Source organism: Pseudoliparis swirei, chromosome 16 (genome assembly GCF_029220125.1).
Source record: "Pseudoliparis swirei isolate HS2019 ecotype Mariana Trench chromosome 16, NWPU_hadal_v1, whole genome shotgun sequence".
NCBI lineage: Eukaryota > Metazoa > Chordata > Actinopteri > Perciformes > Liparidae > Pseudoliparis > Pseudoliparis swirei.
Genome location: NC_079403.1, coordinates 22812823 through 22939689, shown reverse-complemented (window position 1 = coordinate 22939689; position 126867 = coordinate 22812823). Strand labels below are relative to the sequence as shown.

The window sequence follows — 126867 nt, the reverse complement described above, 5'->3', positions numbered from 1 at the left end:
AGAAGGTGGAGGAGGAGGAGAAAGAAGATGAAGGAGGTGGAGGAGGATGATGAGAAGGAGGAAAAAGAAGAAGAAGGAGGAGAAAGAAGAAAAAGAAGAAGAAGAAGATTTCCTGCTCGGCCTGGAAACAGGAAGTGCTTCCTCCGGGTCGTACCTGAGCTTCTTCGCTGACGTCCCACGTGAAGGAGACGGCGTTGTAGGCGATTTCCTCCACGTTGCCGATGGTGTTGAAGCTCTCCTTGTAGTCGGCTGGAGACCAGAGAAGAGTGTTTTTAACACAACACAGATATATATATAGATATATAGATATATATATAAGACTACATTACATTATCATTTTATTATCATCAGAGACACATCTGGCATGAAAGGACGACATCATTTAAAAACAGTTCTATAAAAAAACGGGTTTCAAGAAGTGATTTTAAAAGAAGGGGCCGATTCTACGAGCGCAGGTTGTTTTTTTGAGGGCAAATATTTTTGATTCCCATCAAAAAATTCTAGTTTCATGAGCAAAATCTAACATTGAATTAACTTTAAAAAAGCTTTTTTTGGCGTAATAAAGACACAAATCTGCCTCGAGGGGCTCTAATGGCAAAATATGAGGAGATGAAATATCCTCCGCTCTACGCGAGCGTAGAGACGGAGCCGCCGTGAACCGGCTCCCAGACCGTCCCACCCGCCTGACGCCCGCTGCCTCATTCCTCTGACTCTTGGCGGCCGCAGGTTGAGGCCTGTCGGCTGCCGCCGCTACAGGATGTGGCTCCCGTCCAGGCCTCCGCCCATTCCTCCCCGTCAACGTCTATGCAAATGAACCCCATTGGCTGACTGTTCACAGACGCTCCTGTGGGAATCCGAAGGGATCGACAGTTATTCAAATCCAGTCGGGTTCCACACCTCGGGATACGCGACAGGATCCTCCTGGAGGCCCCTGCCAGGTTTGACAACTGGTTCCTCTCTCGCCCTTTTTTTTTTCTTTCTTCACTCATGGAGCTTATAGGCGTCTAAATATCTGTTTCTACGTGTGATATTTAATAGCAAAGTTTTCTATCTATCTGGGGTTATTCCTGTTTTTCCCGCCTTCAAAATAACACCCCATCAAGGAGGCACCGCGAATGGAGCGCTCCTCTCACCGATGTCCAGGACTCTCTGTTTGGCCGTGTGCTGCCGGGAGTGCCAGTATTTCCAATTCTTCAGCTGCTCGTCTCTGCACTTGTCCTCCCCGAAGACGACCATGATGACGCTCTGAAGCGGGAGCCGAAGACATACCCGATATGTTACGGTAAAAAACAATATTACAAGAGGGGTTCATGCAACACGACAACCATCTAAACGTAGAACCCTCTAGCTCCACGCTCCCCTCCTCCATGTGAACTTCGGCCCCTCCCTCACCTGCACAATACCGTCCCGCTGCAGCTCAGAGCCTCCCATGGTGCATTGCTCATAGCCGCCGGATGGACGCCCATCGGGCCCCCGCGGCGGCGTCGGCCCACTCACCCGCACTTTGCCTCTGGGCTGACGCTGGGTGGACCTGAAGCCGGCCTTGGACAGGGTCAGAGCGTAGAACTGGCCCCGGTTCAGGTACGCCATGGGTCCTTCTCCCTGCCATGGCCGCAGAGACATGGGGGCCTCCAGACAGTACTGGAAGCTGCCACTGTGAGAACATTATATATATATATATATATATATATATATATGCAGGTATTTTATTTATTTTTTAAGTATATTGAATTTTGAGAAGAAGACTGATGCAGCAAGAAGAGGTTATAATGGCTCCAAACAAACTGGTTTTGTCTTTTATTTACTTCTCAAAACTACTGGGTCAGAGGTCAGCAGGTCTGTCTTTCAATCAGGGGGTTGGTGGTTCAATCCCCGCCCTAGTCGATGTGTCCTTGAGCAAGACACTTAACCCTGAGTTGCTCCCTGTAGCTGAGTCTACGGTGTGTGAATGTAACATGATTGTAAGTAAATATCAAGTAATGTTATATTTTTTTTAAAGTAAATTGAACATAAGAAGAAGACTGAATAACGGGGTTTAAATGTCTCGAAACAAACTGTTTAAAAACATTTTTTATTTATCAAAACTTTCTAAATGAAAAGCCTGATTTCATGTTTCTTATTATTATTATTAAATACCATAACCAACAATCAGTGAATCTACTGACACTTGTTATGTGTGATACATCTTTTTCCTCTGTGCCATAAAGCTCCGTTGTGCCTTCATTTCTATGAACACACACACACACACAACGGAAAATAGTCCCCAACAAACACACTGACCCTTTCCTATCAAACACACTACAGAGCCCAGCTATGTTAGTCTTTAAATGAATGTGTGTGCATGTGAGCCGGGGTGAGAAGAGAGTTCTTGTTCAGTGAGGAACGGGCCGTCATGAGACTCGGTTTGAAAAGTGTCAACAACGACCAAAATGTAGAAATAAATAAATAAAAATAAAGCCTAATTTATCCTTTAATGTCTTAGATTTATTTTGTGTACTTACGTTGGCGGGCTGTGACGGAATTCATCAACTCCTGAGGACGGACTCCTGTGGTACGTCTGTGGGAGAAGAAGAAGAAGAACACACGTCATACATCATGATACTGCTCCCGTAGTCCCGGGCTCACGTAGACTAGGGTTCCCGTAGTCTCGGGCTCCCGTAGTCTCGGGCTCCCGTAGTCTCGGGCTCCCGTAGTCCCGGGCTCACGTAGTCCCGGGCTCACGTAGTCCCGGGCTCACGTAGACTAGGGCTCCCGTAGTCTCGGGCTCCCGTAGTCTCGGGCTCCCGTAGTCTCGGGCTCCCGTAGTCTCGGGCTCCCCTCGTCCCGGTCTCACCTCTCCGTCTCCGGCGTCCTCGTACGTGCTTCCTGGCGTTCCCCTCTGTTCGTCTTTCAGGTAGCCGACGCGGGACAAGTCGTAGTGGTTCTGCTCGTACGCCATCCTCATCTCCTCCCGGGGCTCCTCCCGGTAGGCCCCCACAGAGCAGGACACGCCCATGGACGCCTGGCCCTCGGTCTTGACCAGAGCCCGAGCCGCCCCCCCTCCACCTCCTCCTCCTCCTCCTTTATTACCCTCTCCTCCTCTGGTGTCTCCTGCCTGGCTGACAACACCATACTTGGAGCCCTGATGTTCTGCAGCGCTGTTGTTGTTGTTGTTGTTTCGGGAGAGGTTGACGGGCATGGATCTGAGTGCCTGGAGGTGGTAATCCAGCATCTCCAGGCTACCGCAGTTCTCGGGCCCGATGGAGGAGGGCTCTGTGGGTTTGACGCCACTTGAGGAGCATCTTCTCTCTCTGGGAACCTGACAAGGTTGAAATCGGGGGAAAAAAACACATTAATGCAAAAAATCGTCTTCATCATAGCACGATTTTGTGAACGCGCCGCTTCCCCCCCCCACCGACCTTGTAGTAGTCGTACAGCAGCCCCAGTGCCGCGGCGCTGTCTTCGTCCCCGTTGATGCTCATCATGGCCTTGGTGGCGGCCGTCAGCGGGTTCTCCAGGTAGCTCCTCCAGGCCTCGTCCTCGCTGCTCAGCCCTCTGCGGGAGGGCGCCATCACGTCGTTGGGCACCACCACCACCAGCCGTTTGCTAGGGGAGTGGTGGGAAGAGACGCTGAGCCACACTTGTTACTGCAGAGAGCTAATCGGTCATTAAGAGAAGCAGACGCCTGCCAAGCCACCAACACGGCCCCGGGCTGTTTCTCACGGAACTCCCAAACTCTTCAAGTGGCCGCTCCGTGCGTGTGTGTGTGTGTGTGTGTATGTGTCAAGGTGAGTTTCCTCCCGACTGCCACGGTTTAAAATAACTCAAGGTGTTATGAAAATGTCAGAAAGATGACTTAAAATAAAATAGACATTTCAGAAGATGGCAATAGTTCAATATTATATTTACACACACACACACACACACAGAGAGAGAGACAGAGAGATAAAGTGAGAGTGAGAGAGAGATATTTACAGTGAAACAAAAAAAACAATAATTAAAGTTCATATAAAAACAGTAACACTTAACTAGACCTCCCTCATTAAATTACAGTAAGGTGTTCCTATTACACAATCACTACCAGTATATTCATTTTTGGTAATGTCTGCAATGTAATCTGTGTCAATAGAAACTCCCCGATATCAAAAATGTGTTCGAGGCTATAGAAATGATGAGTTTGGTTTTCCAATGAGAAAGCAGCTACTGTGCAAAAAGAACAACGGACCCAAAGACACGTGAAGTATTTTAAACACGTATACATAGAAGTTAAACTGGCAGTATTAATGACTGTGTCTTACCTGTCCAGGTCCATGTTGCCTACAGGACTCTCAGGGTTTTCTGGGACTAAGCTTGAGAAACTGGACTTTCTAGTTCGTGCAGGTAAGTTCGTGAGGGAGAAAACTAGGCGTGCAGGAGGCGGGCTCTATTTCACCTCTTATTCGGAACAGCCAATGAAATCAACGGGCACCGGTGACGATGATGTCGAGTGAAATTTGAGGCTATACGGTGACAGAAGAAGAAAGAAAAGTTTTTTTGTTTTTGTGGGACGTGTCAGATTTCGATCCTGTTTGTAATTGAAGAGAAGCGGACTCTGCTGCGGTGTGCGGCATATCAGGAAACGAGGCGGGCACGGCTGATTGGATAGATGTTTCCACACAGGTGGCAGAGTCGGTCTCCTATTGGTCAACATGAAAAGAGGGGCGTGGCCATGCAATGAGCGAACAAGTGGTCATGATAGGGAAATTCCGTTTCTGCCTCTGGCGCCGGAGGATAACACTGCCTGTAGGTTTATGGTTTATAATGCATACACTAAGATGCAGACCAGAACATATTCATCATGTATGACATCCATAAATGCACATTGATGTAAAACATTAAAAAGTGAAGTATTGATACACGATCAGTATATGTTCGGTTTGTCAGTTTGTTTATTTTGTGTGAAGCCTTTCCTGAGGATAGAGCTGGTGCTGCCTTTGAGTGCTGTCAGGAATGATCCGCTCCCAGCACCGGATACAAGCAATGTCCACTGACAATACTTGAAGGCATCACGGCGCATGCGCATTAGTGCAGCGAGGAGAAACCACTGGAAGCTGGCGCAAAAATTCGTAGAATTTAAACGACGTGTTTATTTAACTTTATTTATGGTGTCTATCTTCGGTATGCATTAATTTTCTCTGGTAAGGCAATTAGAACATTTTAATGTAACGTCAAAACGGGTTGCCCTAAAGGTGACGTCACTCCTTTCATCCCCTGCACACACAGCGTGTGGAGGGACTTCTGATGTCTGCCTCTTGTTGGTGCAGCAGTTCAAAACTAACTTCTTATTCCATCACATCACATGACCTACTTCTAGTGTTCGTTCCATTATAACTTTGAAAATCTGCAGTCTGATTTTCTTTGGGGAAATGTCCAAGTTAATTGCCTCATCCTTGTGACCCAAAAGAAAAGCGAATTAACCTAGATCTTCAAGATACTTAACGACCATTTGCTGTGTTGCACATTTTAAAGTCTATTGATCCTGTGAGACGGATCTCCTGACATTGTTCATCGTCAAGGTTACCCCAAGCCTCAACTGGTATACCTCTGTCTGAGTCTGTCACCCCCCTCTGTGCTTCTTAAGGGGTGTTCTAGTCTTTCTCAGTTCATGACCTCATCCCCTATGATGTTGAAAGCCAAAAAGCAGGCGGACATGAGCATGTATTATGTAACCATTACGTTGGGTGGGAGGAGTCACAAGAGCCACATGGTCACGGCCTTTTCAGCGATTGTCCAGATTGCAGGTATGAAAATGTGCAAAACTTGCTTCATGAAGTCCGCAGCTCAATTTTATGAGAATACGCCTCGTTTGTTAATAAATAAATGTTGCTTTTTTGTACATTGTCTGCCGAAAATCTTCACATTCCTCAGACTCCAACCTGCACTCATTTCTGTGTCTTTTAATAATTTTACATTTGTACTGTTTTTCTTTTATTGTGCGAAGAAATAAGAAATAAGAAAAGTAATTAAAGTGTTGCTTCTATATGCATTGGGGTGAAGATGTGTGTTTTTTTAATAATACAAAGAAGTTATTATGTGTTAGGTTAGTGTAATGCTAATTCAGCCCTCACGTGGTTCTAACTAAAGTGTACTGCAGTTATTTATAAACCATGATAATCAATCTTTTGAGAATCATTTATTGGCCAAGTACGTTGCACGTACAAGAAATTTGACTCAGAGAAAGATGCATAAAAATAAACGAACACATAGGATAAAAATATAATCAAAACTGATGAATAAATATGAATATGGTAAAGAACAAAACGATAACAGTGTACTTTCGAACAAGTATATACTATAAAATAAATATGGTAATTGTATTTTAATAAGAAAAGTACAGATGTGCAAGGGTGTTTTTTAAATTGTGAGTCAGAGTCAGTTAGTGGGTCCCGGCCTTGTGATGAAGGCGTTCAGCTACAAATGTGAGGTGTCCGACCCCAAGCTGAGATCACCTGGATGACATCACTATGAAATTCATAGAGTACAATAATGTGATATTTAGTGTCTGGTTGGGATTTTGCAGTTTCAGGAGCATGTAAAGTTCTCAAGACGTGGTAGACGGACTGAATGAGAACTCACCTGACTGGTTACACATATTTACACAATGTCCCTTAGCTTACTACTTGTTTCCTTGACTTGGGATCCCTCTGGTTTGTCACTACCGCTCTCTTGGTCCACATCTTTTTTGCACTAGTGCCTTTCTTGCGCCAACTCTATCTGATCGGCCATTAAATAGGTTATACGAGCTTGAAATCTCGGCCCAAGGGGAAAACATGTGATAAGGCAGAAATAGCTTCACTCTCTCCCCTTGGAAACCAACCAGGATGCAGAAATCGTAGTTTCTCTATACGTCTACTCTCTAGCACTGCGCCCTGTGTTCTAGTGTGTGACGCCCTCATCATCTTCAGCAATTCCAGACAGAATTTCCCCACTGTGGAAAATGACAATATCTCATTGTGTTCCCCACGGACGGCATTCGGTGTTATAGCCACGACGTGCTGCGTGTCTTCTGATTGGAGTGTTCGTAAGGCAGAGTAAACACAGTATCAGTACCAGTACCAGTACCACACAGAAAAATGAATGTGCCATCTGGAACCGACAATGGTTCTTCAGAGTGATACTATAGAAGAACCAATTTGGCTCCACAAAGAACCTTTTCCAACCAGGGTTATGGAAAGAACCATTTCCTTAAATAGTTCTTCAAACAACCTATAAAGATGTCTCAAACAACCTTCAAAATGGTTCTTTAAGGCAGCATTTCTGGTTCCACAAAGAACCTTTCAAACAAGGGTTATTTAACGAACCATTTCCTTAAATAGTTCTTCAAATAACCTATAAAGGTGTTTCAAAGAACCTTCAAAATGGTTCTTTAAGCACCATTTCTCGTTCCACAAAGAACCTTTCAAACCAGAGTGCCTTAAAGAACCATTTACTTAAATAGTTCTACAAATAACTTATAAAGGTACACTGTAAAATGTAATAAGTTAACTTTACTTGAAAAAGGTGAGGAAACCGATTGCCTCAAATTTTCTAAGTAAAGTAGCTCAATAATTTTAAGTTCTTAAAACTAAAAATAAATGAGTTTTGGCAACTGATGTAATTGGAGTAAACATAAGTTCAGTCAACTCATAATATGTCATTTCAGACAACTTAAAAGATATGAGTGAAGGTAACTTAAAATCTTGAATCATGTAATAAGTTGACTTTACTTGAAAAAGGTGAGGAAACCGATTGCATCAAATTTTCTAAGTAAAGTAGCTCAATAATTTTAAGTTCTTAAAACTAAAAATAAATGAGTTTCGTCAACTCATAATATGTCAGTTCAGACAACTTAAAAGATACGAGTGAAGGTAACTTAAAAATCTTTAAGTATGTAATAAGTTGACTTTACTTGAAAAAGGTGAGGAAACCGATTGCCTCAACATTTCTAAGTAAAGTAGCTCAATAATTTTAAGTTCTTAAAGCTAAAAGAAACTAAGTTTAGGCAACTCATGTAATTGCAGTAAACATTAGTATAGTTAACTTAACAATTATTAGTTACTAGGTTAACTTAAAAAAGACAACTTAAAAGATCCAAGTTATATTAAGTAAACAGGACTAATAAGAACTAGTTAACTTTACTAGTCAATGAGATCCCATTACTTAGAAATAGTGAGGAAACCGATTGCCTTAAAATGATCAAGTAAGCTGAAGTAAAAACTGTAAGTTGTTGAAACAAAAGAAGGAGAACAGTTACAATGGAAGACAATGTTTATTTTGAAGAAAAACACATGTTTTAAAACTCAAACAACGTGCTTAAAACGCTGAACATGTTGCCAGATTAGGTTTTGTAATGCAGAAATATGATGAACACAGCGTTTTCAGCATTTGCTAAATTTCACGACAGAAAAACAACAAAAACAGACATTTTCTAGAAAAGAGTTCAATTGGAGATAGAAGGGTGAAGTTCTCGGGCCTGACTGCACATCATGAACACAGTCCCTTATGGCATCAGTAGATATTTGAGTGATTGTATTTTATGGTTTTTGGTCCAAGTGCGAAGCACTCTATGAATAAATTCAGAAGGTGTTCCTCACTCTTTGAGGATACTCCAAATTCAGGGGTAAATATGTCCGAAGAGTAGCCACACGGCACGGGGAAGATTATCACGGTCACCCATCACGACTGTTCCTCCCAAAACGATGGCAGTAGTTGTAGACTCCAGGTCCAGCGAGTGAGGAGGCCACGATGTCTTCAGCACCGTCAGGGTCCCAATGGAGGCGTGGGACACGTCCAGAAGGTCATCAGAGTCCTAATAACAAGAGCAGCATAAAAAACACAATTACATGTCAAATTTCACGTTGCATTTCTATGGTAGAACACACAATGGTTACTTGGATTCTGATATTATTAGATAATCAAGTGAAAGATGCTCAGGAGTGAGTGCGATGATTAATTCATTGATCATGTGATTCACTGAATGATTGCAAAAGCTAATAATAAAGAATATGAATTATCATATTTACAAATAGGGATATTTGAATGGAACAACAATAATAGAGCAAATGTAAAAAACAGAATGTAGAAGGGCCTGAGAACAGGTCGATGCAGTTGCATCACAACACGCCCCGATCAGGACCCGTTGGTGGCATCTGCTGTGTTTCCATAGGGTCAAATCGAAGCTTCATGCCATCCTAAACTCACACCTTCAATAAAGAAAGACCAACGTTTAATACGTGGGCAACCAACCATATTCGTGGTAAACATCCACATTTCTTTGTCACTGCTGCTTCTGGGAAATGTGCTCCTACCACAGGAGGCTGAACAGGTACCTACCATCTTCAGCCGTCACACCTGCATCATATTGGCTGCTCCTGAACCTCCTGTGGCAGGAGAGCGAGCATATTGCCCAAAAGCAACAAAGAAATAGCGATAATGTTACAAGTGAAAACCTTTTTTGGTAACAGGAGATATTAGTATAACCCTCTACCATCATGCAGACATGTGAAGGTGTACAGATGCCCATTTAGGTGTGATATGATTTGTAATTTTTTATTTTGAAGGCCTTTGGGTTTTGAATGGCGCGACTAGAGAGCTGCAACTGGACCTGACTGGAAAGACGGGAGATCCCACTAAAAGGGCCCCAATCAGGGATAAGTGAATCAAAAAGTAGAAGCACTGATTGGAAGAGAAGTAGCCAATACCAAAAGATTAACAGGCAGAACACATGAGATAGATTGGGCATCCTGTGGTGTGGAATTAAATAATTTTGACTAAAGTCTACTTACAAATTCTTGAAGAAGTCTGCGTTGTCATCTCCAAGGATGACGGGAGAGCCACGGAGGACTGCTGTTCACCTCCCAGTCACATCTGTACTCTAAAAAAACATTTTAAACACACACAATTCACAAGTGTTAAAGGACAATCATTTGACAGCTCTGCATGCAATGCTGTGACACTACTTTATTAACCACATAAAGAAAAATGACTGCTTGAGAAACTTACCCCAGGTGTGACTTGTTGCAGATATTCAAGTTTCTGTCCGACACTTTCCCCCTCTGGGTTTTGAACTTCTCCAGGAAGCGAGGAGTGTATTTGTCGAGATCTTTGAAGAACTCTGATTGCAACTCAGATTTTTGCTTGATAAGTGACAGAACTCAGCCAGAATCTAACGGAAATTGAAATAAATTAATATTTAGTCATATTAGACCTACAGTAAACACATTACAACATACTACATCACACTGGGCAGAAAACTAGTGGCTTCTAGATTGAACAGATTACATCAGCTCCCCTCATCGTTCCTTCATGGTCGTCACAGGAGACACTCTGTGAAGACATGGACTCAATCTGGCAACGCTTCCATGTGTTATGCAGTAGTGTGTAGAAGAAAATAAGCAATACTTACAATTCATTGCCAGGTTTTTCAAAGCCTACAAAAGAAACAACAAAAGCAATTAGTCAAACTGCAAATAACTCCTCGTCAAGATGCATTTTTACGGCTAAAAAGCCATCAGTTTAATGGAAGATTTCACAGACAAATATGATTACAAATGCTTATCCTAGATATAGATAGATAGATAGATTGAAGTCATAAATAGTCTGTAGGGAGGTTGGCAGGGAGCTTAGTTTCAAACTTGCTATTGGTTATAATGGATGTCATTTCCATTAAATATCACAAAATAAGAAATGATGTTCAAGTAAAAAATAAAAAAACGTTGTACCACATTCGCTGTGGCCGAGAAGTTCTCCATCATACGGTTGTGGTTGAATTATTCCTCGTTACTGTAGTGTTATGGAATAATAGGGTTTTGAGCCCGTTGTATCTCCAAGTATCTTTATTAGCTTAACCATACATAACACCGTGACTGACTGGATTCGGGTAACTCCAAGAGCGGACTGACGACTGTACACGCCCCCCCTCTGATCACACATGCCTTCGTATCACTCCGCATGTCTATAAAGTAGTACCATTACATTATAGTTACATTCAACCTGACATTGCATTCACTCTTAACTCAGTGACAGTAGCGTTGTGTGACGTAGTGCTGCGTTAATGCACACGAGTGAGACAGCCACGACGATGTCCGCCATTAACATTGTGACTCGTTTGTTTTGACGGTCTAGCTAGCTTACATTAAACGCTTCGTAAAGTTAACATTCAACTACGAATATACATATGAACAATATGGCGAAGATACGACGATGTTTACTCAGGACATGAACGGCAAAACGTTATTGAGACGCTGAAACTTACCTGAAAGTAACTTGCACACCTGCACTGCCTTCTCGCTGCCGCCAATCCCTCTCGAGCAAAGAACGTCTTCAGTGGTCGACTGCGCATGCGTATTCGAGCCGAGTGCTGCCGAGTGCGTCCGAGTTTCTTCCGAGTCCGCCTCACTCATTTTTTAAAAGTAAAGCTTACTTGAGATAATAAGTTTAATAACTTTACTCACCAAAAAGTGTTCTTTACTAAGTTTCTTAAAGTAAGGTCAACAAAGTAAGCAGAAATGAGTAAAGCTCACTAATTTTTTAAACTAAACTTTACTATTACATTTTACAGTGTATCTCAAAGAACCTTCAAAAATGGTTCTTTAAGGCACCATTTCTGGTTCCATAAAAAACCTTTAAAACCAGGGTTCTTTAAAGAACCATTTCCTTAAATAGTTCTTCAAACAACCTATAACGGTGTTTCAAAGAACCTTCAAAATGGTTCTTTACGGCACCATTTCTGGTTCCACAAAGAACCTTTCAAACAAGGGAACCATTTCCTTAAATAGTTCTTCAAAGAACCTATAAAGGTGCCTCAAAGAAAAAAATGTTTCTTCAGTAGGTGATGGTTCTTTGTAGAACCACAAAGCCTTTTAAAGAACCATATAAGAACCATTATTGCTCTGTCTGCAGTGTCTAATTGATTTGTGCTCCGATGTGTCACCATTACACATTACATGTAATCACAAGTCCTAGTTGTACATGTTTTACATTACAAGTGCGAGGTTGAAGAATCAATGTATTACTAAAACATCAATAAATGTACATTATGTACTCTTATTGACTACATTGTCTCTTGAACACCATGGGAAGTCATGGGACGCGAAACTACACCTCCCACAATGCCTCGTGTTCGGTTGCCTCGGTAACGTTTGACGTCATCCCTCCCCCCCTGCTCTGACCGTGCCTTAGACTGGTGTGATTGGAGGGAAACCCCGTGGACTGCATTCACACAGACGGGTTGAGAGAATCAGCTGTAGCTTGGCACGCCGAAATCACTGCTATCTGCCAGTACACAGGTATGAACGGGGTTAAATCTGTTAAAACTGCCGTTTTTCGGCCGCACGGTTCGCCGTGAAGACGTCTAACGTATCGGTAAATATGGCGTGGGTGGAAAGCGCGTAGCCTCCGCTGCGCGTGTAGCGGCGACGTTCAGACCGAAGAACAATGGCTAGCTTAGCTTCGGCTTTGGGATCCGTCTAATGGCTGATTCTCGAATGGACCAGTAGACGTGGAAGGAGGGTCAGGTCGAAGGTTGAGCCGTTGGTTTTCTGCTTCCCTGTTAGCTGAAGCAATCGGGTTAAACTCATCGGGTTAGTGTGCCTGTGGTTCGCATAGCATTTTAATAATTCACTAAATGGAATAGTCGCTGGCGCATGTCACGTTAGCGGTAAATGCGTGTTGTACTTCGGGCATTAGTCTGCTCCACATGTATCGGCAAGGTAACGGGCGGATAGCGCAATCTCTCGTTTAATGTGGGCTCAGTCGAGGAGGACAGGTCATCACTTAACGTTAACGACCGCCAGGTTCACGTCACACCTCACGATGGACCGCTTTTAAAACCAACCAACGAAGCTATATATTGTTACCGTTTGATAAAACCAGGCACATTAAAATACGCGTTTTACGGCGAGCGGATTCTAAAAAGCTGCCTGGCTTGAAAATGCCTTCGTTTCAGGAAATAGACGCCGCCATGCTGGAAACGGGTCACGAGGGCCTAGTGGTGGCGGCGGCTCCGAGTGTTCCCCCGAGGGCTCGTGCGATTTAACCAAAGCTAGTTATTAGGACTGCTTCTGGCTTCGTGGCGGTTAATTTTTACCAACATTATTCGGGAGTATCCCGCTTTAATTCTGCTCTTTAGCTTCCGTGTTCTCGCATGTTCTGTGAGCCACAGGTACGGGGATGGGTGTGGTGGTTGGACGACAGGGAGGGGGGGGGCGGCTGCGTTTGCGAACCATGAGCACGAAAATAGAGTTATTCTTCCCGGTTATCGGGGGTTAGTCGTACACACACACGTGGCTCGTTTCTGTAACCCCGGAGCTACATTTAAGAGTATTTATTCACTGTTTAAGTACACGCGCACACCCACGGGTCATGTTGCGTCATGTCTCCGGGAACACGACCAGATCCTCGGTGCTGGAGCGATTTACGCAACCGCATAAATCTCTTTTGCCAACCTGTAAAACACTTACGTGATTTTTTATTCCTGTGTGTTTTGGTGGTGGTTATTTTACAACACTTAATGCTTACGGCCCGGCGTGGGGGACTTAGTGGCATCTAGTGGTGAGTTGCGAATGGCACCCACGTTAAACCCCCTGCTCACCCCGCCCTCTCCTGCGCGTTGGAGAGCTACGGTGGCCCTCAGGGACAGTTACATTTAGGATTTTCGTACGACTAGGAGCTACTCTTTTCAATACTCTGCTTTTCTACATCCCTAAAGATATTGCCTCAAACGTATAGATTTTTTTTAAATCATACATTTAAAACAGGATTGGAATTGATGCATGAAATATAACTTTTTGTTTATAAAGCAGCAAAAAAGCCATGCATCAAGCGGGGGCGGTGGACGATTGTATACGGTTTAAAATGTTTAGACTTATTGGTAAATTATTGGGTTATTACAAAATGTTATATTGCACATACAGTAACACTCTTAGTTTCTGTCATTTCACATATTATTCACGTCACCACAGCGGCCTCTCTGCTCACGTTTTGTGTCTAGTTGGAGGGGCTCTGCCCAGCAGAGAACAGAGCAAATGTGATTTACATTTAAAAACTACCAATAAAGACACGAGTTACGTCGGGGCTTTACGTAGGGTTTCTAATGCCAAGTTTTGTAACTCATCCCTAATTTAGATAACGTAAAATGCAAATTGCTCCCACTAGCGTCTGTTCTCCGTGGCTCATTTAAATGGCCTTTCTTAGCTATACAAAAAATCAGATTCTTGGTCATCCTCCTAAATAATACACACTGTTCTTTTAATTACTTTTCAGTCGCAGTACATGAACTCTGGAATGGAAAAAATGGTGATTGATTTGGTGGAACCCCGCTGGCTATTGTGTAGGCTGTCGACCAAGCGATGCCAATTCTTGTTCGTTGATGCTGTGTGTGCGCCAAGTCTACACATCACTGCATTACCAATGCATCCGCTATCTTACATTACAGCTAGTATAGTACGAATACATAGTGGGATAGTTGTATTGCTGCTTTTCTTATGTGTACAGGCATGATTATTGTAACTGCATCTTTGAAATTGCATCATTTTTAGCTAAATGCAGTAAGAACATTTTATGAAATTTGTGTGCACTGTTATTACTAAAAAAAGCAGTTATCACTGTCGCCTGTTAAACAAACATCTGCTTATAAATAACTACTTGTTAATAGCTGTCTTTTTTTAGAGGCAAAGAAACCATGGCTACTTGCAGAATTTACCTACATTTATACATTATTTAACTGTATTTATTGATATTCTAACCCAGAGTATGGTGTCTTTTTGAAGACGAACAATATTTATTAGGCTGCATTTTAGAGAACATTAGTATTATATGCAGGGTTCGTACGGTCTTGGTAAACCTGGAAAGGTCGTGGAATTTTAAAATGGTTATTTCCAGGCCTGAAAAAGTAAATCATGAAAGTCATGGAAATGTGTTATAGTCACGTGTTCATTCACGGCGAGTTTGAAATAATTAATATGTTTTTTTTTAAAGAAAGACGCTCAAAATATAAGCCGGCGTACGCTCTCAATATGCAACATGTTCTAAATTGTTCATGTTTATACCGAGATTTCAGTGGTCATGGAAATTTGGTTTAAAGTCCTGGAAATCCATTGATCAAAATGTGTAAGAACCCTGCATATAAATAGGGGCATCAAATGTTAACTGCAGTTAACCTAACATGGAAGGTTTGTCTTTTGCCATTAGATTAGCCTCATTAGTTGTTCACATTCAATTTTTACCTGCTTTACTCAAACTTCTGGTAAATGGGTACACGCCTAAATAAAAACTCTCAATTAACCACAAGCTGCCCCCTCTGCTTGTCTCTGCAGCCAGCAGTCATGAGCGAGGCACCCCAGAAGGAACAGGTGCAGAAGGCCAAGTTGGCCGAGCAGGCCGAGCGCTACGATGACATGGCCGCCGCGATGAAGGCCGTGACGGAGGAGAACAGCGACCTGTCGAACGAGGAGCGCAACCTGCTCTCCGTGGCCTACAAGAACGTGGTGGGCGCCCGCCGCTCCTCGTGGCGCGTGGTGTCCAGCATCGAGCAGAAGGCCGAAGGCGAGAGGAAGAGGGCCATGTCCAAAGAGTACCGCGAGATGATCGAGAAGGAGTTGAAGGAGATCTGCCAGGACGTGCTGGTGAGATTCACTACACGCCTGTTTTTGTCATTGACGTTCTGATGATGTGAAGAACTGCCGGGTGACAGTCGTGTGATTTACTCCAGTCGTACTTCCCTTGAAGGCGTCATTTCTGTGAACGAGACGCAGCAGACCGTGTCGAGGGCCACTCCTCGACTGCTTCATTTGTCTGGCAGCTATTTCTTTTCAGCTGTTCCTCCTTTTCAGAAGGGAGATCTTTAAGTTTTCAAAACATTCTCTACGTAGCTTATTTATCTGAATCCTGATTTATGGTCTGTTTTGCCAAATATTTAAGCAGTGGCAAGTGGGTTAATCCTGATTTATGGTAATGCATCCTCACACAATACACCTGCATCAGCACTTCCTTTTTGTTAAGTCACCAACTTCCTCCATTTGATTGGCACTGAGCAGTTTAAGGTGGAGTTAAGTTATAACAATGAGTTTTTCATTGTGTGGGGGTGTTTTCATTGGTGTGAGTGCAAAGGATTACATGTACATTACATTACGTGTCATTTAGCAGACGCTTTTATCCAAAGCGACTTACAATAAGTGCATCAACCTAGAGTACAAACTAAGAACAACAAGAATACAGAAAGTAACATTTCCTGAACATAGTCGAACTACAAAAGTACCATAATAAAAATAAAAACTTTATTTATATAGCACCTTTAAAAACAATGTTTACAAAGCAAAACAAGTGGAATAGCAAGAAACCAATATTACATTTAAAAGTATATATTAAAATAAAATACATAAATTAAAAACCAAATAAATTAAAATAAGAGCTATTTCAGTGCCACTGAAGTGCTAATCTGTGTTTTTCTCCAGATATAGTCGGAAAAGATGTGTTTTTAGTTTCCGGCGGAAGCTGTAGAGACTTGAAGGATGTGAACTATGCGCGTCTCCCGGGCGACGCGGAGGACTCGACGGCACACCGTATTTTCTGTACTAAGTGGCGTACGCTGTTGAATACAGACTGGAGAAGTTTCATGCGGAGTGAATATCCGACGCGTTCGACCACGCGCATGCAGCCGGTTCGTCGAGGCCACGCATCTGTCCGACCTCTGCTTCTCTTCTCTTGGCTCGTGAATTATCCGTCTGGTGCCTCACCGTGTCCTAATCCTATAATGGCGCTCTAGCTCGCCGAGCAGCCTTACGGGGACCGAAATAGAGAGGGATGAGAGTAAATAGGCCAGCGGAGGAGAGGTGTAGGACGGGTAAAGCGCGGTGGGGGGTGGGGGGGGGGATACTTGAAGCGAACTAGTTTGTGCGCGGTGTTGTCCGAACACGTCTAGAGACGAGTTTATTCTTGTTCTGAAATGCAGCGTGAAGAGCCGGCCGTCGTGGAGAGGAGCGAACAGCGAGCGACGCGTACCGGTCGTCTCTTCGTGATGTTCATGCTGCAGCACTTGGTTGTGCAAGTTATTAAAGTAGTTGCCTTTTGGTTGTTCAAACCAGTGGCAAACGGGGTTTGTGCTTGGGTGCTAAAGTGATATATACGTTACATCACATGTCATTTAGCAGACGCTTTTATCCAGAGCGACTTGCAATAAGTGCATCAACCTAGAGTACAAACTAAGAACAACAAGAATACAGGAAGTAACATTTCCTCAACATAGTCGAACTACAAAAGTACCACAATAAGAGTCTGCTTTTATGGATTGAGACTTTTTTTCTACGTTCTCTTTTTTTGGTGGAGTCACAAGTCTTGAGTAAACATCAACGCCGCGCTTATGTCTCTGCGATTACCTTTAGACTAACTCACTTTTCACTTTAATGGTCTGTTAAATCCTGTAATCTACCATCGGTGATGTGTTGCATACCAGAGGGCCTGCATCATTCCTCTCGAGGTTACTCGGCGGCCCGTGAGTAGAGTCTTGGATCAGAATATCTGGATCTTCTGCATTTTCAAACTTTAGTTAACCCCGTTCCTCAGTCCAGAAAGTATTCGAGGAGTCAGTGAGTGATCTCTTCCCCAATGTCAGTCTGTTCAAGTATTTTTTGACGGCCCAGGACACTTTATCTTTACCACTTGGGCGTTATATATAAAATTGTCTTAAACGTCGGGCGCCCGTCCCTGATGCTCACCCGTACAAAAATCACACCCGTCCTAAATGTCCATCTCCTCTCGTCTCTACCGGCTTTCCCATTAAACGCATGCAGCCTTTCCTCCGCTGGAGGAGTGTCGTGTTGGCTGTACGGAATATTTCAACTTTGACTTTTTTGGTGTGGGCGCTACAAATGATTATAGTTACGATACTATATCGAAAATCTACGAATTATTCTTGAAGGCTCGGTGTGAGAAAAAAAAAAAAGGTTGCAGGAGGGCTTCCCAATTAGTCTAATGGAATTCGACAAATGTAGACACTTAGGTCAGCCTTGTTACCTTCGCATTGAAAATGCGGAAGGTTATGTTTTGACCGCCATTTATTTATTTGTATGCGTGTTACTCGCATAACTCAACTAATGCCAACATGTTCAGAATCCAATGCCCAACCTTGTGATATGTGAAGGTATGCGCTCTACCGAGTGCCCGTTCTAGTTTACTTTGTTTTACATGATAAGTGATTAATGTGTAGTGAAAATAATCTTGCACAACATTCATGTCTTTGAATCCATTTTGAGTCCTGGCTTATGTTTGAGATGTGAACATCATATGCTGCCTTCGTGTGGTGAGACCGAATATTGGCATTGTAAATCTTGGCGCAGGTCTGGGTTTCTTAAAGGAGACGTAATAATCGCGGGATCGACTCCACGCCGCCCTCAACGTGCCGATAGCTGAGAGACGGAGCCGACGGAGCTAACTGTTCACCTGGTGGAAGACCAGGGGGTGTCGGCGGCAATCGGCACATAAACACAAAGCAGCCACATAAACGAAGCTCTGTAAAAAATAACCGACAACACGTGGCTTCATGGCGTGGAGAATTCACTTATTATGCTTATAACTACATGGCGCACTTTGTTGGGAAGAAACCGACATTACAAACCCACAGTTAAGCCACGGAGAGATCAAATCGGCACTCTGAATTGCTCCTTCATTCACGTTTCTGTACAAACCAATTGAGCCGGTTTGTCCGACACGTTGTGAGAGTAGATTAACGACCCCATCCAGCTAGTCTCGCGTTATGGGACACGCCGACCTCTCGTGACGATGCTGCATGCTGCATGCTGTATGCTGCATGCTGCATGCTGTATGCTGCTCGCTGCTCCCCGGCCAGCCAGCGGTTACATTACCGATGGGGAGAGGCTGCCAAGTGCCGCATGCTCGTGTTGGAATGAGCCACGCTGGGCTCTGAGTGACCTACTTTCTCAGTAAAAGCTCATCAGGAGTTCAGCAGCCGAGCTCTCTCCCATTCTCCACCCCCACCATCTTTCATCCACTGCACCATCCTCCTCCACCCTTTCCCGGTCTCTGAAGGCAAAGTCTCAGGCTCACTGCCCAGGGCTACTGGAGGCAGCTCTACCCTCGTGTCGGGCTGCAGAGGAATGTTGGCTATGATGTTGTATTGGAATGGGTTGAAAGGACCACTGTTGTCCCTGGATGAATTCTGGTTTTTTTATTGTTAAATGATCCTTGTAGAAATCTGTGTATTGCCCTGTTTGTTCATGAATTGTGTACATATTTTATAGCAGTTTTACCCCAAGTATACAAAGCAACTCCGTTGATTTGAGGGGTCTGTCGGCCCTAATCGTAAAGAACGAGTTGCATTCGACATCCGTCTTCTGTTCCCTTCTACGTCAACGTGACGCCTTTCGTTTGTTTTTCTCGCCACAGGCTCTCCTGGACACTTTTCTCATCGTCAACGCCGTCGAAGCGGAGAGCAAAGTCTTCTATTTGAAAATGAAGGGAGACTACTACCGCTACTTGGCTGAGGTGGCGACCGGAGAAGCGAGGAAAGGTGAGTGGGATTTATTTGATTGTCAGTGTGCATGTTTTGCTTTCTGGGAATATCTGATACCTACAACTCCTAGCCCGGTCAAATAAGATGTTCTAATATATACACTTAGTTTTGGGATTAGCTTTATAACATTGGCTCTAAAATGTTGGTTCTCAAATGTAAGGAAGTCCAGTCGCCAGTTTTTAGCCCATAGGATTTTTTTCAGAGGGTAATTTCACATTATTCCTCTGTAGATGAGCGTGACCACATCCTACCTGTGCAGAAGCACTTCCCTATGAAGACCAGAATCTAACCGCACCAACAAAGTTAGCCACTGTTGGAAATAATGTACAGCTTGGCTCTTTTTATTATTATTTTTTACATTATGTTTTTAGAAACTATATTTTGGCCTTTAGAGACAATGGAGGCCCTTGTTCATACCACAACGAGGCCGTCTGCAGCAGTACTGTAACGGTAACTGAGGACTAGTTCTGCAAAGTGTTGGACGGTTGTGTTTTTTTAAACTCAACTCTTACTTTAATTGATTATAATGGGAACGACGAAATAGTCGTCCATCTTCAGGTGGCAGTAGTTTTTCAGGGTTGTTTGTTCTCTTGCATCAGTGCACATACGAAACCGGCAACTGGGTGTGTTGTATAGTTTTTCTTCTACACTGCCTGAAGCCATTTAAAAGTTTTAATTAAAAGAAAAAGGTGACGCTGTCTTTGGCTCGTCAGTTTCAATGTTCCGCCGCCCTTATGCACCTTTCTGTCCTCTCAGCCATCATGGACGACTCAAAGAACGCCTACCAAGGCGCCTTTGATATCAGCAAAACTAAAATGCAGCCCACGCACCCCATCCGTCTTGGTCTCGCACTCAATTTCTCCGTTTTCTATTATGAGATCCTCAACTCACCTGACAAGGCCTGCCAGCTGGCTAAAGACGTGAGTTCACACAACACACAACTCTCTTCTCACGCGTGAGGATATCAAGCTGCTCAATGTCATGATGCAAATGTATGGAACACGTCTTAATTACAAATGGATTGCAAAGCTTTTAAAATACAGACGGCACTAAAACCTGTTGATATATTTATACACACACACGCCTGTTTAAGACGTCACTTTTCCAGCAGTTAACAATGTGTTTTACTCCTTCAGGCTTTCGATGAGGCCATTTCAGAGCTTGATGCACTGAGTGAAGATTCGTACAAAGACAGTACACTAATCATGCAGCTACTGAGAGACAACTTGACAGTAAGTTTTTTACATCTTTTTTTAATCTCTACCAACTCGGGTCCTGACGCATATTGTGCCAATGAGAATAATGTAGTTTATAGCACCGCAACATTAATTATTCTACCGATCATGTTCTCATTTGTATGTCTTTTTAACGAAAATTCCCAGAATCCTTGGTGCTGTTTTCTAGCTGCTTTTTGCCAGTTAAAAACCAAAAGATACTCAATTTACAATCTCAGAAGAGTAAGAGCCAGAAGGTACTGCTAAAACCAAAGTTAATGCCGTTTTTCCTGAAGCATCGCTCAAATATTAATGTATAATCTAAATAGTTGCTGGTTAATTTTCAGCTGTTTGTTTAATTGATATTGCAGCTCTAATTCAAAAAGGGCGGAATGTAAATGTTTGAAATAGTCAGTATGCCTTAAAAACAGCACCCCAAAAAAATGGGGACTACAATTTGGTCCTTTGTTTGTAGCCATTCATAAATGTACGGAGCAATGGAAATCCAGTTCCATCAACTCAAGCTCACCTATGTTCACTCTCTTTGCCCGGTGAATTGAAATCAGTTTATTATGATCATAAATAACCTTAATTTATACGTCAACATTTCTCTCCAAAAACTATGTTTCAAGTAATGGGGACCCTTTTGTTTGTTACTGTTGAAGTAGTCTTTTTGTTCAGTACTCGCCCAGTGGACAAAGTGAGAACATTTACGTGGGATTTGTACTTAAAAAGTCTCAGAATTGCGACTACGAACTCCAATTCGACCTATCACCCGTCAGTATTTGATGGGTGAAGTACTGACATCTGCAGGGGGCGCTGCAGCGTGAGCACCAGTAGGTGCTACTTGATGTGTAACTGGTTTTAAGTAGCAGGGTTCGTACGGTCATGGAAAACCTGGAAAAGTCATGGAATTTTAAAATTGTTATTTCCAGGCCTGGAAAAGTCATGGAAATGTGTTATCACATGTTCATTTACGGCGAGTTTGAAATAATTAATTTGTTTTTTTTAAAGAAAGTCGCTCAAAATATAAGCCGGCGTACGCTCTCAATATGCACAATTTTCAAAAATGTTCATGTTTATACCGAGATTTCAGTTTGGTCATGGAAATTTGGTTTATAGTCCTGGAAAAGTCCTGAAAATCCATTGGTCAAAATGTGTAAGAACCCTGTAGTAGGAGTGGAGTTTATACAGAAGGCTCGTCCGGTGAAATGAAACCCAATGGTATTTTTTATAAGATACGTTGTCATATTTTCCTTCACCTCCTTTTTGACCCTCTCCTCCTCCTCCTCTCTTCCCAGCTGTGGACCTCTGACAACCAGGTGGAGGCAGAGGACACGGAGGAGACCAGAGAATGAGCCCGACCCCACAGTCGTCCCTGTCTACCTGCCATCATCCCGGTTCATCTTCGACATGTCCATCAACACTGAGACCACCTTATTATTATTATTATTATTATCATTGTCGTCCAAAAAATCTCTCCATCTTTTTTCTATTTAGTTCTCTCAGCGCTCATCTCATTCCTGCCGGTCTACTATTCCTCCTTTTTTGTAGTAACTGTGGGGGGAAGGGGATGGGGAGGGGAGGGTAAGTTTTAAATTGCGTGGCGGGGAGGGTCCATGTGGAAGGGTAAAGTGGGTTTGGTTGCTTGTCTGCTGACCTTTTTTCTTTGTGTGGGAGCAATGGGGTTGTTGCGTTATTGAGGTGGTGGGTGAGAGGCCGAGTCGTCGGCTCGTGAACACGCAGCAGGGCGAGCGTTTAGAGGCGGGAAACAGTCCGTGTGTGTGTGTGTGTGTGCGTCCTCTTCGTGTTCACGGCCCGCGTCTCGATGATGAATCTGGTCTCACGACGAGGAGTTGGCTGCTCGCGGCGGCGTAGGAGACGCGAGGAATGGCGGCGGAGGTTTAGTTGGAACACAACGGTTACATTCCATTTACTGTCAGTTGCTCAACTTTCTACTCATTTTGTTTTGTTTTCGGGTGAACTGCTTTTGTATTTCTATGTATTGAATTACGAGGTATAGAAAAATATTTAAGAACAAAAGAGCACACAAGCTTTTTATGAGCACCGCAGTTCAAAAAACAAAATGCCACGTGCTAATCTAGTTACTGCTTTATCAAATTTAAGATTTTGATTTGTCTTTTATTCTCCTTTGTTTTCTTTTGATACTTGCCTAAACTGCATGTTGGTAAGAATTAGTTTGTGGAGATGTAAGGATGGTTGTGGTCGGGCGGGCTAGCTTTGTTCATGTCTTTGGAATTTTCATACAGAACACCCAAGCATAACTGTTATTTGGGGGGAAATGTGTAATTTCATGTAAGTGGAATAAAAAATAATTTAAAAGTTTCAACCGTTTTTGGTTTTTGAGATATGTGTGTGTCTGACTGTCTTACCTTTGGCCCTAAGAGGCCTCGTGCTGTGAGTTAGACCCACAAAGTCCTATTCAGGGTTCGTACGGTCATGTAAAACCTGGAAAAGTCATGGAATTTCAAAACGTTTATTTCCAGGCCTGGAAAAGTCATGGAAAAAAACTGAAATCATAAAAGTTTTGGAAAAGTCACTGACATGTTATAATCACATGTTCATTTATGCCGAGTTTGAAAAAAATTAATATGTTTTTTAAAGAAAGACGCTCAAAATATAAGCCGGCATACGCTCAATACGCAACATTTTCTAAAATGTTTATGTATATACCGAGATTTCAGTTTGGTCATGGAAATTTGGTTTAAAGTCATGGAAATACATTGGTCAAAATGTGTAAGAACCCTGCTTACTTGTTATGCACCATTAATGCGAGTTGATGAAATCAAGCATTCTGATTGGTTGAGGAGTCATGAGGTGTACTTTATTCAGCCGTAATGTCCGACAGCTCTTTACATTTATCTGGGCGTGCCATGTTAGTGAAACACCCAAATTAACCTAGAGTTTGCTCGACCGATAGTTGTCAGTTGAAGCTCGACAGTAACAAACATGTTTCGTGTGAACTTTGATATTTTGGGGGGAATGACTTTAGATGAGCGGTGAGCCGAAGAGCTTCCTTCAGGTAGACGTCATGCTACCAGAGAGAAGAAAGAAAGTGAGACCTGTGAAATGTTGCGCAACGAAAGTCAGCCAAACGAAGAGGGCAACGAACTGCTTCAACTGGTGAAGAGAAACCAGCAACTAGACCAGAACCAGAGATAAGAATGAATTACTGTACACCTGAAGACCAGAACCAGAGATAAGAATGAAATACTGAAGACCAGAACCAGATGATTTCTATGGCACTGTGTGCAATGTAAAGGTTGACCACTAGGGGTCAGCAGATACACAACGTTTGATGGCGACAACTATTTTGTGCTGAAAAGCAGCTTACTATTTATTATTTATAATGCCACACGCAACCGTATTATAAGAGCAATGAGGTACTCGAGGCGGTACTGTATCGTCAATAATGTCCTGTTCAGCGGTTTGTGTTGACACCCTTGAAGCGGACATTATTGATGATACAGTCCTGCCTAGTACCTTATTCAGCCATAATGTCCTGCATTATATCAACTAATAAATGCCTAATACAATACAAAGTGCATATTCTTTATTTTTTCATTCGACTGTACACTGGAGGGCAGGGTATCGCCCTCATGTTTAAACTTCGGCTTGTGTATTGAAGTAGCCGAGAAGTTTTCTTTTTTTTTAAATAATGTTTTTTTATTTGGAAATATTGACAGGCACATAACACAAACATGCACTTCCACTCACACTTCCATTGTGTTCCATCTTTTTGTTGACGTATACAAACAGACAACAAACCCCTCCCACCGGTGCCCCACCCAGAGTCCAGGAAAATAAGTAGATAAAAAGAGGTAACCTCATTTCGCCAAGTTAGAAGTTATTTTAACTACTTAATTATGAAGACATGTTTATCTCATTACAATAAGGCTCGATTTAAAAATGGGGGAAAAACAGACATTTTTTTTGTTTATCTTAAAATAAAGTACTTTAACATATATTTAACTTCATTGTCTTTGCCCTGAAGCGTTACATTCAGACGCCACCATATATTATTATATTTTAAATGTGATATATTATTATATTTTAAAGTCACTCCTCCTGCAACCTCTCCTCCAGTCTCTCCTCCAGACTCTCCTCCTCCAGCCTCTCCTGCTCCAACCTCTCCTTCTCCAGCCTCTGCTCCTCCTGCCTCTCCTCTTCTAGCCACTCCTCCTCCAGTCTTTCCTCCTCCAGCCTCTCCTTGTCTCTCCTCCTCCAGTCAATACTCCAGTCTCTCCTCCTCCAGACTCTCCTCCTCCAGCCTCTCCTGCTCCAACCTCTCCTTCTCCAGCCTCTGCTCCTCCTGCCACTCCTCTTCTAGCCACTCCCCCTCCAGTCTCTCCTTCTCCAGCCTCCCCTTCTCCAGCCTCTCCTGCTCCAACCTCTCCTCCTCCAGCCTCTGCCTCTCCTGCCTCTCCTTCTCTAGTCTTTCCTCCTCCAGCCTCTCGTCCTCTAGCCACCACTCCTGCTCCAGCCTCTGCTCCTCCAGCCTCTTCTCCTCCAGCCTCTGCTCCTCCAGCCTCTGCTCCTCTAGTCTTTCCTCCTCCAGCATCTCCTCCTCCAGTCGCTCCTCCTCTAGTCTCTCTTCTTCCAGCCTCTCCTCCTCCAGCCTCTGCGCCTCCATCCTCACCTCCTGAACGAGTACCGTAAAAGGCTGAAAAAGCTGCACCAGTTAAATTATAAGTGCTACAGTATGTCAACAATTAATAATGATCAATTATCGACCGGTTCTAGTTTCAGGGTCCAGATACAGCGGCGTCAGGGTCCTGATGCGGACTGCGGTCCACCTGTTAGTGACCCCTGCTGTAGGGACGGGGGGGGGGGGTATTTACTATGTATTCTGCGCACTGTAAGACTTTGCTGTAAATTTACAGAGGAATTCTAACAGTAACTTACTGTTTAGTGCCAATACTGTAAAAGCAATGAATTCTGGGAGTTATTAGGCTTGCTTCTGTAACCCCTGTGAGATTTCTCCTCCTGGCCGATGAGTCTCACGGAGCTGGGCAGGCTTGTGGCAACATCAGGTTATTCTGCATTCATAAACAAGGGAGCGGATAGTTCGTCATCTGCTGTGGGCAACTGCGCACGCTCGGTAATATTCTGGAATTCCAAGTCACTCTGGCAGAATTACCCAGTTCAATACAGTAGAATACAACGATATGCAAAAACAGTGATCGTATAGTGGGTTTAAATGTGAATAAAATAAATGAAAAGGAGCAGAAACTATACAAAATACAAAATAAATATATAATACAATTTGTATTATATATTTATTTTGTATTATACAAAATAGACTTACCACACGTCTGTGAACTTTAACATATTATTCATATTTATAACAACAATTAAGTAAACGAGTAATAATTAACAACTCATTTACTAATAACACTCATAAAAACAACATACTGTGACGTACCTGCGTTCATAAACAAGGGACAGAATAGTTCGTCGTCTGCTGTGGGCAACTGCGCATGCTCAGTTCTAGAAAGACGTCACGTTCGTGTTAGCTCGCTTAGCGTTAGCTGTACTCAACACATTGTTTACTGCCAATAAAACACATAGACAACTAATAGTTAACTTAATGAAAACATGACGAATATAATCTTAGACAATTACTATACAAAAAAATAAAGCCAGCTCAACTTATATTTACTTTCTCAATGAGTTAACACGATATTGGCCACAGACCCGTTCATAGAGACGTTACCTGTTGTGGAGTCCCAAGTCACTCTGGGGATTCCCCACTTCTTCTTCTTCTGTTGTTTTCATGAAGGCTGACAAACAGCTTTCAGGTGCATTACCGCCACCCTCTAATCTGAAGTGTATGCTTCATGAAATTAAATATCTTATAAAAATAAAAAACAACAACATAAAAGTAAAATGAATTCTCAGATTCTGCTCATTAATCGTGTCGCCTCTAACTATTCCAACGGTACCTTCCACTAAATGTTTACTTCAGTACATTAACAATATGTCCCTCTCCCATCTCTCTTAACCCTCCTGTTACCTTTACATTTACTAACATATTTTACCCTCTGGGTCAATTTGACCCCAGCAATTAAAACCTCCAGAAAATTCTTAGAATTAAGATTGTTTCCCAAGTTTAAGTGTGAGGTACTTTATGTTTGTTTGTTGACTACCTAAATAGCCCTTTAAATATATAAAAAAGTTGATATTTCTTATATGTTTGACACAGTGAAAAACAGCCTGGGGTCAAATTGACCCCAAGGAACACCGACATTAAACATTAAATGGGGTCAAATTGACCGGAAAGGTAACAGGAGGGTTAACCCCTTTTTTAAAATATCTCTCGCTCACTAGTACCTCTGACATAACAACAACACATGGCCCACCGGTATCTTCTTCACAGTAGTCACACTTTCCTCCAGTATCATGTTTTTTAATAACATAGAGGGAGTTATCAAGCCCAGGATGGCCGTTCCTTAGCCTCGTCATCACCCTCTCCTCTTTTCCATTTTGTCCACTAGACCCTGCACTGCCCACCAATGGTCGACTGTGAAACAGATATCTTCCTCTGTTCCCTTCTTTCCATTCATTCTGACATATCTTTTTGATTTGTCCCTTAATCACCACTTTAGCTTCTGACTTACTTATTTTTAAATTCACAATATTTCTTCCACTCTTCAACGCCCGTTTTGCAGCTTCATCCGCCATCCCATTGCCAAAGACTCCAACATGGGCCGGGACCAACACAAAATGATCCGCCATTTGCATTTGATAAATTCTAAAAAAGTGCCTGTAGTTCTTCATACGGTAGATCTTAGTACAAAGAAACATGTTGATTAAAATTAAAGTTTTAAGTTGATAGAACACGTTTTTTGTATCTTTCCTTTTGTCAGCCCAACTATGTTTTCTTAGTTGAATTTACTCTAATTGAAGTTCAGACAACTTAAGTTTCTTAGCGTGTCTAACTCAACATTTTAAGGTAGCCAGGTTACTAATTATTTTAAGTTAAACTAGCATATATATTTAAATCAGTTTTTTGGATGCTATTTTTTGTCACGGCTATTGTAATAAACAAGATGAAAATATCCTATTGTCTTCTTTATTTTAAATTATTCTTTTTCATGCTTGTTAATCGGACAGATGCTTCCACTAGTTTCCTAAGTTGTGGGGTCACGAGCTCACACCAACAGTCCTGTTGTTGTATTCATCCATTTAGCAAATTACTTTACATTGAGATTACAACAAGTTACATATGTCCTGAATACAGCCGAGATACTCTACATGTCACAGGAACTTACACGTGAAACATGCCAATAACTTACTCAATGATTACAGTAAATTACTGTATCCAGCCTCTCCTCCTCTATCCTCATCCAGTCTCTCCTCCTCTCTCCTCATCTAGCCTCTCCTCCAGTCTCTCCTCCTCCAGTCTCTCCTCCTCTAGTCTCTCCTCCTCTCTCCTTCTCCAGTCTCTCCTCATATAGCCTCTCCTCTAGTGTCTCCTCCTCCAGTCCACCTCCACTCTCTCCTCCTCTGTCTCTCCTCCTCTAGTCTATCCACTTCCACTCTCTCCTCCTCTGTCTTTCCACCTCCAGCCTCTCCTCATCCAGCCACTCCTTCTCCAGCCTGTCCTCCTCCAGCCTCTGCTCCTCCAGCCTCTCCACCTGAACAAGTGCCACAAAGCTGCGCCAGTTAAATTATAAGTGCTATGTCAACATTTAATAATGATACATTATTGATCGGTTCTATCAGGGTCCAGATACAACGGGGTCAGGGTCCCGATCCGGACCGCGGTCCGCCTGTGAGTGACCCCTGCTGTAGGAACATGGGGAGTATTTAGCGAAAGCTGTCCAGACAATTTATTGACATAATTATTTCGAGGGCGTTGAACAATATTTATACTATAATTCGTCCGTACTGTACACCACTAATAAATGAACATTATTGATAAATTATGCAGGTGAACTATTGCATTGCTCATATAAAAGTAGGACTAGTTGTATGAACACCTTGATGTGTGCATAAGGGAGGAATGTCCCAAAACATTACTGTGGAAACAAAATGATGAATTATTGTCTCTACAAACTAAGCGGCAGAGTTTGATTATTCCCTGATAACATGCATATAATTGTTCTGTGGACAGTGGGGGAGTTTAAAACCGGTAACGGGTGACTACCGACACATTCCTTACCTGGGTCAAGCACACATTCAGCTGATGAGAGAGAAACCTGTGCGTAATGCGCCAAACGAAACCTAGCGCGAAGTATCGCGAGATGTGTGACGTCACCGCGACGGGACAGGCGTCGCGGTTTGGACTAGAATCGGGAAACAACCTCCGCCGACCTTCCTTTCATTCTCGTAATCCGTCTGCGTAGGGTGTGCTCCGGAGCTAGTCTCGGCACACATTTTATTATTATGAAACAAACCAAAAGCTAGAGAGCACGCGCAGACATATTTTTATAAGAAAAAAAAAATCGGTGAAGCAGGATTTAATTGTCCAACCTCAAGCAACGCGAAGAAGAAAAAATAAGGAAAGAAGAAACGAAGAAGAAACGTGAGCCCGCCGCGAGCCTCATTGTTGAAGCGTGGTGAGAACCGTGAGCCACTTCACCGTCAGCTACAAGCTCTCCCGGTCCGGGCTTTGTCATACCGGTCAGTCGGAACGTCTGCTACGGTTACCAACGGTCGTAACGGTTACCAACGGGCCGAGGCGGAGCACCGGGTTAAAGCTGTCCGCTCTCCGAGCCGCATCGGGTAGGCCACGCGCCGACATTTTGCTGCTCGAGCTAACGCTAACTAGCCCACGTTGCTAACCGGTCGGACGGCTCGTAAATGCGTCTGCGCTCATACATTTATAAAAGTGGTTGAGGGGACCGGGCAAAGGGCTCCCTGCCGACACGAGGCGCGTATCGGCGGGTTGTTGTCGACAGCGTTTCGAGCTACTATCACCCCCGCGGCCGTACCGCTTGAGAGCACACGTCGACCAACATGAACCCCAGCGCGCCGAGCTACCCGATGGCGTCCCTCTATGTGGGGGACCTGCACCCGGACGTCACCGAGGCCATGCTCTACGAGAAGTTCAGCCCGGCCGGGCCCATCCTCTCCATCAGGGTCTGCAGAGACATGATCACCCGCCGGTCCCTCGGCTACGCCTATGTCAACTTCCAGCAGCCCGCAGACGGTAAGTGTTCTCTTCGTGTATCATAGTCGGCATGTCACGCATTGGTGGCGTTTGTAGTTTCTATCGAGGCTCAGAAGTGATTGCATTTGGCAGAATACATGCAAGACGTGCAAACCTAGTGTGTGTGTGTGTGTGTGTGTGTGTGTGCCCCCCCCCCCCCCCCTAGAAGTTTTGACATTTTCGGTTCTGTTTTGCAGCCGAGCGAGCCCTGGACACCATGAACTTCGATGTTATCAAAGGAAGGCCCCTCCGCATCATGTGGTCTCAACGGGACCCCTCTCTGAGGAAAAGTGGAGTGGGCAACATCTTCATCAAGAACCTGGACAAGTCCATCGATAACAAAGCCCTCTACGACACCTTCTCTGCATTTGGAAACATCCTGTCCTGCAAGGTAGGCAACGTTCACTGTCCTCGGCTGCGTTTGAGTGATTTACATAGAGAGCACCCACTTTGCATGACTAAAGATCGAAACTATGTTGGGTGTGTTTTTTTCTAAATGCATGGCGTTTGGGATTGTGTTGACCTGCTCAAATCTCCCCTTTCCAAGGTGGTTTGTGATGAAAATGGCTCAAAGGGTTACGGCTTTGTGCACTTTGAGACCCAAGAGGCTGCTGAGCGGGCCATTGAGAAAATGAATGGCATGTTGCTTAATGACAGAAAAGTGTAAGTGGGACTACAATTACACTTTTACATAGGTATTTTTTTGAAGTGTCTTCTTAACAAAGTGTGGGTTGCATCTTGTCCACAAACCAATCTCCAATTGAATGACAAATACACTAGAGAAAAGCGCAAGTTTTAACCGTCGTACAGTGTGATAAAACATTAGTCCTTGCAAGTGTAGCTGTGAAATAATGTCGGAATTAAAAGTTATGCATTTTATAGGAGTGCAATCCTATTAATTTGTAATTCATTTAATTATGTTCCTTTGTGACATTGGTTTGAACCCGGTTCACAAGGTGGTGTGAACCGGGTTGTCTACTAGTCACCTCTTTCCTGCAGTCCTCACTGCTCCACATGCCCGTTACAACCCGGTTTAATCATTCATTGCATTTAATCCAACATGCATTCCCCTAAATATATTTCTTCTATTCCTCTCCTGGGGTAAACGGTACTAATAGATGCGTCACATGGCGTCTTGTGTTTGATCTAAACTGCAACTAGTGGTGGAGGACAATCAAGTTCTTTCCGGCTACCTATTAGATTGTCATGGTAACTGAGTGGTTAGGCTGTGTCTTGTCTTGCTATGTGTCATATATTGTATAATAACATTTTACATTTGTGCAACAGGTTCGTTGGACGCTTCAAGTCTCGCAAAGAGAGGGAGGCTGAGCTCGGGGCACGCGCCAGAGAGTTTACCAATGTTTACATCAAGAACTTTGGGGAGGACATGGATGACGAGAAGCTGCGGGAGATGTTTAATCTATATGGTGAGACTGACGCGTTTCAGAGAGTGGAATGCTGATCGGTCCGGTTCTTAATATGTACTGACGGAGCCGTTCTGTTGTAGGACCGTGCCTCAGCATCCGCGTTATGACTGATGAGAGCGGCAAATCGAAGGGTTTTGGCTTTGTCAGCTTCGAGAGACATGAGGATGCACAAAAGGTGAGCATCGACCCGAGGTTCCTTTCTCAGGGGACATTACACAATGTGCATCTTTTTGAAAATGAAACCTGTCCCTCTGTCGATGACGTCGAGTCCACACAAACGCATGTTTTCCGTCCGGTGTTTCATCGCTTCTTTCGTTGCAGGCGGTGGACGACATGAACGGCAAAGAACTCAACGGCAGACAAGTGTATGTCGGCCGCGCACAGAAGAAAGGGGAGCGGCAGAACGAGCTCAAACGTAAATTTGAGCAGATGAAACAAGATCGCATGACAAGATACCAGGTTTGTTGGCCTTCCACATTTGTCGTAGCAATTTCAAAACGCATTACAGGGTTTTAACATGCCCCCCCCCCCCATTCACAAATACAAGAAGGATGCATTCTAGGTCCTGGTGTCCCCCTAAAGATGCCCCTTTAGGCTGTGTAACTACCAACAAACATGTGATGAGCACTAAAATTGGCCCAATGGATCCACAATTTAATTTGTCACATTTTTCGGCCTTTCCAAAGCTCCTAACCGGCTCTACCAGACGACGCTGATTTGACTTAATTCTTGATGCATTACTTTGGTTTGTTGTCAAACATTAAACTGTCGATGTCCCTCCACCAGGGTGTAAATCTGTATGTGAAAAATCTGGATGATGGCCTCGACGACGAGCGCCTACGCAAAGAATTCTCTCCATTCGGAACCATAACTAGCGCTAAGGTAAAGACCTCACCGCTTAATTATGTTTTGTTGATGTTTCGTTGCTTGGTTACAGATCGAGTTCACTCCACTGGCTTTTAATGCAGTTTTTATGGTGATTAAAAGAAAGCATACTCATGAGTTTCTTCTCCCCCAGGTAATGATGGAGGGGGGCCGCAGTAAAGGCTTTGGCTTTGTGTGTTTCTCCTCCCCGGAGGAGGCAACAAAGGCCGTTACAGAAATGAATGGCCGTATTGTTGCCACAAAGCCACTGTATGTGGCCCTGGCCCAGCGTAAGGAGGAGCGTCAAGCCCATCTAACAAACCAGTACATGCAGAGGATGGCCACAGTTCGTGCTGTGCCCAACCCTGTCCTCAACCCATACCAGCCTGCCCCACCCTCAGGCTACTTCATGGCGGCGATACCTCAGGTGAGTCTCCCACCGCCTCACTACTTGTTGAGGGGAAATGTTTCACGACAAGACCATGTGCTAAATGCATCTTTTATCTCGGCTTGTTTAAGGCCCAGAACCGGGCTGCATACTACTCCGCCAACCAGCTGGCGCAGCTCCGCCCGAGCCCCCGCTGGGCGACTCAAGGAGTTCGTCCTCAACGTGAGTAGAACCGAGAACCCCCCGTTGACGCGGAAAGAGCCGAGTTCTACCCGCCCCCGCCTGGATCTCTAACGCCGCGATCCTCTCCCTCCAGACTTCCAGAACATGCCCAACGCCATGCGCCCCTCGGCTCCCCGGCCCCAGGCCTTCAGCACCATCCGTCCCACGGCCGTCCCCAACGCGCAGGTTCCGCGCATGATGGCGTCCCAGCGCATGCGTGAGTATTTCGGCGTTTTTGTTCCCCCGTCGCTGCCCGTTCACCGCCGACGGAGCTTTGACAACGTGCCCTTTCCGCCTCTCACGCCAGCCACCCAGGCCCTCGGCCAGCGCCCCACCGGAGCGTCGGCCGCCGCCGCTCCAGTGCGCGCCATGCCCCAGTACAAGTATGCCGCCGGAGTGCGCAACCCCCAGCAGCACATGGGGTCGCAGCCACAGGTCCCGATGCAGCAGGTATGTCCCGAGTTCAGATTTACACTGTTGCATTCATTAACACCCGGACTGCAGACAACTGGGGAATCTATGGAACATGCTTTTGGACCATCTGCATTTCTGGCTACTGTGCTGTTTGCACATGGTTAATATTAATAACCAATCAACAGCCAGACCTCGCCTTTCAGTCATTCATACTATATTTAAATAGATTGGGTGTTCAGTGGTAATTGTGACAATTGGTCTGAACTTTGAACTGAATCTCTTTAAAACCTCTTTAGCCCGCTGTCCATGCCCAAGGACAAGAGCCCCTGACCTCCTCCATGCTGGCTGCTGCCCCTCCTCAGGAACAGAAGCAGATGCTGGGTCAGTACCTCCTCCGCTCGGAGGTTTACAGGGAATTTCTAAACGCAACCGTTGTGCGAGACAAATAGGATTCTGTCACCGAGCCGGTTTCATGTCTTTTTCGTTTAAACACGGCTGTTGGTTCTTCCCTCAGGTGAGCGTCTGTTCCCCCTGATCCAGAACATGCACCCCAGCCTGGCCGGCAAGATCACCGGTATGCTGCTGGAGATCGACAACTCTGAACTGCTCCACATGCTCGAGTCGCCGGAGTCTCTGCGCTCAAAGGTCAGTTAATGGCTAAGCTGGCAGATCTCCAGAATTAGTGAGCCATTTGCCCTTCGCTCCTCTAAATGTACACGAGCCAGTGGGAGTGTTTCACATGCAGAGGTTCATGACGTGATTCGTTGTTCCAGGTGGACGAGGCCGTCGCTGTGCTCCAGGCCCACCAGGCCAAGGAGGCGGCTCAGAAGTCTCCCACCCCTGCTGGCGTTCCCAGCGTCTAAGGTGCGTGTCGGGTTCTCTTTGGGACCGCGGTATCCGATGACACCGAGACGCGATACGTTTCTAAGTGTTGTTTTGTCTTCCAGATTGAAACCTGCTTCACTGACGGAAAAAGAGAAAAAAATATTAAACATTGTAAAACCTAAAACTCTGAAAACATCGAAAAATGATAAATTATTTCTTAAAAAAAGAATAAAACAATTAATCTGCCAGGTCTAGAGATGATAAAGCTAGACCTTGATTGTCAACAAATTTGTTGGGAGAAAAATAGAAAAAAAAGAAAAGAATCGATTAGAAATTTGAATGCATTCCTCTGTTTTATGTCATTTTACTGTCAGTGCTCGGAATATCAGCCGTGTTCAGGAAGGTGATAGCTGAGCATTATGAAAGGTGATTTGTATTGTAAACTGCTGGCTGTAATAAAATTCTCATTAAAAATTCAAGGGCCTCTGTTTCATTTTCGAGGCGTTGGACCTTGGCGAGGTGTATTCTAGTAAGATTCAAGATGTTTTATTTGTCACATACACACACAGGGTGTGCAGTGAAATGAAAGTGGCAATGCTCAGCAGGAATGTGCAAGGGCAACAAGTACACACTATTTACAAATAAAAACACAATATTTACAGTACAATATTTACACTGTGTGTGTGTGTGTGTGTGTGTGTGCCTAAGAGGGGCAGTTGTGTGGGTCTATGTGGGGGTCCTGGTGAGGTCGGAGTTCACAGTCCTGATGGCCTGAGGAAAGAAACTCCGTCTCAGTCTCTCTGTTCTTGCAGCGTGACTACGGAGGCGCCTGCCTGACCGCAGCAGCTGAAACAGTCTGTTGTTGGGGTGGTGAGGATCCTTCATGATCCTGCCGGCTCTGGTTCTGCACCTCCTGGTGTACAAGTCCTGCAGGGTGGGGAGTGTAGTTCCAATAGTGCGTTCAGCCGAACGCACTACTCTCTGCAGAGCCTTCCTGTCCTGAGCGGAGCAGTTGCCAAACCAGGCTGTGATGCTTCCTGTCAGGACGCTCTCTACAGCTCCAGAGTAGAAGGACTGAAGGATCCTCTGGGAAACTTTAAATTTCCTCAGCTGCCTGAGGTGGTAGAGGCGCTGCCTTGCCTTTCTCACCAGAGTGTCTGTGTTCGTTGACCATGTCAGATCCTCGGTGATGTTCTTCTGAGCTGTTTATGTTCCTGCAGAGGTCACACGCTGATCCAATACCACCATACTGCTTATGTCCCAGTACAGTCTGTCAAATGTAGTTTGCCCAAAAAGTCCCAGATGTACTGTTCTGCATCTTGTCCTATTTTTCAGTGTGAAAGCCAGCGTGCCATTCTGACCCACAATCCTTTGCACAGCAGAGATGTATATATGAACAAGAGCGTCAGAGTTCAAGGTGCCAGCTGCAGTATGTGTACCAAAATATGCGATTTGTAATGCAGCTCATATTTCAAAGCCTCCTGTGCAGTACCGCTGTGTTCCACCAGGTGTCACTCACTCAGTGGGACAGGATTACCTTTACTGGGAGTTTCCTTTACTTTGTTTAGATACTATTCCTGAGTTCCCCATCTGTACCTTCCTGTGAAATACAGTAACAACATAGAATCAAAAAGTCTTTGTTCTGAAACCAACATTTTTATTTTACAATGACCCTCTTACTCACATCCGCCGTGCAAAGGATTGTGGGTCAGAAAAGCGTGCAGCCTTGCAAACCGGAGGCAGGAAGACATTCTGGTATTTTGTTATGCTGAATAATCAGTCTTTTTTTTGGGATACTAAATATGTTTTTGAGTAGTGGAATACACACAAAGATTTAAATATGGGGAAATATGTCTACAAGCTAATGAAATCATGGGAAGAATACATTGATATTAATCCTCACGGCTGCAATGATTGTGGAGACATTTCATTACAGGCTTTTCTTTTTGAATGACTTCTCCCCAACAGCCAGCTTTAAATATACTAATTGTGTCTTAAATGAAATTGCAAATAGAAAAAAGAAGCAACAAAAGAGATTTAGTAGAGCCTTAACATAAGTACATGTATTAAAAGATACATTTTAAACATGGTTTCCTGTCAGGAAAGTGTAATTTGAATACTCCATTTCTGGTAAATATATTCTCAGCTGTACTGTTAATTATCATGATATTATTGGGGTAATGTAGATTATTTTAAGTTGATTTCATGTAAACTTAATGTTTAGTTAGTTTCCTATATCTGTTTCTGTCTTTAAAATGATTGTATCTCCACAGTTTGATTGGCTCATGTAAACATGCTCTTGTCCCGCCTCTGTTTCCCATTTCACATTTTTTAAGTGTTATACTTAAATATACTGTGGATGGAGCTTCTGTGTGGCCTGATTATGAGGTCCTGTGTTGTGTTGGATTTGGAGTTGTGTACACACACACACACACACTCTGGTAACGACAGGATGCATGTGCACTAAAAGAAGCACCTCAGCTTACCACCAGTCGCCTGCTGTCACATGATTTCCACAGGCTGGTTTGGGTCTGCTGCTCGTTGTGGTCGGCTTTCCTCTTCGGGCTGTAAGGAACTCTTGTGGCAAAGAAAAGTGTTTGTGGAATAACCCGTTTGTGAATATGTGAGTGGCGGTAGGAGTCGGCTGTGGAATTCCACCAGCTCGTTTGTCACTTCCTCTTGTGTCCCATATACACAGAGCGCTATGGCATAATCCTCTGTAGTTAGGATTAGACGTGTCCGTCTGGAACTGCCTTGTCTGCCAGTCAACCAACATATTTAATGTACTATATTAATGTATTCAAATAAAAAAGGTTCTTTTTTAAGTCCATACAAGTCATTTAATGTATATATTGCCCTCCATAATGCATGCGCTGTGAAGCAACTACATTTGATCTCTTAGATTTATTAATACAATGTATTAATGGTATTTATGAGGGGCTGTGTGATAGGTTTCATGTTTCCATAAAATGTTTGAAGCCCCGAAGCTTGGAGATGACACTAAGCCCTATATGCATTTGAGCTGTGCTTATTTTTATATATATAAATAAACATAGAAAAGCTAAAAGAAAAAAATAGCAGCATACTACCAACAAGTGTATTACTGTCACAATCAATTTGTATAATAAGAATTACAAAATACATGGCCTTGTGGTCTAACTACAAAAAACCAAGCTTACAGAGACTTCAAGTAGCTCATAATCATGCCATGTGAATATTATTGAAGAGACCAGGATGGAGTGGTGCCAGTGAAATGTGTGTGACTGCAGGAGTTATTACTTTCCAAGCTATTTTAAGAAATCTTATGTATAAATTTATCTGCCGGGTTAATGACTCAGAAAATGAAATCATCATGGTTTATCAAACATAAAGTTTTGGTACAGCTGTCTATTTATAAAGCATTTGTAGTTCTATGTATTTTACTTGTGATTTTGTATGTCTTTTATTCTATTTTGTTGTGTACTATCTGGACCGTGAGTCTGAAATAAAAGTTTGATTGATTAATTGATTATTATATAATATATTATATATATATATAATATTTATAATATATATATATATATTTATTATAGTTAATATTTATGATATATAATATGTATCTAATATATTCTATATATATACATAAATATTATCAATCGTAATAGCAATAGTAAATCGATTTCACAAATGACGTCTGAGCTCCTGTCGCCAACGTGTGGCGCTTAAACTTTAACACCACCGCGCGAGACGCCCCTGAAACTTTGGTCCAAATCTCGCGATATCATTTGAATTTCTCAGCCAGAACGAGAGCAGTGAACAACAGAGGAGCTCTGTTAGGAGCCGTTGTCGTTCGAAACGGACCGGATAGGTGGGACCAGAGACCGAGGGAAAGAACGGTACACAAAACACTCCACCGGGACCACCGAGGAACCAGCGGGAACCCGCTTTTAAACGGCAGAACGGTTCTGTTCGTTTACCGGAACAAGAACCAAACCACCAGCAGCGGACGGTACGTTCTCCTCGGTTCTTAGCTAACGATGCTAGCCAGATGCTAACGCTCGCTGCTTTCTGCCCGTTCACGTCGGCTCCCTGCTGAGGGTCCGCGCAGGGAGCCGCGGGACGGGTCTGCGGGCTCCCGAGCTGCGGTCCGTGGACTCTTGCACCGCCGGGGACACGTGAACCAGCCGGTGGCCGTGCGTGAGGTGACGTGCACTGACATGAAACACAATGAACTCGCGTTATCTCGGCTCTGCCCCGGTGTCACGGACGTCGTTGAGACGAGCGACGCGTTCAGGAACTCTTTTAAATCCTCAATACTCGGCACAAGTTAAACCTCAGCAGCTGGAACGTGAAACGGGGGATCCGGTGGCTCTGAAGCGCGTCTCTGGGTGGAGCTCGGTCCCTGATGCTGCTCTCTGGTGTCGAGTGAGAAGCTGCTCGGTTTGCTGGGATAACTTTACCAAGATAAAGATGGAGATCACCACTCGGTTTAGATTGTTTTAACCCTCCTGTTACCTTCAAATGTACTAACATATGTTACCCGTGGGGTCAATTGGACCCCAGCAATTAAAACCTCCAGAAAATGATTAGAATTAATATTGAATTTACAAGTTGTGTACAGGACATTGAAAACATATCATCATGTGAATTTTATGTTTTCCCAGTAGTCCCCAATAAATTAGGAAAATAAATGTAACCCTCCTGTTACCTTTGGGGTCAATTTGACCCCATTCAATGTTTGACGTCATTTTTTTTGCTTCATATTTCATGACTTTTCCTAATTTATTGAGGACAACTGGGAACACGTAACATTCACATGATGATATTTCCATATCAATTGATTTAAAACTAATAACCACTACTGGTGTAATTGCGAAATTCAGTAAGTTGTAAAATTGCTGTAATGCAAATAAATAGACTGAGAAACATTTTTGTTTTGTTACACACAGTTTTGCAACTTATTACTGATATATTTGCAGAATAAATTACCCCAAACGGGGCTTAACACACACTTCGAGAAGTGGTTGTCGGGCTGGCAACTAGGCCTCAGCTTTTAGTTGCCATTTTTATATTTTTCAGTAATTAGGATACTATGAATACGCTCTCAGCTTCTGGTGAAAATGTAGCGAAGCGATTTTTCGCGTTGCCCAAAACGCGTGAGTTTACTCGCTCGACCCATTCACCATGAGTGTCTCCTTCAGCCACCAGAATAACTAACCACTAGTTCTGCTTTATACTTGTTGTGGACGTCCCACACACCAACGCCCTCGTGTTTGGGTTCATGACATCACCCGTAGGCTCATACAGCTCGGTCACTTTCCCCGATGAAGTTACCGTTACATCTGAAAGACTTCCGCTTCCAGCGCGACGAGAGCGGAACTCAAGAGCTGATTGGCCCGAGTTGCGAGATGACCGCCTCAAAGTGGAAATATTTCAACTCCGGGCGATAATTGCGCCGCTGAAAACGCGTCGCCCACATCGCGCCGCCCGGGAAAATATCGCGTCTATCGCAGCCACACGTGTCTGGACGTTGACTTTTCGAAATAATAATTTAGCTTTTGGTGTGAACGCACCTTCAGGCAAGACGAGTGTATGGATGGACTAGACGGTCCTCATGTTCTCAGGTGTGAATGATGACAATGTAGAGTTTTCCCTCATTCCAATCGAGGGTCTTATTTGTGATACTGGGCGATATAAATATAATTGGCCCCACAGATGTCTCATGAAGACTCCTCACCAGGCCGATGAGGTCACGCTTGCTGCGTGTCCTGTGTGCGCTGCACGCAGCCCTCCCAGAGGAGTCAGTATTTGGGTGCGGGAGGCCGAAGCAGCACGCTGTCCAGACCTGCGTGTTCTTCCACAGAAAGGTCACGAGCCCAGAGCGATGACCCGCCCTGTGTGCGCTAGTGTTTCGTCAGGTATGTGGTAAACACAGCTGCAAGGCGAGCTGGTGGCGGCCAGGTCGCATCACGGCCCTGCCGGTGATTATGACCTGCATGGGTGCATATTGAAGGAGGATGGCAGTTTATTTAGTTTTCTTTGTTCATTTGACGAGTAGAAAAACATAAATATAACTAGAATGGGCACTCGGTAGAGCGCATACCTTCGCATATCACAAGATTGGGCATTGAATTCTGAACATTTTGGCATTAGTTGCATGCCAATTGGATAACAATTGACCGTGCTATGGTAAAAAAGAAGATTTTGACCTTTTCATGACCTTGACCTTTGACCCGATCGATCCCAAAATATAATCAAATGGTCCCCGGATAATAACCAAGCATCCCACCAAATTTCATGCGATTTGGTTTTATACTTATGAGTTATGCGAGTAACACGCATACAAATAAATAAATAAACAAATACACGGCGATCAAAACATAACCTTCCGCAAGAGAAGTCATTTATATAGACTTCTATACAACCAGAGGAGTCGCCCCCTGGTGGTTAGGAGAGAGAATGCAGCTTCAACAGATGAATAATATACTTCTATACAACAAGTGTGTGTTATCTCAAACTAAAACTCATCTGAACAGTGAAGATGAAAACACCTTAATAATAACGTGAGGCTAGAATATAAGCCTATCCAAAATGAATCTAATATTGCAGATTATTTACATTTTGCAATTTACTATCTTCAGTTATGGAGCCGATTCGTCAGGTGAGGTCAAAATTCAGGAGGAAAATTGTTCAAAAGTGCAAAGGAAGAAAGTCCACATTGAAACCCGGAGACGTGGGCGTACTGGGAGGAGGCGGGCTCAAAGTCTCACCAGGGGAAATGTATCGCAGCCTCCCAGTTCCCCGATCCATTCCCTTTCTGGTTCACTCCCTCTCCCCTTTAGCTTTTAGCTCTCAGCTGAGCTGAAATGCCAGGATGCTTACCTCATTTCCTCCCCACTTTAAAGTGTGTGTGTGGGGGGGGGGGGGGGGAGAGACTATACTGGCTTTGTTGGGGTTGGAAACTTTCTCGCTGCTGTTCTCCCCGTCGGCCTCGCCTCTCTTTGTACGCTTGACAATGCCTCCCCTGTTCACGCTGCTGTCGTGCTTCTCGTTAGCGGCGCTTTCGATCCTTTTGCGTCGCTCAGATTTTAAAAACACGTAATTTAATTCTCCATTGGCAAAAAGTTGTGGATAGCACCCGGTACGTTCGGTCGGGGTTCCAAGCGAGCCGAGCTAAAAGGTTGAGTTAAAACAATGCAGCCCACTGATTGGTTCGGGAGATTCAGCCGTAGACACGGGACGTCCTGCGGAAACCCGACATGTCAGGAACGGCCGAGCTACCATCCACAGCGACGCACTTTAAAAAAAGATTCAGTGGACCGGTGGCGCCGACGGACTCTACCAATATCCCTCTGTTTGGTTTCCCACAAAGGATCCAACGAGAGAACGCGTTGTTGTTGTTGTTGTTACCTTCGGATTGAAAATGCGGAAGGTTATGTTTTGATCGCCGTGTATTTATTTATTTATTTATTTGTATGCGTGTTATTCGCATAACTCAAAAAGTATTAAACCGAATCGCATGAAACTTGGTGGGATGATTGGTTATTATCCGGGGACCATTTGATTAGATTTTGGGATCGATCGGGTCAAAGGTCAAGGTCAAGGTCATGAAAAGGTCAAAATCTTCTTTTTACCATAGCGTGGTCAATTTTTATCCAATTGGCATGCAACTAATGCCAAAATGTTCATAATTCAATGCCCAATCTTGTGATATGCGAAGGTATGCGCTCTACCGAGTGCCCGTTCTTGTTGTTGTTGTTGTTGTTGTGTATGCGCTTGAAGATGTCGCAGCAGTTTGACATGACATCGCTATAGCGATAGGCTAAGGATCCCGCCTACTATCTGCAGTGGAAAACTAATGTGAGAAAAGGACCGCGGTCCTAGAAGCGAGTCGAGCCGTCCAGTCGAGATGCGCCACTGCTGGAAGAGAATCAGTGAAGTGAGAGGAATCCTCGGGGGGTCGTTCCTCTGCTTGTCGGACTACGGAGAGAAAACACCGAGCTTGGATAAGGCGAGGTTTGCCCTCTTTTTGTATTTACCTTTTCCTTTTAGAGTCGGCCTGACCGGGCTGATGTTTAACCAGCGTGTCAACAGCGGTTGGGAAAGAACTCAGTGGGAACTTTAAAAGGTCTGAACTCATTGTTTGAGGAAGATGTTCCTTTATGTTGAAGGGACCACTTCATACACTGCCAACACCTTTTGAGCCTCAGGTGTGTGCTTTTAGTTCCTCACTTAAAGTGCATGCACACATACCCAAACTGTGCGGACGTGTTTAAATGGTACAACATATCGATGTCGCGCTCTACGCGGCACCATCGGTGAGCGGGGTCATAACCCCGTGTCGATGTGCCATTGAGCAAGACCAGCGGTCCCCAAACTAAGGCCCCCTGAACAATACCAGAGACGCATTATGATTTTTTTTAAAAATTATCATTTCATAAATAGTGTTATTTATTTCCTGACTTTTTTTCTGTGAAGATCCCGAAAAAGGGTTATTAATATTTTGTTATTTGGCTTTCTGGAAAACGATAAATGTTTACATTTAGGCACCCCTCGTTCGTCACACTGACCTACATTTTTTTTTAAACACGCACATACACACATACTTGTTTTTCACCTTAAAATAATGCTTTTGCATCTACGTTACTTTCAGCATGTGTAATGACGAGAGTTACATGTGCAAAAGGCGTATACTGCATCTTAAATGGTTCACTTCTTTCTCAAGTGTAAAACAAAATGAAAAACATAACAGTTGTATTTACATAATTGAAAAGTAAAAAAAATAATAATAATCAGTTGATGCTTTCAGAATAACTCGTTAAAGAATGATGAGATATGAAAAAGCCAGAGTTAGAAAAGGGAAAAGTTATGTGGCCCTCACAGGAAAAAGTTTGGGGACCCCTGGGCAAGACGCTTAACCCCAAATTCTTCCCGTCGTAAAGATGTTGCATCATCGCTCTCTCTCTCTCTTTCTCTTTCTTTCTTTTTTGGAGAGTTTTTGTACATATATTCATTTAATATATAATAAACGAATATATAATAATGATGCCATACAGCATATTAACCATCAGAGCCTGGGCGGCAAGACCAATAAATCTATTTTGACATGCGCTTAACACAACTCGACTACCAGATATAAGAATGACTAATTACTTTTAAATGACTCTCAGTATGGAAATATGAACGATGATCCCGATGGCTTTCTGCTCCACGCTCCGTAGAGATCTCAACCTGTGGATTCAGGCGCTGGTTTCCCGTTTCTTCTCCGACGAAGCATCAATCACACGGCCAAACAATTGTTTTCCCGTGCAGAGATACGACTTTCATTACGATGATGAAGTGAATCCACACGCGCCGTGCTGACCTCTCATGAAACTTAACTTTACCAAAGATATATTCACCTGGCGGTGTTCTCGTTCCGTCATTTTTTTCCGCAGGGTTCATACGGTCATGGAAAACCTGAAAAAGTCAAGGAAAAACTTAAATCATAAAAGTTTTGGAAAAGTCATGGAAATTTGTGATAATCACGTGTTCATTTACGCCGAGTTTGTAATAATTTATCTGGTTTTTTAAAAAGAAAGTCGCTCAAAATATAAGCCGGCGTACGCTCTCAATACGCTAAATATCCTGTGTGTGTGTGTGGGGGGGGGGGGTATATATATATGTGTGTGTGTTCCTCCTGATCTTTTTGGTTTTCGAGCTGTGGATAAAGAGAGGTCGTTATTCTGCACTCAGTGCTTATAAAGTATGCACATTTCCACAAGGCGTGAGCGGGCATGCTCTGCAGGCCCCGGCTTGTGTGGGTAGATTATGTGGGTGTGGTGTGTGTGTGTGTCTTTTGGCACCACTCTGTGTGCGTTTCCAACCCCAGCATGGCGCTTAGCCAAGGAGTCACCAAAGACACACACAGTCGGCCACGGACACCCGGTGAGCAGGCTGGGCTTCTTTCAGGAGCAGCGCTCTCACTTAAAATATCAGCCGTCCATCCTCCAGCTCTCATTCCCAGGAATTAGGGTAATGATAACCGTTTCCACGGAGTGAAGTCACGGAGATAAGCCACGCCCCTCTAACGCGCGAATAAAGCGAATGGCGCTCATGTGATTGGTTGAAAATGAGGGCGACATCTGATTGGCTGCAGATGTAAATCGGCGCGCTTATCGTTGTCCAAAGCTCCAAATGTGGCTTTATTTTTTATTTGTACATCGAGGTTAAGCCTACTATCCCAAATAGCTCATGGAATTAGGAAAATAATCCAACATTATTCCTTCAATCAACATTAGTTATCGGTTGGGAATGCAATCGCCCCCTTCCTTCCTTCCAGAAGACACGTTTCTCAAAGCAAATCCCAAGAAGTGGGCTGCTAATGAAACCAAAATACTCCCGATAGCATATTTTAATTTACGATTTCAAAGCCAGGCTTTAATTTACAGTTTCTCAGAAAGCCTGATCAATATAATTTTTTGTTTTTAAATTCAAAGCCTGACCATCAAATGACGGCAAAAAAATAAAATAAAGGAAACTGTGAAGATGACGTAGAATTTCCCGGCGGCTCGGTTGGTCATCGCTGACTTAACAAAAGAGGAAGTGGGGATGCAGTCGGCCATGTTTGTAGTTCAACTGTAGAAAAACCCGCTGATGCAAAAAGGAGCAGAGAAATGTAACTTCAGAAACCTCCATTGGGTCTGGAGTCTGGACGGCGGCATCTTTAGCCTCCTGCAGTCGGCCGACGTCTCGCTTCACGACTCCCTCGTCTTTTTCTCTTTGTTTCTCTCGCCCTCCTGAACGTGTGAAATCCTCAAGCTGTCGAGACGCTCCAATCGGGCGCCGGACGCCGTCTGCGCCGATGTTATCGTTGTCTCAGCGTCTCGTCACTCAAACACCATTTCAGATAAGCTTCGTGTTTTTCCACGCAGGAAATTGTGAAATGGAAGCGGCTCTGTCGACATTCAGATTGCGAGATCACGACCTTGTCGGAGATCTTTGAGGAGTCCAACATATTAAACCTCGCTCTGTGTTACTGGGAGTTGAGCCTTTTTTAAAAATCTGCCGTTTGGTTTATTTTCATGTTTTCTTTCTTTTTTCAACACTGCTCTGACCCTGTAGGACTAAATATTTACAATAGTTTGTTTGACTATTCCCGTTGACATTTTACATAATTACCTTCCGCATTCTCAGAATGCGGAAGGTAATGTTTTGATCGCTGTGTATTTATTTATTCATTTGTATGCGTGTTATTCGCATGAGTCAAAAAGTATTAAACCGAATCGCATGAAATTTGTTGGGATGTTTGGTTATTAACCGGGGACCATTTGAGTAGATTTTGGGATTGATCGGGTCAAAGGTCAAGGTCATGAAAAGGTACCAAAAAAGTGGCTGCGTCGAAGGTATGCGCTCTACCGAGTGCCCGTTCTAGTTTTGCTGTCAGCTGATTAATTTTGGGATTTATGTCCTTTAAAAAAAAAAAAAAAGACCTTGTCACCTGGAATATTCACACATCAAAATCTCTCTGCGTCAATACGGTCCACGGTTGTCAACCTTTTGCTCTCTCGCTCTCTCTCGCGTGTCCGATGCACTGATCGGCTATGCAGAATACATAGGAATGCTGCACTGTTTTTATTGCAAACGCAAGGATCAGAAGGGGGGGGGGGGGGGCGGGGGTGTAGATGCGTTTAAAAAATGCGGTCATTGCAAAATGTTGCCACCCAAAAAAAGCGTTTCAGCTGGCAACATTTTGCAGTAGCCGCATTTAAATTTGTAGCATCCATTACACGTCAAAGTTGAGCGCCAACCAACCGCGTGTTTCCCCACATCTCTGGTGCCCTGCTCCATCCCCACTTTGACAAAATGTAAGAAGAACATATTCACAATTGGCCGGTTCGAGGTGCTTTTCAACAACAGGAACTCATCAACCAGCGCTTCACATCCACGGCGATAATGTCGCCGACCGCGCTCGGCCCTTCTGGAGTTGTGGCGCTTGTAGCGTGAAGATTTGATTTGTTGTATCGAGGAGCAGCTCTCGTCGACACTCCTGTTTATTGACATAAAAAAAATATGAACATGTATTAAAATCTCTTCTCCCTTCTCTTCTGCTCTCTCCAGGTTCACCGTAGGTGACCCCCAGCCCTCCGCCAAGATCCGGCTATTAGATGTGACCACGAGGTTGATCAGGAGAAGCCACCATGTCTTAAGCGCAGATGGGCCCTCAGGAGGCCGGTCCCCCTCCCCCGGCCCGCCCTCCGCCTCCCCCAGCCACCACCTCGCCTCATCCCCCGGCCCCGTCCCGCTCCCACGCCTCCCCGCACATGCCCGGGACCGGCTGCCCGGCTCCCCGCTGGCGCACCCCTCCCCTCCCCCCCCGGAGATGAGCCTGCAGAAGCACCGGCAGCCGAGCTCCGACCGGGACCTGCAGTCCGCCGCGTCCTCCGTCTCCCTGCCCTCGGTGAAGAAGGCCCCGATGAAGAGGCGCCTCTCCCTGGCCTCTCTTTTCCGATGGCGGGGTCGGGAGTCCAAGTCCGCGCGCCAAAGGGCCCGAGAGCTCCAGCACCCGGGGCCCCCGGGGCCCTCGGGGCTCGGAGGGGCGGACGGCATCGCCATCATCGAGAGCATCCACTCTGAGATGTGCAACGACAAGAACTCTGCCCTCTTCTCTGCGGCTCTGACCGAAGATGCCCCCCCCGCCGCCGCCGCCTCCACCTCGTCTGCCTCGGGGCCTTCCACCTCCTCCTCCTCCTCCTCCTCCTCCTCCACGGTGGCGGGTGGGGTGGGGCCAGAGGTGCTGGAGTGCCCGCTGTGCCTTCTGCGCCACTCCAGGGAGAGCTTCCCGGACATCATGACCTGCCCCCACCGCTCCTGCATCGACTGCCTGCGCCAGTACCTGCGCATCGAGATCTCGGAGTCGCGCATCAACATCAGCTGCCCCGAGTGCTCGGAGCGCTTCAACCCGCACGACATCCGCATGATCCTCGGCGACCACGCGCTCATGGAGAAATACGAGGAGTTCATGCTGAGGCGGTGGCTCGTGGCCGATCCCGACTGCCGCTGGTGCCCCGCGCCGGACTGCGGGTAAGAAGTGCAGTTGACGACAATATAGTTGAACTTTTAACTCATTTATATACGTTGCTTTTATGAGCAGTATCTGTGGCAGACATGTTTTAAAATGTGTTGTAACTAAAGGATGTTCTTCAGAACCTTTGTATTTCATAAAAGGGGGGAAATGATTCATATCCTTCCATTTCTCCAGATGTAAACGTGCACACAGTGGCCTTTAGAGTTCAGCCACACATGAAGAGGTGCATGGTCACAACGGCACTTTTTATTTTTGTGGTCAATATTAAAATATATATATATATATACAGGACTGTCTCAGAAAATTAGAATATTGTGACAAAGTTCTTTATTTTCTGTAATGCAATTAAAAAAACAAAAATGTCATGCATTCTGGATTCATTACAAATCAACTGAAATATTGCAAGCCTTTTATTCTTTTAATATTGCTGATTATGGCTTACAGCTTAAGAAAACTCTAAAATCCTATCTCATAAAATTAGAATATTTCCTCAGACCAAGTAAAAAAAAAGATTTATAACAGCAAAACAAAATCAAACATTTGAAAATGTCCATTAATGCACTCAGTACTTGGTTGGGAATCCTTTTGCACGGATTACTGCATCAATGCGGCGTGGCATGGAGGCAATCAGCCTGTGGCATTGCTGAGGGTTTATGGATGCCCAGGATGCTTCAATAGCGGCCTTTAGCTCATTTGCATTGTTGGGTCTGGTGTCTTTCAGCTTCTTCTTCATAATACCCCACAAATTCTCTATGGGGTTCAGGTCAGGGAATTGGCAGGCCAATCGAGGACAGTAATGCCATGGTCAGTACACCAGTTACTGGTGGTTTTGGCACTGTGGGCAGGTGCCAGATCATGCTGGAAAATGAAATCCTCATCTCCATAGAGCTTTTCAGCAGTCGGAAGCATGTAGTGCTCTAAAATCTCTTGGTACACAGCTGCATTTACTCTGGACTTGATGAAACACAGTGGACCAACACCAGCAGCTGACATGGCTCCCCAAACCATCACTGACTGAAGAAGAAGCTGAAAGACACCAGACCCAACAATGCAAATGAGCTAAAGGCCGCTATTGAAGCATCCTGGGCATCCATAAACCCTCAGCAATGCCACAGGCTGATTGCCTCCATGCCACGCCGCATTGATGCAGTAATCCGTGCAAAAGGATTCCCAACCAAGTACTGAGTGCATTAATGGACATTTTCAAATGTTTGATTTTGTTTTGCTGTTATAAATCTTTTTTTTTACTTGGTCTGAGGAAATATTCTAATTTTATGAGATAGGATTTTAGAGTTTTCTTAAGCTGTAAGCCATAATCAGCAATATTAAAAGAATAAAAGGCTTGCAATATTTCAGTTGATTTGTAATGAATCCAGAATGCATGACATTTTTGTGTTTTTTAATTGCATTACAGAAAATAAAGAACTTTATCACAATATTCTAATTTTCTGAGACAGTCCTGTATATATATATATATATTTATTTATATTAATATAATTTAATATTTATATATAAATATGAATTTAAATTTATCTGAATTTTTGTTGTATATATATAAATATATATTATATATACATATTAACTTATATATATTTATTTTATATAAATATTAAATTATATATATTATTTTATATAAATATTAAATTATATATATATTTATTTTATATAAATATTAAATTATATATATAAATAATAAATAAAATCTGTAACGGTAGTTTTATAGAAACCGATCTGGTGTTGCCGTCCCGCAGCAGAGCCACGTCCGTCTCTTTGGGGATGTTTATCGCCGGTGATCTAAAACCAAAATAAACACGTCTCCGCTATTCCTCGCCGTCTGCATCCTTCACTCAATCCGTCAGCGCGGTAAACCGATACTCGGCGGAGGAAGTGACTGAAGCGTCATCCTGGCTCGGCCTCAGAGGGGCCGGGGGGCGCCGCTCGGATACAACGACGCTGCGCCCCCAGACTTTATCGTGTGAGTTTACTCCAGCGGTTCTCAAACTGTGGGGCACGACCCTTCAGTGGGGCGCTGTGGTACTCCAGGTGGGGCGCAGGAGGAAATGCAGAAAGACACTTGGCGTTTTGCCAAATGCTCTTCTGCTGTTGCCCTTCAAAACAAAAGCTCAACATTGAGCATGAACTGAGATCGGTTAAGCCCGTTTTAGAAGGAAATGGAGTGGAAAGCAGCTGCATCAGTATCACGTGTCACTAAATGTGTGTGTAGCTTGTAGCGGCCATTTGGCCAATAAATCAAAAACAAACATAACTCAAATTGCCCCTGACGCACCGTGGGGTGAAGTAATGTCCATCAGGATTCTGTTATTCTGATCATTTATTCAAATAAACAAGCAAACAAACAAACTTAACGCTGCCTCTCCTAAAAACAACATAGGCCACCCAGGTGCATGCTGGTCCTGTACCTGCCCACTCATACATATAATCACAGCGTTACCCAATTGGTGAACAATCGAAGGACTAAATATATTGAAATGACAATTAATTAAACTGAACTATCATAAGAAAAAAGCTATTCTTGCATATCAAAATAGCAGTTAACTTAAATAAGCAATAATTGAGCTATTACTTTTCAATAGAATAACTCAATACTAATGTCATTTAAATAGCTCCAACAGTACGTAAACTTTACTTTGCCGCACTTCTAGCTGACATTTCGGCTACTTTTAATTTACACTGTTAGACAACACTGTCAACATGCCGTGTTGATCTTAAACCACTGCCTGTGTGTGTGTGTGTGTGTGTCCTCTCCAGGTACGCGGTGATTGCGTTCGGGTGCGCCAGCTGCCCCAAGCTGACGTGCGGCCGCGACGGCTGCGGCACGGAGTTCTGTTACCACTGCAAGCAGCTGTGGCATCCCAACCAGACGTGCGACGCGGCGCGGCAGCAGCGAGCGCAGAGCCTCCGCCTGAGGACGGCGCGCTCCTCCTCCCTCAGCTACAGCCAGGAGAGCGGCGGCGCAGGTCGGCGCTCGCCCTTTTCGTTCTCTTCGTGCTCGCGCATCGAGTGTAGATTACATCCGGGTCGCCGGGTGTAGTGACGTGGGAGACGGGCTGGCAGCTTATGTCAGAACCATAAGAAGTGGACGTAGTCACCGTGACAACACGAGTTTCAAGATTTCGCTTTCGCCATCTTTTTTTTGTATTAACTGAAGCCCCGCCCCTAAAGCATCCCCTGCTTTATGGTCCGTTTGACTCTAAATGACCATAATGTCCTAAATGATGACATCATGCTGTATAGAAGACTTTAATCAAGAGAGAAGTAGAGTCATTATATAGACTTCTATACAACCAGGAGTCGCCCCCTGGTGGTCAATAGAGAGAATGCAGGTTTTATCACATTATGTATGGACTTCTAAACAACCAGATAGTCGCCCCCTGGTGGTCAGGAGAGGGAATGCAGCATATACTTTTATACAACCATAGAAGTCGCCCCTGGTGGTCAGTAGAGAGAATGCAGGTTTTTTTCACATTATGTATGGACTTCTATACAACCAGATAGTCGCCCCCTGGTGGTCAGGAGAGGGAATGCAGGTTTATAACATTATTTATTGACTTCTATACAACCAAATGAGTCGCCCCCTGGTGGTCAGGAGAGAGAATGCAGGTTTATCACATTATGTATTGACTTCTATACACCCAGAGGAGTCACCCCCTGGTGGTCAGTAGAGAGAATGCAGCTTTAATGCAGGTTTCCGCCTGGTCAGAACGCTATTTGTTCCTTTTTGGAGACGCAGTTTTGCTTGTAAGCCGTAACCTGACCACACGGAGAGAGTTGGTCAGTTTGACAGCAGAGGAGTTATTAGTTGGGGGAATTACATCATTCTCACATCTCAAACATATATTCTCTCTCCGTCCCTCGCAGCCGACGACATCAAGCCGTGTCCGCGCTGCGCCGCCTACATCATCAAGATGAACGACGGCAGCTGTAACCACATGACCTGCGCCGTCTGCGGCTGCGAGTTCTGCTGGCTCTGTATGAAGGAGATCTCGGATCTGCACTACCTGAGGTCAGTTTGTGCAGGAGGAATGTTTTATACGATTATTATTCATCGCTTCGCTGTATTAATTCAAAGAGATTTTGAAACCTCTACAGCAGGTTGTGTTGATCTCTCTAAACGCATAAACACAGTATTCTATGACGGCGCGGGGAGGAACATCCTCCCGTCGGGTTGTGTAACGCGGACGGGAAGAGCTGAAGCTCCGCCTCCATTGTGTTCTCGCCCCTCTGCCTCTCTCAGTCCGTCCGGCTGTACGTTCTGGGGGAAGAAGCCGTGGAGCAGGAAGAAGAAGATTCTCTGGCAACTGGGAACTCTGGTGGGCGCCCCCGTCGGCATCGCACTCATCGCGGGCATCGCCGTCCCCGCCATGATCATCGGCATTCCTGTGTATGTGGGGAGGAAGGTGAGGCCACTCAGGAACATAGTTGTGTGTGTGTACAATGAACGGAAAGTTCCCCGTCTCGAGCCTGCCAAGAAGAAGCTCGCGGAGCCAAGAACACCCCCCCCCCCCCCCCCCCGACAGAACCAAATTCAGCGGTGATCACATGTGAAGCATCTGAGACTCGCCCAGATATTCCACATGCGGCCAGACGAATGTAGCGTGAACCCTTTAAAGATCTGCATCGTGGTGACACACACGCACACACACACACACACACACACACACACACAAGCTGTGCTTTGTCACTGCAGAGATATTATGATCACGGAAAACAAGCAGCCTGTTGGTTGTAGTTGGAATGCACGGGGGGGGGGGGGGGGGCATGGAATTTTAAAATGGTTATTTCCAGGCCTGGAAAAGTCCCAAAAGTTTTGGGGAAATCATGAAAATTAGTTATATGCATATATTAATTTATGCGCTATATATATATCTCGCTCTCCTCCTCTCATCTATCTCCTCCTTCTCTCCGTCAGATCCACAACCGCTACGAGGGCAAAGACATCTCCAACCACAAGAGGAACCTGGTGATCGCCGGTGGAGTGACCCTCTCCGTCATCGTGTCCCCGGTGGTGGCCGCGGTCACTGTCGGTCAGTCTATCCTCCTCCTCCTATTCTACCTCTGCTCTAGCTCTGCTCTAGCTCTGCTCTCCTTTAGCTCTCTGCATGTTCGAATTTGTTCGAATTTGGCAACAAAAAAAGGTTCTCCAAGGCGTGCTCTGGCAAAGTGTTTGTTCCCGTGTCTCGGTCTCATCTCGGTGTCTCTTCCACCCTCTCAGGCATCGGAGTTCCCATCATGCTGGCGTACGTCTACGGCGTGGTGCCCATCTCGCTGTGTCGCAGCGGCGGCTGCGGCGTCTCAGCCGGGAACGGCAAAGGCGTCCGCATAGACTTCGACGACGAGAACGACGTGACCGTCGGCGGGGGGGCGGCCGCCACCGGTGAGCTCCCGAGTCCGCCGCCAACGCCTCCGAAGTGTTCACGCCCAAGTCGGCAAACGGTCGAATTTCGACTAAATCTGTGTGAAATCCGCGGCTTTTCACAGATGTCAAGTGTTCTTTCACACTTCCTCTTCAAGATGAAAGTCCTCTTTGTTCCACTGCAGGGAAACAAAATGGAACGAAATCCTGCTGCTAAAAATGTCCACGTTTTAAATTCCATTAAACTATTTTTTTTGGGTGCCTTTTCTTCCCGATTTGATAGATTTTCCTTTTGTTGATGTGTTAAAATGTTTTCCCGTGTAGACGCTACGTCGGTGGCCGGCGCCAGGAACAACCCCAGCATCGGCGACGGCAGCGTGGGGGGGCTGACGGGCAGCCTGAGCGCCAGCGGCAGCCACATGGACCGCCTGGGCGCCGTCGGGGACAACCTGAGCGAGACGGCGTCTACCACGGCGCTCGCCGGGGCCAGCATCACCGGCAGCCTCTCCGGCAGCGCCGTGGTCAACTACCTGAACAGGTAGAGAAACGCACGCCAGGGGCTTTAAGACGTCGGTGCTGTTGTCCCTGCGTTGTCTAACCCCCTCCCCCCCCCCCCCCCCCCCAGGCTGGAGGTGCAGGCCGACGTGCTGAAGGAGCGCTGCAGCCTGAGCGGCGAGTCGGGCACCGTCAGCCTCGGCACCATCAGCGACAACGCGAGCACCAAAGCGATGGCTGGATCCATTCTCAACGCCTACACGCCTCTCGACAGGTGAGCGTCTGGAGTATCTGGTACACGGAGTTTGTACGGTTTAATGGAAGAAAAAAAAACTGGAAAAGTCATGGAATTTTTAAAAATTGTTTTTTCCGAGCTGGGAAAAGTCCTTAAAAAAATGTTTTCTCCCAAAAGTTTTGGAAGTCATGAAAATGTTTATATTCATCTTCCTTTTATGTTCAGTTTGATTAAAAACAATAAACATTTGTATAAATATCTATTTGTTGGTCTCATCCGGCAGCGTAAGCCCCGCCCACTTTGTCCAAACTCAACTCGTAGATTTTTGTTTTGAGAACGCAAAGTTTTTAATTTGCAGCAACAAATCCTCGTTTCATCGGAAAAACTAACAATTAATTTACGTACAAATAAAAAAATATTGAATCGTAACAAAGAAACAAATCTATCTTCTTAATCGGTCAAATGCAGAGAGTAAAAGTGTAAATATTTTACACACACACACACACACAGTTTACGTGGTGTCGTCTCTCCTCCCAGAGACGGGAGCAGCATGGAGGTCCAGGTCGACATCGAGTCCAAACCCGGCAAACTGCGGCACCACAGCGGCGGCAGCAGCGTGGACGGCGGCGGCGGCGGCAGAGGGGCGTCGGCCAGGTGGGCCAAGGAGGCGTCCTGCTGCTCCGCCTCCTGCTGCAGCTCCACGGGCAAAAAGAGCAAAGGAAAGCTGCGCAAGAAGGGCGGCGGCGCCAAGATCAACGAGACGCGCGAGGACACGGACGCCCAGCTGCTGGAGCGGCGCAGCAACAACTCCTCCGAGCTCGACTCGCCGTCGCTGAGCGGCAGCCTGCCCTCCGTGGCCGACTCCGCCTCCAGCCGCTTCTCCGAGTTCAGCTGCTCCGACCCGGAGACGAAGACGTCCTGCAGCCACGGCGACGGCGCCGACTACCACACGCGCTTCGCCACCGTCAGCCCTCTGCCCGAGGTGGAGAACGACCGGCTGGAGACCTGCCCCGGCTCCTCCTCTTCCTCCTCGTCCGTCGCCGCCGCCCCTCCCCCCCACTCCCCCACCTCCTCCCTGGACGTCGGCGCCGGGCTCTCCCCGCTCCGCCCCGCCGAGCCGGACTCTCACGGCGTCGCCAGAGAGCTGCTGAAAGAAAACGACGACAACAACAACGACGACGACAACGACGACCGCCACCCGCCGCCCAAGAACTCGTGCATCCAGACGGAGATCTGACGTCTGGACGCCGTCGGCGCCGCACCCAAACGGCGTTTTGTCCCCATCACAACTTTCAGTCCGACCGGCGTTCTCTTCCTCGTCCCCCGACTGCAGCGCCCAGAGGGCTCATGGGAAATATTAACAGGCGGCTTGTATGAAGCTTTTAGGTTGTGAACCCCCCCCCCCCCCCCCGCTGGCCGCTTTACTTCATTATTCTTTGGCGGTGCGCTCGCCGTCGATCCGTGTGGCGTCCAAACGAAAAAACCACTGTGTGCCGTTCTTTTCGGGAGCATTTCATTTTATTTGTTTTTGGGGGGGGGGGGGGGGGTCGATGCAACACCAGGCGGGAATCTTACAGCATTCCAGAACTCCAGACAGGGTCCAGGCTTTATGACTCGCTCCTTCTTCTTTTTCTTCCCAATATTCGTACCAGAGAATCTTTTGTATTATTCTCTGAGTCTGATGAGTCCCCCCCCCCCCCCCCCCCAGTAGGTTGGTTTGAATTGAACCCTCCCAGGTGTACCCGGGGGCGATTTAAGAGCGCGGCCTCTGGAAGGGGGCGGGGCAACGATAATGCTGAAAGTCATTATATTAAGAGATTAACCGACGGGTTGGTTCAATTCTGTGAAATTGTATAAAAGAAAAAAAAAATGTTTTGGTCCTGTTCAAAGGTGATTTTTATTCTGGCCGATGAGGAAGAGGAAGAGGAGGAGAGAGAGGTGATGTCTTTCTTTAACTCATTGGTGCCTTCAAGAAGCTGTTTGTGTCTCGCGCTCTCTCTTTCTCTCTCTTTCTCTCCCCCTCTCTCTACCTTCTTCAAGACTCATAGGTTGCATCTGCCTCGTCTCTGGAGGAGTGACACACACACACACACACACACACACACACCCTTCATACTGTGGTAAATGAAGACTTTTCAATTGCCTACCAAAGACAGCACTCAGGCTCTTGTTGAATCTTATACCCTTTGAATTGTCTCCGGTCAACACAGTGTAGTGCAGGGGGGGGGGGCGAGGGCGAGCTAGGACCAGGACCAGGACCGGGACTAGGACCGGGACTCTCCAGACCTCCAGCGCTCGACACGCTCCACAGACGCTACGCAAAGAGCCCGAGGCCTCCGAACGGCCACCTGTGTTCCTCCTGACATCGATGTTCTGATAGTTTCAATTGGGATCCGTGTGCTGGTTCTACCCCAACACACCCCTCACTCTCTCTCCCCCTCACTCTCTCCCCCTCACTCTTCCCCCCCCCCCCCCATCCGTGTTGATTTTGTTTCCCGTTGCCAACCGGAACCGTCAAAATCTGTGTTCCGACACTATTTCAGAGTGTGTGTGTGTGTGTGTGTGAAGCCCGTCTTCACTGCTCGGCTCATGTGTGAAGTTCTGTTGACCCGTGTTCTGGTTCCACCTTTGGTTCCCCCCCCCCCCCCCACATTAAGACGTCTGCCGGTTGTTCCTCCGGGTCCGGTTCCTCGTCCTCCACCAGAACTCTCCAGCTTCTCGGTTCCTGATCTGAACTCGTGCCAGATTTAATTTAAGGGGCAGAAGGTATTTGTATATTTGTTTGGTAATTTTGCTTAACGATATGCGTGTTAATGCATATCAGGAAAAATAAAGAAAATCTATATGAAATGTCTTCTTTTTTTCATGAATAATTCGGGTTTTCCATTTGTTTTTTTATTGATCTATTTCCTCGACACAGAACTCATGTTTCCAGTTTATTGACGAGCCCTGAACTGTACACGGCTTACGTCTCGACTGAAATAGAAACACGGGGCGTCTCACCCGGAACTCTATTCGGTACATTCATGTAGAATTTGATAAAACATTTGAAAACAGCGGGTTTGGATAAGTGGAATGTACGATAACGAAATATTTAAAGAGACCGTTCACCCCAAATCATCTGTCTGGATTATCTGGAGTAAATGTTATGCTTAGTTTGTTTTTTATTTGAGGCAGATGTATTAATATCTCAAAGACAAATATGGATTATTGATTTTGGGATGAACTGTCTCTTTAAATCAAAAAGAATACCTTTTAAAGTTAGCAAATCAATTTAATGTTAAACAATTATACACGTGTAGCTAGATGAATACATGAATGATTTATTATGCACGAATCCAAATGATTAAACATATTTGATAAAAGCTACAGTGACATAAATACCCCCCCCCCCCCCCCTCTGAGCGTCTGCTCACTCGACATGAGAGAAAATAAATACCCAACCGAAGAAGAAGTCCGACCCCCTCGGTCTGAAGGCTAAGGCACACATCTGGGGAGCTGCTCCTCCAGTGTGAACATGAATGTGCAGATGTGCGCTCGCTAAGCGGTAAAACGATGAGAGCAAACACGGCGGCCATTGAGTGACTCGACATTAAAACAGATCAGCTGACTGAACGAGGACCGGAGGCCCGAGGTCTCCCCCTCGGGGAACAGGCGCTCGTAAATAAAACAGGTTATTTATCTTTATGTGTTTGACCCACATTCGCAGGTTTGATTATAAATATATAATATAATATTTATATATATTATATAAATATTAGAATATATATATATAATATAGATATATATGTCCCGCTGTCCGCCTGTTGTACAATGCAAATGATTAGTGGTGGTACAAACATTTAATCCGCATAGCAAAAAACCTTCTGGAGAGAGAAAAAAAATTATTCCTTATAATCCCGTCACCCGGTAGGCGTGTGTGTGTGTGTGTGTGTGGGGGGGGCTTGGTTCCCGCTGTATTGCTTTTGGGTGGCGCACACATTCGGCAGCTTCCTGCCTTTTGTGTACTCAGTTCTTGTGTCTTTGCATAGAATCCAGGAGGAGCTGCTGGCGGCGCATGCAGTGGGGGAGCAAAATGGCCGATGAGGGGGGGGGGTGGTCAGATGTATTTGTTGGCCAGATTCTGAACATCGTTCTTCGTGAACTCGGCGCTCTGCACGGCAGACAGATGCTCAAACAGCTGGGTCATGTGGCGCCGCTCGTCCTTCTCCAACAGCATCAACACAACCTGCAGGAGGAGGAGTCACACGGCATCAGCAGCAGCAGGTGGACACGAGGGCTCAAACGTTCAGAAATGTCCTTATTTTTCAAAGTAAAGCACTGGGTTTTTTTCTCCAATGAAGATATTAAATGAATCATAAATACTCTCTCTACATAGTTAAGTCTCTACATAGGTGTGTAGAGGCCCATCTCCAGTGTTCTAATGGTTCATTGTGTTATCGCCTTAGAAGACTAGCGGAGGGGTAGAAAACCCTTGAGAAACCTTTTTAAGTGAGCGCAGCTGAAAACAGTTATGCTGGTGAGAGAAGCTATAACACTGGCCTTCCTTTGAGCCACAAGAAGAACAACATTCATATTTAAAATAAAAATCATTATTTCTAACCTCGTCAAAGTCTTGACTAGATTTTATCTTCATTTGATAAATAAAAGTGAGTTTTCATGGAAAACACCAGATTGTCTGGGTGACCCCAAACCTCTGAACGCCGGTGTACGAATCAGACCGAACACGTTCCACATCCTTCTTACCGAGAACCTGTCGGCGGTGTGCAGGTGGTCGAGGTGTTGGTAGACCAGGGCGGGGTCTCTCTCCAGGAGGTGCGAGTCCAACGCCCGCATGACGAAGCCGACGGTGTTCCCGTCCAGCTGGGTGCTCAAGAGCCGAGGCAGCGCCTCGGGGTCGGTGGAGGCCAGCAGGTCGGCGCAGGCCGCCGCGTCGCCGGCGCCGCGAGCCGCGCTCAGAGCCTGGCCGAACTCGTAGGCGTTGGCCGGCCGCAGGTTGATGGCGGTGGCGGTGGCGGTGGCGGCGGCGGCCTCTCCTTTGGCACCGCCCCTCGAGTCGGAAGCGCTCGCCGTTTCCTCTTCGCCCTCGACCTCGAGAAAGATGAGAAGATGGAGAGGGTTGGACAAAAAAGCTCCGGGAGGAAGAGACGGCGACTTCATGGGCGTTCGTGTTCTTAATTATTCACACTATGAAAATTCATCTTCTGAAGAAATTATTTACTATCCTACTGCTTTCTAATGCCACGAGTATTTCTCTTTTTCAGTGTGCCATCACGACAGAGAGTTCCTCCTCCTCCTCCTCCTCCTCCTCTACCTCGGTGATGGGGACGGTCTTCCTGGGTTTGGCCGGCGACGCCTTTGCCAGACTCTGCCTGAGCAGCACTGTCACCTCCTCCAGCTCCTTCTCCGCCTCCTGCACGTTGGGGTCCTGCCGCAGCACCTCCTGCAGGTCGGCGCTGCACGCCAGGTAGTCCTGGTTGTGGGGGGGGGGATATGTTATACGTTAACGGACCCCCCACATCTCCTCCGGGGGCATCGGTCACCGCGGCTGGCCGTCTCTCTTCACCTCGAGGCCCTTATTGGCCAGGGCTCGTCTGTAGAAAGCCTTCTTATTGGTCGGCTCCACCCTCAGCGCTGCGTCGCAGTCCCGCTTGGCCTCGGCGAACCTCTCCAGCTTCAAGTAACACAGGGCTCTGCAAACACACACACACACACACAACTTGGGATTTGTATCTTTGCCACCAGCAGCGTGACTCAAATCTATCGTCCGGGTCCGTGACTCATCAGCTGTGACTCAGACTGGGCAGAGGGGAGGGGTGTGAGGGTGTATGTGTGTGTGTGTGTGTGTGTGTGTGTGTTTGGTAAACTTCTTTGAAAACATCCAGACGGCAGTCCGACAGAGGACCTCCTGTTGGGCGTTGCTCGTCAAGTTTTGGTTGCGTAACAAATGTTCCGTGTTGCATGAGGACAACAGAGGATCCTTAAATCCGAGAGCGAGCCAGTCGGATCGTTTCTACCCGACCCGAGCGTGGTGATTGGACGGGATAAGCCGCCCGCCGCCGCCTTCCTCTCGTGTCGTCTGCCCCGTGCAGAACCAACAACAGTCATGTTCACTGTTGACGGTGCAGGATGTTTGGGGCGTGGCTGTGAAGAGGGGGGGGGGGGGCGTGGCTGTGGAGAGGGGGGGCCTGACAGGAATGGGCTCGTCGGTGTGGCCGACTCTGTGGCTTTCATTTTAAAAGAGTTGCCAACACGTGGCACTTCTTTAAAGAAATAAAGTTTATAGGTTGGAGAATTAGTTTGTATTCTTCTCCAGATGAAAACGAGCCTCTCGGGTCCAGAAGAAAAATACAATTCTTGCTATTTTTTAAAAAGATTTTTTAAGATTACCAACCTCGTCCTTTTATGCAGGATTTAAAATAATATTTATATTTTAATATATAATATATATATATTTTTTAATGTTATATTTATTTCTTACTATTCTATTTGTTTTGCCTTGACTCTCTGTAGAACACTTTGTAAACTTTGTTTTTAAAAGGTGCTATATAAATATTATAATATTATTATAGCTTTAAATGTGTTGACAGCGCTCAACATAATTTATTCTCTTTGTCGTCATCCAGAAAGGAGCTCTGATCTCTCGAGGTGCGTCGTGACGTTCTCCTGCAGAGTGTTTGTTGCGCGGTGTTTGTTCCTGCGGCGGGGGGGCGGGGCCTCTAACCTGTTGGTGTAGATGGAGCACTCCTCTGGCTTCAGCTTAAGGCAGTCGCTGTACTTCCCCAGAGCGTCCTGGTACTGGCCCTTCTTCACGTAGTCGTTCCCCTCTTGCTTCAGCGCCGTGAAGCGGACCTCGGCGTTCCTCTCTGGAGGAGAGGGTGAGATGGTGATGAGCGACGGGTCTGAACCCACACGGACACACATGTTAATGGACTCTCTACACTTCTAACAGGGTTCATACACGTGAGGACCAATGGGCTTCCAGGACTTTAAACCAAATGTCCATGAACAAACATTTTGTGAAATGTCGGTATATGCATGACATCTTTGGAAAATGTCGTATTTAAACTAACTGAGAATTCCAAAGCATAGAGTATAACCTTGAATGACACAAATGAATGAGAGATAAGAGTTTGATTAATACAAATTAAAATAAATAAAATAAATAAAATAAATAAAATAAATAAAATTGTCACGAGTATGACAGCGTATGACTGCTTATATTTTTAGTGTATTTCTTTAAAATCATGAATTATTTCAAACTCGTAAATGAACAGGTGAATATAACAAATTTCCATGACTTTTCCCCAAAAATTAGGATTTAATTTGTTCTTTTCATGGAATTTTCCAGGCCTGGAAATAACCCTTTTAAAGTTCCAGGACTTTTCCAGGTTGTCCATGACTGTATGAAGGAGAATAAAGGTGACAGGAGGGAAGATGCCAGTTTTCTGTTGTGTAGAGCTTGAGGGTTTTAAACCCTGACAATGCTGTGCTCGTGAGACGTGATGCATGAGAGTCGCGGTGTGGACGAAGGGTTAATCAATCCGCCTCCAGTGGGAGGAGAACCTGTGCCAGCAGGTCTGTTCTCCCATTAGACGTTTTAAAATAAGAGCTGCAGCACGGGAATAGGAGAAACTGCTTGGTCAGTGAACAGAGGCGACACGTCCACTCCTTTAAAGAAATGAGGAGTTTAACATTCTCCTCCAACCTCCAACGCAGAGGGACCCACAAACTGGAACAAGCTGGATTTTAGGTGGTCTGAATGTAGCCTGTAGAACTCTTCTGGCCCTCCATTTCAATCCTGCTTTGGAAGTCTTATCAAAGCAAAGGTATGCCAATTATATAAATATATATATATATATATAAAATATATAAAAAAGATATATATATTTAATATATAAAAAATGTATATATAAAAAAGGATATAATAAAAAAATATTTAGTGATATTTCAATATATATATTCATATATATATATAGTATATATATATTTCAATATATATATACTGTATATATAAGAATATATAAATTAAATAATATATGTATATATATATACAAAATATATTTCAATATATATATATATATAGATTAAAAAAATGTATATAAATATATATAAATATGAATATATATATATGGGATTATATACACTGTTACATAACAATGCATTCGGTTTTATAAGATCCAATGTATGTTTTGTATAAAAAATTTCATTTGCAATGTCCCTGTTGTCAATTATGTCAAACACATAAATTTCATTTGTTGCACAACTTTAAAGGATTTTTTAAAGAAGTTCTTATCCACAGTCAGTGTGTTTCCTAAAGTAATACAGTAGACGGGGTAGAAGCATAACATGTGATGTTATGCTACATTTACAAGATTTTCAGTTTTGCTGCTGCCCCCGTCCACAGCCAGTACCTCACTTTAATTATGTGCTGGTACACCAAACCGCCATCTACAGTAAGCTAATACATTGAAAATATATAATTACCTCACACAACCCCAATTAAAATAATCCGTACTGTCCCTTTAAGGCTTCTTCCACTGACACTTCCCAGCTCACGGATTAATACAGGCTTCATAAAGCCCCGTGTCATCATGTCACACTATTAATCCATCTGTTACATCACCATTCATTCACATGGGAGCATGTGCCTCATGGAGACTTTTCAACACCAGGAATATTCCCTGGAATTCACACCAGTGAGTGTACAGTCCTGTGTTTGAGATGAAGCTCGATGGTCGTGGTTTTGACTTTTAAATAAAGACTCGACACAGACCTGCTCGAGCCTGGAGGACCTCGGCGCTGGGCGGCTGCTCTCGGCGGTGCTGCTGAGCCGACAGCGGCACCAGGGGAATGTCCGGAAGCTTCTCCCGCCACTCTGCGCCGTCCTGGTCAATCAGCAGCCGGGTGATCCTAGAGGACGAGCGGTGGACACGTCACACGTGTACACATATACAATTTGTGTCTATATATTGTAGATAAAGTTCTTTATTTCTGTAAATGCATCAAAAAAAACAAAAATGTCATGCATTCTGGATTCATTACAAATCAACTGAAATATTGCAAGCCTTTTATTCTTTTAATATTTAATAATTTTTTAATTGCATTACAGAAAATAAAGAACTTTATCAATATATATTCAATCCTATATATATACACATATGTATATGTGTGTGTGTGTATATATATATATATTTCTATATATAGATATATATATAGATATATACACACACAAATTGTATATTTATATATATACATACACACACACACACATATGTGTATATATATACACAAATTGTATATGTGTATATATATGTATGTATACACACATATACAATTTATATATATATACATACATACACACACAAGATATATATGTCTAATTATAGATATATATAAATATATATAAGATATTTATATATATATAGCTATATATAAATAAGAGATGTATATATTTCTTGCATATATATTTGTGTAAATATATATATAAGATATATTTATATCTAAGATATATATATATGTATAAATATATATAAAAATATATCTATAAATATATATTTATATCTAAGATATATATCTTATATATATATATGTATAAATATATATAAGATATATTTATATCTAAGATATATATCTTATATATATATATATGTATAAATATATATATATATATATAGATATATTTATATCTAAGATATATATCTTATATATATATATAAGATATATTTATATCTAAGATATATATCTGAAAAAAATAAATATTGTGATAAAGTTTCTTCTTTATTTTCTGTTGTTAATTAAAAAACAAACAAAAATGTCATTATTCTGTATCATTACAAAATCAACTGAAATATTGCAAGCCTTTTATTTTTTTATTGCTGATTATGGCTTACAGCTTAAGAAAACTCAATATCCTATCTCTAAATATTAGAATATCAATAAAAAAGTGTAAGTAGTATTATAATTAACTAATCAAGTCTAATTCCTAATTAAACACAAAAACACTGAAAAACATTTTCAAATGTTTGATTTTGTTATATATGGAGTTTCTCCAATTGCATAGCAGAGAGAGGACATGCCCTGTGAGAGCCATAATTAGCCATTAGCTGGCGCTGCTCTTGAACACCAGCTAAACCTGTTAGCCACTAATTGGTGTGTTTGATCCTTACCTTCGCATTGAAAATGCCGGAAGGTTATGTTTTGATCGCCGTGTATTTATTTATTTATTTGTATGCGTGTTATTCGCAAAACTCAAAAAGAATTGAACCGAATCGCATGAAATTTGGTGGGATGATTGTTTATTATCCGGGGACCAGTTGATTAGATTTTGGGATCGATCGGGTCAAAGGTCAAGGTCAAGAACAGGTCAAATCTTCTTGAATCACATGGAATTTGGTGGGATGATTGGTTATTATCCGGGGACCATTTGATTAGATTTTGGGAAAGGTCAAAATCTTTTTTTTTACCATAGCACGATACGTTTTTGTCCAATTGGCATGCAACTAATGCCAAAATGTTCATAATTCAATGCCCAATCTTGTGATATGCGAAGGTATGCGCTCTACCGAGTGCCCGTTCTAGTTTGATATGTTGTAATTTGGTCTTCAGATTATGTCACATTGCAAGTCCTCGCGTCTTACCATATAGACAAGGATTTCAAAATATCGGTGTGATAACATTTGCTCATCCAAAAACACACAAAAAACGGATAGCAAGGACACTTCCATCTGATATACTCAGACATATCCTGGATATTCATGAGCCCAACGAGCGTCTCCCTCCCGGCTGAAGTTGGAGGTGAAGGCTGATTACCTGTTGACGCCATCGTGCGCCGCCTGCACGCCGCTGTCTATCTGCAGCACCGTCTTGTAATCCGCGTAGGCGTTCCGGTAGCGCTCCAGGGAATCGTATGCCATGGCCCGGCGCAGGAGGGGCTTGAGGGAGAAGGGGTGCAGCTCCAGGGCTCTGGAGGGTACAAATAGACGTGAGGAGACGGGGAGCAGAGGACCGCGTCTGCTGCCGTCGCTATGGATGCGACACATTATGTGCTTATCGAGCATGTATATATAATACTCATGTACGTACTGCTGTGTACGTGTCGGTAGACACTCACAGCGTTCTGCTTTTTGAACCTTGAAGCTGAATCTTAGGCAAACAGAGTATTTAAAAGGCTCTCACTTTGGGAGGTTCCCTCAAGTTATCCCGAGTTTACTGCTTATAACACTTTTTTAAAGAGATTACTGGCTCAAGACACACCTCAAACTATAAGAGTTCTGCTAGTTTGGTCTTTTGAATGACTGCCAAGCCCATTGGGAAGCTGTCCTGGGTTCCCCCTGGTACCCCCCCCACAGGGTTCATACACATTATTCCATGACTTCAAACCAAATTTCCATGACCATGTACTTTTCCATATGTAGTCAAGTATGGTTAAATATAAACTGACTATAAAATGTATCAGTTACTTTGCGTTCACTCAGAGGACAGGAGAAAAAAAACACTTAGATTTTGAGCGTCTTTCTTTTAAAAACATATTAATTATTTAAAACTCAGCGTAAATGCACATATGTATATGACGAAAATTTCCATAGCTTTTGGGATAAAAAAAAAAAAATTATGGACTTTTCCAGACCTGAAAATAACCATTTTAAACTTCCAGGACTTTTCCAGGTTTTCCATGAGAACCCTGATTTTAACCTTAATACATCACTTGGAGTATAATTACCCTTATTGTCCACTGATCGACTAACGCATTAATCAACTAATTGTGTCGGTTCCTTTTAAAACATATAGAAGAGAACATGCTTTTGAGGAACGGACAATTAACTGCAGGCCAGGCTGTGATACCACCTGCAGCCACTAGGAAATACAAGCCGGTCAACCCAAAGAGCTCCAGGTCACACGTTCAGAGGATTCTCTTCTCGTGGATTCCTTTTTTTCAAGGACTTTTCCAGGCCTGGAAACAACCATTGGCTGACGTCTCTCACCTGCTGCAGTCCTGTATGCACTCCTGACTGTTGCCGCCTTTGAGGTGGCACGCTGCGCGGTTGGAGTACAGAGTGCATAAATCCTCCGGACTGTCGAGCCCTGTGTAAAATAAAAGAAGAAAAGAAACGACGTTATGTCGCTCACTAATCCGTAAATTCTGTTAATCAGAATATCTGTAGACGTGGCAAACATTTAAATAGGCTTCAAAAGAACCACGTGGCGGGTTTGAGCGTGGCTTGAAAAACACGAAGCCTTGGAGTGTGTTATGAATCATTACCTTCGCATTGAAAATGCGGAAGGTTATGTTTTGATCGCCGTGTATTTATTTATTTATTTGTATGCGTGTTACTCGCATAACACAAAAAGTATTAAACCGACTCGCATGCAATTTGGTGGATGATTGGTTATTATCCGGGGACCATGTGATTAGATTTTGGGATCAATCTGGTCAAAGGTCAATGTCAAGGTCATGAAAAGGTCAACATCTTCTTTTTACCACAGCGCGGTCCATTTGTATCCAGTTGGCATGCAACTAATGCCAACATGTTCATAATTCAATGCCCAATCTTGTGATATGCGAAGGTATGCGCTCTACCAAGTGCCCATTCTAGTTTATAATGTTCAGAGGCTCCATCAATCAGTCTGACGCACAGACACTACGGAGACATGGAGGTGAAGATTTAGGATCGACGATGCTGTGTGTGTGTGTTGGATAATGGAATCCTGCTATGACTACATTAAGAACTTTAGCATTAGAAGTGAGACTTTAATGTAACTCTAACTTCAAATGTCTTCTACAGGCTAATTAATGATGGCAAGAATATTTGTGAGGCTGTATACACACACACACACACACACACACATTGATGTGTCTTCACACGCTCGCCATTCTTCTCGTTCGAGTAACAGACATGCTGCATCAAAGCTCCTCAACTTTTTGTTAGGACGTTCTCCATCACATTAACTCTGCTTCTCTGGAGTCTTGACATGTTTAAAGGGGTTCATCGAATCTATCCTCTCCCCCCCCCCCCCCTTGGACTAGCCCACAGTGGGGCTGGTGGAGTACACGGCAGCAGCTCACAGGGAGAGGGGATGCTCGACGGCGGGGAGCCGCATTTTTCTCGTCCTCCATCATCAATCTCTCGCTTTCTCCCTCTCTCACTCACTGGGAGATTTACAGCTCGCGCTCCTGCAGATTCAATTTCACAGCGAGCGGTTAGCGGTCATGTGACCTGGCCGGACCTGAGCCGTGAGAGGCTTAGCACCGGGCCGAGGCCGAAACACAAACACCGGCCGTGTATAGGCCGCAACGGCGAAGGACGGGGACATTTTTTGAAGCATCGGGGCAAAAATCACAACAACAAAAGGCCTTTTGACTCCCGAATTGTCAAATAGTAGTTCCTGTTTCAACACTGCGTGTGCTCCAACGTGGAGTTTACTTCTTAGAGATCGTTCCTGTCCTTTACATATCATTTCTCTAATAGAAAATATCATTTTAGTTATATTTTTGTTTGTTTGTGTGTATGCATCTTACACGTTGAAAAAAGCATCAATCACTAAGGCACAAACCGTATAATTGCAAGGTCGCGACCTTTGATTTACGACCCCATCGGCCAGTTATAGGGCAGATCCTCGAGAGCATTGGTGATGATTGCACACCATTAATAAATCATCATCCGCATGTGGGTGAGACGGGTGATGAAACATCAATCAGTTAAGCTATGCAGCAGTCGTTTAACACACACACAGAGACACACACACACACACACACACACACACAGAGAGACACACACACACACTGCTCCTGACATGGAGGGACAGAATAAACTTCCCTCCAATGTAATAACATATACACAAATTGTACACACACCATGTGACTGACTGACTGACTGACTGACCCCCCCCCCCTCACTATAATAACAAGGACAGTCCAGCATACCTGACTCCGTATAGCCTTGAATGGCTTGTGAGTATTTCTGCAGCGCATCGGCGAACTGTCCGTTCTTGAACAGCAGGTTCCCTTGGTTCTTGAGCCGGGCCAGCGGGGGGGGCAGCGCCCCACACGGGGCGCCGAGGTTGACAGATCCCTCCGCGTTTCCTCCCCCCGGAGCTCCTCCTCCTCCTCCTCCTCCTCCTCTGCCGCCGCCGCTCGGGTCCGCCGGGACCGACGCGCTCGAGCCCCGCTTGCCCGTTCCGTTGGCCACCTTCTCCCTGGAGTCGTGCGCCACTTTGTTCTTGTCCGCCGCCGCCGCCGCCGCCGCGCCGGCTCCTTTGCTCCGGCCGAGGGGCTCTCCGTGGGGGGTCCCGCCCCCCGCCCCGGCACCTCCTCTGCCGTGGGGCTTCTTTTGAGAGTTACCCATGTCTCCCCTTTCGCCAGGAGCAGCTGAGCTCTCCTCCCCTCCCACTGCCTGGCTGCGTTCAACCGGATGAGCTAGAAGGGAGGGGAGGGAGAGAGAAGGGGGGAGAGAGGGGGGGGGGGACACACCCACAGGAAGGAGTCAGCGGTTACATCACAGTGGGGGAGGGGTGGACGCGCGTGACACACACTTCAGAGAGGGAGTTCCAGGAAGCCGCCGCTCTCGAAGGTGAATTCTGAAAGCGCCGGGTGGGGGCCGATAACACACCGAGCGCATGCGCGCGCGCACACGCGCATTCACAAACTCACAGGCACACAGGCACGCTCACTCACACAAACGCTCACGCGCACGCGTGTGCACACACACTCAGTATGTTGCCCAGAGGGCCATGGGATGTTTCCTCCTTCTATACAGACAGAAGGATTCGGAAGGAGAATGACTGGCCTACTGCACACACACTCACACACACACTCACTCACTCACTCACTCACACACACACTCACACACTCACACACACACTCACACACTCACTCACTCACTCACTCACTCACTCACTCACTCACTCACACACTCAAGCACACACACTCACGCACTCACTCAAGCACACACGCTCACACACACACACTCAAGCACACTCACTCACACTCACACACACACTCACACACACACTCAAGCACACACACTCACGCACTCACACTGACACACTCACTCACACTCAAGCACACACACTCACGCACTCACTCAAGCACACACACTCACACACACACTCAAGCACACACACTCACACTCAAGCACACACACTCACTCACACACTCAAGCACACACACTCACTCACTCACTCAAGCACACACACTCACACACACACACTCAAGCACACACACTCACACTCAAGCACACACACGCACTCACACACACACACACACACACACACTCAAGCACACGCACTCACACACACACACACTTACTCACACACACTTACTCACGCACACTCACGTGCACACACACTCACACTTACGCACTCGCAAACACACTCACGTACTCACTCACGCACACTCACACACTCGCACACACACTCACGCACACACACTTACTCATGCACACTCACTCACTCACGCATACACTCACACACACTCACGCTCACACACGCACGCTGTTACCCAGAGGGCCATGGGGTTTTCCTCCTCCGGGCTCTCGGGGAGGACGACTGCTCTACTATTAACGTTCTGAAGCTTCTCAGATGTTGATTTCAATCGGAGGATTAGAGGGCGCCGCCGGAGGAAAACACGAAGACACAGAAGAACCGACAACATGTTGGACCTTGACGGTTCACATCACAATGCACATGCCGAGTTCTCATTTCTATGAAGTCTTCCGTACGTAAGCCATTCTGGAATTCTTGATGCCAATTATTGATATTTGAGAGTCAAAGGTTTATGTTGATATGATTAGGTTATTACGTAACATGAATAACATGTTCTGAGCAGGACATTGTACACCTGGAGAGTAAACCTGTCAGTTCACAGGTAATGAGGACACTGCTGCAAACTCTCTCAAATATATATATATATATATATATAGCGTATACATTTCTGTCCAACAATTTAATTGTACTTATTGGTTGTTGATCGTATCATTGCTCAGGCTCTGCTGTAAAACTAAGCAAATGTGATCCACATATCTCCTGCACTAGTTATTTAATTATTAGTTGTTTGTATTTTAGGTCAAAGTAGTAATATATTGAAAAATAAAAGCATGTTTGTCTATACACATCATTGAAACTAAACTTTTTTTTCCACTGAACATACACAAGATATAACAGATGCCGATTTAAAAAGCTCTGAAAATAAAATGTAACTGTCCATGATGGTTTAAATACAGCTAAGGAGACATGCCCTCCAGAATGATTCCTGGATGGATTCTGGGAACGTTTAAACGGGCAATGGCATGTGTCTCTGTGTCTGTGTGTAAAATCAAGGATATATACGTTTGGAATATGGAGTTCCCAAATAATCTCACCGGTCTGTTCTGCTTCTGTCTCGTCGTGATTGCGGTCTTCTTCCTTTTCTACCTCCCGAATTAGGATCGTCTTGCCTTTGCGTTGCTGCTCCGGTTGACATTCATTCATCTTCTTCTGAGTTTCAGACAAAAGTTTCTAAACAGCAGAAAAAAATGCACAAATTAGAATTGTGTCCACAGTAAGAACCCAAGTTCTGTGAAGTAAGTCAGCAAAGGTGACACTACAATCAACACAATCACCCATATAGCACTCTACAGTACATTAAAATCACAAATACATACTTAATGTGCATATAAACAATGTCTCTTTAATAAAATGCCCGCTGAGCTCATCATCTGCCATAAAACAACTGAAAAATACTCCACCATTGTCTAATTTCAGTGATATAAGACGAGGTGTGATTGTATTTATACCTTGCAGCAGCTGCAAGTTGTTTTTAGGAACAAATACGGGGACACCTAGTGGACAAAAAGGGTTACGACATGCATTCCATCACCCACAGTGGCTGCAGCGTTCTGCGGCTCCTCCCGGAGCACCACCCTCAGGTCCTCAGCAGCCATCCGGAAGTTGTCCATGTGGTTGTAAACGGTGGCACGACGTAGCAGGGCTGGGGGGGGGGGGGGAGATGAAAAGTCACGTTCAAGTAGTGACGTCACACACACTGAAGCTGTAAAGCGGAGTATCGGAATGCATCCAGAAGGTTTTATAAAAAAGGGGGCTTCACAAGAACACTTTTGAGCAGTGGCTGCTGCCCCCCCCCCCAAAAAAAAGTCTAGAAAATTATTAGAATAATATAAATTATATTTCTAAATAATACAAATTGTCAATATTTATGTTTTGGAGATATATAATTCAATTGTTCAATTCAATTCAATTCAGTTTATTTTGTTTAGCCAATTATCAGAAATTACAAATTACCCTCAGAGGGCTTTACAACCTGTACACATAGAGCATCCCTGACCTTTGACCTCACATCGGTTCAGGAAAAACTCCCAAAAAATAGAAAAAAAACCGTTCACAGAGAAAATAGGGAAGAAACCTTCAGGAGAGCAACAGAGGAGGATCCCTCTCCAGGATGGACAGAACAATAGATGTCATGTGACCAGAATATACCCAGTAATATTTGTAAAATAGGATATCTGTGCAAAATATATGCTTTTCCTGCACTTCCTCTCTCGGGAGAGAGGCGGGTCTAAGAAGCAGTTTAGCCTATCACTGATTTAATATATAAATGTGTGATTTACAATTTAGCCAATCAGCGTCCTAAAATAGGTTCAGCTTTGGGCCAAAGTCATCTGGCCCAAAAGCTGCGGGCGTTCTCCTCAGGCGCCTTTTTTAAAAATGTATTCATTTTTCATCGCCTGCATTATTATCTAATTTCTGTTGACGTGCGTTTTTGTAACTGCAATTAAAGCGCGACTGGACAAAAAAAAAGAGCAAAGCACCTTTCATATTTCCCGGCTCCAGCTCGAGGACCTTCCCACAGTCGCTCATGGCCTTGTGCCAGTGCTTGAGCTTGATCTCTGCCTGAGCTCTGTTGTTGTACGCGGCCACGGTCGGTGTAATGGAAAGGCTCCTGTAATGGAAGGCCCGAAATAAAACAAGCCTTTTATTCTTCATGAGGATAATGGTCAAACACTTAAAGAGGCACACGGTAAACGGGAATGGAATCAGAGCTAAATGATGACAGGAGGTCTTAATTAAATGCCAGGAAAACATGCTATAATCCCCTTGGGAGATGTAGAATGCTGGCTCAAATAACTGTGTTGCTTTCAGAGCCTGACCTGGAATAGTACGCCACAGCCTCCTCGTAATCCTTTGCTCTGAAAGCTTCGTTGCCTTTGGTCCTCTCGAGATTCGCCAGCGGGAGCTTCTCCTGTTCACTTAGCACTGAGACACAAACACACAACACTTCAGTACACACAACACCTCGTGGCGACAACGCGCGCGTGAGCCGCTGCACACACAAACGCATTACGTGATGCATTCACTGTCGTCTTTATTTTGGGCCGTCTTGTGTTCACGACGGCGGCTGGAGCGCCTTTCACCAAATTCACGTCGATTTTTTCACATTCTTTTTCGACGTCGAACCTGGGAATAGAGCGAAACATATGCATTTGGCTCTAGAAGAGAACATGTTGTAACTGTGGATTATTGTCATGACACGTGCTCCTTCACAAAGACACTCACTTGTCCCATTCCCCGTAATCTCGTGGGCGAGTGCGTTTTGAAGAACCCCGCTTTTCTTTTGGAACGGAGGTCTGTGACGACACGATACTCAATTTCTGTATCTTCCTTGTGTACATAAATGTGCACGTTACATTGTTGGAGACATGTGTACCTGAATTGGTCGGATGGAGCAATTGGAACCTCTTACAGGTGGCATATTTACACCCTCTGAATCATCAAACACCGACTGCTGTTTTCGTAAAGTCTCAGCCATTTGGGTTTCTTCTTGCCATGTCTGTAAGGAAACATGTGTTTAATATCCAATTAACTCATTTAACCCTCCTGTTACCTTCACATTTACAAACATATTTTACCCTCGGGGTCAATTTGACCCCAGCAATTAAAACCTGCAGAAAATTATTAGAATTAATATTGTTTCCCCAGTTTAAGTGTGAGGTATTTTATGTTTGTTTGTTGACGACCTAAATAGCCCTTTAAATATATAAAAAAGTTGATATTTCTTATATGTTTGACACAGTGAAAAACAGCCTGGGGTCAAATTGACCCCGAAGAACATCGACATTAAACATTGAATGGGGTCAAATTGACCCGAAAGGTAACAGGAGGGTTAAGAGACATTTAAGGCGAGGGCAGGAGGTGAACAGGATTGATTAACTAATAAAAAAGCAGATCTACAATGTGTTGCATGCCTTCAGCTCATTGGTGATTTGGCTCCACTCCTCATTGGAGAGGCTGGCGGCTGTGGCCAGACCCTGCTCCTTCCGGAGCGCTCGGCTCCTCGGATCCAGTTTCTCCAAGTGACTCTCGCAGAACTCAATCAGATGAGGGTAAATGCCCTCGTCGCCGGACCTGAACACAAAGTATAAGGTTATTTTCTGAAAACCCAAAATTCATGTATTCTCTTATCATGGTAGGCATATATACTTTCTTATAATGGTAGACCTATGTACTATCTTATTAAGGTAAACCTATGTACTCTCATGGTAGACCTATGTACTGTCATCGTGTTAAAACTAAGTACATAGATCATGGTAAACATATGTACTCTCTTAACATTTTAAACCTATGTACTCTCTTAACATGGTAGGCATATGTACTTTCATATAATGGTAGACCTATGTACTCTCTTACCATGTTAAACCTATGTACTCTCTTATCATGTTAAACCTATGTACTCTCTTGTAATGTTAAACCTATGTACTCTCTTATCATGTTAAACCTATGTACTCTTATCATGTTAAACCTATGTACTCTCTTATCATGTTAAACCAATGTACTCTCTTATCAAAGCAAACCTATGTACTCTCTTATCATAGAGGACTATGTTCTCTCTTATCACGGTATACCTATGTACTCTCATCATGTTAAACATATATACTCTTATCACGGTAGACCTATGTATTTTATTTGCAATTCTTCATGATCATAGTGGAGAAAAAGCAACAGACCCTACAGCTCCGGTATGAGCCCTTTACCTCAGGACTCTGCAGATGCTCTCCAGGTATTTCACATCTCTGCACTGCGCTATGTACCCATAGTCCAGGTGCTCCACGGGGACCTTCCCAGAGTCCCCGGCGGAGGACTGGTCTCCGGAGAAAGTAGCGCCTCTGCTCATTATCGGGGAGAATACCGTTTTTTCCGGTAAAAGTAACGTAATACACGAAGCGGTTAATGCTATTAAAAACAACTCTGCCGTCTGCTTGTTCGGCCAAGCTCTCCACTGCTACTATGGTAACAGCGCGCGGGAGGAAGTCGCACGCCCCAAGCGGAAATACGTCACACTCACGTGACTGACTGGGCTCCAAATTTGAAAACGTGGCTGGAGGATCCCGGCAGAAAACAAACCGCGACGAGGGAACGAGCTGAACCACCCGGTGCATGTAGTATCTCGTTCCGCTGTGTGCAGAGGTACGTGTTTTTGTCAAATGTATTTGTTTAATGAGAAATAATGTTTTGCGTGTGGAGCCACAACCACGGCCTCGAAAGGGGCGTCCGTAGTGTTGATATGTTGAATGTAAGTTAGGAGTCACGTGACTGGGTGTCACTTCACCTCGGGTACACGGGTCATCATAAAATCCTCATAAACTAATGATATTATGTGTGAATGGGTGTATTGTTGTGACGTCATCAGCCTTTCCGGTGTATCGATCCCCCTGTGCGCGGGTTGACTTGCCAGCTGACGCGGGTGTTTTCACCTCACGCTAATTGCTCCTACAAAGATGTCAGAGTCGGACTACACGTTTGCTTTCGACTTAAATTTTCGATTAGTTAAACTTAATCACTAACTGCCATTTATATATTAACCAATCCCAATCGTCACGTTATTCAGTCCGGTTTCCTTCTCTCATCGCTGCGGAATGAACGCAGTTGTCAACCGTTATTTTTTTCCGGGCCCTTTTTTAAAATTATTATAATAATAAAAGTAGGAGGAAATAAAGTAGCCCACTCGCGGCCCTTCGTCCAGGTCCCCGGGGCCCCTGTCGGCTGTACACAGCCTGGTTGTTTTTTGGCGGCTACAGCTAACTTTATAGCGGCATCCCAGAGGGCGCGCGACCGGGGGTTTAACCGGAAGTGACGCCCTCGCGTAGCAACGCTGCCGAGCCAACTGACTGTTTCACAACCCGCTCCCCACTTGAGTCCAACAGTGTCATTAAATATACGTTAAGACCCTTAAACGTTTAATAAAGCTGTCGGCCACCGTTTTATCGTCTTTACTCACTTACTTGATGATGTGTGCAGGTCAGCTGACAGCTGCTTGGTGAACAGGTGGAGTGGACCAGCACGTGCAGGCAGGAGGAGGAGGAGGAGGAGGATCATGCAGTGCACTCCTGAATCCAACGTCTACCTGGAGAGCTGCAAAGGCCAGAGCTGCGATGGCGACTGCTCCGACAGCGGCTACTCGGGCGTGTTCCACACGCCGCAGAGCGTCCGCGGGCTGGACTCCTGTCGCTCCTTGTCCCCGGTGGAGTTCAGCGAAACGCCGAAAGAGAACATCTGGCTGTCCGTCACGCCCAAGGAGAGCACATGGGAGGCGGCGGGATGCGTGGGCAAAGACCCCCGGGGTGTCCACCAGCGGCCCGCGGCGGTCGGCTGGTGCGAAACGCCTCGCGCGCACAGGAGGGACGCCCCGATGCGACAGAGGCTGCTCATGTGCAAACCCGCCGCGGACGTCAAAACCGAGCACGCGAGATCGCCGCGCGGCAGGAGGGCCGAGTCGGAACACTGGCTCGGCGCGTCGTTCGACTCTCTGGACGCTTTGAAGTTGGAGCGGGACCTGTTGCTGTCCGGGAGGAAACGCCGGCTCCTCTTCACGCAGACGAGGACCTCGACTCTCGAAAACGGCAAACTCGACTCCTCCGCTCACCTGTCCAGTTTCGAGAGAAAGGCGTCGCTGTTGGACGTGGATTTCGGCGACTGCGATCAAATTGACATCCGGACTCCGTGCTTCATCAAATCCTTGCCGGCGCCGCCTCAGGAAACCCCTCCATCGCCAGACAGCGGGGTCACGCATGGTCTCTATGACGTCTCCAGTGTGTTGTGCACACCGTCGTCACGCACGCCCAAATATCTCAGGTGCGTGCTTCTTTTGACACCTTGTGAATTTGATAAATGTTCCTGTGTGTTCTATTCACCACCTTCTAACCCTGGATCAGGTCTCTGTGTGAAGACAGCGGCTTCAGTTCCCTGAGCCTCGATAAATCCCAAGACTCCTCGGCGGACAACGACGGCTCGTTCCTGGAGTTGCTCGCCTCGGCCTCCAAAGGAAACCCGGACACCCCGACTCCGGCGGAGGCGCGGCGGCGCTCCCGCCTGCAGCGGCAACATCGGCTCTCCACGCTCAAAGAGGGCGGCTCTCAGTCCGAGGAGGACCCGGCGGAGAGGAAGCGCGGACACCTACGCCAAAGCCACGTCCTTTCCCCGGAGGATGAGGTCTTTGCCCACGGCGCCACCCCTCGCCCCGACCCGGCCGCCGCCACCCCCCCGCTGAGGCCGGAGAGCACGACGCCCCGCGGCGCGACGACCCCCGTCGACCTCTCGCTGACGCCGGCGCTGCAGCTGATCCACGCCATGTGCCAGCTGACGGCCCACATGTTCGTCGGCCAGAGCCCGAGCCTGAAGGAGCAGCTGAAGTCCACCGAGGCGCTGGCCCGGACCCCCGTGGAGTTCAGGACCACCATGCCGCTGGCGGGGCTGATCGGAAGAAAGATGGGCCTGAGGAAGGTGGACGTCCTCACGGAGCTGAGGAAGAGGAACCTCCGGCACATCCTGTCCGTCATCCTCGGCCACCTGACCTCTGAGAGCGTCTACATGTAAGCAGGTCAACGCACTCGGGGAATCTTATTGTAATGCTTCCACTGTGAGTCCCAGTCTGATGATGTAATGGCACCATTTTAAGGTCTAGAATAGTATATGAACACGTGAATAACTACAAAGTCCTGTAGACTTCATTCGGTCGATCGTGGATACTTTGCTAAGACTAAAGTACAGGACTTTTTGTTTAAAAAAATCATATGAACAAAGAAAAACAAAGCTTTTACAAGCAGTCAGGGACACAACCTCCTGTTTAACGTGCTCTGGCCGCTGGGTGTTTTGGTCTCATGCGTGAACTTGTTTGTGTTGGGCAGGTGTGGCCAGGTGTGCACGAGCTGGAAGGAAATCCTCCAACAAGACAAGCGAGCTAGTTTGAAGAGAAGGAACTACGTGAGAGAAGTGGAGGCTGCTCTCAAGGTAAGAGATGGGGTCTGATGTCGGTATATAACGGTGTCGGCCTCATCTAAGAGACCGATCTGTGGTTCTGTATAAAGTAACATCCGAGTCGTCGAGGTGGATATCGACTAACGGAGCAGGGTTCGTACGGTCGGGAACACCGGGAAACGTCATTTAATTTGAAAATGATTATTTCCTAGCTTTGAAAAGTCTGTGGAAAAAAAGTTTAGGAAAAGTCATGTAAATGTGTTTTATTCATGTGTTTTTATGCAGAGTTTTAAATATTGAATATGCTTTTAAAAGAAAGACGCTCAAAATATATAAGCCGGCATATGCTCTTTTCATACTCGTACTGCAAGTGAACGCACCGTAACTGAATAGACGTAAATGTTTATTCTTTTAATGAAACTATTGTCTCCCATTCATTTGTGTCATTTAAGGTTATATACGGTATGCTTTTGAATTCTCTTTGTTGGTTTAAATACGACATTTTCTCACTTCTTCATGTTTACACTGAGATTTCACAATGTTTGGTCATGGACATTTGGTTTAACGTCCTGGACACCCATTGGTCAACGTGTGTACGAACCCCGCCGGCGGCTAACGGCTCAGTTTGTGATTGTCGTCTTGCAGCTCGCCGGCGACGACAACGTCAACGAAGCGGAGACGAGACTCGCTCTGCTGAAGCGCTCGGCCCTGAAGAAGGTTCAGGCCCAGTCCAGGACCTCCAGCCTCTGCACCCCTCAGTCAGGGAATCGCACTTTAACCCCATCGCAGCTCAGCGCCTCGACCTCAGGCGGCCGCAGCAAACGAGACGAATTCCTAGAAGTGAGTTTGACACGGATTACACCGGATTTGGTCAAATGCGGGGGAGGAAATGTATTTTTTATTTTCTTTTATTTTTAGGGGGCAATTTTTGCCCCTTTGACTGAAATCCAGGGGCATTTAAAAAGAAAATGTGGCCGCTTTTTGAATCTTGTGAAATAACTAGGGCTGTCAATCGATTAAAAAAAATTAACTAATTAATTGCACAATTTGAAATTCATTAATCGCGATTAAAAGTTTTTTTTTCTTCTAAAGACTAAATCTTCTAAATGAACGACTAATCACTTCAGACAGCGTGTATTTTAGACACTTGTTTAATTCTATTCTTTTTTATAGACTAAACTTCACACAGAGCTGTGTTTTCAAAGAGGCTCCTACCTATAAAGTGCCAGCGAGGTATTTAATATTGTGGATGATAAATTGTTTCTTCAGTGAAACATCAGATTAGTAAACAAAGGTGCATTTGAGACCCCATTGGTCTTGTCATCTTTAACATTGAACAACAGCAGAACCAGTGGCCTTGGTAAACTGACAAATATGTAATGTTAACCCTCTGGAGTCTGGGGGCATTTTCTCGATTTTACAAACAAATGTAAATTCACCTTTTAAAGTCTTTTGCATGTGACACATCCCAGTGTTTCCCCCACCATTCTATCAGGGTGAGGCCCCGCCCCCCTGTAATGTTCTCTATAGCGCCAGATTACAGCAGAAGTAATGTACGGTTCTTTCCTTAAAGACGTCTTTGTTCTTGTATTAAACTAAACGTCTGTTGTTGGTCGTCTCTACAGCAGCATGTCATTCTGTCTCCACGTGTCGGTCACTCTTCTCTTCTCTCCGTCCCGCGCGCCACAGAGCTCCATGCCGGCGTGTCTGCGCGCGCATCGAGCGGAGCAACAACAAAAAATCACCTGCACCTTCCGCCCCGCGTCACCGACACGTCGCCCTCTGCTTCTCTGTGAATATCGAGGAGCAGACGGGAGGAAGGAGGCGGACTGCCGCTGTTTGACACTCAGAGGAGTGCAACAACTTCAACGACACCGGAAGTAAACAAAGTTGCGTTAATTGCGCTAAAATATGTTAGTGCGTTAATCGCGGCCAAATTAATCGCATAGATTAATGCGTTAACGCTGACAGCCCTAGAAATAACATTTTAATTTTGTTCAAAAATAATACATTTAGGCTTACAGTATTTGAGCAATTGTCATAAAATGGCAATAATAAGACTATTATGCAGTTGTTGCCCCTTTGACTGAAATCCAGGGGCATTTAAAAAGAAAATGTGGCCGCTTTTTTGAAACTTGTGAAATAACATTTTACCTTTGTTCAAAAATAATAAATATTTAGGCTTACAGTATATGAGCAATTGTCATAAAATGGCAATAATAAGACTATTTTGCAGTAGTCTACAGATTCAAAGTGTTTTCTTTGATTCTTTTTAACAAAAAACAAACGAAACATAAATCGGACATTCATCCAATTTCATTCTTATTTCTTTCTTTGGCAGTTTTTGCTCCTCTCCTCGTGATATCAAGGGCAAAATTATATTTCTTCGGGTCAGTTTTGTCTTTGGGACGCTGGTCAAATGGACTGCATGTAATCTTTGGCTGCATCGTATATCAGGGAGCAGCAACGGCTGTTCAGGCGATGACGATCGGGGGTCTTGGGGAGGGAATTGCCGCACGAAGTTCCCACCAAACATTTAAGTCGAGTCTTTCTCGAATGTTATTTCTTCTTAATTTGCCGCCAGATCGCCCAAACCCTCTTCAACGACGAGTGCCTCAAGCCGTGCCCCCGGTGCCGGCACCCCGCCCGGTGCCACTCGGTGAAGCAGGAGGGCGTGTGCAGCCGGGCGGACTGCGGCTTCCGGTTCTGCACGGCCTGCCTGTGCGCGTTCCACGGCTCCCGAGAGTGCGGCAGCCAATCGGTGGGCCGACGCGCGAAGGACACGCTTCTGCCGGGGAGCGCACAGAGCAAGAGGAACGTTCGGCGGCTGTGAGCGGCGGGACGGCCCGTGGCCCCGGTTGTTATGCCGACGACACTTTGAATGCTCGATGGTGCACGTGAAAAGTGAAATATAGCCAGTACACGAGAGCAACTTCTGTACTTATCCGTGTGTCTTTGTGCCCGTTTTGTAATGTATTTACTGTCTTTTTTTTAATTTTATTTTTACCAACACAGTTCTTGTGTTTTTAATTATGAATGTGAAGGAAGTCCAGCAGAAAAGCGACTGAATTTAGCTGTTGATGTATTTTTTCTACCCACATTAATCTACTGTTCTGCAATTACTTTGGGATTTTTAGCTTTTACTCAAGTGTTTTCACAACTGTTTTAAAATAAATGCTTTTAAAAAAAATAAGTGTAATTTGTGAAATGAATTGGCCCCTTTCTGTCTATTGTAATCTATAGAAATACATCGGTTATAGATTTATGTTGGTGTTTGGCGCCATCTAGTGGTATGACCTAACTCTTAAATGCAATAACAATGACTCTCATTAAACTTTTATTTTTACTACAGGCAAGTGATTTTAAATAGAAATAGCAAAGTTCATCCTGTAAATGCTTTAGAAACAAATCTTTTTGGGTGTTTTTAAATGATAAGAGACACAAACTTGTATTTGTTGCTCCGCTCGTCTCGAGTTAAACTTTTACCACCCCTTGTGTTTTGAAAATGAGTCCAGTTCCATAGCAACCTGCAGTGTGTTATTACACAGAGCGTTGTGGCCGGCCGACACTCAAATGTGACCGACTGGCTCGACGCTCCTGAGCACAACGTTTGAAAAATACTGATATTGTGAACAATGTGTGAGGTCATGTCAGCAGGTAAGAGCACAACTTCTAAATCGATAAAAAAAACTGATCTATGTTTGGTCACTAAAAGTTTCACTCTGTATTTTTAAGAGTTTCCTGATCTTGCCGACAACTTTGTGAGTATAACTTTTTGATTGACATTTCATGACTTCTTTAACATGCAGTTAAAACGTGTCTCACAGAGAGAAATTATGTTATTCTTCATCTGCATGCAGGAGAACCTCCTGGCATCCGATGACCTATTGGCTCACTACTTCAACGAGTTCTTAAATCTGCCGGTAAAGTAGTCGTGATGTGTGTGTGTGTAGCATTTTCATTGTTTTCACAAAACCCATACACACTTGTTTGTGTGTGTGTCCAGTCTTTCCCACAGGCGATGCTCTACAACCAGGAGACCGGGCTCTTTGAGGTCGTGGATGGAGCCGCGGACTCCGTCTCCAGAAGAATCCGATCGGTTCTCCACAGCAGCAGAACCCAGCTCCTCTCTGGGGACCCCGCGGCGCTGGCCAGAACCCCCCCGGTAGACAACCTCTACACCATCGCTGTGAGTACACGCAGACAAATAATGGTTCTTTAAAAGGCTTTGTGGTTCTACGAAGAACCGTTCTTTTCGTTAGAGGCACCTTTTATAGGTTCTTTATAGAACTCTGAGGAAATGGTTCTTTAAAGAACTCTGGTTTGACAGGTTCTTTGTGGAACCAGATATGGTGCCTTAAAGAACCATTTTTGAAGGTTCTTTGAGACACCTTTATGGGCTCTTTAAGGAAATGGTTCTTTAAAGAACCCTGTTTAGAAAGGTTCTTTAAGGCACAATTTCTGGTTCCTCAAAGAACCAAGTTTTGAAGGTTCTTTGAGACACCTTTATAGGTTCTTTGAGTAACTATTTAAGGAAATGGTTCTTTAACCCTTGTGTTGCCTTCGGGTCATTTTGACCCGAATCAATCAATATACCCTCCCCCTTCCTGGTTTGACCCCCCCCCATTCATAATGTAATGTGTTCTTTCTTTGAGTCAACAAACAAACATAAAGTGCCTCACACTTAAACTTGGAAAACAATATTAATTCTAATAAGGCACTGGGAGGGTGTATTAAATCGACACAAACAACCAAGGCAACACAAGGGTTAAAGAACACTGGTTTGAAAGGTTCTTTGTGGAACCAGAACTTGTGCCTTAAAGAACCATTGTTAAAGGTTCTGTTAGACACCTTTATAGGTTCTTTGAGGAACTATTTAAGGAAATGGTTCTTTAAAGAATCCTGGTTTGAAAGGTTCTTTGTGGAACCAGAAATTGTGCCTTAAAGAACCATTGTTGAAGGTTCTGTTAGACACCTTTATAGGTTCTTTGAGGAACTATTTAAGGAAATGGTTCTTTAAAGAATCCTGGTTTGAAAGGTTCTTTGTAGAACCAGAAATTGTGCCTTAAAGAACCATTGTTGAAGGTTCTGTTAGACACCTTTTATAGGTTCTTTGAGGAACTATTTAAGGAAATGGTTCTTTAATGGAACCAGAAATTGTAAGAACCATTGTTGAAGACTGAACACGTTCCAGGAAATGGTTCTTTAAAGATCCTGGTCTGAAGATGAACCAGAAATGGTTGACTGTCTCATTGATCTCTGCAGCGCCTGCACAGAGAACAAGGAATCCAGTGGATCACGAGAGAGAGACTTCCCTTCTTCCTCCACAGTGACTGCTACAATGAATACAGGTACAACCTGTACACACACACACACATACATACAACACATGCTTATTACTATGTTATTACTAAAGGATTTTTCAGAGAACAGAGAAGGCAGCAAGAAAGAAAGTGATCACATCATTGAACGAGTAGAACTGAACACGTTCTCATGATGTGATCACTTTCTTTCTCGCTGCCTTCTCTGTTCTATGAAAAATAGTTGAACAATACGAGTTAAAAGACTATATTCTGGTAGCGTATCATTTATACACATTCATAGGTTAAAAGAACCTATAAATGTGTTCAAAGAACCTATAAAGGTGTCTCAAAGAACCTATAAACAATGGTTCTTTAAGGCACCATTTCTGGTTACACAAAGAACCTTTCAAACCAGGGTTCTTTGAAGAACCATTTCCTTAAATAGTTCTTCAAAGAACCTAAAAAGGTCCTTTTATGCAGATCTTTGGTTCCCCTAATTTAGTTTGTCTGTTTTTTATTTTCTATTTAAATTTTATTTTTAAATTATCTATTTTTTTAGATATTTTTTATTTTATTTGATATTTGTGTCTTACCATTATATTTGTTTAGCCTTGCCTCTCTGTAGAGCACTTTGTAAAGGTGCTATATAAATAAAGTTATTATTATTATTATTATTATTATGTCTTCCTCAGGTTATGTAAGCTGCTGTTCCAGAGGAGGAGAGGCGGTGCGGGTCGACCCGCCCGCTCAGCCCCACAGCTGCGCTTTCCCTCCCACTTTGATGAGGAGAATATCAAAACACCGACGGGCCGACGGTGCTCTCATTCTCAGGGGAGCGAGTCTGCAAAACGAGGTATATTAATGGTGAATTTCATATTTCCACATGTATGTTTATTGTATTTATATGCAGTCTCGTACGTTTGCGTATGCTCTCTCTTTTTCCGTGCCGTTCAGGCTCTCTGGGGATGCACAATGTTCCACGTCTACATGTCAACACAACATCCAGTGAGTCGTCCAGATGTTCCTCCAGCTGTTCTGAGCACGGGAACCCGCCGCGTGGCTTTTCCTCTTCGGCGTCCTGCCCCGCCGACCTCGAGCGCGAGAAACCCCGGAGTCCGCAAGCGGAGGGGCGACGCGAGGCTCCCGGACCGCAGCAGCTGGAGGAGCTGGCGGTCAGAGTGGTCACGCAGGCGCTGAACCGGGCCCTGTACGCGATGGAGGGTCAGAACCGGGCCAACGGGTCAGGAGGGAAGAAAGAGGAGGTCCGAGAGGGCAAGAGGCGCAGTGGGGAGGAGGAGAAGATGGAGTGGTTTCAGAAGAACGGGAGAGCGGGGAGCGGAGGCGCCGACCAGAAAGATACCCTCGACAACTCGGACAACGGACCGGGCTCGGATGAGTTCAAGGACCCGGACAACGGACCGGGCTCGGATGAGTTCAAGGACTCGGACGACGGACCGGGCTCGGATGAGTTCAAGGACTCGGACGACGGACCGGGCTCGGATGAGTTCAAGGACCCGGACGACGGACCGGGCTCGGATGAGTTCAAGGACCCGGACAACGGACCGGGCTTGGATGAGTTCAAGGACTTCTTGCGAGGGACTCCAGGAGAGAGACTGCTCAATCTCTGGATGGACATCGCGAGGCTGAAGGCCGCACAGAACTGGGAGCGGAAGAGCAGGTAAACACGATGCGACTCGCTCGTTTGATCTGGTTACGTGGAGACAAAGGCCTCCACATGTTAGACTAAACACCGCGATACCTTTTCGTCAGGTATTTGGTCCTGATGAGGAGCCGGTACCTGCGGAGCAGCAGCCGCAGCAGCCTCAATGTGGAGCTGCTCTTCAGACTTGGGCTCACTACCTCCCCCTGCTGGACGGAGGAGAAACTGCTCTCAGTCCAGCCCTCCCTCACCGAGTCCCTGCTCCACTACTGGTGAGCTTCATGTTCCCTGATGTTTATCAGGAATACTGACTTTGTGTGTTTTGTGCTGTTAAATATATACATTTAGTATTCATACATATTTGACTTGGTACTTTTCATTTGCTTGTCAGATACTGTGAGTTATATCCACAATATGCCAAAAATCCCCAATATAAATGTGTATATATATATATATATGTCTTTGTGCATCTAGAAAAGTGCTATAATAGTTTAAATTAATATTGTTATTATAATGCCAAGAAAAAGGCAATTAACAAGAGAGATGGACCATCATAACCTTTAAAACAGTAGATCTTTCCTCTCGAAAAATGGAGATGTTCTCAAACTTTTGACCAGTAGTGTATATTTATAAATATGTGTATATATATATACACAGATATATATATGTGTATATATGTATATGTATATATATATATATATGTGTATATACAGATGTATATATAAAAATATATGTATGTGTATATATATATGTATGTGTATATACATATATATAAAAATATATAATATATATATATATATGTATATACATATACGTATGTATATATATGTATAAATAGAGATATGGATATATATTTGTGTGTATGTATAGCTACTTACTCTCTTCCTTGACAGGGTTCCTCGGTTCTGGACGTCTCGCTGGGTTCATGAAGACCGCGATGACTCCCTTCAGCCAGAGCTGTGGACTGAGTGGTGTTCCCGGTCTCAGTCCGACACGCAGACCCCCCATCGGTCGAAGGCCCTCTGGTCTGACACCTGGCGGCCCCAGCACCCCCATGCGGACCACACACAGGTAGGAGGAGCGTTCGGATGGGAATCCATGAGAATAGAATCCTCTGAACGTGTGACCTGGAGCTCTTTGGGTTGACCAGCTTGTATTTCCTAGTGGCTGCAGGTGGTATCACAGCCTGGCCTGCAGTTAATTGTCCTTTCCTCAAAAGCATGTTCTCTTCTATATGTTTTAAAAGGAACCGACACAATTAGTTGATTAATGCGTTAGTCGATCAGTGGACAATAAGGTTAATTGTACTCCAAGTGATGTATTAAGGTTAAAATCAGGGTTCGTACGGTCATGGAAAACCTGGAAAATTCCTGGAATTAGGACTTTAAATGGTTATTTCAAGGTCCGGAAAGGTCCTGGGAAAGAGAATTTTTTTTGGTAAAAGTCATGGACATTTTTTATATACATGTTTGCATTTACGCTGAGTTTTAAATATGAATATGCTTTTAAAAGGATGACGCTCAAAATATAAGCCGGCATACGCTCTCAATACTCGCAGCGCAAAATGTGTGAAAAAGTGAACGCACCGTAACTGAAAAGACAAACATGTTTATTCTTTTAAATAAACTATTGTCTCTCATTCATTTGTGTCATTTACTCTATGCTTTTGAATTGTCATTGTTAGTTTAAATACGACATTTTCAAAAAATGTTGTGTATACACCGAGATTTCACAACATGTTTGGTCCTGGAAATATGGTTTAAAGTCCTGGACACCCATTGGTCGACACGTGTCTGAACCCTGTAAAAAGCCAAATATACATTTCCAAACTGAGGATTTGTTGCATTTCACTGTTTTTTTCCCGTCATACATTGAGCGCTTTAGGGTGTTGGACCTCGGACACTCTGGGATTGTTATGGTAATAATTCACGTTTCACATTGTAGTGACAAAACAGTAACTTAAAACAAAATCCCTGCAGCCATCGTTTCATGATGTTTTTTCTTCATTTTTACAGAGTGGATTGTATTAAAGGTGTTCTCTGGTGTGTTTCAGTTCCATTCGAGCAGAAGTCTGTTGCCGGGCAGAAGAAGAACGGAGAAGATGCTGCAGGCTCTGTGTGTCGACTCGTGCGCCGGCTTGTACTTCACGACCTTCTGTGAACAGTCTGGAGACCCGGTACCACAGCGGCTACTGGATCACCCACCACATTCATGATAATAATACTGAGTTATGATCATACTGTGGGGGCAATAACTTTTTATTTAGTGTCCATAACGACGGTTACTGAGGTTCTTATGTTCTGTCCCAGCTGTGGGAGAATGCAGTGAACCTCTGGACCGACCTGCAGCACTACCACGAGCTGTTCTACCAGGGCGGCCTGGACCCCTACCGGGTCCAGAGAGAGGCCCAGGTCAGCGGTGTGTGTGTGTGTTTTTAAGCACAGTATATGGAAAGTCCTTGTATGTGCTAAGGACCTCTGCTGATGTCAGCTATTTAACACCATCACCACGCAGAGCATTTACATTTTATACAATTTTCAGTAGAGGAGAAGGAAGAATTTGGGAAGATTCCACATTTTATTTATTTAACTTTTTTACAATATAAATATAAAGTGTGTCGTGTCGACGCCAGGAAAAATCACGAATCACGATAAATTGAAGTGTAATAAAATGCAAAGGACACACACACTCACACACACTCACACACACACTCACACAGACAGACGGACACACTCACTCACACACACACACTCACTCACAGTCGGTCACACACACACACAGACAGACAGACAGACGGACACACACACACACACACACACACTCAGTCACACTCTCACACACACTCACAGTCAGTCACACACAGACACACACTCACCCCCACACATACACAGACACTCGTGCACACACACAAACACACACTTGCTCTCTTGGCCTATCACTCCTGCTCTCCTCTCTGCCCTCTTTAGTTTAAGCGCCCATAAAAATAAGTGAGTCGGACCCCCCCAGCTCCACGCCGGTCCTCCCAGAACCACCCAGAACCGCCCTGTCTGGCTCCGGCTGGGCCGGTCCGGTCCAGAATAAAAGCTCACAATAAAATCTATTTTCCCCGAGTCGACCTTCAGTTCCCCAGAGGACTGACATGGACGATGGAAGTGATGGATGTTTCCTCTCCTCCCTCAGCTCCTCTACTCCACCTACCTCTCCGGCTGTGCCAGGAGGAGCGTCGGCGTCGGCGAGGAGGTCAGAAGGGAGGTGTACGACCAGCTGACGCCCGCGTTCGAGGAGCTGTTTGACGAGGTGGAGGAGCTCTCGCTGAGCATCCTGCTGGAGCCGTGGACGCTGCTGCTCGGCAGGGAGAGGGAGTCCTTCAGGAAGGTAAGCGGCGTTTAGGTCACCTCCATTGGATCTGGAAGGAGCGGCTAATAACGATGATGATATGAATATTATGGTGACGGTTTCCTGCCTTCCTGATTGGATTTAAGGCTGCAAATAATGATCATTTCTATCGATATTTTCAGCCTTGATCAAAGGAAGATATATTTTAGTTTGGTCTATTATTTGCACAGTACTGTTCAAAAGTTTGGGGTCACCAAGAAAATGTGTTTTCTACACTTTTATTTATTTAAATGAATTTCAAAATTAATTGAAAATATAGTCAAGACATTGACAAAGTTAGAAATAATTATTTTTATTTGAAATATGTTGTTCTTCAAGCTTTTCCGCTCAAAGGAAGGCCAGTTTCATAGCTTCTCTCACCAGCATAACTGTTTTCAGCTGCGCTCACTTAAAAGGGGTTTCAAGGGTTTTCTACCCCTCTGTTAGTCTTCTAAGGCGATAACACAATGTACCATTAGATGGGCCTCTATACACCTATGTAGAGATTTTATTAACAACCAGAGAATTACATTATTATAAATAAATAAACTAATAATAAATAAATAAAATTATATAAATAAATTGTTATTAAAATTATTATAACAAAATAAATACAATTTAAAAATCAGGAATACACTCTATACATTGTTAATGTGGTAAATAACTATTTACCACATTAACAATATATATTGTGTATTTATGATTAATTTAATGTAATCCTCATTGCAAAATAACTGCTTATAAATAACAACATTTCTAAGTGACTCCAAACTTTTGAACGCTAGTGTAAAACAACCTCATGTAATAATTGTCCCATAATGCAAAAAAACCAAGAGATGGAGCAACTCACATCTACAAATGTGAGAAAATTATAACTAATTATAATTCAGCTCTAATCGGCGTAATGTGTTTGCGTGTGCGTCCAGGTGTGTGTGCAGGAGGAGGTGCGCTGCATCGACAGTCAGGAGTACAGGGAACTCCAGAGTCTGTACGAGGAATCGAAGCGCCGGCTGAAACGGGTCAGTCAGCCTCCATCAGTGTTCACACAGATTTATAGAATATCTCAGATAATAGCCAATAAGCTTATTGATAAGTGAGCTAAAAACAGATAATGAGAAAATATCCTCAAACCAGAGTTTATGGCCTAAACGGTAATGATGTCATACTGCAGTGACTTTAAGAGGCACATATCACAGTTAAGAGATGTATACAGGATATTTGTTTACTCTTTCTTCCTCTCAGTCACTTTGTTTCGCACCTCCTCCTGCCGCTGCGCCTCCTCTGCAGGTGGAGCAGTGCGGGTCCACGCCCTCTAGCATCTCGCCGTCCTCGCCCTTCTCAAAGGGCCGCCGGGCGCCGGGCTCCTGGTCCAGGGTGTCTCCGGTCTACCAAGGCTACCGTCTGGGTTCCTTGCTGCGCCACCGCCACGAGATCGGCCACTTTATGTCCTTCCTGCAGACTCTGGACGCCAGGTGAGCGGCTTTCACGTTTATATTGGTTGGAGAGGGACGGTGAACCTTGATGAACGCTTTAAATTAAAATGTAAATGAACCCAATTACGGCCACTAGGCTGATTTCCATCGTCTGAGTGTCCTGGAGGAAAAGTTCATGCCAAAGATCAGTAGTAATAAACTACAATACATTATAGTCTACAGCTGACAATAATAATAATCCATTTAATTTATATAGTGCTTCTTTAGGTAACACTTTACATTTATACACCGTGGACACAGCTAAGGGAGAAACTCAAGGTTAAGTATCTTGCTCAAGGACACAATACACAACAGTATAATAAAAAGTTAACAATGGATTGTGTGTGTATATGTATGTGTATATATATATATACTGTATATATATATGTGTATTTATATATGTGTGTGTATATATACAGTATATGTGTGTTTTTATGTATTTGTGTGTGTATATATATATATGTGTGTGTGTATATATATCTATATATATGTTTATTTATGTGTGTGTATATATATCTATATATATGTTTATTTATGTATATGTGGGTCTGTATATATACAGGACTGTCTCATTACAAATCAACTGAAATATTGCAAGCCTTTTATTCTTTTAATATTGCTGATTATGGCTTACAGCTTAAGAAAACTCAAATATCCTATCTCTAAATATTAGAATATCATGAAAAAGTATACTAGTAGGGTATTAAACAAATCACTTGAATCGTCTAATTAACTCGAAACACCTGGAAACACATTTTCAAATGTTTGATTTTGTTTTGCTGTTATAAATCTTTTTTTTAACTTGGTCTGAGGAAATATTCAAATTTTATGAGATAGGATTTTAGAGTTGTAAGCCATAATCAGCAATATTAAAAGAATAAAAGGCTTGCAATATTTCAGTTGATTTGTAATGAATCCAGAATGCATGACATTTTTGTTTGTTTAATTGCATTACAGAAAATAAAGAACTTTATCACAATATTCTAATTTTCTGAGACAGTCCTGTATATGTGTGTGTGTATATATGTATATATGTATATATATAGGTTTATTTATGTATATGTGTATGTGTATATATATATATATACTGTATGTGTGTATATATAGATACTGTATGTGTGTGTGTATGTGTATATACAGGACTGTCTCAGAAAATTAGAATATTGTGATGAAGTCCTTTATTTGTGTATGCATTAAAAACAATATGTCATGCATTCTGGATTATATAACTGAAATATTGCAAAGCTTTTATTCTTTTAATATTGCTGATTATGGCTACACAGCAAGAAAACTCAAATATCCTATCTCTAAATATTAGAATATCATGAAAAGTATACTAGTAGGTATTAAACAAATCTGTATATAAAAGAAACAAGAGAACATATCACAGTGTAACCAAGACATTTCACATGCATCATATTTCACATAAGGGCATTCATTAATTTATGTGTGACATGTTGTCCTCTTATCAGATGTACAGTAAGCCCCTCCCCTTATTTAAATATATTCATACTTTACATTTACATTACACCGTGAGTTTCAAATATGCACCGTATTCACATTAAATCAAGGCAGAATGAAAATAGACACACATGTGTATTAAATAGATTAACACAGTGTTTTTTGACGTGTGTTTCCGCTCAGCATCCATCTGACGTGCTGGCTGGATCTGGAGCAGTACAGGAGGACGCCGCGCAAAGACGAGGCCGCCAGACGGGACAGGTCGTCTCATATCGCGACCAAATATCTCAGCGGGAAGTACTTCTTCGGCTCCGACAGCCCGGCCACAGCCGAGCAGCGGAACGATGTACGTCCGGTATCTGGGGAAACCCGTTTTTTGGTGTAGTCGTATCTTATCAGGGTTCGTACGGTCATGGAAAACCTGGAAAAGTCATGGAATTTTAAAATGCTCATTTCCAGGCCTGGAAAAGTCATGGAAAAAACCTAAATCATAAAAGTTATGGAAAAGTCATGGAAATGTGTTATCACATGTAAATTCACGCCGAGTTAAAATAATTAAGATGTTTTTTAAAGAAAGACGCTCAAAATATAAGCCGGCGTACGCTTTCAATAAGCTAAATGTTCGAAATTTTTCATGTATATACCGAGATTTCAGTTTGGTCATGGACATTTGGTTTAAAGTCTTGGAAAAGTCCTGGAAATCCATTGGTCAAAATGTGTAAGAACCCTATCTTATCTTGATATAGAATTGTTGTCAACTTCCTGGGAAAGCTTTAGAGACGGGGGGGGGCTCGTGACATGACAATCCGGAGGTGGTTTGTGAGCCCCAGCTGGGGCTCAACATTCAGATTTGATAAACAGAGGCCGGCGCGCCGCTCACACTATTCCCAATCTCCCTTCTCGGCATCCTGCAGATGTCACGCTGACAGCTCTGACAGTCTGTCGGTGGGAAGCGGGGATTGAGAGGAGACGTGGTTTGGGTTAAAGAGGAGGAGGAGGAGGAGGAGGAAAGTGTGGTTTGGATCCAGAAAGACAAAAAACAGTCTGGCTCCGGTAACAATGACAGTAGGACAAATTCTCTCCTGACATTTATGGACTGTGATTTGGGCTCTGGGGCCTTTGAAAATAGTTATTCAATAAAATATAAGTGTTGGTTCATAAACTGAATTGTATATATTATATGCAAAATGCTGCGTAATATCTTTTTTTTTTTCAACCCAGAATGCTTTGCACTGGTCGGGGGGTAGAATATTTCACAGGGGGTAGATAACTCAAAGGTTGAGAACCATTGACCTCTAGTATAGTGTCCTACCACTTGCGGCAGAAGATGTCAACGATTTATATATTACACTGAACTATTTAAAAGGTTTAATACTGTCACTATTCACCATTCATCCGATGCATTCAACCATTTTCAATAGTTTATTTTATACAGCCCAATATCACTACGAGACGTGAAGCCTCAAGGACTTCGGGGAGGAAGCAGTTAGTCATGTGTGATGGAGAGATGAGAATTCATCCATAAGGAGAGAGAGAAGAGGAGATAGGAGCTCAGTGTATCCTAGAGGAGCTCAGTGTATCCTAGAGGAGATAGGAGCTCAGTGTATCCTAGAGGAGATAGGAGCTCAGTGTATCCTAGAGGAGAGAGGTGCTCAGTGTATCCTAGAGGAGATAGGTGCTCAGTGTATCCTAGAGGAGAGAGGTGCTCAGTGTATCCTAGAGGAGAGGTGCTCAGTGTATCCTAGAGGAGAGAGGTGCTCAGTGTATCCTAGAGGAGATAGGTGCTCAGTGTATCCTAGAGGAGAGAGGTGCTCAGTGTATCCTAGAGGAGAGAGGTGCTCAGTGTATCCTAGAGGAGAGAGGTGCTCAGTGTATCCTAGAGGAGAGGAGCTCAGTGTATCCTAGAGGAGAGAGGTGCTCAGTGTATCCTAGAGGAGAGGAGCTCAGTGTATCCTAGAGGAGAGGTGCTCAGTGTATCCTAGAGGAGAGAGGAGCTCAGTGTATCCTAGAGGAGAGAGGAGCTCAGTGTATCCTAGAGGAGAGGAGCTCAGTGTATCCTAGAGGAGATAGGAGCTCAGTGTATCCTAGAGGAGAGAGGTGCTCAGTGTATCCTAGAGGAGAGAGGAGCTCAGTGTATCCTAGAGGAGAGAGGTGCTCAGTGTATCCTAGAGGAGAGAGGTGCTCAGTGTATCCTAGAGGGGAGAGGAGCTCAGTGTATCCTAGAGGAGATAGGAGCTCAGTGTATCCTAGAGGGGAGAGGAGCTCAGTGTATCCTAGAGGGGAGAGGAGCTCAGTGTATCCTAGAGCGTCCTCCAGCAGCCTATAAGCCTATAGCAGCATCTCTCGGGGCCGGACCAGGTGAACCTGATTCGGCCCTCATTATAAGACTTTTACATAGTAAAGTCTGACGTTGACTCTTACATGACGAGCTATGTCAACCATTTAGCCGTTGCGCTCAGCTAACGGCAACTATTTCAAATGTTCATTCGTTGCTTCTAGCTAACGTGCTAATTTCGACTGCTGACCTCGATGCTTATTTATCTATTTCATCTATTTACTTCTTCGCTGACTATTTGAAACCATTTATTTATACTTTTACTTCTCTGTTTCAGAATACACAGATTGCTCTGAACATTCAAGCTAACCGCTAGCTCGCTAATTGCTTTTCACGGTCGTGTTCTGAAATGCTTTGACCGCGAAGATGAAAGTAATGTCACCACCCTGACTGTCCTGAAGGCACACTGGATTAAGACGTAGACATTTAGTACCGTCTACTTGTTTAAGTGACTTTGTTTCTGGAGCGTGACCGTTGTCATTTTTCTCTCTCGTCTCATAAATCCCATCAAAATAATGATCCTAACATTTGAGGGAAGATGCCAATTCTGGTGCTTCTAACTCTTTGGATCGGGTCTGGCCGCCGCCGCTCTCGCAGCTCGCCGTTGGTTCTCGTCTGCGTGAGCGATGTCGAGCGACTGACAGCTTTACTGCTTTGGCCCTCCACTCCTTCAATCACTCAGTCATCCCGTCACAGATTGGCCTCCTTTCATCTGCTGACTCCCTCTCCAATGGCACAACTGTTTCCAATTTACGAAGCCTGTGTGTGTGTGTGTGTGAGCGCTACTTGGCTTTGTGCGTGCACAATGAGATGAGAGAAAATATAAAAGAGATATAAATAGGGAGAAATGGCCAGATCGATGTATGAGGACAGAGAGCAGACGGGGGGGAGATGAAGGGAACGGAGGATTGTGGGAATGATGAAGAGCACAGCAGGAGTCAGGAAAGAGAGGAGAGTTTTCAGCCGGGTTTCCCACTGCGGCCAGTTATTTTTACTGAGTCATTCCTCATATGTTTTTCATGTTGTGTGAGACATCTTTAACATTCATATCACACACACACACACAGAGCGCCATCTGCCTCTACTGTAAATGACTTTTCTTGCTGTTGCCGGGTAGATATTGCGTCTGGCGGGTGGTCTGGAGCGCCTGAAGCTCGAGTGTCTCTCGAACGCCGTCGTCGGGGAGATCCAGGACGTCGTCAGGAGTCACATTGAGAAAAAGTGGCTGCCTCTGTTCCTGTCCACGGCCGAGTTCACCGAGCGAATGAGACACGAACCGAAGGTGAACACGAAAATAGTTTATTCCTATTGGGGAAAAATGCTTTTTAAGATTGAAATAATAACATTGTTGCCACGCCCATATCTGTCTATTCAACAGCTACACTGGCTCCGTCCCAAGTTTACACAATCTGTCTACCGGCAGCTCTCAAAGCTCACGAATCAACGTAATCCGTACAGAAACCAGACTTATTACAAAAGACAAGTTGTGTTTTTTTAGCGAGGGTTATTTGCCGGACCGTTTCTTGGCTCCGAGCAGCTGCCAGCACACCAGCGGAGACGTTAGGAAGGTACTGGTCCCATCCAAGGAATAGTCCCATTACTTAAACTTCACTTTTAGAAGGGATTGCACAAACAAGTTATTATTTTTGGCCCGGCGTTTAATCAATAATGAATAGCTCTCTGGTAGACGTCCCAGCTTTCTTTGAAACATCCGTCTGGTCCCAATAAAAACAACAGATCCCTGTTGCGTAATGGCCTCGAGAGCGCGGGAGATAAGAGCGCGTTAGTGGCTCTGCTCTCCGAGAGGCCACTGAACGCCTCTCAGGTGGCCTCTTCAGGTGCCGACGCATGAACCGCGGATTTCCCTGCGCCGCCGCCTCATTACGTCATCGAGTTTAGTCGTTTGGTTACACAGATCCGCTCATTAAGTAATCCGATGTAGGCGTCGTTTAGCGTTACGCGGACGGGTGGAAAAGACGGTTGACATCAGAGAGGCAAAGATCTCTCTGAGAGGCGATCGGGTGAATAAGGTCAGAGGGAATAAAATAATAATAAAGGCAAGGTGAAGGGTAAAAAGAGAAGAGGGAGCTTTAGTTACAGCCAAAGAGCAGCAGCAGGCGGGTTTGAGAGGCGGTGAGTGTCTCAGTCGGTTAATCCTACTTTTACGCGGTGACCTTTGACCTGTGCGTTTCTGTGTGGTAGCCCCAGGCAGCCGACAGGCTCTCACAACAACGTCGACGCAGAGCGAGGAGAGAAGCCTGGAAGGTAAGGAGAAATGGGGGGGGGGGGGGGCGGGGCTGGATATTTTGAAAGGGAGCGAGAGCATTCAGGCCTTTCTTGGCCTGAACGCATGTGCGATTTAGTTCACGACTTGGCTCCCAGCAGCGGCTTTGTCAAACACCATTTCGGGCCTTGTGGTTAGATTTCCCAAATTAGATCCAGGATGAATAAGATTAAAGCATCAGCGTTACTAACCTTCCCACGCGGTTCTCTCGGTTTGTTCTCAAACACGCGAGACGAAACGTGAACATTTCAAGCAGGATGATTACAGGAAGGAGTTTTCCATACATGACGATGACTATTTACGATCATTATCTCATCACTGGCAGAGTACACAGAAACATGAATGTGCCACCTGGAATCGAAAATGGTTCTTCAGAGCGATGCCATAGAAGAACCATTTTTGGTTCCACAAAGAACCTTTCAAACCAGGGTCCTTTAAAGAACCATTACCATAAAGAGTTCTTCAAAGAACCTATAAAGGTGTCTCGAAGAACCTTCAAAAAATGGTTCTTTAAGGCACCGTTTCTGGTTCTACAAAGAGCCTTTCCAACCAGGGTTCTTTAGAGAACCATTTCCTAAAAGAGTTCTTCAAATAACCTAATAAAGTGTTCAAAGAACCTTTCAACATTTTTTCTTCAAGGTACCATTTCTGGTTATACAAAGAACTTCTCAAACCACGGTTCTTTAAAGAACCATTTCCTTAATGAGTTCTTCAAAGGTGTCCCAAAGAACCTTAAAAATGGTTCTTTAAGGCACCATTTGTGGTTCCACAAAGAACTTTAAAGAACCATTTCCTTCAAAGAACCTATAATGATGCCTCAAATGAAAGAATGGTCCTTCAGTAGGTGATGGTTCTTCGTAGAACCACACACCTTTTTAAAGAACCATTTACCATTATTCCTCTGTGTGCGGGTTGTACTCCGGCCACGGTGCACACACGGTTCTCCCGGTCACGCCCCAGTGGGTCCTCATGTGTGTCTCTGAGGCTCCTCCTCTCCTCACTGCTGTGTCCCTCTCAGGCCGGAGGCTTGTGGATGAGTTCCTCCAAGGAGATCCTGCTGTTCCGACGGATCCTGCTCGACCCGGCCACCTGTCTCCGGTTCCGGCACTTTGTCTCTCTGAAAGGAGACTTCCTGGAGAACAATGTGCTCTTCTGGCTGGAGGTGCAGAGGTACAAGGTACATCACCGCCAGCAGCCTCTCAGTGGAGGAGGAGACCACGTGTGACCAACAGTTACACTCATGGAATAGGGAAGGGAAATATTTGCCGCCTTTCCTGGTGGATTTCACACATGTCCCAGCATGCATTGCGTGTGAGCTTCTGCCATTTTAAGTGGGTTTTTTTGTGTCTTAAAATGTGTGTTTGGAATGTTTATTTACATCTGCTAGGCAGCAGTCTACAGATCCAAAGAGTTTTCTTTGTTTTTTGTTTTAAAAAATCTAACCGAAAACATAAACCAGACAATTGTATTCCATTTTATTCTTATTTCTTTGTGGTTATTAATTGTTCTAATTTTTTTTAAACAACTATTAACAATTACTACTACTTGAAAATTATATTTATTGATTTGTTTTGTGTAGTACAGACAATACAGAAAGGACACAAGCAACAAATACAAAATAAATGCAATTAAATTATAATTATTAGAGGAAATTAAGGGGGCATTTGTTGCCAGTATGCATTACGTGTGAGCTTCTGAAATTTTAAGTGTTTTTTTGTGTGTCTTAAATAAGTGTTTGGTATGTTTATTTACACGTAACCTCAGGGCTGCTGAAAACTTGTTTCTTTGACTTCTACATAGAAGTACCTAAGGACATAAATACCTCGTATTTCTCTCATATATTCAAACGAGCAACCAAATGACCACTGACTTTAGCCGATCACCTACATTTGGGCTACGTGAGGTTAACAGGGATTTTGAAACGTAAGCAAACGAGCCCCAAACTGTCATTAGATTCAATTTAAATCCTGATTGGTGCACAGCGGTAAGAAGAGTACAACCCACATCCACACATCTCTCCTGTAACACCCCCTAGAGGCCATTTGTCCAAATACATCAAATAAAACTACAAATCAAATGGCCGCCGACACACCGTGTTTTTTTTGGAGTTGACGCAGCCGAAAGAAAGTAATGTCCATTTCAGTATGTCATTATTCTTATAATGTATTTACTAAACAAATAAAAAGAACAAACAAAATGTTGACATTGCCTTCCGTTTGCTGGTAAAAAACCAGAGGCCACCCAGGTGCATGCTGGTCCTGAAGCTACCCACGCCTCCATATAACCACAGGTGCCCAGTGTTACGCAATCAGTGACCCAATCCTAAAACTAAATATATTTAAACAACAATCACAATGAACTAAACTAAAAAAAGAAAAAAGCTCCTCTAACATATCAAAATATATAACCTGAATAATCAATATTACTTTACAATAAAACTAAATACAAATATCAAAATAAATAGCTCCAACAAGCCCCATTGTTTATAGTAAGAAACACAGAATTCAGTGATGATCCGAACATTCCTGGGACATATGAATAGTTCCCACCATCCGATTTTGAATGTCTCCTCTCTTCCCGTGCAGGACCTCTGTCACTCCCACAGCGACGAGGCCACCGTCCAGCAGAAGATCTCCACCATCATCACCTGCTTCATCGACTCCTCCGTGCCCCCGGCGCTGCAGATCGACATCCCTCCCCAACAGGCCCAGCAGGTTCTGGAGAAACGCCATGAGCTGGGGCCTTACGTCTTCAGAGAGGCACAGGTAGTGTGTGTGTGTGTGTGTTGTATGTCTTTCCAGTATCTGCATGTGTGTGTGCGCCTCTCCTCCGGATAGATGTCGGTGTTCAGCGCATTGCTGAAGATGTGGCCCGAGTTTCAAGAGCTGAGCAGCAGCGTCCAGGAGGAGCAGCTTCTCCCTCTGCTGCAGGAGAAACGGGTCAAACACCGAGCCAGAGTACGGAGAGAGAGGAGAGAAGAGGAGGAAGAGGAGGAGGAGAGGAGGAGGAGAGCTCAGGTGAGAAAACGGTCCATACTGAGAGATATGATGACACGACCTCTGATGCTATAGCGGTCAGTCTGACATCCTCTTGTGCAGGAAGAGCTGGAGAGACAGGAGTCCGGTCTTGAAGAGGAGGATGAGGATGATGAGGAAGAAGAACAAGATGGAAGAAGTGTACAGAGGGCACAGAGCTCGGTGCTGCTGAGTCCCACACAGCCGGTGAGGAGCAGTCTGTTGCGTGTAGACATAAGAAAAGGAACCGCATTAAATGACTCCAGCATGTCGTCTTCATATGAGACGTTCAGGTCCAACTGTCCACAAGTTGATATAAAGTCCTCTTTAAGGTCGCAGTGACCTCGGGAAACACAAAATTCTAGGGTCCAAGTGGACATTTTTTGCCAGATGTCATGACGTTTCATCCAGCGATTCCCGTGACGACCAGCGTCGGCGATGAAGTCCAAATCGGTTCCAACCGCAGACTAACAATGAGAAACTCGAGTTCCCAAACCTTTCAGACCACGACCCTCTATTTACTAAACTACCTCCTCCCACTGCGGACACCACCACCACACTCTGTTGCTGTGTGACGGTCCATCACGGGTTGCTGGTAAACGTCTGCGCCTTTCGCCAGATGTGTGTATTATGTAATAAATACACTTTTAACTTCAGGATTTGGGTCCAGTTTGAGTGCAGTTGTCGGGCCTGTCGGCGTGTAACTCTTCTAACCACGTCGGATGTGATGCTCCCTCAGTTGTCGTGGTCCTACTCCAAGTACATGGCGGCTCTGAAGAGAGAAGAGGTGCTGCTGAGGAGGCGGAGTCAGCTGGGAGCCTCGTTCTCCACGGCCTCAGGTAACTAAACCCTGACCCGCTACCGCCGTTCCATCAAGTAGACGCCAGCTGGAGTGGTGGTGATTTCTGGGGGTCTCGTCGTGCCCCTCTACAAACACTGGGGGTCTGGGGGTCTCGTTGTGCCCCTCTACAGACTCTGGGGGTCTGGGGGTCTCGTCGTGCCCCCCTACAGACACTGGGGGTCTGGGGGTCTCGTCGTGCCCCTCTGCAGACACTGGGGGTCTGGGGGTCTCGTCGTGCCCCCCTGCAACACAGCATGACACATGGACTTGCATTCGGGGGTCTTGCTGGCCTCCTGACGTGTCCCGTTGTTCCTCTTCTGTTACAGACTGAGAGCCGGGTTGTGGTTCTGATCCAGAACTGAGGATCAACGGCATGACGTCGTCATCTTATTCTTCTGTTGTCAGACGGGTCATGCTGGTGTAGCACCCTGAAATATGTTATGTCATATATCTTACAGTTTAATACAACTGTGTCCATTTCTTATAATTTACTTTGAATGTGTGTTTAAGGTTAATTCATGTGTTGTTTCTATATATATCTCTTTAAGAGAGGGGAGCGCTGTCTCTGTAAGAGAGGGGAGCGCCGTCTCTTTAAGAGAGGGGAGCGCCGTCTCTTTAAGAGAGGGGAGCGCCGTCTCTTTAAGAGAGGGGAGCGCCGTCTCTTTAACAGTTCATGTTAAGGGTGCACTGGCACATATTTTTCTAACACTATACCATGATATTTACTTCCTGCCTGAGTATTTTGACATACTATTCTATGTATTGTTACGACTTGTTGACACGCCTGACATAATTCTTTTAATCCAGGTTGTCGCTCTCCAATGACAAATATACAGAAACCAAATGAAGTAGAAGATTTGTATTTCTCTGAGGACATAGTTTGTTCTGTGTGTTGATGGAACTGAGATCATGTTTTCCTCTAGTTGTTTTCCTCTAGCTGTACATAGTTGTTATTTACATGTTAACAGCATGAAGCCTGATTTTCATTGGTGGAATCGAACTCGTAGTGAACATGTATGTAAGGTTCTTACATGTTATGTTACTTGAAGCCTCTTATATGGAAATATTGTATTTTTTTACTACATTGCATATTACAGATTGTAAAGCTTTAGCTCTCAGGTGTCAAACACAAGGCCCGCGGGCCGAATCCGGGCCGCCACGTCATTTTCTGTGACCCCTGACGGCTTGAAAGACACACGATCACCTCTTCTTCAAGAAATGTAAGAAAAATATCCTGTGCTTTTATATTGAAGGTTTCAAATTTAAATGGATTTATGTTATATTAGAGAGATTCTCTTATGTACAATATTTCTACACTCGTTTAATAAATTAAATACAAAGTTATTTATCAATATGTTTGTGAGTAGTTTATACGTTTATATATGTTTCAGTTACAGCCTTTGACGCTTTAGATACTAGTTCATCTTCCCAACTGTGGGAATGGGACCACCTGAGGAGCATTTGAATGCACCATTGTCTGTGAGTGATAAGTGGCGAGTGACGTTCCTGTTGGTTATAAAGTGCTTCTAAGCTGTTCCAGTGCTGGGTGTGTTCGGTCCAGCAGGGTTTCTCTCCGTGCTCGCCGCCTGTTTCGAGACTGTTTGGTTAGTCGCTGCTGGCCGGCGTCTGCTGACCGGCTGCTGGCGAGCGCCGGGGGAAGGCTTTCTGCTTCTCGTTTCTCCCACGTAATGTGATGGCCAAAAAGAGAAGTTACATTTCACGATGACCAGCTTTATTCCAACACAAATAGCAAGTCAAACCAGCTGCGACTTAAATAAAACTATTTATATCCGACTAAGAAAATGTGTCACCCAGGGTAAAAGATTTACATATTTTTTTAAGGGGGCAAGTTTTTCCCCACTAAGTGAAATCCAGGGGCGTTTAAAAATAAATTGGGGCGCTTTTTGAAACATTTATCTTTTGTTCAAAAATAATAAATATACTTATTTAGGCTTACAGTTGTGAGCAATTGTCATGAAAATGGCAATAATAAGACTATTAAGCAATAATAAGACTATTAGGAAATAATATGACTTAGGCAATAATAAGACTATTATAAGACTATTAGACAAGAATAAGACTATTAGACAATAATAAGACAGACAATAATAAGACTATTAGACAATAAGACTATTATAAGACTATTAGACAATAATAAGACTATTATAAGACTATTAGACAATAATAAGACTATCATAAGACTATTGGACAATAATAAGACGATTAGACAATAATAAGACAGACAATAATAAGACTATTATAAGACAGACAATAATAAGACTATAATAAGACTATTAGACAATAATAAGACAGACAATAATAAGACTATTAGGCAACAATAAGACTATTAGACAATAATAAGACTATTAGACAATAAGACTGAGACAATAATAAGACTACAATAAGACTATTAGACAATAATAAGATTATTAGGCAATAAGACTGACAATAATAAGACTATAACACTTAGACAATAATAAGACTATTAGGCAATAATAAGACTATTAGACAATAATAAGACTATTAGACAATAATAAGACTACAATAAGACTATTAGACAATAATAAGACAATAAGATTATTAGGCAATAAGACTGAGACAATAATAAGACTATAAGACTATTAGACAATAATAAGACTATTAGGCAATAATAAGACTATTAGACAATAATAAGACAATAAGATTATTAGGCAATAAGACAGACAATAATAAGTCTATAAGACTATTAGACAATAATAAGACTATTAGACAATAATAAGACAATAATAAGATTATTAGGCAATAATAAGACTATTAGGCAATAATACGACTATTAGACAATAAGTCTATTAGGCAATAATAAGACTGTGGCAGTATTCTACAGATTCAAAGTGTTTTCTTAGTTTTTTTGAACACAAAACAAAAAACATAAATCATATTAACTTGTATTCTTATTTCTTTGTGGCTAACTATTGTTATAATTTTTTTTAAACAACATTAACTATTACTTCTTCAAAATTATATGTATTGATTTGTTTTGTGTAGTACAGGCAATACAGAAACACACAACAAAACTAAACGCTATTAAATTATAATTATGAGAGGACATTAAGGGGGTCTCTCCTCGTGATATCTGGGGCAACATTATGTTTCTTAGGGTCACACAACGAAGGCACTCCGCTTCATCATGTTTTATGTTTTTATTAAAATGATTCTCTATTAATATATTATCCATTTACATACATTAATAAAGGCATCGGAGGGAGCGCTCGTGATGCAACAATAACACGTTTGCATCATGAGGGGGGGGGTGGCGTCACAGTAAGGAAACAACGGGGACGTCACATGGGCTATAAAACAACACACTTTGGTTGACCGCTGGTTTCTGGAGCATCCGGGCAGATTGGCAACGAGACACGGGGACGGAGAACACCTCCACCTGCCTGAGAGCGAGGATGAGGAGTTGTGTTCTGGGACACCGCTGGTCCCACAAGGTTCACGCACACAACTCTGTGTGTGTCTGAAGGTGAAGTGTGTGTGTGTGTGTACACACGTGTGTGTGTCTGAAAATGAAGTATGGATGTGTGTGTCTGAAGGTTAAGTATGGATGTGTGTGTGTGTCTGAAAATGAAGTATGGATGTGTGTGTCTGAAGGTGAAGTATGGATGTGTGTGTCTGAAAATGAAGTATGGATGTGTGTGTGTGTGTGTCTGAAAATGAAGTGTGTGTGTGTCTGAAAATGAAGTATGGATGTGTGTGTCTACATGTGTGTGAAGGTGAAGTATGGATGTGTGTGTCTGTATGGATGTGTGTACGTGTGTGTGAAGGTGAAGTATGGATGTGTGTGTCTGAAGGTGAAGTATGTGTGTGTCTGTATGGATGTGTGTACGTGTGTGTGTTAAGGTGAAGTATGTGTGTGTGTGTGCATGCTCGGAGCAGAACTGTGAACTTAGCTGTGATTGTTTATATCTGTAAAAAACAATCTATACTTTAAATGTAAAGAAGGCGTAAATGACATGGGCCACTTCAATAAAAATACATTCTTTCACCTCAACAGATATCGTTTGCATAAATATGTAGTTTATTTGTGTATTTTTTTAAGGCTTAATTTAAATCAGAAGAAATGATCCCTTTGTTTCTTCTTCTTGTAGCATCAAACGACAGACGTGTGTGTGTGTGTTAGTGGAATCCGATGTGTAAGGCTTTATTCTTCACCGCGGTGAACTTGCTGACGAACACCGTGGCGAAGGCGGCCTCCACCAGGTAGCGGTACGACTTGGTGACGGAGGGCGGCGGCTCCGCCAGCGTCACCGGCAGCTGCAGCTGGAGGGAGGCGGCGCTGGGGGACAGGAAGTGGGAGGCCCGCGCCACGTAGTCCACCAACCGGCGGTACTGCTCCTCCGACAGGCGCTCCCGCACGCCGTCACCCTGAGGGGGGGGGGGGGGGGGGTGGGGGGGAGACTGATCAGAGGACGGCCAAAGCACCGGTCCTGATGGAGCGTTTCCTCTCATGCCGATCAGAAACTACAGCAGATTATTAATACGCTGAATTATTATTACCTGTTATTCCGTCTGTATATTTAATATTGCTCTTGTATTTTTCATACTGTTTATTATACCTTTTCTTATGAGTATTACTGCTCACTACTGTGCACCTGCTCCCACTGAGGGACTAATAAAGGATTATCTTATCTTAATATTAAAACAGACAGGAAACAAGTAGAGAAAATGCGTTTAAGTCGTTTTATCAGTTGAGGTCAAAGGTCAAGGCTCCTTAAATACGCTGTTGGTTCGCGGCCGAGAGCAGAAGAAGAGAAAGCTTCATATGCATGTTCTAAATGTCATAATACTTGTCTCTTAAACTTTAGTTTCTTTGAACTCGTCTTGTTCTGTGTTTATTTGTAACTACATGTTTCTTTTGTTTATTTGTTTGTAACTATGTTTCTTATGTTTATTTGTTTGTAACTACGTGTTTCTTATGTTTATTTGTTTGTAACTACATGTTTCTTATGTTTATTTTTTTGTAACTGTTTCTTGTGTTTATTTGTTTGTAACTATGTTTCTTATGTTTATTTGTTTGTAACTACATGTTTCTTATGTTTATTTGTTTGTAACTATGTTTCTTATGTTTACTTGTTTGTAACTATGTTTCTTATGTTTATTTGTTTGTAACTGTTTCTTATGTTTATTTGTTTGTAACTACATGTTTCTTATGTTTATTTGTTTGTAACTACGTGTTTCTTATGTTTATTTGTTTGTAACTATGTTTCTTATGTTTGTAACTACGTGTTTCTTATCTTTATTTGTTTGTAACTATGTTTCTTATGTTTGTAACTACGTGTTTCTTATGTTTATTTGTTTGTAACTACATGTTTCTTATGTTTATTTTTTTGTAACTGTTTATTTGTTTGTAACTATGTTTCTTATGTTTATTTGTTTGTAACTACATGTTTCTTATGTTTATTTGTTTGTAACTATGTTTCTTATGTTTACTTGTTTGTAACTATGTTTCTTATGTTTATTTGTTTGTAACTACATGTTTCTTATGTTTATTTGTTTGTAACTACGTGTTTCTTATGTTTATTTGTTTGTAACTATGTTTCTTATGTTTGTAACTACGTGTTTCTTATGTTTATTTGTTTGTAACTATGTTTCTTATGTTTGTAACTACGTGTTTCTTATGTTTATTTGTTTGTAACTACGTGTTTCTTATGTTTATTTGTTTGTAACTACGTGTTTCTTATGTTTATTTGTTTGTAACTACGTGTTTCTTATGTCGCAGTCTGTCTTCTCCAGGTCAACCTCGAAAAGAGATGTTTAATCTCAACGTGATTCACCTGGTTAAATAAAAATAACTCTTTTACAGCGTCTCTCCCTATTTACCTGTGTCTGTGCGACATGGCGTCCGGCCGGTGTACCCGTGTACCGGTGTGTGACTCCTCTCTGGTTCTCACGTGCAGTTCCATTACTCACCTCCGTGTCGCTGGCCACCGTCTGCTGCTGCAGGCTGAGGGTGAGCTCACCGGGCCGGCCCGGCTCCTGCTGACACTCCACCTGCAGGGGGGCGGGAGGGTCAGCGCTCTGATGTCACAGCAACACAAGCTCAAAGAGCCCCCCCCCCCCCTCTGCTGTCAGTTACCTCGGTGACGGGGAAGGCCTGCTGCTGCGTGTCCTCGGTGAGGCTGACCACGAACAGAACCTCGGCGGTGAGGAGCAGACAGCCGGCGTGCTCCTGACCCGACCCGCTCACGATGGTCACCTCCAGCGCCATGTGCAGCTCGGGCCGCCCGAGAGACTGGAGCATCTTCCTGTGGGGACACGTTGCGCAACATTTAGAGGGACGCATTTGGACAATTACAACTTCATATAACACGGAAAACTAAAGGCCAAAAACAAGCAGCAAACACACACACACACCTCTCCTGCGTGCATGGATTATGTACACATACATTCCCACACACACACACACGCACACACATTTCTATACCTGTGGGCGGGGCCTGTTACACACACATTTCTATACATGTGGGCGTGGCCTGTTACACACACACATTTCTATACATGTGGGCGGGGCCTGTTACACATGTTTCTATACATGTGGGCGTGGCCTGTTACACACACGTTTCTATACATGTGGGCGTGGCCTGTTACACACACACATTTCTATACATGTGGGCGTGGCCTGTTACACACACGTTTCTATACATGTGGGCGTGGCCTGTTACACATGTTTCTATACATGTGGGCGTGGCCTGTTACACACACATTTCTATACATGTGGGCGGGGCCTGTTACACACACACATCTCTATACATGTGGGCGGGGCCTGTTACACACACGTTTCTATACATGTGGGCTTGGCCTGTTACACATGTTTCTATACATGTGGGCGTGGCCTGTTACACACACACATTTCTATACATGTGGATGGGGCCTGTTACACACATCTCTATACATGTGGGCGGAGCCTGTTACACACGTTTCTATACATGTGGGCGTGGCCTGCAGCCTTCAGTCACGTCTCCGTGGCGCCGTGTTTAAGGCAGGTGCTCAAATTGCGGCGCAGATGTCGATACGGCCGCGGGCCGCCGGGCTCTGTTCAGCCTGATTGGAAGCCAGCGTGACCGAATCCGAGCCACAGGGGAGCATGATCTCAGCATCCATGCGTCTCGTTTTTCTTCTTCTGTTGTTTTTTTTCCTCCCGTCCTCCTCTGACATTAGACGACGTGCCGCTCGAGCCCCTCGGGCGATGACAACTCAAGTGGAATGTCTTGGAGAAAATATCGCATCTCACATTTGGCCTTTTTTTTCCCTCGTGGCAGTTGACAGTCAACACAGAAGTAAATGTTTCATAGCTATGGAAACCAAACTAAAATCGCTATAAAACGCCATAACTTGTTGTTTCTCTGCCGATAACCTTCTGGGGAGACGGGCTGCTCGTGGATTCTTACGATAATATTAAGTGCTGTTGAGTTGAAACACTCCGTTCTGATGCCGTATTATTATTATTATTGATCTTTTACAACGCAAAGACCCGACGGCAACCTTCCTGCTTGGCACCGCTGCGCCTTCCTCCTCTCTTTAAGGTGTTCCTCCATCCGACGGCACCGGGGGAAACGTCTCTGGACAGACTCACGGTTAAACAACAAGACTCAGCCGGAGCCGCCGGCTTTGGCAGAGTGCTTATAAAAACCTTTTAACATGGCTTGAAGAGAACAAGGCAGGGCAGCCTGGCTACCATGTGTGGGATCAAGGTCAAACATTTTGTTTCCAGAATTATTTTGGGGGACGGGGGGACGGGGGGACGGGTAATGAACCATTCGTTCTTTTCTCTTTAAAAAAAAAAACAAGACATGCAAAAATGATGAGAGGTAAAATAGGGAGAAACAGAACAGCCGATTCCTGGAGAGACTCCAAGAAAAGCAAGGAGGCAAGAACACATGTCCACACGTCTGACGAAGAGCTGGACAGATGGGGGGAGGGGGGGGGGGTTCATACCAGACATATTTAAGGTGGCTGTTCGGGGCCTCGGCGGACTTCTCCTCCGTGGGCAGGTACATCTGCTTCGGGAGATGCCACAGGCCGGCGCCATGGAGGATCCCTGTCGGAGGAGAGAGAGACAAACATAAAGCTTTGTTTGCACTCGCTGCTCATCACATTATTCTCAGGATTATATATATATATATATATATATATAACAACATGTGCTGAGAAGAAGCGAGCGGACGACGACCTGCAAAGAAAAAAGGCCGTGAACCAGCCCCCACTATGCCGAGGAGGAAACTGTTCCCTCATATCTCATATTCATGGATACTTTATTGCCTTTGTACAGAGAAATAATTAAAGTATTAAATCCATTACAAAGAAACTAGAAGTTGATTTGGCTACAAAATATTTACTGAAATGAACATTTTGAGGAAGAGAGGCGACAGGGCGGTCATATGTGGACAGACTGTAAAGCCCGCTGAGGATAATTTGTAATTTGTGATTTTGGGCTCTACAAAATAAACTGAATTATACCACCAAGTGTGTGTGCATATACGGTTCGGCGCGTGTGTGTGTATCAGCCTACTGAAGCCATGACCTAATAATCTCCCCGAGTCGGAATCCCGAAAGAGACCCTGACTGACCAGGGCCCCCGGTTCATGTCAGGATCCCTGAGAGAACTTTACGGGTCACTGGGCATCAAGTCCACTGGGACCGGTGTGTACCCCCCACGGAGCGTCTGGAGAAGACTTTGAACTCCATGATCTGTGAATGGAATAATGAAGATGAACATAATCTGGGATAAATGGCCTGACTGTGTTGTTGCAGTGCGGGAGGTCCCCCATTAAAGACACCCGGGAGGAGGGCTGAGCACCAGTAGAAGTGAGATCCAGTTCGTCCTGGACCTGCGAGAAAAACGTAGACACGCTGGGTCGGATGTCACGTGAGAATTAGCTCCGGGCCCAGGAGCTGAGATAACCCACACCGGGACTGAAGGTTCTGGTATTGCTTCCTCCTGTGGAAAGAGCCCTGTGGGGCGGGGGGGGGGTCGACTATGAGGTGGTGCGTTCTGACAGGGGCGGAGCTACACAGATCTACCACCTCGACCTCCTAAAAGCATGGAGGGAGGCGGAGTTTGTTTCCTCTGGTGTCTAAGAGAGAGGAGCTGGAACCTGAGGAGGTGACGATAAGATCGTTGGGTGGGCTCGAAATTAAATATTTGTAATATTCAAAATGGGTGAGTAACGTTTGTGTTGTTCACAAGGAGAATTATGCTCGAAGAGTCCAATTAAATGAATTAAAATGTTCTGCGTTTTGTGTGTAAACAGGAAACTGAACATGGGCCCCTAGAATAGACACAACTAATGAGGCTTTAATGAGCAATCACGTAATCCACTGAGATGGAAAACAACCCGAAAAAGACCCACACAGGAAAAAACCACAGACTCGTTGTTCCTGAACTCACCGTATCCGGTCTGGGACACCAGCTCGGCGGCTCCTCCGATGGGCTTGGTGAAAACCCCCACGATGCCTTTGCCCACTCCAGAGATGACCCCTCTGGCCTTGCTCCCAGCGGAGCTCTGCAGGTCCCAGCTCCTCTGGAAGTTCTGCATGGGATGGTCCACGATGCCGGCTATCGCGCCTGGAGAACCAGAGGAAGAGACGTTGTGCTTTTGTTCCATAAAACAACGAAATAAGAGACGTGCAGTTGCAAAATATTCAAATATACACGTGTTTCAGTGGCTCTCATACTCATGGATTTTATACATATAGTATATATATATATATATATATGTATATATATACATAACATATTATATAACATATTATATAACATATTATATAACATACTATATATTATATCTATGATATATATATTATATATATATATTATATTATTTAACATATTATATATATACATTATATATAATATATATATATATTTCAGTGTCATTAGGCTCTCATACTCATGAATTTTATACATATAGTATATATATAAAACATATTATATAACATATTATATATTATATATATAATATATATATTATATAAAATATTATATATATATTATATTATTTAAAATATTATATATATATAATATATATAATATATATATGTTTCAGTGTCATTAGGCCCTCATACTCATGGATTTTATACATATAGTATATATATATATGTAACATATATATATATTATATTATATAACATATTATATATATATAATATATATATATGTTTTAGTGTCATTAGGCTCTCATAGTAATTATATATATATATACAGCATATATATTTATATATACAGTATATATATGTATACTGTATATATATATCACTGACTTTAGGCTCTCTTGTAGTGTGTGTGTATAGCTGTGTGTGTGTGTGTGTGTATAGCTGTGTGTGTACACCTCCACAGACCTAACAAGCTGATGCCCAGCCGTGACAGCCCCTGCCTCAGTCCGTCCCCGAGGCTCTCCGGAAGCTGCCGTCTCCACTCCTCCTGCCGGGTGTAGTGCTCCTCGTCCAGAGACAGGCGGTCCATGTTCCTCGCCAGGCTGGTCGCCAAGTTGGTGATGGACGTCAGCGTGCCTGAACCACAGAAACGGCGGTCGTTTAAAAAGCTCGACGCTCGACAGTCTCGCGGCGCCCTGAATGGAGACGGCGGTGCGCCGCGGTCACCTTTTGAGATGTGCTTGACGAAGGACGTGGTTCCTCTGGACACGCCGCTGACGAAGGCTCCGGGCCCGCGCGTCAGGCCTTCGTACGGCAGCCGGAAGAAATCCGACACGCCATTGCCGATGCTCCGCACCAGGCCGGCGGGACTGCCCAGGATCTCCAGAGACCCCACCACCCAGCCTGTGAGAGCCACGGCAGGTAAACATGTTGTTGTTGTTGTTGTATAAATCAGTGTTTACATCAAGGATGCGTGGGGAAACGTGATGGACAATGATGTTTTACATATTATCTTTTTGTTCCTGCTGATGCATTACAGGAAAAAAAAATCACTGTTTTGTTTGTCTATATATATATATATATACATATACAGGACTGTCTCAGAAAATTAGAATATTGTGATGAAGTTCTTTATTTTCTGTAATGCAATTCAAAAAACAAAAATGTCATGCATTCTGGATTCATTACAAATCAACTGAAATATTGCAAGCCTTTTATTCTGATTTATTGCTGATTATGGCTTACAGCTTAAGAAAACTCAAATATCCTATCTCTAAATATTAGAATATCATGAAAAAGTATACTAGTAGGGTATTAAACAAATCACTTGAATTGTCTAATTAACTCGAAACACCTGCAAGGGTTTCCTGAGCCTTGACAATCTTTTTTTTTTACTTGGTCTGAGGAAATATTAAGACATTTTCCCACGGCACACCTGGCGATCTCTCACTATAGATATATTTATATATATTTTTTTATACATATATATAGATAAGTACATAAATATATATTTATTTATATATTTATATATATATATTTGTAAATATATAAATACATATATATCTATTTATATATTTATATATATTTGTATATATATATAAATAAATAAATATATGTAAATATAAATATACATATATATACACATATATACATATATAAATAAATATATAAATACATGTAAATAAATAAATATACATATATATATCCATATATATATACATATATATATATAAATAAATATATAAATACATGTAAATAAATAAATATACATATATATATAAATATATATGATATGATGCATTTCCCTGTCCACCGCGACCTCACCGGCTCTGAACAGGGCTCCGGCGGCGTAGTGCATGGCCAGCGTGTGCACCAGCTGCCTGGCCGTGGTGCACAGCGGCCCTCTCTCGAACATCGAGAAGGAGAGGGGGGTGTGGTCCGAGGCGATGTACAGCTTGAGGGAGGCGTGGATGCTGACCAGCAGGTTGACTGGCTGGATGGTCAGCCGCCGCAGCCGCACCGGGTGGACCAGCGCATGCAACGACTGGCGCACCTGGAAGACAGGTTTGGTATTTACATGTAAAAAGAGCACTTAAAAACATTTTCTTTAACGGATTAAAGACATTACCTAAAAAAAAACTGAACTGAAGAAGAATAATTGCTGGTTTTAGTATCGACATAAGAAAGTAATCACAAGTAATACAAATGATTAAAACATCTTGTGACACACAGACTAACATTTAACTGGATTAGGTAATAATGGAAACATTATTTTAGAATAAGAGAGCCAAACATGAATATATGTACATGAGTCATTATTTTCATAACAAACCAAATACTGCTGCTAAATGAGCAGCCCTCCATGCTGATAGCAATAATGAGGTTAACCCCTTCATGTCAGTGCCCAAATAAAAACATCAGGTCATGAATGGTGCACACCTGTTCAGGGAGGGTGGGGCCCGGTCCGGACTCCCTGCTCCTCTTCTGGGCCCCGGCTCTGCCTGAGGCCATGGCGCCGTCGGGGATGTAGGTGTGGAACAGCGTCTTAATGTAGTAAACAAAGGTGTCTTCAAGGTAGACTCGGGCAGGTTGGAGCTGGAAGGTGATCTGAGGAGAGAAAACACACACACACACATACACGGCTGTGAGGAAAACTGGCGATTGCTATGAAGGGACTTAAATAAGACGCCTGTCTCTTTAAGAGACTTAGAATAATGACATGCACAAAAACAAACATGGCTCCTCAGGAGAAGGGATCCAACCTCCTCCGCGGTGCGTCTGTCCGCGGCCAGCGTCATCGTCAGCTGCAGGAAACACGAGCGCTTGAACTCCTCCAGGGCCTCGGGGGTCTCGGCGGGGTTGGCGTCGCAGCTCCACGGACCCCCGGGGTCGCCTCCGACCGGCTGGTCCTGGCACAGCAGCACGGGGAAGTGGAAGCTCGCCCGGTTGTACAGCTGGTTGTCGATCTGCAGGCCGGAGCAGTGGACCTCGATCAGAGAGGCGCCGGGCGGCGTCGGGGCGGAGGGCGCCGAATCGGGGGAGGGGGGCGCCACCGGAGCCACGTCGAGCAGCAGCTTGGTGAACGTGAGCCTGAGCAGCTCCACGGACCCGGAGGGGTGGGTGATGTCATCGCTCAGCACCACGCTGGCCTCGCTGACGAGGACTCGGCAGGACAGACGAGCGCCGCTGAGGAGAAACACACGTTACCAACACACGTTACCAACACGCGTTACCAACACGCGTTACCAACACACGTTACCAACACGCGTTACCAACACACGTTACCAACACACGTTACCAACACGCGTTACCAACACGCGTTACCAACACACGTTACCAACACGCGTTACCAACACGCGTTACCAACACGCGTTACCAACACGCGTTACCAACACACGTCACCAACACACGTCACCAACACACGTCACCAACACGTCGCAACACGTCACCAACACACGCTACCAACACACGTACCAACACACGTCACCAACACACGTCACCAACACACGTCACCAACACCGTCACCAACACGTTACCAACACACGTCACCAACACACGTTACCAACACACGTTACCAACACACGTCACCAACACACGTTACCAACACACGTCACCAACACACGTCACCAACACACGTCACCAACACACGTCACCAACACACGTTACCAACACACGTTACCAACACGCGTTACCAACACGCGTTACCAACACGCGTTACCAACACGCGTCACCAACACGCGTCACCAACACACGCAACACATTACCAACACAGCAACACGTTACCAACACGCGTTACCAACGCTACCAACACGCGTTACCAACACGCGTCACCAACACGCGTCACCAACACGCGTCACCAACACGCGTCACCAACACGCGTCACCAACACGCGTTACCAACACATGTCACCAACACACATTACCAACACACGTTACCAACACGCGTTACCAACACGCGTTACCAACACGCGTTACCAACACGCGTCACCAACACGCTACACACGCTACCAACAGCGTTACCAACATCGCTACCAACATGCGTTACCAACACGCGTCACCAACACGCTGTTACCAACACACGTTACCAACACGCGTTACCAACACGCGTTACCAACACGCGTTACCAACACGCGTCACCAACACGCGTTACCAACACATGTCACCAACACACATTACCAACACACGTTACCAACACACGTTACCAACACACGTCACCAACACGCGTTACCAACACGCGTTACCAACACACGTTACCAACACGCGTTACCAACACGCGTCACCAACACGCGTTACCAACACGCGTTACCAACACACGGAGAATAAATACGAGAGAAGGAACACGTCTCCATCTCCAGCGCAACGCCAGGCTGACGTGAGCATTTCATGACCCGGAGGTCCAAACTTAGGAGAAGGAAGGAGGGTAAGTGGACAGTGGTTGAGTCACAAAGGGAAGGAGGGAAGAAGGAGGGAAGAAGGGAAGGAGGGAAGAAGTGAAGAAGGGAAGAAGGGAAGGAGGGAGGGAGGGAAGGAGGGAAGAATGGAAGGAGAGAAGAAGGGAAGGAGGGAAGAAGGGAAGAGGGAAGAAGAGAAGGAGGGAAGAAGGGAAGGAGGGAAGAAGTGAAGAAGGGAAGAAGGGAAGGAGGAAAGAAGAGAAGGAGGGAGGGAGGGAAGGAGGGAAGAATGGAAGGAGAGAAGAAGGGAAGGAGAGAAGAAGGGAAGGAGGGAAGAGGGAAGAAGAGAAGGAGGGAAGAAGGAAAGGAGGTAAGAAGGGAAGGAGGAAAGAAGAGAAGGAGGGAAGAAGGGAGGGAGGGAAGGAGGGAAGAATGGAAGGAGAGAAGAAGGGAAGGAGAGAAGAAGAGAAGGAGGGAAGAATGGAAGGAGGGAAGGAAGAAGGGAAGGAGGTAAGAAGGGAAGGAAGGAAGAAGGGAGGGAGGGAAGAATGGAAGGAGAGAAGAAGGGAAGGAGAGAAGAAGGGAAGGAGGGAAGAAGGGAAGGAGAGAAGAAGGAAGGAGGGAAGGAGGGAGGAAGGAGGGAAGGAGGGAAGAAGGGAACAAGGAAGGAGGGAAGAAGGGAACAGGAGGAGGGAAGAAGGGAACAAGAGGAGGGAAGAAGGGAACAGAAGGAGGGAAGAAGGGAACAGGAGGAGGGAAGAAGGGAAGGACGGAAGAAGGGAAGAAGGGAAGGAGGAGGGAAGGAGGGAAGGAGACGAGTGGCTCAACAAAGGGCCCTCAGTGGCTCTCATCGTCTCTCCCAGCTCGTGATGAATCGGGAGCAGAGGATTCCCGCTGCGCCGTCTGAGCAGCGAGTCGCCGAGGACTTCTGGGATCAGGCGATGAAGAGCGATGAAGAGCGATGACGTCGTGAACAAAGATGGCCGTCTGACATTATCTGTTTACGTTTACCTCGTGTGTGGATGTGTTCATTTCCCGTCAAAATAAAAAAGGAAGGCATCTCAGTGCGCTGATGTCATGGAATAACGCCGTAACGTTCCCTACTGTCCTAATCCCCCCGTGACAACAGGCGAGAGGCTTTTATGGCCCTCATGTGGTGCAACGTGACGCTCTCTGCACGTCTGGAACATCTGCCGCGCGGAAACATGGCAGCCGCCGCCGAGGAGGACCATGATGAAGCAAGATGAGAGAGCGCAGTAAAACAAAATAGAAAAATAAAAAAGGGGATACCTTGAGGTCAGGAAGAACAACATGCGCTGATGGTTTAGAGACAATACGCTCATCGTGTACCTGCTGAGCGGGTCGGTGACGGCGTCCACGCCGCCCTCGGGCGCCAGAGTCAGAACCAGAGTGCCTCTCTCGTAGAGCACGTCGATGTAGAGGCAGCCGAAGCCCGGCAGGAAGACCACCTGAGAGCGGGACACAGAGGGAGGGGGTCAGCACCCTCGAGTGGTGGTGCCCCACCCCCCCCGTAACTCGGTGCTCTTTGCACTGTGTGCGTCTTTAACCTCCAGCGGGTTCAGAGTGAAGAGCCGCGTCACGGCAAGAGAAGGAGCAGTCACAACACGTCTGACCTTTGACCTCTCGCCCTCCACCACGGAGCGAGAGCCAGACCTCACAGTAACCAGAGATACACAGCCTCACCCTCAACCCCACTGCAGCCGGCTAGACACAACACCACACACACACACACAGACACACACACATACACGCACACACACACAGACACACACACATACACCCACACACACACAGACACATACATGCACACGCACACACACACCCGCACACACACACAGACACATACATGCACACGCACAGACACAGACACATACACAGACACACACACACACACACACACAGACACATACATGCACACGCACAGACACATACACAGACACACACACACACACACACAGACACATACATGCACACGCACAGACACAGACACACACACCCGCACACACACCCACACACACACACATACACGCACACAGACACACACACATACACGCACACACACACAGACACACACACATACACCCACACACACACAGACACATACATGCACACGCACACACACACCCGCACACACACACAGACACATACATGCACACGCACAGACACAGACACATACACAGACACACGCACACACACACAGACACATACATGCACACGCACAGACACACACACATACACAGACACACACACACACACAAACTGCTCTTTAATATCTAGCTGCACACATGCACGCACACAGACCTCGCCTACATGCATGGATTAAGTGCACGCCACACACACACATACTCACTTACACACACACACACGCATAAACAACCCACACACACACACACACGCCCCTGATCTGGAGCTGTGTGAACGAGCGTCGCCCCAACAGCTATGGGGGTAAATGTTTCGGCCCTCGTGATGATGTCATCGTCTCGTCACGATGGACCAGACGTCTCTCACGGGCCTCGTGATGATGTCATCGTCTCGTCACTTTGGACCAGACGTCTCCCGCGGGGCTCGTGATGATGTCATCGTCTCGTCACGATGGACCAGACGTCTCTCACGGGCCTCGTGATGATGTCATCGTCTCGTCACTTTGGACCAGACGTCTCCCGCGGGCCTCGTGATGATGTCATCGTCTCGTCACGATGGACCAGACGTCTCCCGCGGGGCTCGTCTGAGGCTCAGAGTCTCGTTGACGTCCACCAGGAGACATTAAGGACGTAACATCTCCCCCCCCTCCTCCCCTCGACCCGTCCGGTTACCTGGGTGCCGGCACCGTTGACGTCGACGGGCTCGGTCCAGGCGGCGGCGCCGCGGCCCGACGGGACTTTCAGGAGGAGTGCGGGCAGCGTCTCCTTCTGCCGGCACTCTGGGAAACTGGAGAAGTGGTGGTAGAGCTCGTGGTGCACGGAGCAGCCGGCGGCCAGAGCCCGGCAGTGGACCTCGGTCCTCGGAGGTTCTGTTCGGGGGGAAGAGGAGGCGGAACCAATCAGTGCGGTGGAGAACAGAGAAGTCCAGCCCGGGTCATTTCCTTGCTTCGTTACCTTTCACCGTTTCCTTGAGCAGGAGCGGGATGGGACACTTGTTGTGGATCAGCATCCGAGGACACGGGTCCTCGCTCAGGGTGATGTACGTCACCCCGAGGTGCTCCTGGTACGTCAGAACGATGCATCTGCAAAAACAGCAGCACAAGAAACGAGACTGTGAATAATCATCTGGTCCATTTTCAGACACTGTGTCCATGTTTGCGTTCAAAAGTTTGGGGTCACTTAGAAATGTCCTTATTTTTTAAAAGAAAAGCACTGTTTTTCAATGAAGATAATTAAATGAATCATAAATACTCTCTCTACATAGTTAATGTGTAGATGACTATTCTCTGGTGTTTAATGAAGTCTCTACAGAGGTGTGCAGAGGCCCATCTCCAGTGTTCTAATGGTACATTGTGTTATCGCCTTAGAAGACTAGCGGAGGGGTAGAAAACCCTTGAAAACCCTTTTTATGTGAGCGCAGCTGAAAACAGTTATGCTGGTGAGAGAAGCTGTAAAACTGTTCTTCCTTTGAGCCACAAGTTTGAAGAACAATAAAAATCATTATTTACAACCGTGTCAATATCTTGAATATATTTGATATTCATTTTGAAATAAATGTAATGAATAAAAGTGTGAGTTTTTTCATGGAAAACACGAAATTATCTGGGTGACCCCTAACTTTTGAACGCTAGTGTATGTGTGTGTGATGTATCGCTTAGTGTGAAGAACAATACAACATGCTCATTGGCTTATGTATTGTTCTTTTGGTAATTGGAAAGCGATAGAATTTTTATTCGGCGCTAAAGACAAAAGAGAGAGACAGTCAGTGAAGAGGAGGAGGAGAGGTGGCCGGTGGAAACGTTGAGGGCATGTTCTCCCTTCACGTCATCTGCGGTATTTTTACGAGCTGTGACCGGCTCTGTGTGCCGGGCCAGCCGGGTGGGTTTCGGTGCCCTGCTCTAAATGGACCGGCGCCGCCACGGTTGCTCCGCCTCCACCCACCTGCTGCTCAGGCCACCCCCGGAGTCCGGGTCCCCGGGAACGGACAGACTCTGCCTGGGAAAGTCCGGTCGGACGGGAGCAGGGAGGCTCCACGCCGCCGATCCGGGTCCGGGTCCGGCTCGTCCACCGGGCCCATCGGGTAACAAGCTGAAGAGCATGTGTTTGCGCGGAAGAGGGAACTCCGCCGCTCCCTGGAGGAGGTCCCAGCACGGCAAGGAGACGGGCGGAGCCGGGCCCGAGTCCGAGGAGGGGGCCAGGCTGAACAGCGCCGAGTCCGGTACCTCACAGGCCTGAGGAGAGGACACACACACATGATGAGAGGATAGAGGAGAGGAAAAGGGATATAGGAGAGGAGTGGAGAGAAGAAGAGAAAGAAAAGGTGGGGTGGGGAGGAGGCAAGAAGAAGGAGGCGAGGGGGGAATTAAAAAAAAGAAGGAAAATAAGCAGACGAGGAAGGAAAAAACCATAAAAGCAAAGAAAAAAAATGAATGGAAGAGATGAAAGCAAATGAGAAGGAAAGAGGGTAAGTGGACAGTGGTTGAGTCACAAAGGGAAGAAGGGTAGGAGGCAAGATGGAAGGAAGGGAAGGAGGGAAGAAGGGAACAAGAGGAGGGAAGAAGGGAACAAGAGGAGGGAAGAAGGGAACAGGAGGAGGGAAGAAGGGAACAAGAGGAGGGAAGAAGGGAACAAGAGGAGGGAAGAAGGGGAGGAGGGAATGAGGGAATAAGGGAAGGAGGGAAGGAGGAAAGAAGGGAGGGATGGAAGGATGGAAGAATGGAGGGATGGAAGGAGGAAAGAAGGGAAGAAGGGAAGGAAAGGAGGAGGGAAGAAGGGAAGGAGGGAATAAGGGAAGGAGGAAATAAGGGAAGGAGGAAATAAGGGAAGGAGGGAAGAAGGGAGGGATGGAAGGATGGAAGAAGGGAAGGATGGAAGAAGGGAGGGATGGAAGGAGGAAAGAAGGGAAGAAGGGAATGAGGGAATAAGGGAACGAGGGAAGGAGGAAATAAGGGAAGGAGGAAAGAAGGGAAGAAGGGGAGGAGGGAAGGAGGAAAGAAGGGAGGGATGGAAGAAGGGAAGGATGGAAGAAGGGAGGGATGGAAGGAGGAAATAAGGGAAGAAGGGAAGGAAAGGAGGAGGGAAGAAGGGAAGGAAAGGAGGAGGGAATAAGGGAAGAAGGGGAGGAGGGAAGGAGACGAGTGGCTCAACAAAGGGCCCTCAGTGGCTCTCATCGTCTCTCCCCCGGAGCTCGTGATGAATCGGGAGCAGAGGATTCCCGCTGCGCCGCCTGAGCAGCGAGTCGCCGAGGACTTCTGGGATCAGGCGATGAAGAGGAAGAGCGACGAGAAAGACATTCCTATCGTCTTATTGTTAAACCCGTCACCCGCACATTTAGTCTATTTAAAGCTCTTAAACGAAAAAGAAAAGAAAAGGAGTTTTCAGTCAATTAGTGGCTAATGGCAAGCTCTCTGCCATCCTCCTCCTCCTCCTCCTCTCCTCCTCCTCCTCCTCCTCCTCCTCCTCCGAGGGGATCTGAAGGCTCGTTCCATGACATCACTGCATTGTTGCTCTCTTTGGGGACAAGCAGCAGATGAGAGGGGGGGGGGGGGGGAGGCAAACCTGCATCCAATTCTGTGTTTGTCTAATGTCCCAATGAAGTGCCATCGCCACATGGTGAAGGGGGAGAGAGAGAGAGGAGGAGGAGAGAGAAGGATAAAGGAGGAGAGAAAGAGAGGAGGAGGAGAGAGAGAAGGATAAAAGAGGAGAGAGAGAGGAGGAGGAGAGAGAGAGATGAGGAGGAGAGAGAGAAGGATAAAGGAGGAGAGAGAGAGAGGAGGAGGAGAGAGACGGATAAAGGAGGAGAGAGAGAGGAGGAGAGAGAGGAGGAGGAGAGAGACGGATAAAGGAGGAGAGAGAGAGGAGGAGGAGAGAGACGGATAAAGGAGGAGAGAGAGAGGAGGAGAGAGACGGATAAAGGAGGAGGAGAGAGAGAGAGAGGAGGAGGAGGAGAGAGACAGATAAAGGAGGAGAGAGAGAGGAGGAGAGAGACGGATAAAGGAGGAGAGAGAGAGGAGGAGAGAGAGAGAGAGAGGAGGAGGAGAGAGAGAGGAGGAGGAGAGAGAGAGAGAGAGGAGGAGAGAGAGAGGAGGAGGAGCGAGAGAGAGGAGGAGGAGAGAGACGGATAAAGGAGGAGAGAGAGAGGAGGAGAGAGAGAGAGGAGGAGGAGAGAGACGGATAAAGGAGGAGAGAGAGAGGAGGAGGAGAGAGAGAGAAGGAGGAGAGTGAGAAAGAGAAAGAGAAGAAGGTGGGGGTTGGAGGAGCATGATCTGATGTAAAACGGCTTGCTGCGTCGGAGCAGTGCACGTGGTAGCACTGGGGTCGGCACACACACACACACACACACACACACACACACACACACACACACACACGCACACACACGCACACGCACGCCTTGAGGCTCTGAGTTTACACTAATTCACTGAGTTCAAGAGACTCTAGACAGGCGTCATGTGACCTGGATAGGTGTCATGTGACGTGTGCAGGCGTCATGTGACCTGGATAGGTGTCATGTGACGTGTGCAGGCGTCACGTGACCTGTGGAATATTATGAGCCGAGTCTGAAGCGTCTCCGCCGTCCTCGCAGTGCGTTTCAACTGTTCAACTAAAAGCGGCGGGAGAAAAGCTCATTGACATCCCATAATAACCCAGAGTTAACGGCCCGTCACCTGGTCCTCGGCTCCCAGCGGGCGGGCGGCCAGCAGCGGCCTGCAGCGCAGCGCGTGCGGCGTGTTGTTGATGACGACGGTCCGGTCCTCGACCCGCAGGATCTGGACGCCGTGCCTCACCGCCGACGACACGCAGAACTGACACAGCTGCGGAGGACGGGACACGTTCACGGCTCGCGACTTCCCAACATCCAGCGGCGGAGACGAGCGCGCCGCCGTTTCCCCGCTCACCTTCTGCCGCCCGGGAGCGGCGCCCAGGGTGACGTCGGCCTCCACGTAGCCCTCCTCGTCCAGGTCGACCACCTCCGAGCCGGAGCCCTCCTTCCATCGGGGGGAGGGCAGGTCGTGCACCAGGTTGAGGGCCGTGGACTTGTGCACGGTGTTGGTGGGGGCCCAGTAGATGCCGATCTGGAAGGCCTCCTGCGGAGAGGGAGGAACCCAAGGGCGAGAAGGAAAATACGATGTTAGGAGTCACAATGTCAAAAAGAAATTGCGCGATTTAAATTTAAAGTATTTTACTGTATTTTTCCAAAACGGTCACATGCTTGTCAACGGTGGATGCAATTCAATTCAGTTTATTTGTGTAGCCCATTTTCACAAATTAGAAATTAGTCTCAGAGTGCTTTACAATCTGTACATATAGACATCCCTGACCTTTGACCTCACATCTCCCAAATAACCTTTCACAGGGAAAAAAAGGGAAGAACCCTTCAGGAGAGAACAGAGGAGGATCCCTCTCCAGGATGGACAGAACAATAGATGTCATGTGACCAGAAGGAATCATTACACACAAATTAAAACACAGTAACAACACATTCAATGAGGATGACAGAGTGTATGAATAGTTCAATACAGACAACTCATATCCTGTGTTTATGTTACTCTGTAATGCGGCGTTCTGTCCACATGACATCTATTCAGGGTTCATACAATGGATTTCCAGGACTTTAAACCAAATTTACATGTCCAAATATTTGGTGAAATCTCGGTGTGTAACCTTAAATGACACAATAGTTTAATTAAAAGAATAAATATTGATGTGAATGGTTATTCTTTTAATCAAACATGTGAATATAACACATTTTCCATGATTTTTTCAAGATTTTAGGGATTTCATTTATTTTGAAGGACATCTCCAGGCCTGGAAATAAAAAAATTTTAAATTCCAGGACTTTTCCAGGTTTTTCCATGACCGTAGGAACCCTGTCCATCCTGGAGAGGGATCCTCCTTTTTCGCTCGCCTGAAGGTTTTTTATTACTTTTTTTCCCCTGCTTCTATTTCTTGGGAATTTTTCCTGATCCGATGTGAGAGGTCAAAGGTCAGGGATGTCGTATGTGTACAGATTCGCAAAAATTCGTAATTTGTGATATTGGGCTGTAGAAAATAAACGGAATTGAACTCCACACAATGCTCCTGAGCAACACCTCAACTAGTCCTGGACCTGGGGAGGACACCTCCACCTGGTGTTAGGAGGCCGAAGTGCCCCAAGGAGGCTGCAGCAGGGGGGGGGGGGGGGACATCAGACCTTCTCACGAGGACCAATCAGCAGCGCTCGACTTAAACAATGCTATATTTGTCTGCGTTTCACGGGGCTCGTGCGCATTTTCAACTTTTGTACTTTAGTTTCTTTGAGCTGAACCACTTGTTCGTCGACACGACGGACCAGTGTGTGTGTGTGTGTGTGTGTGTGTGTGTGTGTGTGTGTGCGCCTTATGTTCCACGGGAAAGAAGAAAACAAAACAATCATCTGCAGACCTCCCGCTTGTGATCTCAGAAGCCAGTGAGGAGACGTGCCCGCAGTGTTCTGTGACAGCTTGGCTGCAGATAAAGAAGCGGGGGGGGGGGGGGGATACGGCTGTATGTAATGCAGCGCTCTGGTGGAAGGCCGCGCGCTCGTCGAGATGAGGGAAGAGCTGGCTTGGTAATCAAGTGCCATGAGAAAAGAAAAAAGAAGAAGGTTCTTGATGTGAACACGAAGCACGTCTTCAGCGCCATGTGGAGATCTCTGCGGATCAGGGACTCACGAAACATTCGGAACGCAGACAGAATCAGAAATAAAATGGCAAAAAATGAGCCAAATGCTAAACTTGTATAACCCAAAGGGAAACAATGATGCAATATGACTTGTTTGATGTAGAATAGTATGCAAGTTCTCTCTCTCTCTCTCTAAATATGTATATACAGGACTGTCTCAGAAAATTAGAATATTGTGATAAAGTTCTTTATTTTCTGTAATGCAATTAAAAAAACAAAAATGTCATGCATTCTGGATTCATTACAAATCAACTGAAATATTGCAAGCCTTTTATTCTTTTAATATTGCTGATTATGGCTTACAGCTTAAGAAAACTCTAAAATCCTATCTCATAAAATTTGAATATTTCCTCAGACCAAGTAAAAAAAAAGATTTATAACAGCAAAACAAAATCAAACATTTGAAAATGTGTTTCCAGGTGTTTCGAGTTAATTAGACGATTCAAGTGATTTGTTTAATACCCTACTAGTATACTTTTTCATGATATTCTAATATTTAGAGATAGGATATTTGAGTTTTCTTAAGCTGTAAGCCATAATCAGCAATATTAAAAGAATAAAAGGCTTGCAATATTTCAGTTGATTTGTAATGAATCCAGAATGCATGACATTTTTGTTTTTTTAATTGCATTACAGAAAATAAAGAACTTTATCACAATATTCTAATTTTCTGAGACAGTCCTGTATATGTATACTAGGGCTGTGAAAGGATTAAAAATTTTAATCGGGTTAATCACAGGTTTTTGTGGATTAATCATGATTAATCACATATTACCGATATTCTCGGTATATTTTGTGAGAACATAGAGATTTATGACAAAAGACGGATATATACATTTATACATTCTTCTATACAATTGTGCTGCAACTCAGCAGTTATTTAGCAGTTTTCTTCCATATGGAACATTAATACATCTTCATCCTAAACAGAATGTTTAACCCTCCTGTTACCTTTCGGGTCAATTTGACCCCATTCAATGTTTAATGTCGGTGTTCTTTTGGGTCAATTTGACCCCAGGCTGTTTTTCACTGTGTCAAACATATAAGAAATATCAACTTTTTTATTTATTTAAAGGGCTATTTAGGTAGTCAACAAACAAACATAAAGTACCTCACACTTAAACTTGGGAAGCAATATTAATTCTAATAATTTTCTGGAGGTTTTAATTGCTGGGGTCAAATTGACCCCGAGGGTAAAATATGTTAGTAAATGTAAAGGTAACAGGAGGGTTAAACAGAACAGTGTTTCTCTTGTTTGTCAACCATTAACTCCACCATGATACAATCTAAAGGCCTCTAGTCTTCCTCGAGCAGCTGCTGAGGCAAACTGACTGTGTGGGTTTTCTTCATGAACTGGGCCGTGATGAAAGGGACGGCGGGACACCGCTGCAAAGCTGAAACCTCACCGGCCCGGACACGGACAGGTGGACAGATTGACAAGTGACTTTTTTTTTGCTCGGTCCCGATGCACGCGCACGGAGCTCTGCGGCGAGCGAGACGGAGATCGATAAGTGTTAACGCAACGCGAAGAGACAGAAATGACATGCTGCTGTGGAGATAGAATAGAATATACACTTTTATTAATCCCCAAGGGGAAATTAGTTCTCTGCATTTAACCCATCCTTAGTTATTGAGCATGGGGGTGGAGGTGAGCGTGAAAGAAGCAAGGGACTGGGGTTCAGTGCCTGCACTCAGGACACTACTGCAACTAATGGGGAGAGCGGGGATCGAACGCACAACCCTGCGGTTGCAGGACGGCCCTCTTACCCCACTGAGCTAAAGCCGCCCCAACAACAGACGTTTAGTTTAATAAAAGAACAAAGACGTGCTATAGAGAACATGTCAGGGGGCGGGCCAATCTTTTTAATGTCATGCGATCTACCAACACTACGCCGCGATCGACTGGCAGGTCGCGATCGACGTGTTGAGACCCCTGATCTACAGGAAGTAGAAGTCGTAACAAGGTTTCCGTAGGTGAACCTGCGGAAGGATCATTACCGATGAACAGACCGTCTGCATGAGAGCGGACAGAGTTCAGATTGAAGTGGTGTATTGGAAGCTCATTTTGCAAGTGACTTTTTTTTCGTCCCGACGACCAACGACAGACGGATTGGAAGCTCATTCTGTGCATGCGTTAAATGCGTAAAAAAAAAACTAGTTAAACCTGTAATTGAATTAGCTGAGTTAACGCGTTATTTTTCACAGCACTAATATATACATATACATATGTATATATATATATACATACATGTATATATAAATACATACATATATACATATATATACATATATATATATATATAAAAAATAAATATGTATATATATGTATATATACATACATATATATAAATATAAAATAAATATGTATATATACATACATATATATAAATATGTATATATATACATACATATATCTATATACATATATATATATAAATACATACATATATATATAATTATAAATGATATGCTGTCGAAATGTTTGTTGTTGTTAACTGTTTTTTACCTTATCGCTTCATCACTGTTTATTACTATTATTACTGTTATTACTATTATTACTCACTTTATGTCGAGACAAAAGAAAAGACACAAACGTACTTTAGATGTTCTGTATGTGGAACATTGACAATAAAGATGACTTTGACTTTAAACAAAGGATAAACAACAACAAAAGAGACAAAATAATGAAACAAATAAACTAAAAGAAAACAATGTATAACTAGGGAGTGATGTATTCTCTATTGTACATTCATTCATTTATCAAAATAAAATAAGGTTTTTGAGGTGTAATATGTCAAAAACTGTTTGTCGTGATGTTCCAAGATGGACTTCCTTGTGATAACCGTTGATTTTTTGAATATCGGACTCTTGGAGGACACAGGTATACACACACCTTGAAGTTGGGGGGCACGATGACTTTGCCGGCTGGTATCTGCAGCACGATGGTCTCCCCTTCGAAGAGCCAGAGGTCCCACTGGGAGTGGTTGGCCAGCAGGGCCCAGGGCAGCAGCTCCACCAGCAGCGTGTTCAGGCCCGGCTTCCAGCAGGACAGCTTCACCTGCATGGGACTGTCCCACTGGGCCAGGGCCTCCAGCACCGGCCTGTGTGGAGAGAACACCACCCGTTACAGAAATCCCTCCCTGTGATTGGCCGATGCGACCGCGCGGCCAGAGGAAGTGGACGCTTTTCCTCACGGTACAGGTGAAGACACATCTGTCTGAAGTGGTTTCTCGTAGAAGCCTCCGCAGCATACGGCCGTGTGATCGGCTTTTCGGCTGTTGCCCTTCAAAATAAGAGCTCAACGTTGAGATGAATTGAGATCGGCCGTATGAAGCTCGGTTATAACACAGATTTCTAGTGGAAACCTCATTGCAGCCACTAATACGAAAACAACTTGATACACACATCTGCACTACAGCTGTAATGACACGCACACGCACGCACGCACGCACGCACGCACGCACGCACGCACGCACGCACGCACGCACACGCACGCACACACACACACACACACACACACACACGCACACACGCACACACACACACGCACGCACGCACACACGCACACACACACGCACGCACGCACACACACACACACACACACACACACACACACACACACACACACACACACACACACACACACACACACACACACACACACACACACACACACACACACACACACACACACACACACACACACACACACACACACACACACACACACACAGCTGTAATGACATGCACACAGACACACACACATAGCTGTAATGACATGCACACACACACACACACGGCTGTAATGACATGCACACAGACACACACACACACACACACACACACACACACACACACACACACACACACACACACACACACACACACACACACACACACACACACGGCTGTAATGACATGCACACAGACACACACACACAGCTGTAATGCCGTATTGATACTTTAGATTAAGGGTTCAATTCCCCGTGTCTACTCTCTGTGATCTACGCACATGTTTCATGTTTCATGTTTTATACAGTATGGAGCATCACTGAAATGTGTCGTACGTAAACAAACACTATGCAGACAAATGAGGACGCGCAAAGTCTAAACAAAACGCACGTAAAAGACAAAAAGATCAGAGTTATGCAATGAGAACAGATACAGTCGACATGGCATCTGGGAAAACACACACACACACACACACACTTACACACACGCGGCTGACAGACAGAAACACACGCGAGCCAACCCGCCGACAGCAGCAGTCGATTCTCGGTCCTCTCGGTCATGTGAACCTAAACAGAGCCGAACAAACAGGCTCCCTCAGACTGCCTCTGGACTTCAAGACCATCAAAGGGGGGGGGGGGGGGGGAACGACGACCCAGTCCCAGAACCCCCCCCCCCCCCCAGGCCGGCCTAAAACCTGCCACCTAACACTTGTCACATGCCCCCGCCGCGGTGGGACGGGGACCTTGAGGCTGCGAGGGCGGCGCTCATAAATCACGTTTACGGAGCGCCGGGAAAAAAAGACGAAGAAGAAAAATAAAAAAGTTAAATGAGAGAAATGTGTTTCTGTCGAAAGCTGCGAACGCTCGAGCTGAGGGGTTAAGAAGTGAGAGGTCTGAGAGTGAACACACACACACACGCACGCACGCACACACATATACAGAGACACACACACACACACACAAAGACACACACACACAACACACACAGAGACACAACACACACACGCACGCACACATAGACCCCCCCCCACACACAGATACAGAGACACACACACATAGACCCCCCCCCCCACACACACACAGAAACACACACACACACACACACATAGAAACAGGGACACACACACAGAGACACACACACACGCACACACACAGATACAGAGACACACACAAAGACACACACATATATACCCCCCCCCCCACACACACACACAGATACAGAGACACACACACACAAAGACACATACACACACACACACACACACACACACACACACACACACACACACACAGACACACACACAGAAAAAGAGACACAGACACAAACACACAGAGAGACACACACACCTAAAAGGTGGGCGACGGTGGTGTGTGTGTATGTTGCAGTACGCGTGGAGAAACCCCGCGGGGCGACCACGCACGCACGCGCACACACACACACACACACACACACACACACACACACACACACACACACACACACACACACACACACACACACACACACACACACACACACACACACACACACACACACACACACACACGGGCCCACACGTCCAGCAGATAGACGCGCCCCGCGGGCCGAGCATGTGGCTGCTATCAGGACGTGATCGCTCTATGACAGAAGATGATTGCCAGAGTGACGCACGTGGACGGACCCACGTGTGTGTGTGTGTGTGTGTGTGTGTGTGTGTGTGTGTGTGTGTGTGTGTGTGTGCTCGCCCCCCCGCCACATTTGCACTCCACACTGTGACGCTCTTGCGAAGCCTGTG

At 45.0% G+C, this 126867-nt stretch overlaps 9 protein-coding genes and 1 long non-coding RNA gene across 20 annotated transcripts in view; 5 read left to right on the top strand and 5 right to left on the bottom strand.

Annotated features, from left to right (window-relative positions):
• Positions 1 to 4442, bottom strand: part of LOC130206157 (grainyhead-like protein 2 homolog) — a 10665-nt gene extending 6223 nt beyond the window's left edge. The window contains exons 1-7 of the mRNA XM_056433975.1: positions 4278 to 4442; positions 3399 to 3585; positions 2834 to 3298; positions 2502 to 2557; positions 1393 to 1654; positions 1134 to 1245; positions 155 to 249 (exon numbers count right to left, since the gene is read on the bottom strand). Coding sequence (XP_056289950.1) covers positions 155 to 249; positions 1134 to 1245; positions 1393 to 1654; positions 2502 to 2557; positions 2834 to 3298; positions 3399 to 3585; positions 4278 to 4291 — 1191 coding nt within the window. The 5' untranslated portion in view covers positions 4292 to 4442. The remainder of the gene's footprint in view (positions 1 to 154; positions 250 to 1133; positions 1246 to 1392; positions 1655 to 2501; positions 2558 to 2833; positions 3299 to 3398; positions 3586 to 4277) is intronic.
• A 3805-nt stretch (positions 4443 to 8247) lies between these two features.
• LOC130206174 (uncharacterized) lies at positions 8248 to 11332 on the bottom strand. Of its 5 annotated transcripts, none has more exons than XR_008834046.1 (6): positions 11252 to 11332; positions 10403 to 10427; positions 10000 to 10162; positions 9783 to 9871; positions 9244 to 9377; positions 8248 to 8806 (listed from the first exon to the last, which is right to left on the bottom strand). It is a non-coding gene; the product is annotated as an uncharacterized LOC130206174 (long non-coding RNA). The 5 variants fall into 5 exon arrangements; XR_008834044.1 differs by having other exon boundaries at positions 8248 to 9200; positions 9331 to 9377; XR_008834043.1 differs by lacking the exon at positions 9244 to 9377 and having other exon boundaries at positions 8248 to 9200; positions 11252 to 11331.
• Positions 11333 to 12199: 867 nt separating this feature from the next.
• Positions 12200 to 23086, top strand: ywhaz (tyrosine 3-monooxygenase/tryptophan 5-monooxygenase activation protein, zeta polypeptide). The gene is made up of 6 exons (XM_056433797.1): positions 12200 to 12284; positions 15312 to 15620; positions 19396 to 19519; positions 20279 to 20442; positions 20659 to 20754; positions 22038 to 23086. Exons 2-6 carry the CDS (start codon positions 15321 to 15323, stop codon positions 22092 to 22094), a joined length of 741 nt encoding a protein of 246 aa, XP_056289772.1. The 5' UTR covers positions 12200 to 12284; positions 15312 to 15320; the 3' UTR covers positions 22095 to 23086.
• LOC130206073 (protein enabled homolog) lies at positions 22717 to 26309 on the bottom strand. The gene is made up of 3 exons (XM_056433798.1): positions 26183 to 26309; positions 25663 to 25796; positions 22717 to 25569 (listed from the first exon to the last, which is right to left on the bottom strand). The coding sequence occupies exon 3, from the start codon at positions 25388 to 25390 to the stop codon at positions 24986 to 24988; it is 405 nt and encodes a 134-aa protein (XP_056289773.1). The 5' UTR covers positions 25391 to 25569; positions 25663 to 25796; positions 26183 to 26309; the 3' UTR covers positions 22717 to 24985.
• A 2784-nt stretch (positions 26310 to 29093) lies between these two features.
• On the top strand, positions 29094 to 34533 carry LOC130206365 (polyadenylate-binding protein 1A). The gene is made up of 15 exons (XM_056434297.1): positions 29094 to 29914; positions 30112 to 30305; positions 30462 to 30577; positions 31202 to 31341; positions 31422 to 31516; positions 31663 to 31800; positions 32128 to 32223; positions 32360 to 32632; positions 32725 to 32815; positions 32910 to 33032; positions 33123 to 33265; positions 33526 to 33610; positions 33744 to 33874; positions 34003 to 34093; positions 34177 to 34533. The coding sequence occupies exons 1-14, from the start codon at positions 29722 to 29724 to the stop codon at positions 34090 to 34092; spliced, it is 1908 nt and encodes a 635-aa protein (XP_056290272.1). The 5' UTR covers positions 29094 to 29721; the 3' UTR covers position 34093; positions 34177 to 34533.
• A 3345-nt stretch (positions 34534 to 37878) lies between these two features.
• rnf19a (ring finger protein 19A, RBR E3 ubiquitin protein ligase) lies at positions 37879 to 56057 on the top strand. Of its 3 annotated transcripts, XM_056433549.1 has the most exons (11): positions 37879 to 38042; positions 39749 to 39951; positions 46133 to 47095; positions 49869 to 50077; positions 50979 to 51123; positions 51355 to 51517; positions 52030 to 52144; positions 52333 to 52494; positions 52798 to 53011; positions 53099 to 53242; positions 53741 to 56057. In XM_056433549.1, the coding sequence occupies exons 3-11, from the start codon at positions 46395 to 46397 to the stop codon at positions 54438 to 54440; spliced, it is 2553 nt and encodes an 850-aa protein (XP_056289524.1). In that variant the 5' UTR covers positions 37879 to 38042; positions 39749 to 39951; positions 46133 to 46394; the 3' UTR covers positions 54441 to 56057. The 3 variants fall into 3 exon arrangements, with proteins under 3 accessions (XP_056289524.1, XP_056289523.1, XP_056289525.1); XM_056433548.1 differs by lacking the exon at positions 39749 to 39951; XM_056433550.1 differs by lacking the exons at positions 37879 to 38042; positions 39749 to 39951 and adding an exon at positions 38073 to 38235.
• On the bottom strand, positions 54743 to 73437 carry LOC130205949 (sperm-associated antigen 1-like). The gene is made up of 18 exons (XM_056433547.1): positions 73228 to 73437; positions 72442 to 72601; positions 71904 to 72026; positions 71753 to 71823; positions 71541 to 71653; positions 71347 to 71452; positions 71008 to 71138; positions 70063 to 70169; positions 69562 to 69697; positions 67128 to 67619; positions 65188 to 65287; positions 64016 to 64168; positions 61980 to 62116; positions 59928 to 60069; positions 58770 to 58896; positions 58518 to 58676; positions 57950 to 58294; positions 54743 to 57431 (listed from the first exon to the last, which is right to left on the bottom strand). Exons 1-18 carry the CDS (start codon positions 73365 to 73367, stop codon positions 57303 to 57305), a joined length of 2871 nt encoding a protein of 956 aa, XP_056289522.1. The 5' UTR covers positions 73368 to 73437; the 3' UTR covers positions 54743 to 57302.
• Positions 73438 to 73589: 152 nt separating this feature from the next.
• On the top strand, positions 73590 to 79626 carry fbxo43 (F-box protein 43). Of its 2 annotated transcripts, XM_056434057.1 has the most exons (6): positions 73590 to 73660; positions 74492 to 75325; positions 75406 to 76062; positions 76378 to 76480; positions 77093 to 77287; positions 79032 to 79626. In XM_056434057.1, exons 2-6 carry the CDS (start codon positions 74568 to 74570, stop codon positions 79278 to 79280), a joined length of 1962 nt encoding a protein of 653 aa, XP_056290032.1. In that variant the 5' UTR covers positions 73590 to 73660; positions 74492 to 74567; the 3' UTR covers positions 79281 to 79626. The 2 variants fall into 2 exon arrangements, with proteins under 2 accessions (XP_056290032.1, XP_056290033.1); XM_056434058.1 differs by lacking the exon at positions 73590 to 73660 and having other exon boundaries at positions 74432 to 75325.
• Positions 79627 to 82576: 2950 nt separating this feature from the next.
• LOC130206604 (regulator of G-protein signaling 22) lies at positions 82577 to 99544 on the top strand. The gene is made up of 18 exons (XM_056434650.1): positions 82577 to 82603; positions 82705 to 83428; positions 83521 to 83682; positions 84304 to 84481; positions 85464 to 85586; positions 85720 to 85821; positions 86591 to 86785; positions 87712 to 87804; positions 88073 to 88257; positions 89902 to 90064; positions 93171 to 93335; positions 94256 to 94318; positions 95356 to 95514; positions 96923 to 97102; positions 97175 to 97354; positions 97436 to 97558; positions 98091 to 98190; positions 98519 to 99544. Exons 2-18 carry the CDS (start codon positions 82716 to 82718, stop codon positions 98521 to 98523), a joined length of 2889 nt encoding a protein of 962 aa, XP_056290625.1. The 5' UTR covers positions 82577 to 82603; positions 82705 to 82715; the 3' UTR covers positions 98524 to 99544.
• A 1812-nt stretch (positions 99545 to 101356) lies between these two features.
• The window catches only part of LOC130206618 (intermembrane lipid transfer protein VPS13B-like), a 401351-nt gene continuing 375840 nt past the window's right edge, over positions 101357 to 126867 (bottom strand). For all 4 annotated transcript variants that reach the window (XM_056434667.1, XM_056434665.1, XM_056434669.1 and 1 more), the window contains exons 52-68: positions 124255 to 124462; positions 119558 to 119746; positions 119327 to 119473; positions 116601 to 116890; positions 115614 to 115741; positions 115332 to 115528; positions 113848 to 113966; positions 110870 to 111293; positions 110547 to 110714; positions 109932 to 110160; positions 108834 to 109010; positions 108573 to 108743; positions 107623 to 107799; positions 106170 to 106272; positions 104311 to 104479; positions 104145 to 104225; positions 101357 to 102599 (exon numbers count right to left, since the gene is read on the bottom strand). In XM_056434667.1, the coding sequence (XP_056290642.1) occupies positions 102351 to 102599; positions 104145 to 104225; positions 104311 to 104479; positions 106170 to 106272; positions 107623 to 107799; positions 108573 to 108743; positions 108834 to 109010; positions 109932 to 110160; positions 110547 to 110714; positions 110870 to 111293; positions 113848 to 113966; positions 115332 to 115528; positions 115614 to 115741; positions 116601 to 116890; positions 119327 to 119473; positions 119558 to 119746; positions 124255 to 124462 (3226 nt within the window). In that variant the 3' untranslated portion in view covers positions 101357 to 102350. The remainder of the gene's footprint in view (positions 102600 to 104144; positions 104226 to 104310; positions 104480 to 106169; positions 106273 to 107622; positions 107800 to 108572; positions 108744 to 108833; positions 109011 to 109931; positions 110161 to 110546; positions 110715 to 110869; positions 111294 to 113847; positions 113967 to 115331; positions 115529 to 115613; positions 115742 to 116600; positions 116891 to 119326; positions 119474 to 119557; positions 119747 to 124254; positions 124463 to 126867) is intronic.

Excerpts from the sequence above, each read along its gene's own strand:
- ywhaz (XM_056433797.1), top strand. The coding sequence starts at position 15,321 with ATGAGCGAGGCACCCCAGAAGGAACAGGTGCAGAAGGCCAAGTTGGCC. Across the intron at positions 15,621-19,395 it reads AGATCTGCCAGGACGTGCTG|GCTCTCCTGGACACTTTTCT; the intron begins GTGAGATTCACT and ends TTCTCGCCACAG. Across the intron at positions 20,755-22,037 it reads TACTGAGAGACAACTTGACA|CTGTGGACCTCTGACAACCA; the intron begins GTAAGTTTTTTA and ends CTCTCTTCCCAG.
- LOC130206073 (XM_056433798.1), bottom strand. The coding sequence starts at position 25,390 with ATGGAGGCGCAGAGGCTGGAGGAGGAGAGGCTGGAAGAAGAGAGACTA.
- LOC130206365 (XM_056434297.1), top strand. The coding sequence starts at position 29,722 with ATGAACCCCAGCGCGCCGAGCTACCCGATGGCGTCCCTCTATGTGGGG. Across the intron at positions 30,306-30,461 it reads GAAACATCCTGTCCTGCAAG|GTGGTTTGTGATGAAAATGG; the intron begins GTAGGCAACGTT and ends CCCCTTTCCAAG. Across the intron at positions 32,816-32,909 it reads TCAAGGAGTTCGTCCTCAAC|ACTTCCAGAACATGCCCAAC; the intron begins GTGAGTAGAACC and ends CTCTCCCTCCAG.
- rnf19a (XM_056433548.1), top strand. The coding sequence starts at position 46,395 with ATGAGCCTGCAGAAGCACCGGCAGCCGAGCTCCGACCGGGACCTGCAG. Across the intron at positions 51,518-52,029 it reads CTGTGTATGTGGGGAGGAAG|ATCCACAACCGCTACGAGGG; the intron begins GTGAGGCCACTC and ends TCTCTCCGTCAG. Across the intron at positions 52,495-52,797 it reads CGGGGGGGCGGCCGCCACCG|ACGCTACGTCGGTGGCCGGC; the intron begins GTGAGCTCCCGA and ends TTTCCCGTGTAG.
- LOC130205949 (XM_056433547.1), bottom strand. The coding sequence starts at position 73,367 with ATGAGCAGAGGCGCTACTTTCTCCGGAGACCAGTCCTCCGCCGGGGAC. Across the intron at positions 71,654-71,752 it reads GATTACGGGGAATGGGACAA|GTTCGACGTCGAAAAAGAAT; the intron begins GTGAGTGTCTTT and ends CTCTATTCCCAG. Across the intron at positions 58,677-58,769 it reads TGGCCAATAAGGGCCTCGAG|GACTACCTGGCGTGCAGCGC; the intron begins GTGAAGAGAGAC and ends CCCCACAACCAG.
- fbxo43 (XM_056434057.1), top strand. The coding sequence starts at position 74,568 with ATGCAGTGCACTCCTGAATCCAACGTCTACCTGGAGAGCTGCAAAGGC. Across the intron at positions 75,326-75,405 it reads CGCACGCCCAAATATCTCAG|GTCTCTGTGTGAAGACAGCG; the intron begins GTGCGTGCTTCT and ends ACCCTGGATCAG. Across the intron at positions 77,288-79,031 it reads AACGAGACGAATTCCTAGAA|ATCGCCCAAACCCTCTTCAA; the intron begins GTGAGTTTGACA and ends ATTTGCCGCCAG.
- LOC130206604 (XM_056434650.1), top strand. The coding sequence starts at position 82,716 with ATGCACAATGTTCCACGTCTACATGTCAACACAACATCCAGTGAGTCG. Across the intron at positions 90,065-93,170 it reads CAGCCGAGCAGCGGAACGAT|ATATTGCGTCTGGCGGGTGG; the intron begins GTACGTCCGGTA and ends GTTGCCGGGTAG. Across the intron at positions 97,559-98,090 it reads TGCTGAGTCCCACACAGCCG|TTGTCGTGGTCCTACTCCAA; the intron begins GTGAGGAGCAGT and ends ATGCTCCCTCAG.